Source organism: Magallana gigas, chromosome 10 (assembly GCF_963853765.1).
Source record: "Magallana gigas chromosome 10, xbMagGiga1.1, whole genome shotgun sequence".
Taxonomy (NCBI): domain Eukaryota; kingdom Metazoa; phylum Mollusca; class Bivalvia; order Ostreida; family Ostreidae; genus Magallana; species Magallana gigas.
In genome coordinates, this window is record NC_088862.1 from 28,896,539 (window position 1) to 29,040,717 (window position 144,179).

Below are 144,179 nucleotides of genomic sequence, written 5' to 3' on the forward strand. Positions count from 1 at the left end.
CTTTGAATTCGATACATCTGGGTGAATTGATATTTAAGGTCAAGATCTAGTAAATGGAAGGTGCCTAAAGGTTTTTGAAATTCAGGTTATAAATTCTTTTAATGATGCTTCATAACAATATCTTTGATAGGGTGTACCGGGGCTTAATTTTTTGGTAAACACAATGAAAAATCATGTTTTAAACAATCGTTTTCTATGAAATATGAAGGATAAAAGTAACAAATCTCAGAGTTTTGTCCATTTTTGACTAATGAAATATATCTAGAATGCCTACAGTCTCAGCAAAAACGGCATTATACAAGGTCTTGACATCCTCTTTAAAATGATGTCAAATAGAATATAGGTACCGGGATTACTTTTCCCGTGATTAAATATAGAATGTCAAAATATTGTTTTATTTTACACTTAATTCTTTAAAAGCCGTAAAATACGGGAAAAAATTCATCAAATCAATTATGACGTCATAATGGTTCTAGCACCAAAAAGACAGTCTGGAATCATTTACTAGATCTTGACCTTAAAATCATATGGATACTGTAATTTTTTGTGAAAAATTCGAATACAGTTTCTTTTCCGAATTATTCATGATAATAACATTGTTTATGTTACAGCTATAACTTATTATTTCATCTGACTTATCAATTGCTACAGACATGGTATCCTCTTCGACTTTGTATCCGTGAACAATGTTTCACTCTAAAGCACACTTCATTATCAAATCTGAGCAAGCAGCTTATAGAAAACCTGATGATGTGGCTAAACTGCATGAACACACGTTATTTGGTCCCAAGAAAATTTTTTCAGCTAAAAAAAAACTTGTTCAGGTCATTGGTCAAACTTATCGACACACCCCTAGGTGAACGACTTGTTGAGTTTAAAAATGATAAAGTAGGGCTTTGAGAAACCACGTCTCGAGTTCCAAACTCGTCTCTTTTTAAAGCTTGAAATGATTGAAATGTAATATTCGATTGAGGCTCTGGTGAGCCAAATTTTCTGCAAAGCACGATACTTTCATAACCATATGAACAATAACAAAGCAAGTAGCACTATCTTTGTATTGTTTAATTGATTACAACAACTTGTTTAACTAATATATATAAAAATCAGAAAAGAAAAATGTGAATTTTTTTTTATGAAGATTGAGTTGTACATGTACATTTGTACATTTTAACAAAGCAAACCCATGGTTTATTCAAAACATCTCTTCTATATATTCAAAGCTTAACAGAGTTAAATATACCAAGCTATTTTCTTTCAAATTCAAGGCTATTTAAATACCTGGTACATGTAAAATGGAAAAGAGTTTAATTTTAATCAATCTCGCGGTTGCAAATCCAGGGCGCCTTTTTTTGTTAGCTCTTTATTCCTGTACTATGATACCAACATATATCAACAATTAGCTAGAACTATAATGTCCAAATTTTCTCCTATTCAGGTCTGGAAAAACTCATGATTACAGACGGACGAACAGACAGATGAGTATCACAGAAAGACGTCACACATCCACTCGAAACTCGTATACCTTTGTGCTCTTCATAGATCCCACAAAAAAAACATTAGAGTTCTCTTTAAATTTTATACACCTAGGTGAAGCAATATTAAAAATCTTTAATAATTCAGCCTTAGGTGTCAAAACGTGAATGTTATTGCTGTCCTTGCCTGCAACAAATATATTCCCAGAGTAGTTTATATCAAGTCCGTAGGGATACTTCAAATTTTTGTGAAAATATGAATGCAGTTTCTCTCCAGAATCATTCATTATAGTAACTTTGTTTGTGTGACAGCTAGTACTTATCAATTCGTCCAACTTACTTACTGCTACAGACATGGTACGCTCTTCAACTTTGTATCTTTTAACAAAATGTCCATCTAAATCACACTTCACAATGAAATTTGAGCAGGCAGCATACAGAAATCCTGATGATATGGCCAAACTGAACACACAACTGCTCTCAAAAAAATTGTTGCCTTTAAAATCAAACTTGTCCAGATCAAACTTTCTGACACATCCTTCAGCGTATGATTTGTTGTGTTTGGAAGTAAGAAGTAAAGTGGGGCTTTGACAAACCACATCTCTTGGTTTCCATTCCAGATTAATCTCCTTTTTAAGCTTAAAATGGTTAAATTGTAATATTCGATTGGAGCTATAGTGAGCCAAAACTATATCCCCATTTTCTAGAAAACACCCACCGGTAACATCACCCTCTGAATTATTAAGTTCACCAATCAGCTCTATATGGGCATTAGGAAAGTCAATGCCACTCAGTGGAACCAACCGTAGCTCTGTCTGCATACATGTATCTGCAAACTGTTTTAATTCCAATATTTTTACCAAGTCATCAGAAACATTCGAGTTCAATAGTACTTGCATTTGGGAACGACTCCAAGATACAAAGTCTCCAACTTGACTTTTGATCTTGATATAATCACGAACAAGAATTGGAGGAAGTGTTTTTTCAGTACATTTTAAAGCCTGTAAATACTGTGTTAATAATTGTTGCCGGTCGGAAACTGCATCTACAAAAGTTGTAACCTTATCTTTTTGGTGCTTTACACTTTTAGCCAGACCTGATAGATGGTTTTCTAGCAGAAAATCAACATGGTGAACAATTTTATCTCTCAGCATTGTAGAGTCTTCTCTTATTTTATCTGATGTATCGTCTATGTATCTAATGGTGTCCTCTCCTTCAGATTTAGCTTTCACAAGTGAACGCTCAACTTGAGATAATTTTTGGGATAAATTTTCAAATTTCCCTGACTTTCGTAGATTTTCTGCAGCTTCTTCAATTCCATCAATCTGTGTGCATTTCCTGTGGTTGGAACACACACACTTAGTGCAGCATAGCTCTTCGTGGTCAATACAGAGATACTTTACACGCTTGTCGTGGTCATGGCAGACCACTGAGGCAAATTCCAGACTGTTGCTTCCCTCAGTTTGATTTTTGAAAGAAACAATAGGAATCGTCTTATGATTTTTACAAATCGCGTTTCTTTTGTGATATTTAACACACGCATCACAGAGCAATTCAGAGCAAGATTCGCACCAATCACTGGCCTCTATCTCTTCGTCTGCTCGCAAACAGCCATCGCACAATTTATTTACGTTTTCACTCAAGACTTTTGCTATTTCGTTGACAGGAATAAGTTCAGTCCATTTCTCAATTTCAACAGATAAAGAAGGGGCGGGAACAAATTGTCTGCAGAGTGGACAGGGAAATCCCACCGGACTCTCCTTGGTCTTGCACTTGGATAGAATATATGACGACAAACAGTTGTGACAAAACGTGTGCATACATGGCAGAATCCTTGGCGTCTTGAAAGATTCGAAACAGATTGGACATGCCGTTGTAATATCTGTTTCAAGGTTTTTCTGTGAAGAGGCGGCCATGACTACGTTCTAAATCGAAAGTAGAACCTTATTTGGAAATGTGTTGTTAAAACCAATTCCGATCGGGGCCAAATCAAAAATCCGGATTTGTTATAATTATTCGATTTTTTTAAGAGTGTAAAGCAAAATATTTCGCCCGGACTGATAATAAATTTCCCATACAATGTTTTAATCATCACACCATACGACAAACATAATCATTAAATTCACAAATATTTTTTTGCGTGCATCTCTTTTACCCGCCGCATGGGACGAGGGACAAAGATACGTTTTTGTGTTTGTAAATGGTGGGATGGGGGCAAAGATTTATGAGAGGAGAAGGGGAATTACAATATGAATTTGATCCAGACCCCCCACCCATTTGCGTCCGCACAGAACTCCTGATATTTTGCGCGTAAAGAGAAGAAAAACTGTACATCATAAAAGTTGTCTCTCTTCTCGTATTATTCTGTAAACGATGAGAACGGGGCTTCATAATTATAAATAAGATATAAACACCACGTACAAATGTATTGTCTTTAACTTTTACTTTTGTACAACATGTTTACATTTTGGCTCTTAGTTGTTATACATTTATGTTTTTAATTCTGTATAAGGTACATGTATATTGTAAGAACTATCGTAAAATCCCCGACCGTATCTGATCACATCATAGAGTAACTCAAAGAATGATTCCTTATTCCTTAAATAAGGCGTTGTAAATACTATAATATATAATTACTTTTAATTTAATATATGTTTTCGATATTTTACTTTATTTTCCTACTGTGACCTTTAGACCAATGATGGAGCTCCAGGGAGGGGGTTCAAAGTTTGATATAAGAATACTGTTTATGTTTTAAATAGTTCAGACATTGACCCCCAAATTAATATACTGGAGTTTCTGGAGAGGTTCACAAATCAATATTTGAAATACAGTTATATTTATCAACATATTCGTATCAAAAAATGCAATGCAATAATTTGCATTATCATTATAATGTATTAAAGCATTTTTCTGTATTTAGTTTTGATTCTAACAAAATATGCATGATTTGATTAAACACCACTGAAATTCCAAAAGGACTCTTGATATTAAGGTTGTATATACTGTTATGTATTATTTTTCAATACAAAAATATCTTTAGCAAGAAAATACTTTAAAATTTTGTAATTTTTGACGAGCATAAACTCTGTATTTGAAAAAAAAGCATTTTCAAATATCTAGTATGCCGTTCACGGTATTTGTCCATTTGATACCTATTTATTTTTTTAAGGTGGAATAACACACCTGGAAAAAGTCACTCAAATTAACAGGACATTATTTGATAATGAAAGATATAATGATAAATAAACTGTACATATGTCAAATAAGCAAAAAATTTGCAGTTTGGGGATAAAAAATGAATATTTGAAATAATTATATTAGTAAGTAACAACAAAAGCCCATGCAGGATCGATTCGATCTCGCGATGTACGGATCATGCACAAGACAGACACTTTATCCACAAGTAACATGTTGAAGTCGATAAAATCCTTTTAATATAACAAAACATCGTTTCGATTAGCGGTCAGCCATTTTGTGATGATGTGTTATTCCACCTTAAAAAATAGATTACTTATAAAAGATTACACAAAAAAAAAAAAACCAACCAAAAAGTAAGTAATGAAATTCATCAAGCGATCCGAGCGACATTGACGACCAATATTTTTCTTGACTATTTATTGATATAAGATATTGACAGAGCACTGATGTTGTATATATTATGTATACACGCACATTTACATCGTATAGTCATACATGTCTACAATGTGTATTCACCATATATCATTTATAAATTTACATGATCCATAAAGACACGTTTTCAAAATTCAGTGTGGTCACCATGGCAATGAATATTTGATAGGATAACAGAGTAAACTGTATATTTATTATATATAGTGACGTGTACTTAAAATACAAAAGAGCATAACAAGGTATTTTATATACATGTATACACATTACACCTGCAGCCAATTGGACCTATTTATATATTTACTTTAGGACGCTATGGATATATACAATTCAGCAATTTGTGTACCAGTTTTATTTATACTCAGAACCGTAAATTGAAAAAAAATTTACATGCATGACAATTATTCAACATGCAATTAGATTTCTGGCTATTGCACATTAAGTCAACACATGCAGCTACACAATATATCTGTTTAATTGTATTTCTCATGGTGCAAATTTTCATAATATGTAAAAAAAAAAAAAAAAAAACCCAACAACAAACAAGACATTTATAAAGCTGCATTCCATTTCTAAAGTTTTCAATATGATTTGTGGTGTCAATTAACTTTGTCGAGTACTACATGTACCATCTTAACACGTGCGTGGATCTCGAGAGGGTCGGAAGAGGATCGACCCCGCGACCCTAAAAAATCAAATTTATTTTTTGATTTTATAAAATTTATTTTATATTACATGTATTCACAAATCTAAGAAAAATGCCAATAGTAGGCCTTAGATCCCCTGGAGCTCCCCGGCAAACAAAATCATTCATTGAAACCAGAGACATAAATAACACATGACTCTGATTGAAACTTCCTCCCCCGGGTAAAAATTTCTTGGACTCTGGATCAGTGCTTGACTGATCAATGACTAATTGAGAGAACACATACGTATACATGTATGTATTTTAGATGTAGCAACTCCTGTGTATTAACAATAGCCAAATTAATTGCCAAATTAATTGAGTTATAGTTTTCTGAAAGAACCCCCCCCCCCTCCCGACCCTACTTGGTAGTTTTGATCCATATATCTGCATTTAAAAAATGTATGAATAAGCGCCAGATACACGTATCTGTTTTTAATATATTATTTAATATATTAACAAATATAATTTGATCTTTGCTTTAAGGGAGTACCCCCCCCCCCCCCCCCTCCGAGAATAAAAAAATGGCATGAAAGTTATAGATATGAATTGTATGAGATTTTTTAAAGAGATATGTAATCATTATGTTCATGTTTAATTGTAAAATTCGCAAATTAAAATTAAAAAAAAAAAGCCATATAATTTCTCTCTAATTCTTCGTTTCGCGAACGACAACTCCTTCTTCCGTATGCGTCTGGAACACCTCGGGCCCTGTACAGAAAAAGGTATTCCGGATGCTTACACGATGGCGGGAAAATGATGGTCGCCACAGCTATAGGTTTGTTTATCCAGCATCAATTGTAGTGCTCACTAAGACACGTATTGTTATCAGAATTAATGCTTTTATTTCAGATAGCACCAATGTTCAAAAATACCTTTCAGCTTTTTTTGTTTGTTTTGAAAACTTGATTGTAGTGTATTCGTAGTGGGTGCTGTCGTTCGACCCGAGAGATGGTTAGACTTGAATTGCGCGACCCGACATCACATCTTTTTTTTTTTTTTTTTTTTTTACACAAAACGTTTTTCATTTTGAACACACAGTCATGAATACCATAAACAGTAAAACCAATAGGCATATTTGATTATTCGTGACGGCTATTCTTTTTGTGTTCAAATATTCTTATATATATGTCATCTACAAAGAATTTTGCATTTTTCATATGTCTGTGATTTTAAAAAATATTTAGAAAATAACATCTTAATCAACTACAATCAACAGATAAAATTTATTACTAGTTTGATATAGTGCAGTTCTGACCCCTAGCTGAGACTGATCATGTGATGCATACATCATTCCAAAGGTAACCGCAAATTTGCTAAAACCATAATGACCTAAATTCTGGAAAGACCCACTTAAATTCAAATTTATGCAAAACAATTACATAAAAATACTTTCAATATACCTCTTGATATTATCACTCTGTAATTCCAGTATTTGGGGGGCCTGATTTGGGGCCAGGATTTGGCCCCAGTCCCAATCGGAAATTTCCTAATATTTTCCCAATTTCATACCCAAAATTGTCAATTGTAATTTTAAAAGGAAAACTTTTAGAGTTGTAAAAATTTTCAAGAAAGATAGAACATTATAATATATAATTTCAAGAACTCTAGAAAAAGAAGCATTGTGTTTTAATAAGTATTTGAATAAACGATAATCATAAGATTTTTCCAATTTTTCAGTTTTGTCGCTAATTTTCCCAATCAAAAGGGCCTCATGCAGTCCCAAATTGATGAAAAAACCCCCACTGAACTCACATTTGTTCAAATTTATCTAATATTTAATTTATAGCTGCTATTATCAGTCTATTTGGGACTCTGAATATTTTTTCAAAAAATAGTTATATACACTGTAACTCTGAAAACAGAGCACACTGGATTATTATAAGTGCCTTAAATATATAAACTGAAATTGTAAATGATATGTAAAAGATTTAATCACATTCAGTGTCAGCTAGGAGATTTTTAATGTCACATTATGTGCGCCTGGCCTAAAAGACAAGTTAGAATTTGAATATTTGTAGTAAATATGATAAAGCAACGCATTGAAATATGAAGTTTTGCTTGAAAAATTATCATTGACATTGGAAAAGATGTAATTAATATACTTGTCTGATGCAATAACAGTAAATAACTTTAAGTTTTGTCCTCATTTAGAGTTTCAGGCCAACTCCTTTGTTTTACATAAGATTATTTTTATTTATAAAATAAAAAATAAAAATGAAATTTTTCATTTATTTACCGGGTATATTCTTAATAGAGTCACCCAGAAAATAAGTAATTTTTGGTAACCATTCACCAAGGGTTAGAGACCTTTGAGAATTCTAATGTTGACCTTCAAGTATTTATATTTTGATCACCTTCAGTAAGTATAAGTAAGTCAGTAAACTTAGATTTCTGCATTGAAGTTTGATTGGACAATGGTCTAATTGATTTTGAAGACAATGAACTATCTTCCTTTCCTGGTATTTAAAGGTTTTGTTTGCCTTAACTGCCAATACAGAATTACCTCCTGTTTTTGTAGGACTATAAATTTAATTTTTGCTGCAGAATTTGATTGGTTTGATCCAAACTTTCAGAGACATTGAGCTTTACTATTTTACATTGCTTGGATTTGAACAAACGACCAATAGATCATTCCCTCCACTCCGGAAATTTATCGTCGGTGTTGATATCGCCATGTATGACTTCACAGTGAAACATGGCGATATCAACTCACTACGACACTCTATTTATAGCGCCAGATTTTGTAATCCCTGTAGCCCAATTGGTATACTTTGGTTTGCTGACCTCATGCAGGTCCCAGGTTCGAATAGAGCAGGGAATTTTGTTTTTCTGAATAATGATATTTTTAAAAAATTTATATTATTTTTCTCAAAAATTTAAATTTTTTTCAAGACTAGCACTTAATTTCTAGAATTTCATATCTCCAAGGAATATTGAAGTTTGAGCTTGTATGTGAAATCTTTCTGAAAGGTGTTTCGGGGATTAGTATTAATATTGTATGATTAAAATGACATAAACAAACTAAAACTACGTCAATTGTTAGAAACAGACATGCTCAAAACAAAAATTTCTTGACAAATAACTAATGTATAATTGAGCTTACGTCATAATCACAGTCTCCTTCCGGAATGGGGAAATTGATAAATCTATTGGTTTTTTTTATGAACAAATTCATTGTCAACTTCCTGTTCAATGTCAACTTTGCTTATTTTGAATTTTCACATCAGAATGGGGATGCATCACTAGAGGCCACTGGCTCACAAATATCTTGTTTAAAAATTCTTAAAAAGGTAAAAACTGTAAAATTCCTTGTAACTTTCAAACTCATGACCTGCAAATCAGCTTAACTCTTAGTCATCAAGGTTGCTAAAGAAACGTGAATGACGTTTTAGAATTGAAGATTGTTGTTTGTTTCGAAAGAAAGCACGTCACAATTTGAAGGTCTAAATCTCCTTTAATGGCATGAAAATTAATGCTCTGATTTGTTTCAACTGTGAAAGTTACACAAAAGTGCACAAAATACCCTCGGTGTCATATCATTTCTTGATTCAAGGCGGAAATAAAAGAATGCGTGAGCTAGATGTATTATAAATCAAGTTATTAAAGTCTAGTCAACTGAAGTAGTGATAATAAAAGTCTATGAAATTAAATTATTGCATCATTAAAGGTGGCCAATGTCCTGTGTAATAAATATGAGATATAATATTTTGTTGCGGAAGTGAAGTAAACATCTACATATATTTCCTTGCATATTGATATAAGAAACATGGGGACTGATGAACTACAGTATTACAGAATATATCCTTTAAGTAAATCATGTTTTTGAAGTAAATGAGTAATCAAAATACTCGCAGTGTATACATGTATATGCGGGCTCATTTAATATGAACTGAAAATATTTTCATAACTTGGCATTATTAGGGCCTCGCTCTGCGAGCGCCTTATAGTGATCAGTTGGTCTGTATGTCCCTCTGTCCATCTTTCCATCCTTCCATTCTTCCATCAGTCTGTCCATGTGAGATCGCTTGTCCGGAGCATATCTTCTCTCCCCTTAAGGCCCAATCTGAATTATACTTAACCCACAGACTGCCTTTGTGTAAAGGGTGTGCAGTGATCTTTAACCATATTTCTAGGTTAAAGGATAAGGTCATAGCGGAATTACATTAACCAAGTGTAATTATATAAGTAGTTTCTTTCCCAATATTGTCACCTAACAGTGTAGCGCACAGGGTTAAAGGGACTAAGAATCTGTAAGTCATGAGTTCGAATCCTGCTGGGGATTTGTACAATTTTTAGCTCTCCAAATATTTTTAAAAGCTATTTTTTAGTGAAATATTTTTAAAATTTGAAAATTCTAAACCAGTGAAAGTACTTCAATTATAATGTACTTTAATCCACATTGATATAGAGTCATAGACAGATGTCCATTACCACCCTAAGTTGGAACTACATTTTTGTTCGGAGAACGATTCCAACAATCGTTCAGTCAACATGCTGTACCATGCAACTTAGCTATAGCCTGGCCTTTGCTTATATAGGCAATGATTATGGCTAAAATTAACCACTCAAATACATGTGTACCTCTATTTGCATAGATATTAAATTATTGATTAGTGTGGATAATTAAAATTTTAAGTAACTCATTTTTTGTGAATCTTAATTGGGACCCTCATTCACAACTAATTTACATCCACTGGTTTTTCAGGAAAACTGTAATATAATTAAAAATGTGAGGGATCAGTCACTGACAGTTAGCAAGATTCCAGTTTCGTTCTATTTTCCTTGACTTTCCCTTGGGATATAGGGTTGCTAGCGCTTTTCTGAAACTGGAATCTTGCTGGTTTCCTCGATGTACTTTAATTGTATACTGTTGCAATTAGTTGAGGGTTCCAAAGGAACCCATGAAATCTATAAAATTTAAACCACTACAAAGGAAATGGTATATGTGAAATATGGCTCTCAATAAATTGACAATAAAATAAATGTTGGAATTTCTGTTTCTGTTTAGGCTGACCTAAACAATAACTGTATAGATGCTGATGATAAGCCTTTGGTAGATAAATAGCCAATACCTGATCCGACTTATTATGATTGACGCATCTTTCAATAGGGAGATTTGAACTAGCAACCTTCAACTGAGGAAAACATGCTGGAACTTCATGAATGATGGCAAAAGGTAATTAAAGAAAGTTTTTTGGGGGGGTTTGCTTATGGGGGCTGTACATTTATATACTGTGGCATCATCAGAATTCTCCATGATGTGAATTTCTTGTGTAACTTTACCCATAACAATTAAAATACAAAAAACACATACTTTTTTGTGCAGAAAAACACTACAATGTACTATATATTTCAGTTTTGTGTTTTTTTTCTTATAGGTGGGTATTTGGTGCATTACATGAAATGGGGTTGTCGGAATAACAAAAGAAAATCACCTGGTTGGGGATTTCTAGCTGGCTTGGATTAATACATACCGGTATATACTGTATACTCAAGGAAAAAAAACCAGCAGTATTTTTAGTCATACAAAGACTGGAAAGTATCAATCAGGTAAAATTTAAGATATATATTATAATATATATAATTTAACATAAAAAATATTTTTGTAAATTACCATGTGGTTACAAATGTTTTATAATTATTGATAGGAAAAACCCAGGAAATGACAGGTATTCCTCAAATAATATTATAACACTATCCTTATTCATTATGTATGGAGTCATGAGTGTGCTAGGGATTAGAGATAGAATCCTGCACTCTACTGATTCTGTATCTTGCTGCACGACTACCTTTGAGGTTGGTGCAAGCAAAATATTTCACAGGGTACTGTGGAATCATTAAAATTCGTTGGGGCCAATTTTCGTGGATTGCTACAATTTTACAGGTTTGTTGGGACGTAATTTCGTGTATTCTCGGATACTTACAAAAGGAAATATGACTTTATAGTCCTAATTTCTTTATTCGTGGAGGATGTTAATTCGTGGGTGAGGGGTAGCCACGAATTCCACGAAAATTGAGCCACCACGAAATCTAATGATTCCACAGTATATAATGAATAGAATGAATTTCTCTCTCTCTATTGTTTAAGACAATATAATAAATTGTTTATGTATTAAAACGCTATCACTATCCTTCATCAGGTGTGGAATCATGAAGAACTACGGAAGGATTTGCATCCTGCATGCCACTGGTATCTTTCTGCTTGGTTGCCTTTTAGGTAGGCGCATGGTTTGACTTTGAGGCTCTTTCCCCACGTTTTTGGACTGAGGCAATAAAAATGATGGGAAAATAGGCTACAATTTGGTGCTGTTGCTCATATTTTGGTACTGGGGGCATCAAAGGTGGAAAAAATGCTTTAAGGACATTTTGGAGAAGATTGAGAAATTCATGATATATCTAACATTGTCATGTTTTGGGTTATATAATTTATCTCTTAATTTTTTTTGGTAAACAGATATACAAGTAACAAAGTTGTAAAATACCCATGTTTATGTTCTTAATTTTGAGGGATTAAGGGATAATTAAGAAAGCTTAATCATTTGTTTAGGGAAAAGGTAGTACCTTTTTGAATTGTGACTGAGGCCTTTTGACGGCCCTATAACAAGACAATCAATAGCCCAGTATCAAACTAGTAAATATTGAATTCATTGCTTAAAATTTAATTTTTTTATACTCTTCATTGTAGAAAAAAAACGGTCATTTGACCTTTAAAATGAGTCAACTCACAAAATTTTAGTGTTAATTGATTTGACAGCTAATTATTGGAAATTTTGCCCATCAGCTGTAACATCATAAACCTGAATCAAGCAAAATAATGTTGGAGTAAAATGAACTATAATTGTTAATTTTATCAAAAGTGACCTATAGGTCCAATGGGCGGGGGCGGCTTAATGTTAAATGTACAAACTTGTAATATACGGCACAATTATACATTATATGCATGTCACTATGAAGAAAATACCAATACCATGTTACCTGCTGGCATTTTGTGGCACACTTGCAAAAATAGCCTAGAAATTCAAAATCTCCTGCATCTTACCACTGCCGATAAACCAACTTTTTTTTCATGCAGTTAAATTTTGCAATTTATCTATATTCTATATATTCTTTGAAGCTTATACAAATTGCCAAAAAAAAGACTGCAAGAAAAATGAAGGAACATGATGGCAAATGTTTCGAAAACATTTAGACAGACAGTTTGTTTCAACTAATTATGTGAACTTTTGACCGAGGTTGTCTGCAAGGCATAGAAACTTGTTGAGGAATAAGGTAGGGACTGATTGAGGCCCGAGGTTGAGGATGGCTTTTTTTTTTTTATTGAAGATGGCTCTTAAAGTTGCTTAAAGCATGATATTTTAAAAGAATATGATATTCATAATATTGTGTATGAAATTTCCTTCTTTCATACACTTTCAAATTTAACTTGTAAATAATTCTGTATATTAATGTACTTTAAGGTGGAAACCTATTCAAGCAGTGACCTTTACATTTAAGTATAGTACTGTTGGATATAATCTGTAAAGTGTTGAATTGCTTATTACGTATGAAAAATCAATTACAATCCCACCGTGGCGGACAACAATTATAGTACCGGCCGTTATGTAACAGTGTCCGTTGTGTGAACCCGGCGCCCAAGGTGAAATCCTGGTCAGTGAAGGGTCAGTGCTGTGTGATGTGATTGGCCGGTAGGTACTTCACTCTCGGTCAGTGTATGCACATAATGACTAGCCCTCCCCCAAGCAAAAATAGAATTATATTGCAACAACATGATCAAATTTATAAAGCATGTAAGGCCACTAGACGCAATAACTATATCGTAATTATGAACGAATCTCATTTACTACAGGGGCTACTGTCCTGGCCGGCCCACACTCATTGCTGTGGTATATGAATCATAATTATTATTGGACATGTATTCCTAGCCAAGATATATATCATTGATTGTTATTTTCACTTTATTGCAATCCATTCTGTTTTCACAGAAACCTGTACTTAAATTCTCCTTTTCACCCTTACAATGTTTGGTCATTTGGGTCTTTAAGGTGGAATGCTACACCAAAATTTTATTCTATGGATCGTTATATAGAGTATCATTTCTGAAGCAAGATTGCGTTGTTCAAGAAGGATATTATATATGCCCATAATTTTTTTTATACAAATTATTTTGTATATATAGGCATATATCCTTCTTTGAACAATGCAATCTTGCTTCAGAAATGATACTCTAACGCTCCTTGGAAAAAAATTTTGGTGTAGCATTCCACCTTAATTGAATGGTTGAGGATCGGTAGTTAATACATTAGCTATGGATTGTAAGTGACATGATGGAGATCATGTGTATTTCAACTATAGATATTAAGGTGGTATGGGACATATCTGTCATAATTATACTTTCATGTTAAATACTGAAATCTGATTGGTTCAGATGCAGTTGATAATCCGTTCTATTACCCTCAGCGTTAGCAACTCACTTGGCAATGGATGACATAATGAATTGTTACATGTGCGTAAATGATGCGAGTACGGTTTGCCGTAGAAGTCATTCCTATAGAAAAGCAGTTAAGTTTTCTTTAAAATTGACATTCAGTATAATAAAATAAATAGTGTCTGTTTGGGAGGATAACAGTTGAAATTGACACCCTCGAACACCATTGTCAACCTCCGCTTTGCGTCAGTTGACAATGGTTTTCTCGAGGTGTCAATTTCAACTGTTACCCTCCCAAACAGGCACTATTTATATATTGTTACATGCGCGTAATAGATGCGTGTACATGTGCGTAAATGATGCGAGTACGGTTTGCCGTAGAATTCAAGTCATTGCTATAGAAAACAGTTAAGTTTTCTTTAAAATTATGACTTTCAGTATAATGAAATAAATAGTGTCTGTTTGGGAGGATACCAGTTGAAATAGACACCCCATTGAAAACCATCGTGAACCTCTCCTTCGCGTCGGTTGACAATGGTTTTCTTGGAGTGTCAGTTGAAAGATTTTTCATTCAAGTACTGTAAACCAACTTTATTTCTTGACAACTTTATTTTGCAATTTATGGGAGATAAACTGGTTCTCAGCAACTAATTTTCTTGATCAAAATACACTGTGGAACAACTTTTTTGTGATCCAGACTCAAGTCACTTGTTAATTTCAAAACACTTCATTAAACATAATGTTAAACATAATGTTATGTTATAAAGTGGCTATCCAGTTAAAAAAAATTACCAAAATATTGGGTCTGATTTGTTGCAGAATCTTACCTTTCGTTATGATAAAAATCATTATATAATCTGTTGAAGAGGATGAATGTGCTAAATTATTGAATATGTTTAACAGTCCCTGAAACGTTTTACTTTCCCACTTGAATAGTAAGTGAAAGGTGAGCAAATAGTAGTAATTGGTGAGCTCTCTCTGAACGGTATTTGTGAGCGCCTATGAAAGGGGAACGGTAAGCATATGCAGATCGAGCCAAACGTGAGCGCGAAGTGAACGGTGAAAGCATGGTGAGCGATATGTGACGGCAAGATGTACGATTTAATATACAGAGTGCCTTGGGAGTTATAATCTTTAACATTATGTTTCATCGGTAATAAGTTAAAAAACCAAAAAAACTACATGTATGTATTGTTATCAGCCTAAATATAATATTATCTGACTGAACAACAAGTGGAGCTGAACGAATGGTGAGTGCAGGGTGAACACTTTGTGGGTGCACAATGAGCGCTTTGTGAACGGTGAGTGCAAATGAGCGGAACTGAGACTGCAAGAATGCACAGTGAATGCAATGTGAGTGCACAGTGAAAACACGGAAAAACGGAAACTTAAGGTAGAACATTTCAGGAACTTTGTTTTGTACAAATAACATTTTGCTGTATATAAAGTGCTTTATGAACACAGCTCAATATGTAATATATTATGAAACAATCCCTTAATCAAATTGACAGGAAATATCAGCAGCTCTCTGACTTTTGACGCAAAAAAAACCCCCAACGCAACGAGGAATTAGATGATTCACGAATGAGAATAGGGTCTAGGAATGGAGATTAGAGACAAAAATAATACACCGCCGTGAAAACGTAATAAGAAGGTGTGTTAAGTAATGGTGTATTAATATCGGGTGTCAGTCATCTCCGTCGGACACCTGGCCAAACTAAATATTTTAACGTCAATAGGAGAGATGTCAGTGACCTGGGGGGATATGTTACATTGTTTCAATATTTACCTGCGGTTTTCGTTTTCACATCCTAAACACTGAGTAAGGCATAGTATCTCTATTTCCCATTATCCTACCCCCCTCCTCTGCCACCCATCCCTCAATCACTGCGCCATTATTTATATATATATATAGAGAGAGAGAGAGAGAGAGAGAGAGAGAGAGAGAGAAAGAGTACTGTACTTGATTTTTTAATAATTTTTAATAATAATTGGCATGTGAAATTTTCATTGATTTAAAAAAAAACATATTTAATAAAGAGATCAATGTATTTTTATGGACCTAGCTAGCTGTCTTATCAATTATATAATAGCTAGTATGAATCTTAATGGCTTCAATGCGTGAAGATTTAATTTTATGTATAGATTGACTCTACAACAAAACCTCAAAAATTGTCAAATAATCAGATGATACAACTTCAGTATCACTTGTCAATATATACTTTTTGAAGATGTTTTGTATCAAAACTGTTAAAGATTTATATTATTTAATTTTATAAGTTCCTGTGAAAAAAAAGTTTCCTTTTAAAGCCATGCAGTAGGTTAGAGTTGCTCCTCTTCTTTGGAACTTAAAGAACTAGACAGTTTTTTTCTTTATGAAAAAAATAAATATTTGTATAGACATCATCTTTTATACAATTGTTTTCTTTTTAAATTCAAATGCATTTTAATTTATTATTTGAGAGAGAGAGAAAGAGAGATTGTGTTAGCCATAAGGATAATTTGTTTGTTATAAAGGTTTTGAAAAGTAGACTTAGCAAGGATTTTTGCTGAATATTATGGTCGAGGCAATAAATAACTATTTTGGGCCTATCAATTATATCAATTATTAATTATATTTCCTCTTATCAGTCTCAAATATGATATCTGACATTGATACATGCATTATACATGTAAGACCTACAGTGTCAAGTTGCATAAAGAAATTATAATGAAAAAGTTTTGAAATTTTTTATGAAGATACATGTTTAAAAAAAGAGAAAAGATTGATACACGTGTTTGTACTAAGTGATGAAAACATCACACTAAGATATTCCATATTGCGCTGTCGACAATGAGTGTATTTTTTCTGGCATTGTTGGGGATGATTATATTGACTGAGAAATTGGCAGTGGTTAAGAAATCTTATAGCTTGCTTGCACCTGAGACCCAATCTCTATCACAGATTTATTTTTAATCTAGATCATGCTAAGTAATTTGTGAAAACCAATATAATTATATATCGCCTTTTTGATTTTTTGATTTTTTTTTTTTTACCAAAGCTTGGCATGCTAGAAAAACTTTTTATGATGAAATCCTTCAATCATTGCCTGAAAAGAAAAACTGATTATCTTGTTCTGTGACAACAGGTTTATAACCACTAAATTATACATGTTTTATAAATTATTCAAAATTTAATCTACAAAACATTCTAAACATTGCAACAACCCCCCCCCCCCCCCCAAAAAAAAAAAACCCCAAAGAATTGTGGCAGTACAAAATCTTCTTGTTCTGTGTAATGACATAAACATTTAAGAATATTCAAGTTATGAAATCTTTAGCAAATTGTAAATAACACATTGCATGAAAAAAATAAAATAAAATGAATTGATTGTTATATTCATACACTGTGTTGACAGATTTAACCTCTATCAGGTCGGCCAGGTAAGACCCTGGAGTTAACTAGCACACGCCAGCTAGAAAAAAACTCGTACAGCCAACCTCTGGTGAATTGACAGTGTAGGTATGCCGTTGTCGGCACGCCGGGGTCATCCAGCGGTCATTGGCAGCAGGTTTTGTACAGACTATTGATCCCGTCGACCTGCCTCAGGTACGAATCTCAAGGTAGAGCTCCATGCACGGCTCTTTAAAGTTCACACATGCTAAATGCTAAGCCCCCTCCTCCTCTTCCTTTTCAATGATGGCTGTTATTTCATGGCAACAACGATTTTCAAGGTAGAATATGCTAAGCACCCTCTCCTCTCCCCCCCCCCCTTTTAAAAAAAAAAATTTTCTTTGATATTTGTGGTTATACGAAAAACTATACCATGCACAGATTTTTTAAAATTCACCTTGAAACTAGCTCCCCCCCCCTCCCCCCCTTTTATTATTAAAGAAATGTTTTCAATGATGTTTATTATTGATTGAAAATTATTCATCCCATGCTGCCTTGGTTCTTTAAAATTAACACCCTACACTATCAACCCCCTCTTCCTCCACTCCAAAGCCATAATGCAAGCCTAGCTGCTACAGCTACGAAACTCATGGTATAGCCATTTAGAACTTCATGCACAGTCCGTCAAAGTTCACTTGCACTAATTCTCCCCCCCCCCCCCCCCCTTTAAACAGATACATTGATAATGATAACTATGATGAAAATTCATCCCTGCATTTTTAAAAGGGCAAGAAAAGATACATATGAAAGGGAAGTCAGTGGGGGGGAGGGGGGGGGGTAAAAAATGTGGGTTTAATCAATTACAAGTAGCAATAATTGCATGCTTTTGAACTTCAAGTAGGTTAGATTTTGGTTGACAAAGAATGAAAGGGAAGTCAGTGGGGGGGGGGGGGGGGGGGGGGGTAAAAAATGTGGGTTTAATCAATTACAAGTAGCAATAATTGCATGCTTTTGAACTTTAAGTAGGTTAGATTTTGGTTGACAAAGATTACATTTGCTAAGAGTATTATTGTTGTGAGAATAAGGTGTTAATAAGTATTTCTATGTAATCTTTTGTTTTCTGGAGGAAAGTACATTTTCATTTACGTACATAGAAGTAACCATATTAACACTACACGCCTACTGAAGGTCGATGTTTCTTGTTGCTAATGGTAATGGATCATACTGCATGTGTAATTATTTATTTAAACAGCGATGTGACGCTATCATTGAAATATGATATAACAATGACATATCGAACATTTTGGGGGTGATATGTATTTTATCAGAGTATCTCAAAAGCTTTAATTTAAAAGGAATTGAAGGAAAATTGAACAAAGATTTTAAAATAAAATCTGCCCTCTAGTGTTATTTATTTTGATTATGGAAGTCAGTATTTGAACCAAGCAGATTTAATATGAAGAGAAGCAAAATTGTTTGAGAAGTTTAAATGAAGGAAATTTTGATGAGAACTTTGATGGGTTTTCTGCAAAGATGATTTTTACCAGACAGTAAAGAAGATACTATTGTTAAAACAAATTCAACCAGGCTATTGGGGCATTAAATTATAGATTTATGCTCACTTTTGTTCCACGCCTTGCATTTCCACAGCATACCACACCAATCTACTTGAGTTACAGTTGAATTGTTAGTTAAATTAAGAGTTAAGGAGACTGGGACTGATCAACCAACTAGCCATCAGACCTACTGATCCTCTTTAAAATTTTAGACATTTTTTTTAAGCATTAAATTTTGTTAAGTAAAGAGAAATTCCTAGTAATATTTTGGCTTTCAATTTTGAGTACTATCCTGTATTTTTGTAAACAGCTTTTATTTAAATGGAGATTAATATAGTCCCAAAAATGGCCACAACCATTCAGCCTTCTTAAACTGATCTAGTGATGTGAAAATAATAGAAATTTAAATTTACAAACTTAATGGTATATGTTCGAAGTTAGAGCTATTGGATAATTAGTGCAAATCTCAAGTATTCAGTTAAGTTTAAGGTACCTCTCTACATTCAAGGTTTATCCTTTTTATGACACTACATCACAAGATGGCAATTTCAGTGTTTTGCTAAATTGTTAGAAACAATTATTTTGGTTGAATATCACCATATTAGCCCAGTGGTTAAGGTTTTGGGTTTGTAAACTGCCGATCATGAGTTTAAATCAGCTTTTGTTCATATTTTCTTTTTCATTTCTTAAAAATCAGGGTTTTTTTATAATCCAAAATTGCATATTTTTTTGCCTATTTGACATATATGTCTTATGCATCATGGTATCTTTCATAACCATGTAATTTTCTGCTGATTGGAGAAACTATTTCAAGATGTAGTGAGCGGAGAAACTATTTCAAGATGTAGTGAGCGACCTTAACTATAATGGAGGGTGATGCATTTAGCATGCTGAGTATTGAGCAGGATGGGGTCATATGAAATAATATTTCTGTGTACACAAGAATTGCCCGACCATATTTACTATGGATTTAAAATTTACTACAACATGATTCAAAATCTATTATTTAGTGACTGACATTCTTGTAGAGTAATTAATATTTGTTAAAATGATTTTAGGTTTAAACTTTGCTAAAAGTCATTCAAGAAAATGCAGCTCCTCCCAATATTTTGATATGGGCCTCTTCAGGAATTTATTCCCTTTTGATGGCCTCATAATCTTCTGAGGCCTCTAAAACCTTCACCTGAAGTGAACCCAGGTTGCCCTGCATGTCGGCTATTTTGACAGAGTGCTACTGTCTACGGCTACTGAGAGAGAGAGAGAGAGAGAGAGAGAGAGAGAGAGAGAGAGAGAGAGAGAGAGAGAGAGAGAAAGAGAGAGGAGAGAGAGAAAGAGAGAGAGAGAGAGAGAGAGAGAGAGAGAGAGAGAGATGAATTGTTTGAACATATTTAAATGTATGCATAATTATACAATATGTTTGAACACATACAAGTTTTACAACTTAATGGGTTACATGTAATATCTCACCCTTATGTAACTAAGTTATAATTGTCATAAATAAAAGCATCATGTATTGAAAAAAAGAAAAAAATTAGAATTGTTAACTTGGAGTATTCAGCAGAAGTGAAAGAAAGAAATAGGCACATATTTGCTCAGAGGGAGAAAAGCGTAAGGCAATTGTAGAATTAAGACAGTGTTTCCAATGAGCTAGCATTGAAATTAAATACGTGAGGAAAATGGAATTCAAGTGAGATCAAAAAATAGGGGCAGTGAGACTTTTTTAATGTTTCTCGGTGAAGCATGTTCTCTGATTCATCTTGTAATGTTGCTTCTTCTTGAATAAGAAATAGAAATCGGTGAGTATGAATTGGAAATTTGTATACAGGTGTTTTTGAGCGTCTAACAGGTGTTTCTTCTCCCATTGACTTTGAGATTCTTTGAGACAATGAGCTGTCTTCTTTATGCAAAGAGTCTGGCAATGTAAATCCAGGTTAAATTTCTCACATGCCATATTTAATTATAGTAGCCATACAAACAACCCATTTATAAACTCTCTCTCTTCTTTTTGCTCTCTCTTCCTGTCTTTCTCTTTGTCTTTTTCTCTTTCTGTTCAGCCCTCTCTCTTTCTGTCTCTGTCCCTGTCTCTTTCTGTCTTTCCCTTTCTCTCTCTCTCTCTCTCTCTCTCTCTCTCTCTCTCTCTCTCTCTCTCTCTCTCTCTCCACCAGGTGTATTCCAACAGGTACTACTTAGAAAATAGCGATTCAAGGAAAAGATAAACATATTTGACGCTTTGTCAAAACAAACTTATCATCCTGACCCCCAAGTTTCAAGGTTGTTTTGAAACAATCCTCTTCTTTATTTAAAGTTTTGTTATGTCTGTGAAGGGGGGTTGATATATGGCTATTTTTTTTTGTCTTACTCCTTTTGAATTTTATTTGGTGATGTAGGTCCTATTCGGTTCAGTTGTTTTTGCATTTAATTTGAAGAAGACAATCTGCCTTGAACGGAACAAGAGAATGAATTATGATTTTATTTTTAATAGAGTTTTACATAGATTTCCTTTAAGATTATCTGTGAGATTATCCCTGAAACAAATTGCCGAACATAGTGAGATATTACTTTGTCTGCAGAATCACAACTTGCCAATATGCAAAACACATTTCCCAATATTCCATATTTTTTGTCAGATTAACAGAACCCTCGTATAAATGTCTTACTTCTCCCGACTGATTATCTCGCTGCTTTGTGAAATTTATGTTAATTATCCTCATTATGCAAAGTTCAATTCTCATCTTCAATTACTCAGAATTTTATATCACAGATGAAGAAGATCACATGTGTATTTATAGTTAAATATCATAAATATAAACCTAATTAAACATGTAAAATTGAACATTATTGTCATTCATTCAAACAGTGGAAGAGTGTTGATTAGGACCTGAGTAAGTTATATTAAAGGTCATGGCCATTTTTTGACCATGACCTTTTGACCTTGTTTATAAGTGATAGCGTTATCTGAGGTCATCAGCAGAGATGGCTATTCCTACAGTAATGAAATGACCTGCTCGATAAGACATCCTGTATTTCAAAATTCTACTGTATCCAACTTGTTTGTATGTTTTACACATTGCAGACTTGGATGTGTTTATAAGTGAACTGTTATTAATGACAGAGTTCCACTTCTGTTCAAAGCAGTTGTTGGACTTAACACACACACACACACTCTTTCTCTCTAGAATTAATTGTACTCATGTGATCGATGAACCCATTCAGCGAGTTAATTAAACATTACAGACCTTGAAACATGTACTCCAAAAAGATGTTTGTGATTTCAATGAGATGTAAAAGGAATGCTTCCCAGTTGTTTAATATCGTATTTATCATGCTTAATACCTCTTTATTTTATCCCTTTAAGTGACAATCTTTGGACACTTTTGGGGGAAAACACTTGAGCATCTGTACTAATGAAGTTCATTACATATATACGCACATAGAACCATTTTAACAAGAGCTTGGACTTTGGGTAGTTGTTTCAATATGACATATGACGTAGACCTGTCTATTTCATTGCTGGCCACTCGGTCATGGCTCTTTGAAATCAACAAGATGTGTCTGGCTTTTGAGCCAAGACTACGCAATCGGTGTATATTTCGCTTGAAACCAGCGTCATTGTAACTTGTTTTGACACAAAAATAGAAAATTATATATTATAACTGAAAGTCCAAGGCCTGTTAAATTGATTCTAAAAGAAAACAATGTTAAGACTTGCATACTTCAAAAAAAAAATTTTCTTAGATAAATATTGCATTCTCTATCTCTCTTTTTCTAAGCAGCAAGATCGTCATTAGGGGTTAATTAATTAGAAAAAAAAAGTGATCAAAGGAGGTTGGATGGTCAACAAATTAAGATTTGCTTTAAAGTTTTAGATATGATATATTTGGCCATAAATTATTTCTTTTTTTAAATTATTTTTTTTTGACAACATTTTTCTGAATGAGGATACAGCACTCTTAGGCATAAAGGATGTAAAATACTGTAAATTCTTTATATTATGCGAGTACTTAATTACGCGATCCTGCTGGTTTGTATCAAATCGTGATAATATAAAATTGTGAATGTTGAACTTTTCTCCATATTTCTTATAGTTTTCAACTCTCAGAAAACAATGGCGAGATTTTAAAATCTGTGAAGGATGCTTCTTGCGATTTTACGCGGATATTTATTCCTTGAGTTTAATTAGGAATTTACAGTATATAGCTTAAAAATTGGAAATGCCATCCAGCCCTTTGATTTGTTTTGACAGCTGACGAATACTTGTCCTTTTTTTGCCGTCCCAGGTGCTAAAATTACTATTTACCTGACTGTATATTTTTTTTATTTATCTGCAAGGTCCCGGCGGAAACGTGGAATGTAATGGCCATCGTAAAGGGAGAATAGGTATAGTGATGTCTGAGGTGAATCGGCGGCCAAGTTATCCAACAGCCCTAATAATCTTTGATGTTTTGACGGATAGTCCAAAGTGTCATCCATCAAAATAGAACCACTTATTGAGCTGGTACCCACCGCAAATCGGATCTCCATTTGCATTTGGGAGGTATATATCGCTATCGCGTCCAATTTATTGCAGTACCTGTACATGGTGCATGAATGTTTTGGCACATGTATTAAATCAATAAGTATTTATTAAACATTTATGCATTTGGACTGATTTGGTGCAAACTCATCTACAAACATTTAATTATGCACGAAAGGCAATAAAATCAGAGAGGATAGTTTAATGGTTGTATCACAAGCAAAGATGTGTTCTAAATCCATTATATAGCCACAATATATAGAAGTTAATGTAAAAGGTTGGTGGTATCTGAGGTAGGAAATTTTTTTCCCTAACACCCCCCCCCCCCCCCCTGTAAAAAAGAGGGAAGGAAATATTATACTTACCCAGCTAGATAGCAAGATATGAGCTTTGAGATATGATCATGTCTACAGGTTTAAAATTCACAGATAAATACTGTAAACGTACTACATTTGGCTGTGTATTCTATTTAGAGCTTTTGGTGGAATGCGGCGTCCGCTAAATCAAGTACATCGCTAAATGCCATGCACATATGTTTAAGAATAGTCACATTCAGGAATACGCTAATTCAAATCCACGCCAACTTGTTTACAAACTAGATTCCGCCAAATATTGTACACGTCACATATAATACATTTACAGTAAGTCATAGTTATATGTTTCATTGATACATACAGGCAGAAATTGCAGAATTTTTTTTATTGAAACTGAAGAATTGATTAATAGCAAGTTGACAATTTACATGAAAAATGACAACAGTCAATCAATATTCATAAGTACTCCCAATCTGATATTTAGCTCTTGACATAATTTTAAAAGATGATAAGGTTTTTGCTATGAAAATCACAAAAAGAATTGAGGGATGAGTTCAAACTGGAGTTAGAATTTTTCTAGAACAGCTGTACCAGAGCTATTGCCTCGAGAAAGATGTGGAATCAGATGCGAGCTTGGAGATAATCGGCTGAAGCCACAGTGTTCTCAAATGATACAACACACATCGGCCAATCAAATTCTGATTAATTATAGGCCATATCGGAAAAGCAAGAAATATGGATGACAAATTGCAATTCAAGTGAATTTTTTTCAATGACTGCATCAATTTTTTCCTGAAAAATATTGTTTTGTTTTGTTTTTAGCTCACCTGAGCTGAAAGCTCAAGTGAGCTATTCTGATCACATTTTGTCCGTCGTCCGTCTGTCCGTCTGTCTGTCCGTCCGTCCGTCCGTCCGTCCGTCTGTAAACTTTTTACATTTTGAACTTCTTCTCTAAAACCGCTTATCCAATTTCAACCAAATTTGGCACAAAGCATCCTTATGGGATGGCGAATATAAATTGCAGAAATAAAAGTCCGATCTGTATTCAAAGCGGAGAAAACCTTGAAACTGTAGAAAAAGGGGGGTGCATTTTTAAAAATCTTCTTCTCAAGAACTACCGAGGCAAATTCAACGTAGTTTAGCATAAATTATCCTTATGGGAAGGAAAATATAAATTGCAAAAATTAAGGTCTAATTCAGTTTCAAATCTGAGTTATTACGAAAATAATGATAAAGGAAAGGCGTGTTCAGCTTCGGTTCGGTTCGGCATCCGGTAAAATGGGTAGGCAAGACTTGGCCTGGTCAAAACAAAAGATTGGCAGTTATGAATCTGCCAATCTCATTAAAATTTCAGGATATTTGATGGACCAGTTATATTTGTATTCGCTGTAAATATTGCCGCAAAATAATGCGTATTTGGAATTGACGATTGCCGATCTGCCCCGGCTTTTATTTTGCCACGGCCCGGGTTTGCATACCCATTTTACCAAGACTCGTATTCCATACTTCTAAAACGAGGTTCTTTGTTTAAAGCAGCCATGACATTATACGAAAAAGGGTCGATCTGACTATGATGAATTTGCTTGTTATGCAACAGTTCGTGTATGAAGGGAAATTTTTGAAACATGCAAAATATATTGGTGCCGGTTTTGTGAAGTAAATTGAGGCTAAATATTTCAATGCGTTGACAGATTTCACACATGACGTTGGTGTTAGCTTGTTCTGATTTTCGTTTCGTTTTCATTATTTATGCTTTGTAATTTAACCTGGGAACTCTTGTATTTCGTGATTTTTACGTATCAATTCAAACAGAGACTTCGGTAAATCAAACAGTTAACTGTTTACCTGCGCAAATTAAGCAAAATCTGATGTATCAAAAAAGTACTGAAATACAATTCATTCTATCGGTAATTCGGCTTTATCTTTAGCGTAATGGTAGATTAATGCAATAGGTTTTGTTGAGATCGATGCTCGGCATTTTCTCGAGTTTATTCAGTTTAAATAGAGTTTGATATCGCTGAAGGAAATATGTAGGTATATATACATGTATATATATGATTCATTTCGAAAAAATAAATTGTGTTCTTTATTTGTTATAGTGCATGCATGTTTCTTGTGTTTAATTGTTTACAATTTCTATTTACGAACCATATTTGAGTGTTAAGCTTCGAATTATAAGCAAGATACAGAGATTTGCTTACAATTCTATGTTTGTACACAGATCTTAAAAACTAAAGATTGAAAAGGTAAAAAATTTGTCAATATTTATTAATATATCAATATTTATTAAGAAGTCTGTTCTGCCAGAAACCAATTTTAACAACTTATTGTATTGTAAACTTAACCTTTTTTCGTCATTATTACTCCTACTGTACATGTGATCCTTGACTGTGTTTGTGTACATTTGTATAAACTGATTTTGAACCTTACATACCAATGAACTGGTCTTGAGTGAATAAAAGAATTGAAAATCTTAGGCCATTCTTTTTTTCCATTTTAAATGCTGAATAGGAAATACCAAGTTAAAAATCTTAAGCTGAATGTAATAAAGTCATATCAACAAAATATGACTGAAACCTAGGGAAACTGTGAGCTCTGTATCTTGCTTATAATTCTACGATTGACGCTGAAATTTTGGTTGAACATTAGAAATTCTATATGAATTAGAGTATGTTAAATACTTGTACAAACAAAATAAAAGAATGATATTCTGTATATACCTACTCTCTGGGGTCCCCTCATTAAACAATAAATAATGTGAAATCTACATCAATTTTGATAGTTTTTCAGACACGGGTAAATAAAAACGACTTCTTTAAAACAGTTTCCATAGTTCTGACACATTTCTGTTATGGGGATAAAATAATTATCGCTATTCCTAAGAAAATATCACAGCGGAAAATTATCCTGGTTTGTACGCGAGGTAAATAACAGTCATTTAATTATAATGGAGAAGACAAATTAAATTTTTGAATGTTTTAATTTGAGGAATTGAGCACATTGAGGTACAATTTTCTTCTTCACATCTGTACATGTAGGATTTTTAAAATAAAATACAATAACTATTATATATTTTTTTTAAATACAATAACAAGTAAGTAGTTGATGAAACAAATGTACCTATATGCTCTCATATATTTTGATCGCTTTACAAAGTGGGGGGGGGGGGGGGGGTGGGGGGGGGGGGGGGAGGGGCAGAACGAAAATATAGGGAATTGGAAGTTTTATACAACTTAACAGTGTACCCCTACCAAATGTTTAGTTTTATATCTTGCGTAGGATTTTCTTATTCTGGTAAAAAATAGTATTTCATAAAGGTACAATGTCAAATATTACGTGTATGCAAAAATAAGTGTAAAATTCGAATACTTGACAATATTTATTTTTTGTTATTCTACCGAGGGACCATATGGCACAATATCTTTTGAACGCCAATTGTTGCTCAGGTGAGCGATGTGGCCCCATGGGCCTCTTGTTCTTTTTAATTTTTACAATTTTTGAGAACATTTTGATCAATACACATTAAGCTGGAAAAAAAATTGTATTTCACATGTACCTGTACAATCACTATTTTCCAAAAAAAGAATGACAAAATCTTTTATCTGTATACATCAGTGTATTAGAAATCTCTTGCATGTATTATCTCAATTTATCAAAGAAATAGTAGATTATACATGTAAGTAATACACAAAATGTACTTGAAATTGCTGTCAACTAGATTTATGTCTGTTTTTTCCATTGACATTTTAAAAAAGATTAAAGACAGTCACACACAGAGAGAGTGAGAGGCTGGAGACCTAATCAATAATAAAACTGGCACAAATTCTGGGCTGAGAACATTTTTTCTTTTGTATTTTTTTTTAAGCGTCTAAATCATTTTTGTGGACAAGCTGATCTATTGATATGACCCTGGTCTCTGTTTCAGCATGACCTTGAGTTGACCCAGGAATGACCTCGATATGACCTGAGGAAAAAGCCAATTTCAGCACCGATGGTTGCACGGAGGATGCTAGGATGTCCTTTGGCCAATCCGATTTATTGATCTAAAGCACCATCAGTTTATACATTTCTTCTTTGGTCAGGCGGTCAAATGCATACTGCTGGAGAAATGAGAAAAGCCTGTGCGGACAATGGATAGTAAATTAAAGTATATGATTGAAGATAAAGAGGTAAGTGTGTATGAAATAGTGGTCTGGACATGACCGCTGATGGCTTAGTGCCGTATAGGGGTCAGTTAGGTTCAAAGGCAATAAGGGTTCTATTGCTGTGGGGGGATATTAATTCCAAATGTCATTCATGAAAAGACGCGATTTGAGGGTGAACATTTATGTCTCCAGAATAGATGTTTTATTTTCTCTTCATGGCGATAAAATCAATTTTATGTGTTTATTTGTTTGAAAAATAAGAAAAGTTTTGAATATGGCGTCTTTGTCTGTCTGTCTATATATAGGGATATTATAGTTATTATCAGAAAGTATTGTCTGAAATCAATGTTAAAAAGCAAGGAAATAACCATGCATTTAAATATTGTGATTTGTAAATTTCTAGGTTTAAGATACATATATGTTTACTTCCTTTAATCTACTGAAGAGTCCGGTAGGGTGAAAGTGCTATAGGTAAAAGTTGTTTGAGCATTGGACTTACTTTTTATGTCATAATGATTATTTTAGTGTAATCCATGATTTTGCTTAAGTTGCTGAAGATTTGGACCAATTTATAAACTGGTTAGAACTGGATCATGTAGATTTCAGTCCTGCCAGTTTCTATTCTGTGGAGCTATGAACTACTATTCATTTCCATGGGAAGTAGAGGAATACTAAATGGATGTAAATATATATTATCATTGTGTACAAAAAAATTGTAAAGACTTTTGCAACAATGATTTGAGCTAAAGCTGAAGACTTTTTTAAGCTGCTTCAGGTCCGATTTTTGTTCCAACTAAGACTATCAGTGGAAAAAACTGAAACATTTATTTTCAAATTCATGCAGTTATTAAGTAAGTTCTAATTTAGAAAGTGATACATTGTCCAAGTAGATGAACTTTGACCTTTTTGATTTGAAATGGTGGTCAATCAGCAACTATTGTGAAAATTACAATTTTTCATGAACAAAAAAAAAAAATCACCACTGTCACATAAGTCGTGGTATTCGCATGATAGGTCAATCTTCAAAGTTCATGGGCAAGGCTCTTAGTGCGCTTTATCAGCTGAAATAAATAAAAGAGAAATACCTTAATTCTATCCACAATTGTAGAAACAAGTTATCCCAATCAAAGTAGATTTTGATAAAACTTAAAATCTGGAAATTTGGAAAAAATGTCCATTTTTACATGTTCTTCCTAAAGTCTCAAATAGGTACCCTTTGATGTTCATATGCTGTGATATTTTTCGCCCATGAACATGTACTTCTGTTCATTTTAATAAATGACACATTTTATAAGGAAGCTTATGTGGTATAGTCAAGACATAGACCATTTAAAAAATGAGATTGAATTTGAAAGCAAGTATTTTTAAATATTTGAATCATATATCTCTGTGCTAAATATGTTGAATAGTCATTACAATTTTTTGACTATATAAAAAATAAGATCGAATTTAAAAGCAAAAATTTTTATATATTTTCTTTTTGGAGTAGGTACTATTTTACATCATGATTTTTTATTAAGAAATATTCAATATATCCTAGCTTTAAAATTTGAATACTTTCTTATATATCGATTTCTATATATCTTTTTCTCAAGGAGATTTTTATAGTCTAAAAATATACTATAGCTTTTAATCCATGAATTCTCCCAACTGCTGTATAGTTTTTAGTACATAAAAAAACGTACATGAAAATACGAGCACTAGATACAGATACTGCTTACCTAATAAAACGCAAAGGATGTGAAAAGTTTTTTTTATGATTAATCAAAATGGAATACGACTGAGGACGACTTTAGGGAGTTGTTTGACGAGACTAATTCACTTGTAGGTTAATGCCAAATCTATTGCTTTTTACGGATTTCAAATGCATTAAAGAGAGGTTTGAGATTCTAGAAAAACCTGAAGTAGTCCCTCGATAGTTAAGTTATGGCTGCTGACATTGAAGATTTGTGACTGTCTGCAATTGCGGCCAGTTCTTAGGTTGTAGGAAGTACTCTTAAGTTTCAGACTTTCATATATTTTTAAATTTATATATTTTATCATTTTAATGTCCCTTTTTTGATTAAGATTTGATTAAGTCCATGCAAGTACAGATCTGGAATTTTTTTTTATATTGTGGATTATTTTTTTTGGTGGAAATGAGTAAGTCTTGCTTTAACCCTTTAATTCTGTTATCATCTAAATATCCTTTGATTTTGAATCTATTTTAAACTTATTCTGGCATTTCTGGCATTAATGCACAAGTATTTTCAACCAGTTGAAACTACCGTATACATTTTATATTGGAGTTGTAACTTCTATGCTCTAAAAACAATGGGGGGGGGGGGGGAGCTATTTAATGTGGTATGGGACATCTGTCAATATCAATGTGGATTTAAGTACATTATAATTGAAATAATCTCACCAGTTTAAAATTTTCAAATTTTACAATATTTAACCAAAAATTGTGTTTAAAAAATTTTGGAAAATGTAAAAAAAAAATTAAAATCCCCCGTGGGATTCGAACTCATGATTTACATAGGAAACCCTCTACCCACTGTGCTACTCTGTTAGAAACATGGACCTCTACCCACTGTGCTACTCTGTTAGGTGACACTTTGGGAAAGAAACATGGACGTGTCCCATACCATCTTAATGAATTATTCAGAGTTTTTTCTACACTGGGACATCTGTATGGTATTTCATATAGCTTCATATGTTATCATATTACATTTGGCTATGTATCCTTTTAAGCCTTTTTGGAGGAAAGCTACTTTTGTTTGATCTAGTACGTACATCATTAAAATGCCAGTTATATATGTACATATAGGAATAATTGCATCCAGAAATTCATTAATTCAAATTTAATCCATGAACAATTGTTGAAAAATCTATTTCTGCCAAATATTGTACATGCCAAATATATTATGTTTACAGATTATGTCATGTGTAAGTGCCCTGTTTTGGAATTTAATCTGCGAATTTCAACTTTTGCCTTTCCTTTCATTTAAAAAACTGTCAATAATGAAGATTTCAGTGGATTCATTACGAAATACTTCTCTGAGGGAACATTTTTGCCCAAGCTTTTTTAATTTTTCCATCCATTCTTGATCCACATTGAGACAAAATGGCAACGTACTTAACACTGGACTCAGGTTAGAATGTCAATCAGCAACTGACTTAAAACACAATTAAGTGAGAATAACAAAAATTGAGTTAAAAAAAATAGTTAAGTGCAATGTATGACAGTAATTCATATCTATTTGTAGATTTAATTTGACACGTTCTACGAGTTCAGTTATTTTTCTCTCAACAAGTACACATTTATATACTGGCAGTTGCCTGTATATACCTACTTGTTGCTAAGGGGATTGATTTTTTGTGACTGATCTGAGTTAGATTAAGAACTTTTGAACTATAGCCTGTGCCCATGTACATTAGTCTCTGTGTGTACATTAGTCTCTGTGTGTACATTAGTCTCTGTGTGTACATTAGTCTGTGTGTACATTATTCTGTGTGTACATTATTCTGTGTGTACATTAGTCGCTGTGTACACTAGTCTGTGTGTACATTAGTCTCTGTGTACATTAGTCTGTGTGTACATAAGTCTGTGTGTACACTAGTCTCTGTGTACATTTAAGTCTCTGTGTACATTAGTCTGTGTGTAAATTAGTCTGTGTGTACATTTAAGTCTCTGTGTATAGTCTGTGTGTACATTAGTCTCTGTTTACATTAGTCTGTGTGTACACTAGTCTGTGTGTACATAAGTCTCTGTGTGTACATTAGTCTGTGTGTACATTAGTCACACATTAGTCTATGTATATTAGTCTCTGTGTGTACATTAGTCTGTGTGTACATTAGTATGTGTGTACATTAGTCACACAATAGTCTATGTATATTAGTCTCTGTGTGTACATTAGTATGTGTGTACATTAGTATGTGTGTACATTAGTCTCTGTGTACATTTAAGTCGCTGTGTACACTAGTCTCTGTGTACATTAGTCTCTGTGTACATTTAAGTCTCTGTGTACATTAGTCTGTGTGTAAATTAGTCTGTGTGTACATTTAAGTCTCTGTGTATAGTCTGTGTGTACATTAGTCTCTGTTTACATTAGTCTGTGTACATTAGTCTGTGTGTACACTAATCTGTGTGTACATAAGTCTCTGTGTGTACATTAGTCTGTGTGTACATTAGTCACACATTAGTTTATGTATATTAGTCTTATGTGTACATTAGTCTGTGTGTACATTAGTATGTGTGTACATTAGTCACACAATAGTCTATGTATATTAGTCTCTGTGTGTACATTAGTCTGTGTGTACATTAGTCTCTGTGTGTACATTAGTCTCTGTGTGTACATTAGTCTGTGTGTACATTAGTCTGTGTGTAAATTAGTCTCTGTGTGTACATTAGTCTGTGTGTAAATTAGTCTCTGTGTACCTTAATGGTTAAATTTTGAAATCTACAAATCATGGAGATGCACTAATGGTTGATTAGGAATGACCTGCCAATACAAATCATCAAATCTTCTAGAGCATGAACAAATCTGGGCATGAAATGGTCGGAGGTTTTGGTATAACAGCAACTCTAACAGTGATTACTATTGCTTCAAAATATTAAAATGGTTAAAGATATTACATGTATATCCCTCCTGCCTACAAGTCCCCCCCTCCAAAAAATAAAAAAAATGAAAAAAAAATGCCACTAATCTACAAGTACTCAGGAACAGATCAACATGCACATATGATATTGGAGTCGGGAATGGTAAATACCCCACCCCCTTATAGTTGCTGGACCTCAACTGTGTAGGTCCAGTGATCCTCTACCTTTGAATTAAAATTGGTATAAGGAGTGGAAAATATGAGTGTATTTTGCTGGTAGGTGATGTCATGCTTTAGTCATTTGGTCTTGACATATCAGACATGTTTGTCAGTTTGATATCCAATTAAGGCAGCAAAGGGTGTAACGATCCAACAGAAAAATTGAATTTTTTCATTTTTATGAAAGCCGGATATTTTCGACCTAAGAAATACGTAATGAATATATTAGGGATGTTGCAAATTGAAGAATAATTTACCTCTAGGGGAATCACATTGTATGTCTTTTAAGTATATTTTACAGAGGAGGAGGAAAAATATCTGAAGTAGGGAGTCATTTTGAAAAGATTGAGGCCTTGCTGAGACTTTGTGTGTGCTGCGATAGATCCGGCATTTACTGGAATGTCGTAGTTGGCTTAGCGGGGACTCGAAAGTGAAAAGTAAATAGGATTAATGGGTAGCAAACAGCCCGTGATGATACATTGTGTGTTGAAGTATGAAGCAGAAAGTGGCCACTGTATCGTAGTATAATGAAGGGATTAAAATAAGACTAATCCAGTGGTGTGGGTCGTTAACCGTCGGTAGTGCCGGGATTGGTGTATTTTTTTTCCTTCTTCGCCTTTTCTTGTGGGTGTCTTTTTTTTGAGTTCTTATACAAACACCACAGGTTATTATAATGCAAGTCACATGTATATATGTGAATGTACATGTCAGAAAAACTGACAGGTCGTTCGCCTTTATTAGTCAGAGTGTGTTTATCACATTCTGGGGTTGAACAGCTGCCCAAGAGTGTCAAGCGGGAAAGAGAATCAAAATGTGGCTCTTTGATGCAATCATAAGAATTTTGTGCTCGAGAATTTCAATCGTGTTTTGAGAGTGTTAAATGTAATTTAGAATCAGTTATGTTGGAAAGCAGCTTTATTAATCACTAAATGGTTTGATTTTTATGTTTACACATTAAGGCAGATGTACTGTGAATACAGATTAACCACAGCATGGATGGGTGTGGCCATTTTTAGGCTATATTTTACCTTCTTTTAACAAAAAGCTGGAAAACACATGTACAGAAAATGCTAGAAAAATTGGTAAATCCAATATATTTGTATTTTATATCTACTAAGTGATAGTAAAAGGCTAATGATATCGGGTTTAAAAGGTTATGCTAGTCCGATGGGCAATTTGTAGACCATCCTGCCTCCCATCATTTACACATCACTTGAAAATGCAAACTTTGATTGCATGCAATGAAGATGCATTTTGATTGCAAAGCATTTAAAAAAGTTTGATGCAGTGACCGACGCATTTGAACCACTGATGGGAAGTAGAATATATATGTATGTATATACATAAGTCCAGGGCTGCAGTTTACTAAAAGAAATGGATAGGACCAATAAATTATGACCAGATTTATAAATGCTTGTTTCATAAATTGGCAAATATGGTGTAACTATCAAGACAACAGTTAAATTTACCTATAAGAATGAATACAATTTGATATAAACTGTTAAGGTGGAATAACACACCCGGAAAAAGCCACTCAAATTAACAGGAAATTTTTTGATTATGAAAGATATAATGATAAATAAACTGTACAAATGTCAAATAAGCAAACAATTTGCAGTTTGGGGATAAAAAATGAATATCTAAAATAATTATTCCAGTAAGTAACAACAAAAACCCCTGCTGGATTCGAACTCGGGATGTACGGATCACAAGTCTGATGCTTTATCCACTTGGCTATGAAGTAATTAAGTTACATGTTGCAGTCTATAAAATCCTTTTAATAAAACCAAATGTCGTTTCGATGAGCGGTCAGCCATTTTGTGATGATGTGTTATTCCACCTTAATGTATTAATTTTACTCACCAATGTTCATTTTGTGAGACTGTTCAGAAAAGTTTTACAATTTTGATTAAGGTAACAAATTTTGTAAAACGCACCCAAGAAATGGAAAATTATGATTTTGTTCAGAATTTTGTGCATAAAAGCCAATTTCTTATAAGTCTGAAAATCATAATTTTGAGCTATTGTGTAAAACCTGTCGTTATGGTTTCCAGAAAAATCATTGTCTTTTAAGGTGCACTAGGTTAAAGACATTTTCTGGCCTCCTCAAAATTAGTGTTATAAGATGACACATCAGATGTTTAATTGGTATTGGTGCTCATGCCACTCAAGAGAAGAGGGAGTCGAATCAAACTGTCATCCAATGCCATGTATGCATCCAGGGTATATACTTTTGGAAGGTTGTGGTGTAAATGTAAACTATACATGGCTTGTTCATCACCGCGGGCCTGTTTAAGGTTATCTTGTTAATTTTTCATTGGATGCAAGCTTTGGGAGTTAGGAAACTATATGTTGCTTAGAATTCCCATGTGAGCAGTGACAATATTTTACATATATTTATATATATATACACATAAATAGAGAAAAAATCTACTTCTCAAATTTATTCGTCCAGAAAAGCTGTAACCTGTGTGGAAGCATCTGCAGGTAGTATAGATTCAAGTTTGTTCAAACTTGACCAGGGGTAGGGTTAAGCAACAGTGGGGGAAGGGGGGGAATTTTTACATAGGAATATACATCAACAAAAAAAATCTTTAGAAAAGCCGAAACTTGTGTGGGCGAGTTGTGTTTGTTTGTCTCATTGCTCTACAGTAGCGTGAGTATTGAAAATCATTTGGTGTAAATAATTTTTCATAATTGTAAAGACTCAAATCTCTTAATGTATGTAAAACGATGAAAATTGATTTATACTAGTTGGTATTGGCTTTTAAATGAATAAGCAACGGGGGCCAGGCTATGAGTTATAGCTCAGAGAAAGAAAGCGGATTGAATTTTATTCAGCCGGGTTCTCTGTCACATTGTTTTTCAACACAACAAAAATCATTGAAATAAGAAAGAGGTTGAAATGATGTTTGAGGCTAAGTAAAAGTCTGTTTGATTATTACGATAAATAAATAATTTTGGTGAGTGATTAATTCTTCAGTACAATGAAACACTGTTAGGGCCAACATGCTTTAAAAGAATTCCTGTTTATCGCATTGTTAAATTCATTCACTGAAATTCTACCGGGCATTGTAAAATAATTGGATATCACAAATTACGTTTATATTCCTCGGCATATCTGTGATAGCATCCGATTCGATGTTTTTTGTATGATATTAACAAGGGAGGAAGGGGATCAAGGTTAATACCAAGGACTTTTATATGATATAAGAACCTAAAATGGCTCTGAAAATGAAAGCAATAAATAAAATGTTATCTTGTTAAAATGTATGATTATTGTAATTCTATCTTTTGATGCTTTCAGTACTTTGATTGTTAGGAAGATATACTCTGCTCACACTTACCATCTAATCGATGATAAAAGATTTTTCACTTGATCTTAAGCATTATAAACTGCATCAAAAGTCTAAATTTCATGCTTTTGGTCATACCAAACAGTGAGTAGTTTTACAATGTGTTCTTTTGTGAGTAGTTTTGTCAGAAGCGGTGGTTTCTTTATGCATGTTGTATCTATCTTAAGGATCCTGATTCCTAATTCAACGCAAGGAATTAATATCCGCATAAAATTGCAAGAATCACCCTCCATGGATTTTAAAATCTCGCCATTTTTTTTCCTTATTTAGTTAAAATTAAGAACAACAAGAAAAAGAGAAAAAAAATTCCACATTCGCGATTTTATATTTCTGCCATTTGATACAAACCAGAGGGATCGCAGAATTAAGTACTCACGTAATATAAGGAATTTACAGAAGGAATCAAACTGTTTTGGTTGCTATTGAAGAATCGGGCAACTTGTTGTTATATTGTCAGAGACTGTATAGTTACATGTAGATTTCTATTATCTTAAAGCAATGTGAGCTGCAATTTTTATGTTGCATTTTTCTTTTAGGAAAAAGTTATTTTCTTCTAAAATTACTAACAAAAAAACATGGCTTTTAAATTTCTATAAGCTATATTTTTGTGGGAAAAGCTGTTTAGAAGCCTTAATTGAAGCAAAATTGAATTATTGTCATCCTGTACAAAAATTGATTTGCTATATATATTCCATATAAGATTTTCAAACTTTATTTACCATTAATTAAAAGTTTAAGTTACATGCAGACTTGTCATACTATCATGCAGAAAAATACAAAATTTTAAAGAAATACAGCTCATATTGCTGTGAGGCCAACTTGATGTAATATTGTCAGATACCATATAGTTCTATTTCCATTATCTTGAGGCGTGGCAGCTACCCTGGCATATGATTTTCTTTTCTTTATAAAGTGATTGCCAACTGAATATCAATTGCATCTAAATGAGTTGGTATGATATTGCTAAGTCATAAAGAATATGTTTTTTAATAAAGAAAAAACCTAAACGTTGTATAGCTGAAAATTTTGTATTTTTCTCTTATTTAGACTATATTTTTATTCAGAGATTTTTTTCCTACAAGAAATAAAATAGTCTTAAAATGAAAATGACAGACGAGCCCTAATTATGTATTTTTGTATAGGTCTCTCTTCTGTATATCATTTGTTGTCCTCCTAAAGGTGTTGTTTGTTTCTGAAGGTTTTTTCAAACCTCACTGTAGACAAAATTAATGACATCAATGTTAAGAAGCAGTCATAATAAAAGATAAGGTAAGGGGGAGAAAATTGTAGACATTAAACTAATCTGGAACAAAGGGAGTTAACTCTGTAAATCAGGAAATCATGCTCCACATCATTTGTCCATTTGAAGATAATGAACTGATGTGAAGGAGAGAAATCCGATCGGGAAATGGGCGCCTATTAAGTCGTCAATATTGATGACCTGCCCTCATCTCTATAGCCACAGCAAGGAGAAACAAGAAACATTTTAACGACTATTGGGAGATGATATATACTTGTGTGTGAGGCCTGCAGTCTTTGACTTAACAATCACCCTTATCTCGTTTTAGTTTTTTTTATGTTGTCCCCTCCTCACTTTACAAGGCTTTTATTTTCTTTTTTTATTTCTTTTTCCAATCTTACTTGCAATTTTTTGTTGTTGTATTTGTTCGATTTATAAAGATGTATATACCCATATCAGTACTGGTAATCTTAATTGTTGCCATGTTAATTTCTTACTGCCTTCTAATTGCCTTCAGGGAGGCCTATATAGATTTTTGTGCCCATGACACGTGATCTGTAATGCATTTAATTTGAAGGATGTTGAGAAGTCGCTCAGTAGTTTTACAGATTAAAGAAAGAGATTAATAAGAACAGTAGAATTATTGAAATAAGAACTTTGATGATTCAGTTTGATCGATTGTTTAGCTGGAATGTCATTTTTGTGTAAAGCCTAGTGTATTTAGAGTTTGCTTGAGAAGTTCTGAAATTTACTAATTTAATACTTATTCTATTACTTGAACTGTATAGAGTGGTTATTTATGCACAGAAGAAATTCACCCTACTTACGCGGTAAGCTTAAAACCGCATACAGTAAAATACCCTCGCGACTATGGTAAAAAAATCAAAACTTAAGATTGGTGAATCCTGGGTCTGAGTATTTAATACATATATAGACGTATTGTTTGACCATAGAAAATGGGTACCTAACTAATAGCATTTAAAATAACCACTTTTACAGTATTAACCTACTCCTTCACTTTTTTTATTAATAAGAATATGAAAAGGAAAAAGAATAATGGTTGAAGCAGTTATAAATAGCAAAAAATATTGGATCTAGGAGAGAATTTGTTTTAAGTTTCAAAATGATCATTTCAACCCAATGATTTTATTATTCAATACTGATTTACAGAACTTTTGTGTAGATATTACTTTCAATGGAATCGTAATTCACAGTTGGCGATGAGTTATAATAGCCCACAGTCATTCAACCCATATTGAAGGGAAATAGCCAGCAACAGAGCTTAATATAAATGCCACCGTCATAAGAATGAAAAAAAAAATAGGAAAGGGAAGTTTAAAGCCCCACTGACCATGCTGTGTAAATGACAGCATTGTATGTATACGCAGATTAAATCCGTCTGTTTGTGAAAACAGGCCGTGAGTGTCCGTAGAGGGAGAGTAATGACCGAGCAGAAGTGGACAGGAGTCCAAAGTCAGATCATGTAACGCTACAGTGAGTGGGGGCTGTACTTTAGTTAATCAGAGATAGATATATGTAGAGAGAGAGAGAGAGAGAGAGAGAGAGAGAGAGAGAGAGAGAGAGAGGAGAGAGAGAGAGAGAGAGATGTAATGGAGAGATAGATGGATGTATAAAAAGATTGATGTAATCACTAGAGAGAGAAAGAGAGAAATAAAAATGTATATATAGAGATTGATGTAATCACTATAAAGAGAGAGAGAAAGTGCATGTATACAGAGGGAAAGATAGGTGAGATATATGCAAAATGGGTGTGATAGATAAGAGAGAGAGAGAGAATGAGAGAGAGAGAGAGAGAGAGAGAGAGAGAGAGAGAGAGATGTACACAGAGAGAAAAACATCCGGCTTTGTTGTGATCAGGGATCTGTGTTGATTGTGTGTTATCTTTACCATGATGTCTGATCATTAAGCGGCATGATAAGTTACATGCATGTATACAGATGTTAGTTCATATCCTGGGTTGTATTAGTCAGTGAATTTGAACAGTTTGAACAAATAAAAAAATTAATTCAGGACAAAATTTTTTAAACAAATATCTGATATAAAAAAGTTGATTTTGAAGAAAAAGATAAGAATCCTTTTTAAGTTCCACATTTTCCAAAATATGTACACCCAATTGCTATGATTAGTATTCATGTAAGTTTAATGATATGCATTTTAATGACTCTCACTGGAACTGGAACAACTGGAACTTGGTGCATGTCAGTTCATGCACATCAGCAATACATAAGTTCATAATTGAGGTGCATAATTAGTGTATAATGTCAATATATACATTTGACAAAACCAACAAATACATTGACATTGTAAATACACCCCCCCCCCCCCCCCACACACACACACACACCGCAACCCCAACCCCCTTACCTTTCCTTCACCCTTTTCCTTTTTAATTTGAAGAGATATCAGATTTGATCACCTCTATTGACATATATAGTGTAATTAAAACTTGCAAGAGGAGGTGTGCAATAGTACATATATTAATATGTACATTCATTTAAAAGAGCAAATGGAAATAGCCTCCTGACCTCCTTTCCTTTATAATTAGAAGAAGAGATGATCATTTTTGAACAGCTTTAACGACTGATAAAAACTTTCAAAGAGGAAAGATGCAATAGTATGGTCAGTGTAAAAATAGATATCCCCCCTCTCCCTTCTCTCCTTTCCAACACTCTGCATATTGGTCAGCTCTGATGGTAATTATCTGAATATTGACCGACACTCCAAGCGCCCAGACAAACAACTCGGGTCAGGAGATTTATACATACATACATGGCTAGTTGTCTTAGCCTCTGAATGACCCCTCGATGCTCGACCTTTTGAAAAGTGACCTGAGATTACCCCCATGTTAAATAGAAATCGACCCAGTAGCCCAGTATATGGCCGATTATTAACGCAGGAAAAATCTCCTCTTTTTTTTTTTAAATCTTTCAATTGTTAGAGGCCTTTATAAATTTTTTTTTAACGTACCTTGTGTTTTTTGGATTGTGAATTTATTTTTTTTTTTTGGAAAGGAATGTAGAATATTAATCATATAGGAGTTGATTTGTGAATTCTGGATCTTTCTGACTTACTTTTTCCACGTGAGAAAAGTTGGGTAAGTCCTTCACTGAATCATGGTTATGTAAGCTTAAAGTCTCTGACCTATTGATCTGTGACGTATTTTACAAACCGTGGACATTGATTTGAAATGATTTTCATTACAACTTTTTGATCAATATGGTAGTTTTAAATTGTGCATACATTTTGAAAGAAACATTTTATTATGTAGATATTTAATATTATATATGTCACTGTCAAATGTTATATCAATATCGAGTAAAGGTGAATTTAAATTACATATGCAGTCAGATGCTGTTTTAATATAATATGAAATTAAAAGAACTCCAGAGAAATTTTCATAGAAACGAAAGGTAGATTTTGTCAGAGAAATTAAATACTTGATTCTGAGAAAGATATCTATTTAGACCAGCTCAATATGTATAAAAAAAAAAAATTAATTTCTTAATGGAAAGTGAATGTTGGATTTAAGAAATAATTTTTAAAGGACAATATAGTAGCCGGGCAGTGTGCGCACATATATCTATCCAGCAAGGTTTCTCTAATGCTACCTTGTTCAAGCTGAAATCCACTGTTCTGATTGGTCAATCATGCGCTACTGGCTATTGCATATTAAAACTTGCAATTCTCAGAAGGTATTCACCTCAAAGCCTGGTCATTTTCTGTTTATAGCGCGCAACAAGTGGATTTTAATATCTCGGGGTCAACATACAGTGCTTTAGCTAAAAAAAAAGGAAGAAATTTTTTTTTACACGTTCATCATTATGGAGATATAATTATATTGAGCGTTATTGGATTTAAAAGCCATCCACTCATCTTTCTTATCAATCAGGAAAAAAACCAAAGGTAATCAGTATTGCGTGTATATATATTTGAATTTTTTCGGCTTTACTCTCATTCGTCTATATTTTTTTGAAGCGGATATTTCATTGGCTAAGAGTTAATGGAATGTAAATTAATTAAGTAATGTTAAAAGAATTAGATTTTAAAAATGAATAATGTATTTGTCTTATTATATGAAAAAAAAGAAAACTTTGCAATTTAAAAGAATGATTAAAAGATAATTGGGTAAGGATTGTAAAAATCAATTGAATAAATGTCAAGTTAACAAAATCAAAAATGAATATTCTAGATAAGAGATGAAAAAACAAATGAATATAAGAAACATAATATTGTGCTCTGTTCATTTGTGTTTCTAATTAAAATGATTAAAATAAAACATAATTTGTATCATTTATATTCAGAATTCAAATCTCAAGCTAAATTATTATATTCAGTATTACTGGAATTTGAATTGGATATATGAAAGGGGAAAGCTTAATATTAATTGTTCTCAAATCAGCATATTGATTTTTTTTCTGTAGGTATCAATAAAAATTTAAAGACTGGGATTAAATCCCCAAAGTTAGAGGATGATAAGAATTTTTTTTTCTTTATTTAAATGCACTAAAATACCAATATTTTTAAAAAAATAAAAATCAATGAAGCTGAAATGAGCAGTTAAATTTGCTGTATACTAATTTATTTATCAGCCAAGTTATATTCTGTATGAGAAGTTGTTTATCAAAATTTTTTTTTTTTATTGTTCCATAAATATGTTTGTTTATTAATTTTATGTTTATAGAAATAGTTTTTGGTTAGATTCATAAGATTTGTACAATTTTGTACATCAAAATATTTATTAGATTTATAATTATTATTGATGCAGAAGGATAAAGAAAATCTTACAGAAATGTAATTCATGAAAATAATTTTTTTAAATTGATCCCCTTTTCCAAAAATAATTATGAATAATGAATTATTTAGAAATTTGCTGGCAAATGCTAGTTTACAATAATTTCTATCAAACATGATTTTCATGTCAATTAAGACAGAGTATTGACAGTATTCACTATCAAAAATTCTACAAAAGCTTTAAATTCAGAAAACTGCTTTTCATTTGACTAGAAGTTTTATGTTAGAAAATCCTATCCTTTTGTTTAAATGAGGATATTTTCCTGAAAGAGGAAGTCTGTTATCAAATTCCAAGTAATGACTACTTTTGATGTTTTATTTGATAAGGAAGTACATTTAGGCCACATAAAATTAATTTTTAGATTCTCATCCCCGGCCGCCCTTCTGAAAATGGCCCACCCCGATGCATTTTATTTGGTTTTGAAAAAAAATAATTATGGAAAAAAAAATTTTGGGAAAAAAAAATAGGGCTCAGCGTACAAAAAATTAAAAATCTTTAATGGCTGCCCAAACATGTGGACTACCGAGTCATTCCAGTCATGTTTGTCATCATAAGGATACAAATGTCTTCATGCATTGACAGTTGAGTCGAAATAAAATGGAATTAAAAGATTACAAATGGGTTTGTATGCTCATATGGTCATTAACAACTTAAAAGAATAGAGCGAGCAGTTGTTATTTCTAGAACATGAACGGTGAAAAGGGTTTTTTTTTTTTAAAATAATAAATAAAACCCACCACCCGCCCCATATTTTTGGCAAATTAGGATGAGAATCTAAATATTAATTTTATGTGGCCTTACTAACCAACATTTATAAGGTTTTTATGTTCTCCTCAATGCTAATATTCTACCACAATATATATTCTTCTGTATTGTTTGTAAATTTATAATGTACCTCTTTTACCGTTTATATGGTAATTTAATGAAGAGAAATAATGAACTAAATTGAATAGAAAGCCATATAAAAATATCATTGATTTAAACCCTCCCCCCCATTACCAAAATACCGATATAAGTTTACCATAATATGTAATTGAAGCAATAAAATGAAATGTTAATTTCTTTAACATGTTTGCTCAATATGCTGGGATAAGGAATTTTTGTAAGGAAACTGTCATCTTCATGTCATTTAGTAACACGGTTGTTATGCTTTCATTGCATTGTCTTTAATTTCAAAGCGACTATCTCCAGCAGGAGGTTGGGGAATGTCTTAATGTAAATTGCAGTTCATTCAGGTACAACAGGTCTTCCATAGATTGTGTTGATGTTGTACATGTTATATTACCAGTACAGTAAAACACACTTATAACGAAGTCCCAGGGACGGGAAATTTTACTTCGTTATAAGCGTAATTCGTTATATCTGTCAAGTTTACAACAAGGAATAAAGTCACGGGGAATGATAATCACTTCGCTGTAAGCGTCAATTCGTTATAAGCGTGTTTGCTATAACTGTGTTTTACTGTATATCCAGAGTGCAATGGAATAATGGTGGTGGTGCAATGAAGGAAATGCAATAGCAGTTGAAGGACAGAATCATTTTGGCAGGCTTCAAGAGCTAGGCTTTAACTGTTCCAATGGAAAGCTTGCAAGCAAACATTCTCTCAAGTTGAGTGACTCAGAAAACCCTGTACATGCAGCAATAGTTTAGAGGCCTGTAGGCACACATATTGCCAACAATGTTTCTCCATGTTAAAGCTGTTTAGTTTATGGCTGGATATCACCGGTCACTCACCTCAGAGCTCTCGGCCGTTACATGTTTACCTGAGCTCAGGTAAAAATGGTCATTTTGTAACACCAGGGTGTGGGTTTAACGAGGTACTTTAAGACCATGTGACGTACAGATTGCGTTGTATCATCCAGCTAAAAATTTATTTTTCTTCTGTGTTCTTTTGTGTGGGTTTGATTAAAATTGTTCAGATAGATATACTGGTATTGACTATATTGATTTGCAGGCAAGCATATATGGCATTCAGTTGACATGTGGATATGAAATAGATACCAATTTTAATTTAAGAGGGCTAAGTGATCATGGCCATTTGTAGACTATTCTGATCTCCTTGAAAAGAAGAGCTCTGTTTACAGTTCAAGGAAATGTTCCAAATTTAGAGCTTAGTATTTTTGCCTTACCAGATTATGGTTAATAGCTAAAAAAAATTATATCTAATTTAAAAAATGAATGTAGAAGTGATGGATAATTTGTTACCACTCAACTGTTTCAGCTGTTCTAGCTGTATGGTGAATTTTAAAGAGAAAGGCCTGTGAAAATAAACCTTGTCACCACCCCATACCCCACTTAAATTCTCTCCTACTTTAATTTCACCCCTACAGCTGCTCCCACAATTCTATTTTACTCTCCCACATTCAAACTTCACTATCTCCATGTACAATTATAGTTGACTTGATTAACAAAACTATCCAACAACTTAAATGAAATGAAATGTCTTTATTTAGATTTACAGAGACAATATCATGTTTTCATCCTCTTTCACATGTTGCAAATTTTAAAGCTTTTGAACTTTGGTCATTTTTTTTTGAACTATGATCAACTCTTTGGAATTATGGTCAAATCTATGGAACTTTGCAATATTGAGTAGAACCCTTTAAATTTTGGACAGAGATAATTTAGGGCCATATATATAAAGTATTATTTGTACATGTACCTGACAAAAAGGGTTTAAGTTCATTGACAAAGGTCAAGGTCAAGTTTGGTTCCTTTGGACCATGATGTTCACAGTGCTGTACAAACACTGATTTATTCCAAGTCTGCTTTTTCCTTGACACTTAAAACAGAAATAACACAACTTAACATTAAATAAGACCAAAAACCTACCTTTTATTGAACCAAAAAATTATAATTCATGGTACATGTATTAACATGCTAACAAATTGTTACTTGTAATGATTCCATATGGAGTGCAAAATGAGTGCAAAATGCAACAGATGAGGACCTGAAGTCTTTGGAAATTTTTGCCAGTATCATTAAAAGGAAACTGAAAGTATAAATTAGGTAAATTGATATTGAGGTTGAGTATGTCACAGATACGGCATGAGATGCAGCTAGTTGTGTTGTATAAGTCATGGGGGATCTGTAGAGAAGTTGCAGAGATAGTGAACAAATTACCCATAAGATCTGCCCTGAAATTTTACATATGATCATTTTGGCCATTATAAATTACAGTATAACAAGGTTATAATGAAGTGCCAGGGACGGGCGATTTTGCTTCATTATAAGCATAATTTGTTATATCTGTCAAGTTAACAACATATAATATAGTCATGATGAATGGAAATCACTTCGCTGTAAGCGTCAATTCATTATAAGCGTGTTCACTATAACCATGTTTTACTATAGTTTTTAGTAAAGAAAAGATCAAAATATTTTTTCATTATTTTTATATAGACCTCTTTGTGTAAAGGAAATTGATATAGGATGAAAATGGCCAAAACCTGCATCCAGCCCGCCTAAGAAATTAATTAACTGACCTAATGAGTAGAAGCACAGTGTTAGGATTCCCTTTTTTTTTTTTACACAAGATTTACTGTATTAGTACTATAGTCGTGATTCCTAATTTAAAATGCGAGGAATTAATATCCACAAAAAATCGGGAGAAGCGCATCCTGCGGTTTTAAAATCTTGCTTTGATTTTCAGACATGTAAACTAAACTAGCATAAAATTTTGTGATCGCAATTTTACAGTCTTGCAATTTGATGCAAAACTGTTGAATCTTGTCTTAAAGAAAGTACTTGTGTAAAATAAGGAATCTACAGTACTTAAAATAATTGGAAATTCTGCTATTTTGTATCAAAGTGAGAAAAAAATGGCAAGAACTGAAATTATGTTTTAATTTCGGGCGCCTGTAAAGCGCGAAACGAAATCGAAACGAAACGAAACGAAATGAAACGAAACGAAACGAAATCAATCGAAACGAAACGAAATCAAACGAAACGAAATCAAAAATCGAAACGAAACGAAACGGAATTTAAACAAAACTAATATCAATTTTGACTACATAATAGTGAAAATAAATTCATTGAAATAAATTTTTGAATCATAAAATATAACTACCTGTACGTTTCAGATTGGCGCTGTAAATTTTTAAGCCGATTATCCGAAATTTGCAAAAATTATATAATTATGTAAATAAGTGATGTACATTCCTATACCTTTTAATGTTTCTAATTTGTTTCATTAAATGATTAAAAAGATATTCAGACGTTTTGAGAGAGAGAGAGAGAGAGAGAGAGAGAGAGAGAGAGAGAGAGAGAGAGATGCCTTAAAACTTATCAGCGACATCACATAGCAAAGTATATACGCAAGTTTGGGAGAGAGAGAGAAAGAAAGAAAGAGAGAGATAGAGATATGAGGATGATACTAAAGGGGACATTCTAGCATCAATTTTCTTTCTGTCGATTTGAAATATTGTAAAAACGAAACGATCGAATACAATGTGATTTAGAGCATACTGGTTGGTTACCAGCTTCTAACATATAATAAGAATTGTTATAATATGTATAGCATGAATTTGGACGTCGTAATTTGACAAAATTAACTTGCAATATAAAGATGATTATACTGTAAACGTATTTTAAAACTTTCTTTACCCCTTTTACCATAAAATATAACTACCTGTATGTTTCAGATTGGCGCTGTAAATTTTTAAGCCGATTATCCGAAATTTGCAAAAATTATATAATTATGTAAATAAGTGAAATTTCGAATAATCGGCTTAAAAATTACAGCGCCAATCTGAAACAAACATGTAGGTATTTATTATATGGTTCAAAAATTTATTTCAATGAATTTATTTTCACTTTTATGTAGTCAAAATTGATATTAGTTTTGTTTAAATTCCGTTTCGTTTCGTTTCTATTTTTGGTTTCGTTTCGTTTCGATTTGTTTCGTTTCGTTTCGTTTGATTTCGTTTCGTTTCGTTTCGTTTCGATTTCGTTTCGCACTTTACAGGCGCCCTTTAATTTCATAAAGCAAGATACTAGATTTAGCAAGGGTTGTCTAGTGCAGTTCAATTTTGTGAAGATATTAGTCATCCTTGTATTTACTTGAGAACCTTGAGTATGTACATGTATTTCTCAAATGTTTGGAATATACTAGCTTTCAGCAAAAATTAATAAGAATTCACAGTTTGAAAGGTCAAATTTTACACCATTTGTACATGCAGTGAAATTTCTCATGTAACAAATGGATATTAATTTTTTTTATACAATAGAGATAAGGACATTCATAAGGGCATTAAGTTCTCATGTAAAGATCTTATTAATAATGTAGATTAAGGTCAGCTAATAAGAGTTCTTGTAATTTACATGTAGGACAAAATAGGAATTTGGGCAGAATTCGTATATTGGTAGGTTTAATTTTACATTCCATGAGTCATTTGCCTATTATCTGCCTTTTAAGCCCTTGGCCAATTATTTTTAACTTTTGCAAAGGAAAGTTTCTCATAGATATTTATGAAAAAAGTGGTTAATTTTTCATAGAGACATGGTCGTAATTGAAATATCTCTGGTAATCTTTTTTCTTGAAATTCATTACTGTTCAGTTTCCAGGACAATTGTAGCTTTTGTAGAAATTCTGCTCCATGCAGTAAAAAGATACAATCTATAGTGTCGGAAATCTTCCATTTGTTTTTGTTGATCATCTCAGCAATGAATTTCACAGGAAATAATTGCTCAATAAATATTGATGAAATCAGTAAGCTTTTCTCCTTGATTGATTTGTTGTCCTTTTCTCACTGCATTAATGACGATAGCTGGTACAGAAATCTAGAATGAAAGATTTATATTCCCATTCTCTCTCTCTCTCTCTCTCTCTCTCTCTCTCTCTCTCTCTCTCTCTCTCCAAAACATACTTTAGGATTAAATTTAGGGTAGAAAACAATGACTTCTGGATAGACATGAATTTCAATTATTACCTTTGAAACATTAAAGTATAGTGTACAAGAATTGATTGTTTGACTGTTGTCTAAGACTACATTGGGTATGACTGCATTAGGTGTGACTGTTGTCTAAGACTACAATTGATTTGACTATATCAGGTGTGACTGTTGTCTAAGACTACAATTGATTTGACTATATGAGGTGTGACTGTTGTCTAAGACTACAATGAATATGACTATATTAGGTGTGACTGTTGTCTATTTGACTACATTGGATATGACTACATTTAAGGTTTGACTGTTGTCTAATACTGAAATGGACTTGACTATATTAGGTGTGACTGTTGTCTAAGACTACATTGGATATGGCTATACTAGATGTGACTGTTGGCTAAGATTACATTGGATATAAATACATTAAGTGTGACTGTTGGCTAAGACTGCATTGGTTATGACTATTAGGGTTGACTGTTTTCTAAGATTACATTGGATATAAATACATTAAGTGTGATTGTTGTCTAAGACTACATTGGATATGACTTCATTAAGTTTGACTGTTGTTTAAGACTACATTGGATTTGACTATATTAGGTATGACTGTTGTCTTAGACTACATTGGATATAACTACATTAAGTTTGAGTGTTGTCTAAGACTATACTGGATATGACTACATTATGTGTGGCTGTTGTCTAAGACTACATTGGATGTGACTACATTAAAGGTGTGATTGTTGTCTAATACTGGATTGGATATGACTATATTAGGTGTGACTACCATCAGGTGTGACTGCTGGGAGTGTTGTTACATAATGAGTTTGATTGAATAAGACAGGTGGGATAATAGTGGCTTGACATTGAACGGTGTAACTACATTGGTTGTGACTAATATGACTGCATTGACTGTGGTTACTATCATGGCTGTGACAACATTGGATGTGCCTACACAAGAAGTATGACTATATTGGGTGGGACTACATTGTCTATGGTAATATTGGAAGTAATTTGTATTGGCTATAAAGTGTGAAAACGTTAAATGAGTATGACTTAATATTGGATGTTACTGCAAATTGTCTATGACTATATCAGATGTTACTGTATTGGCTTTGACTATATTGGAATTTTACAGTATTGGCTCTGACTATATTGTCAATGACCATATTGGATGTGACCTCATTGTATGACTATTTCAAATGTTACTGTATTAGCTTTGACTATATTGGAATTTTACTGTATTGGCTATGACTATATTGTTTATGACTATATTGGATTTGACTTCATTATATGACTATTGTGGATGTTACTGTATTGGCTATAGCTAAATTGAGTGTGACCACATTGGTTGCAACTTATAAACATTCTTGTTTTTATCGAGTGTGTCTGACATTCATTGATTTTGACTATATTGGATGTGCCAATATGGGCTGCAACTATATAAGGCCCATCCCTACAATGAATTTAGGCTGTGTCTTCATTGAGTTTGACTAATAGACTAAAATAGTGATGACTACATTCATTGTAACAACATTAAGTCTGTCAGTGTATTGTCTGTGACTACATTGATTGTGACTATTTAGTGTGACTTAAGTGGTTTGATGACATAGAATGTGACTAAATTGATTGTGACTACATCCACTGCATTGGGAGTGACTAAAGTGGTTCTCATAACATAATAGGTGGGACTGCATGGATTAGGACTACATTGATTGCAAAGAGTGTGATTGAAATGGCTGACTATTTTGTGATTCATCAATTTTTGCTTTGCATCAAATGTGACTAAAGAGGTTGTGACTAATTTTGGATGTCAATACATTCACTGTGGTTTCGTTGACTACATTATTAAAGTGGACTTATTTAGGAATTCAATGAAAATTGGCTGAATATGAATAGCAGTTTTCTTCAAGAAGCTAAAATTTAGTGATGATGAGAGCCTGGATCTATTTCACCTGACTCTTCCGGAAGTAAAAACGCCCATAAATTTAGGGAATAAATTCAGGGTTGTTTTGAAGGACAATTGCTCATTTTACCTCAGGCTCTTCCAGAAGTTTAAATGTGGTATGAAACACTTCCATGTTGTGACTTGCTATTTATCGAAATAAACAATGAAATCAAGTGTAATCTTTAAAAAAAAGTTTCTTTCCCAAAATCGTCACCTAGCAGTGTAGCTGAGTGGATTAGAGGGTTACACTACAAATCTGTACGTCATTATAAGTTCCAATCCCGCGAGGAATTTTACAATTTTTAAAACATAATTTTTGGTTAAATATTGTAAAATTAAAAAAATTCTAAACTGGTGAAAGTATTCTATTAATAATATACTTTAATCCACTTTACTATTGATAGATGTCCCATACCATGTTAAAACACTTTTTAATTTAGGAAAGATAAATTAGATGTGTATATGGATTAGAAGCTTTCATAGCTCTTAATTCACCTGGTTCTTCTAGAACTTTGAATTTAAGAACAAAAATTGGGTGAGCATGAAAGACTACCTCTATTTCACCCAGTTCCTTGAGAAGTTAAAACACCGATAAAAATTTTTTCCGCCTGTGCGAACTTCAAGTGAGGCCTGTCTGGTGACCTTGGAGGAACCTTGGGGAGGAGTCGATACATTGTAGCCCATTCATGGTTCAGTCGACATCCTGCTTGCTCAAGGATCTCCCCCACTTCTCATAATTCTCTCGCATTTTCTTGTTTCAAGGAAATAAAAATCGGTGAAGCAGAGCGCCTGCGAGAAAGAATAGGATGCGCGTTTATAGATATTGGGAGACAAATTGAAAAATCTTGTAGAGGAATCTTAAGGACATAGGATTGTTGTGTGCTCCTGAACTTAAGGATTTTTATTTATTTTTTCCTTAATTTGGTAATGATAGCATAAATATGTCACAATTGAAAGAAAACTTTTACCTAATTGTTAAATGCAGTTGAAAAGCTTTCAGATCATATCATGTACAACATATAACCTCTTGTGTAGAAGATGTTAGGTGTATCAAAGAAAGAATAAAGAAAAAATTGAAGAACTTAAAAAGAATAGCATCCTTTCTTCTAAGCAAAACTGAATTTGAAAATTTCTGCCTGGAAGAAAAATTTCCCAGAAAAAAACCCCCAAAAACAACTCTCCAAATTCTTCTGCCTTTTGAATTATCATGGCATCTAGTACATGTGCTTAGGCAGATGAACTCTGGGATATGGCCAACTCACCATGTAGGAGTTGTTCCGTAAAAAAAAAATCGCCTTAGTCTGGTCAACGAGAGGTCAACAGCCTACCGATATACAAAGAGGGGTTATTTTTAGGTACACAGCCATTTAAAAAGCAGAAATATACTGACTCACTCACATGATCCCCTTGATTGACAGTTGTTTTTGTTTGTTTGCTGGTGGAGGTCTTCTCTATATTTTTTTTTATACACCTTTAGCCCTCATAAGTTGTTTAGCTTTCATAAGTTTATAGGCTTATTACAGCTATTTGTATATATACTGTGTAAAAATTTGTGAGCAAGAAAGAGAGCTTTTAGGGCATCTATAATTTTTCTCACCATATTTTGAAGAAAAGGGAGAATATGTGCATTTTTCAGTCACTGCCTTGAGGAATTTTACTTTCCAATGCCTTTTTTGCATGGATTAGATAGTTATATATTTCCTATTGGATCGCTTTCATCATTTTCTCTTGCAATGATAAAGCAAGCTGTAGGTATATTATTTATTGGACATATTCCTGACAGAAAAATGGGTTTACAAGGAAATATGAAGGCACGCCTTGTGCTAGCAGGTAAATATGTTATGATGAACATAGATATACTCATCTTTCAGGTGTTGTCAACAATAAAATCTTGTTTATCCTTTATCATCACCTAGTGCTGATTTATCGGAAGACAAATTTGGCCGTAACAATGGCTTACTATTGACAAGTTTATTTTATATATTTATAAATATTACTTTTTTCGGGGAAAGGGGAGGTGGGGGGGGGGGGGGGGGGATGGGGGCAGCGCAAATTGTTTTAGCTATAAAATTTAGTGCTTATCTGTCCTGATCTGAAATCATTACATATGAGAAAGCTCCATGCAATGAGAGAAAGGGTACTTAGAATGTAAGGGCATTCAGACTGTGTTGGTAAATGTCACTTCATGAAATATATGAAATATGACCACATGTACATTTTAGTGCAAATTCTGATTACTTATCATTTATGGATGATAAATAAATACAAATCTACGTATCCATAAGGTGGTATGGGACACCTCCATACTGTGAAGTACTTCCTATAGAAATGAACAATAAAATTGAGTATAATTTTATTATTTCTTTTTTTAACAATATTGTTACCCAACCTAATGTAGTGCAATGGGTTAAGAGCATGTAATATTTAACTACTTGAATCTGTTAGTTGTGAGTTCAAATCCCGCTTGGGATTTTAGAAATTTTACCTCGCCAATTAATTTTACAACCTATTCGATTGTCATATATATATACTGCAAAATTTGAAAATTCTTGAAAACGGCTTGGTTTGAACATATTGATTATAATGTACTTATATCAACATTAATAATGACAGGTGTCCCATAAAGCCTTAGCAGTGATTTTCACTTGCAAAATTTATGAACATTGGTGCTCTGACACAAATATTGACAAAACACAGTATATTTTTGTGTACATTGGAGTGTGTGTGTGAACCATTTACACACCTCAGTCTTTGGTTGTTAACATGTGGCCGGATACCACGTGTGTGGATGTGTGTTACATACAATCATAATCCATATTAAGGTACAAATTGAACCCTTCAATGAAGAGAGATAACTCGAAGATTGTTCACTTTAATTTGTTCTTATTTAAAGTTTTAAGGAAATGAAATGGGTTGGTGATATTTGTCAAATTCAGCATTCCTAGATTGATAAATTTTGAAAATTCAGTGCTATAAGACATTGTAAATCATTTTTTCTTGGAAAAGCATGGCATGATATTTTAATTTTTTTGACTATTTGATATGAAAAGTATTTAAAAGATTTGGACTTTTTAGATTTAAGTAACTGTTACAATGATTTATAATAATTGACTGATAGAAATACATTTGAAGATTTGTAATCATTAACTCCCATGATCATCTTTAGTACTTTGATTTTCATTCATGAAAGAGTATTTGTGAAATCAGAGATAAGTGATCAATGAATTCATTCCCCCCCCCCCCCCCCCTTTAAAAAAAATATGCCAGAGTTGCAAATTAATGTAAATAAAAAATAACTTCTCTAACATTAAGAAAAATTTAATGAAAACAACAAACCTTTCATAAATAGCAATATTTTTTTTGGTTAATTTTTTTTGAGTTATTATGAAGTTATGATATGTTTGTTGTTATCAATTCTTGTTCCTTCATGCTTGGATAGGTAAATATAGCTTATAAAAGTTCAGCGATAGGTCAGGAAGGCCGATTTCTCTAGAGGGAATGGAGATCACATGTGGGCTGTGAATAGAAAATTTGCATGCCTGTGCAGATTAATATTCCCATTCAGATATCTCTCGTTTGCATGTATTTGATATTAATTTTCATCGCCTTATATCTCAAGTATGTTCTTCCTCTTCTTGTGATGAGGCTCTTTATAAAGCAATCTTAAGCGTTAGAATGTACAAAACCCAATTGTCAAATTAATGACCTTATAGAAATGGAATAGTGTTTGATTATTGAGTACTTTCAAGTATTTGAGTATATATGTACGGTGTCTTAAAATTTGGACCCATAATGCTCCATTTTTAATTTTTCTGTTCTTGAACATCAAAGTTAAAGACGGGTAAAAGGTTGTGACCATTTTTAGAATCAATTAATTAATTAATTTAGACCATTAATGATAAGAAGAGAATCATCAAGCTCTGTTTAAGAAAGTATCGAACTTTTAGATCTAAGATTAATATTTATGGAAATTTTATTTTTAAAAATGAGAGTTAATATAGTTTAATAAATTGTAGCTAAAAGTTTAGGTAGATCTCTAAAGGGTATAAATATGTTGACCCCGCCAGACTCTTTGAATTCTTATGATATTAATACGTATTTGTAATACACATTACAAATAGTCGCAGATATTAATATATTAAGAGGTTATATAATTATCAATTTGAAACAACCTTACGATTGACATGGATATTTATTTTTCTGTCCAGTTTAAAACAAATTATTATAATATAGGTCTTGCACAAATCTGTTTTTTGAAATGCTTAATAAAGATATCTGCATTCAGGTAGTTGATTATAATGTTAAATTCAATACTGTAAACCAACTTTTATTTGCGTGTAAGAAATTTTCGCGAGGTTCGCAAGAGCCTTTTTGTAGCGAATATTTCTCACCGAAAACCAGCCCTTGTCGTTTAATTCTTATCACAACATGGGTCTGGATATTAGGCTTAGTCGCGAATATTAGTCGTCGCGATCCAGTTTACCTCCAGGAAATTGCGGAATGAAGTCGCCGTGAATGAAAGGTGGTTTACAGTATCACTCATGAGTATTAAAGGGGTAGATGATCGTGGCCATTTTTAGACTACATTATTCTCCTTATTAAGAAGAGCTCTGTATAAACTTAAGGTAAAGGAAAATGTACAAACTTTAACGCTAAAATATATGAATCTTTTCTTTACTAAATAATAGTTTGTAGCTTAAAAAAATCATTTATTTATCTTAAAATTTCAAAAAGATCTGATGGCTAAATAGCTGACCATCCAGCCTCCTTTGTGACTGCCTGTATATTGTAAAGAAAATAAACGATTTTAAAAACTGTGAAAATAGAAATCACCATTAGGGATCCTCAACACCCTGTGACTTCTACTTTTTATGACAGTATGCCACAACATGGCGAATTTAGCGCATTGTGAAACAGTTAATACCACCAAAAGGACTTTGTGCAGTATTATGCATTTTTCGCCCCCAAAATTTAAGTTTAATTCTTAAAAAACTTTAAAAATAAGGTGGAATATAGTTGAAATCATATTGGAAATAAGTGCGTAAAAGGTTGTCACCATAGTGACGTCATAATGTAGAAATGACATCATGTAGATTGTCTTATTTTGATAAATTTATGTTTTGTAGCAAAATATGGGTGTTTTCCGAGGGTTTTTCGACTGGGAAACATCGAGCGCAGGCTTACTCAAGTACCAGTTTTTAATATGATGTGTATATTTACATAAAGAAAAACAAATCTTAACATCGTACTTGAGCAGACCTGCGCTCTATACTTCCTAATGCAAAATATAAAGAAAAAATTACAATATTTTCATTTGTTTGCAAAATTGTGGGACTTTGTTCAATTAGGTGACGTCATAAATAAACAGCGACTGAGCAATGATCACTAAAATCAAGATTAAAGTGATAGGCATCCTCTGTACAATATGATTTATGAAGATTTGATTTTCATACGACACTACTTAGAAATTGGTTAAAACTGGGTGCAGATATTTGCCCATACCAAATACAGTTCTTTGTTTGTCTATCTCTGTGGCGCTGTGGGTGTTCCTTCAGTCTACCAATTTGCAGGTCCCGAGTTCGAATACTGCAGGGGTTTTTATTTTCATGAACAGCGGTAAAATTTAAAAAGTTGATTTTTTCCCCCCAAAAGTGAGATTTTTTATGTCATTTTCAAGTCAAACAAATGCTAAAAATCTGTAATATAGAAAAATGGGCTTGTAGGCAGAACTTTTCCCAGGTGTGTGGAGGACCCTTAACATCGAACACGTTCCCATAGAACTATTGAGTGGAATTAAGTTGTGACATCAAATTTAATTATGACATCATAATAGTATGAATTTACAGGAAATAGACTTTACTTACATATTACATGTAGTGAATCAATCGAGAAGCCTGGAATAACAATTATGAGCCACGTGTGGCTTTGAGTTGTTCTGAGCTGTCTGAAAGGTCATTGAATCTTTGGGTATATTTCATTACCAATTTATATATCATTGTCTTTATGCAATTTACACATTTGAAAATTGGACTGAATCATCATCTGTTTATGGGGAGAAGTAAACTATAAAAATTCATCGTCTAGTCTATCTGGCAAATTCTTCACTGAGCTTTTCTTACCTGTAGTTTGTTTTAAAATTGTGTCGTAATTGTGGTTATGTTCCTTAACAGGTGAGAATGTATGTATATATCTGTTGAAGATGCTAAATGATATTTGTGTGAATAATTGTTAAAGGAACAGATAAATTCTGGAACTGTTAAAATATTTGTATTGCTTGAAATTTTGGTAAAAAAAAATATGGCTTTAGAAATTTTGCTATGTTTGACTTTTTTTTTTTTTAACAAACCTCTAGATATTTTTTGATCTAAAGAAAATTGCAAATAAAAAATTTAAGAATTTAAAACATATAAAAAATTTCCATGGAACATGGTGTTTAGATAGGTTTTAGATGTATAGATAAAGTAGAAATTTAATGTATATATATATTTTTTTTTTTGGCAGTAACAATATGTTAAAAGTTTTATAGCTTAAATATACTTTGTGAGTTAATGAAATGAACTTTTAAAGCAAATTTCTCTGTTGCATCTGTGGAAATTTTCAATTATTTGTTCATTTTAATGATCAATATTATTTTAGCTTTTAAATCAAAATTGGCATAAATCTGAAGTTAGAAATTTCTTCTAAATTTCAGTATCTTTTTGAAAACTGAAGTGATTTATTTTTTTAAAAATAGATAAAGTTTATATTTTGGTCTTCATTTGTATATTGTAGATTTCTTATGACATCATTTGAGGAAGAAAAAAGTGAAAGGTGTTTGACCTTGACCTTCCCTTTCTTGTGTCAAGGATAACATGAAGCTGAGATCCCTATGTCTGCAATCGTGGCGTACCAACATCCTATTCACCCCTATAACATGCATGGGCAGTATCCAGATCTATTTATAGATCCATCCCGATACTCGCCCATCATGGGGAAGAGTAAGTAATTTAATTTTTGATTTCATTCACACATATGCCTTGCACAGACAGTACTGTTGATTCCTGATTAAACGCGAGGAATAAATATTGACATAAAATTGCAAGAAGCACATCCGTCAAATTTTAAAATCTCGCTTTTTCAGACATGAAAACTACAGGAAATTACCTTTTAAATTCAGAATTTTATGTTCTCGCGATTTGATGGAAAAGTGTTAAATTGTGGAATTAAATACTCGCGTAAAAATAAGGAATGTACAGTATCCAGATCTATAGATCCATCCAAGTAATTGCCCATCATTGGGAAGTAATATTTGTTAAGTTTAAATTAATTCCCAAAATCATACATCGTTAGTATCCTGATCTATATATAGATTCATCCCAATATTAATTCATCATGGGTAAGAGTAAGTTTATTTTTTTTGAAAAGCTATACAATTTGAAAAGTTCAATTTTTTTTGTACAAAATCAAACTTTTCTGTGGATTCGCTAGCCATGAATATATTGTGGAATCAAATTTATTCGTGGTGGAAAATGTTCCTGGGTAGCCAAAATTTCAGGGTTCATGGTGTTATTTTGTTGGTTATGTAATCGGGACAATTTTGATATTTATGAAGCAAATGCTTGTATGTACAATCGTGGGGATGTAAATTCGTAGGAAGTTGTTACCCACGAAAGCCACGAACACTGGTCCCACACGATCAATGATGATTTAACCCATTCGGAAACTATTTTCATCGCCAAATTTGAGCAGCTGCATATGATAAATAGCTTAAGAGTTTATTTCTGGAAAATTCATGGGCACTAGGTTAGAAAAGGGTCTTATTTCTCTGGGACTCAAGCTTTGAGGGATTATTTTGAGGGACAGAAAAAAAGTCCAAACAAAGCAGAGCACCTGTTAACTAAAATAATAAAAATTATAATACTATAACGCAGTTCAAATGATGTCTGGCTAATGATATTTATATTAATTTAATCTCTTAGATGGCCTGCACATTTGGGCCAGGCCCTCTCACATAGCGCTATCATTGTTAGACATGCAGTATAAATAGAACTAATATAGCTCTATATGCATTGATCAATTGACTGATCATTTTATTTGGTTTATTTTTGATTCACAAAAATAATTTTTTAGTATTTCTTTGAATTTTGAGAGAGAGAGAGGAGAGAGAGGAGAGAGAGAGATAGCACATTCAAAGAGGGATAACTCTCTTCTTCCAAACACTAATCATTTATATTTATGAAACACTTATCATTTATTAATTTCAATCCAAATAATTTTTTTGATGAGAAAATAAAAAGGCAGCCTGCATATTTTTTATGCCCCTTAGCCAGGTAAAACCAATTGATCTAGATCTTAAGAATCCTTTGCTGGACAGACGTCAAACTTGGTTGCATGATTTGCGGTTACAAAGTCAAGGTAAATGGGTCATGATGCTCTGGACGTTACAGGTGAATCACGATGTATATTGGGAGAAAGGTTGACCTTTTGAAAATATTGCCGTTTCTATTCATTTGTAATATTGATGTTGTTCTAGAAATCTTTCTGAAAAAAAAAATAATAGTGCTTCTTATCTATTTGATCTCATTTTACACTAGCTTGCATTATTTTTTAACTCGAGATTAATATTTTAAGGACAGAAATCATGTACCATTTCCCATTGGCAAATAACAACAGTAGCTGCAATTATTCGATCTACCTTAGGGGACAAATCAATGAATTAATGATCATCCTTTTTTGTTTAAAAAAGTGCATTTATTTATGTAGCCAATTTAAAGTTTGTTCGGAGCCTCGTACATTTTTAAAAAAGATTTTTCCTTTGTATCCATTGGGGATTATGGTTTAATTACCTTTAATCCTGTTCTCCAATGTTTCTAAGTTGTATAATTTCCTAATTATAATGTAGACATACTTTTGCTGAACCTTTAAGCTACTGAAATGATGCACCATCCAGTTCAGTTTGAATCAAGCTGTTTAGAATAAAAAACTGCATGGAGCATAAATATTTGGAACATGGAAAATTTTAATCTAAACATTGATTTTTTTTTAATTAAATGAATTTTCTCCTTTTATTAATTTAATTTTTTTAATTCAAGCTAATTATGATACATGCAGTTTAGATTATTACATCAATAGTCTAATAATTAAGACAAAGTTAAATGACCAGGTCTGACCATCCCTCACAAACCCACCTGTCCTCTTCAATTTTTTGTTTGTTTTGGGGGGGGGGGGGGGTTGAATCAGGATCAATTAACTCTTCTAGTTTTTCAGAATTAATGAAGCTATTTGGTCTTCATCCTAGCCCACTCCTACATATATTTTTTTGGAGGGTGGCAAACAAATCCTTACTCCAACGTAACCCAAACAACACCTCTACCACTTCTACATTTTTTTGGATGGTATTTTTTTTGGGGTGGGGGGGGGGGGGAAGGTGGGGCTGGGTGGGGATGAGGTATGAGCTTATAAAATTAGAAAAGATTCTATATTCCCCATACCTACATACATGTCCTCAGCCCTCTTCCACATTTTTGTTAAAGGTAGGGGGTTTTAATTTGAAATGTAAACAAACTGATCAAATACCAACCCCACACTCCCCCCCCCCCCTTCCAATTTCAGGGGAGATGGGACTTTTCTCTGTTACTCCATTCCCCCTACCTGAGGCCCCTTGCTTCCTTCTCAGCGTTCTATTTATAAACAGTGTTGACCCGGCCTTCACACCGTAGAAGCAGGCCAAATAAAGTGCAATGTGTTAAACATGCTGCTCCATGCCACAGCTCTGGCGACCAGCTAATGATCTAGGAGATATTGAACCAGGAATTGATTTCAGACTTAACATTTGTTTTATTCCTATATTCTCCTGCTCTTTCCTCTGCCCAATACTCTCAGAGAAATGAATTTTAATGTGATCGGCAGGTTCGACCAAGTGCTTAAAGGAGACAGCCTGTTTTTTTACTGAGTGATGGTGGTTGGATTATTTTTTTCTATTGTTATCGCACTGTGATCTCTTATTGATATCTGCTGGGGAATTGACGCATTTTGTACAGTGAGGAGATTAGCATTGGGAGTCATAAACTCTGGGATTTCTGTCGTGTATTTTTTGATGCTATGATTTCTACTACATGTCATTCGCCTGAGACTTTTAAATAAAGTTTCTTTACATAACTTGTTGACATTCGTCCAAGTGGAACTGTGACAGTCCATTCCTATTTAAAAGCTGGGATATATAGTGTATCACTGATGGATTTATTACCGGTGCTGTACACTGTATTATAGTCAGACAATAATATAAATCTGTTCTTGTCCTGGTGATTATAATTTTCTACCTCATTTCATGTTAATAAGCTAGCCCACCTGTATAAGACTAGTCAGACTGTACGTCACTAAGTTGAAAGTTAATTAATACAGGGAGTCTATTATTTTCAAGGCTGATCTTACCTCTCTCTTCTCTTAATTATTGCAATGGATGATGGATATACTGTACGATGGTGTATATATAGTTGACAACGTTTCATTGTGTCGTATTTCAGTACCAAGAGAATTTTCGTTTAAGATATATTGGAATTAATCTTCTAGTGTATTGGTATTGAGAGCCAATTTATACTGCCTTTATAATTCAGATGTACGTGTGGGTTTCATAAGATACAGGAATCTTGACAAAATGTGACAGATATATACATGGATATATATACGCTCATTTATATATATTTATAAAGGATCTCCCAAAGATTACACGGATTCTTAGAACATGTAAAAACAAGGATTTACATAAATAATCACTTTGAATGGGATTAGAGCCTGTGCCGTCGAAAACCGAAACTGTTTTTTTCACTCTGATGAGAATTAAGCCAGAATTTTCTCTGTTGAGGAATGGTATGGTTCAATGCTGATTCTGATACAGAACTGGAGAAACCCCCCACTGCTAAAGGTAACGCTACCCCCCACTGCTAAAGGTAACGCTACCCCTACTTCCCACTGCTAAAGGTAACACTAACCCCCACTGCTAAAGGTAACACTACCCCCCACTGCTAAAGTTACAACCCCCCACTGCTAAAGGTGACACTGCTAAAGGTAACAACCCCCCACTGCTAAAGGTAACGCTACCCCTACTTTAAATCACTTTAGACCCTGTAGGCTCCCCCTCCCAAACACTTAAGGGAATAGCATACACACCCTGAGTAGCAATCACCCCTGCTGAACATGCTGAAGGTAAAATATCTGACCCTAGTCATTTTTGAGAAGTGGACTGAGGCATAGCGAACATCCAGGAAGTGGATGTAGGCTATGCCTGTCCACTTCTCAAAAGAGAATAATCTGACCTCTTAATGTTATTATATAGTTATCTGTAAATGAAAATGGTACATAATGTATACTTTAAAGCTACTCTTAATATAGGTAAGTTTGGACCATATTGACCCCCCCCCCACCACCCCATCCCCACGCCACACCACCCCCCTCTGAAGGGAACATATACTCTACCCCTTAATTCTACTGACTGACAGTAAGTCATTATACTTGACCCATACTATGTGTAAATATTTTCTACCTCTAAAGATAAATGATACAGTATGATTAGACAATTCGTAATACATTTTGTCTTAGGCTTTTGGTGTAAAAACCTTGGTTATTATTCCGTCCAACAAAGCCACATATATGATTTTGCATATTGGTGGCGAAATAATTGCTTTTTCTGAGGCTTTCTGTGAAAAGGCCCAGGATTGCATAAGGATGGAGATATGGTTGAAAAATATGTTCCTATGTTTCTTCAATTTAACTGCTTTGTATGCACATTTCATAAATATGTTTGATAACTGGTCTGAATTTGCTCTTCTGTATCAGTCAAGCTGGTACAAATTTAAAATGACTGTTTACTTTTGCAACTGCATAATCTCCAAAATAAGTGTGAATATGTATGCACAGGCTTGCATGCTTTCAGTAGGTAATGTGTCGGAGTAAACTAGCAGAATAATTACTCAGAAAACTAATGATTACAATATACAAAAAATCATCATGTAAATTCAAATTTTTAAGTTAAAATATTTTGAATTTTCACGTGCTAATTAATAGCTTCAGCTAAAAAATCGTTTTGAAAAGCTTATATAAGAGCGATCTGATGGTTATATTGTTGACCACCCAATCTTCTTAATGCATTGAACAATTTCGTTTTGATATTTTTGGGTTGAACAATTTAACTGAACCTTAAATTTGAAAGGATCAGGTTAGAAAAGCATTTTTGGTAAATTATTATAAGATATTCAGGTTCAATCAAGGGTGTACGGGGATTTACCCTGGGTTGTGTTCCTCCATATCCTGAATGGTGTATGGATTATAAACCGAGGTAAATATTCTCAGTACACCCTTGTTTGGACCTGGATAACGAATTTATTTCCTGTGTAAACCAAATATATCTCTTTCCTTTGTCTTATCAACGGTGTATTACACTTTCAAAATATGCAATTTACGCATTCAACGCTTTCTGATGTCACATCTAATGCATTGTGATGTTTCGTTTTTTTTTTTTGCCTCCAGCTCAAGGTGGGTGTACGGAAATTTGCACCCGGCTTGTTAGCCAATCAAATCTCCTAGCTGTTAAAAGCTGCATAGGAAATAAACATATTTACATTGAATTAAATTGAATAATTTTTGTACCCTAATGTATTTAGATATGAATTGTCAATAGGGGATCATTAATTGAATTGTACTCATGCAGGAATTTAAGTGCTTGAATATATAAAGTCAAATTAAGATTTTGTTTGTTTTAAAATTGGTAATGCAATTGCTATTGACAGTATGTTAATACTTCAGACATTTGCTTTTTATGGGTTATAAAATCTTTTTTTTAACTATACGTCAATGCATGGCATAAAAACTTTGCAATATTGGGCTTGAATTTTAAGTGTTCGCAACTAAATTCAAATTGAAGGGTTTAGGACTTTACTATTAATTGATTAAGATTTATGATGTTACTTGATCTAACATAAATTTATTTAGGCTCGTTAAGCAAATTTTAATCCCTCTTAAATATTTTTTCAATACATTTTATTTTACAATGGCATTTTTTACATTGATGAATCAAGAATTGAGGTGGTCCGCTATAAAAGTAGGTTTACAGTGATGTTAAATCGATTTTTTTACTTTGGGAAATCTCACCTTGGATTTCTCAATCTTCGACAATTTTTTTGCAGAAAAATACACAAGTTTTTCATATAAATTGATGACATATCTTGCTCCCCCCCCCCCCAAAAAAAAATAAGTAAATTATGATCTGTTTGATTAATAATTTTAAGTTTCTAATAAAACTGAACATTATATTGATATTATAAATATTATATATTAATTTATATATTTATATTATATAAAATATGATATATATTTTCTCGCATTCAATTAGGAATTTAAAAGTGACAGTATTTTCAAATGTGATTGATCAGTCTGAAAATCGTTAATTTGTGAATGTATTTTTTGCTTAAAATAAGATCATACACTCCAATACTTAAATGTATTATTGTCTCACTCAATGAATCTTTGAATGAATTAGGACATTCCATATCTTACAATTTGCTTCCGCAGCCAGGAAACTGATATGAATATTTCACCTCTACAAGCATGATACGTGGTAAATTTAGATAATATATTAATGAATATTAGGTACTTGTCATTACAAGTCCTGTAATAAGAGTCTGAAGTGAAAATCAATAGGCAAAGTACATGTGCTCTATAAAGTAGGTGCATCGGGGTTTTTGGAACAAGAAGGCATGCACATGTCTAGAAATGTTTGGGGGAAGAGGATTTAGAGGAATAAATTTGTTTGCAAGGGCTTGTCCTGGAAGGCCATTTTTTTGTAATTTCATGATGTATTTTCAGGTGGGGGGGGGGGGGGGGTAACTATCTCAACCCTCCAGACAAACACCCCCCCCTTCTCTTGGATCTGAAGATCTGTGTATGGTTGGGGCTATAATTTGCAAAAGAGAAGGGCATGGTTAATTACGGAAGGGCTCACTACTATTAGACACAAAGACAGTTTAGTTAGGAGAGAGGGGGATTAATGCTGTGATAATGGTGTTTTAAGTTAACATGTTCTTGAACAAATTTTTTTAAAGAAATATTCAAATGAAAGTCATAAATGCATTGAGTGTTATCAGATTGATCATTTTTAAGACATTTGAATTTGCATATCTCTGATACCTATTTCTGGTGGGCTCTGTGAACAACTGACTGTCATATGACCTTGTCCGTCAAGCAGTTGATATTTAGAAAGTGTCCTCAAAATTGATTTATCAGTGCATGAATTCGCACAATTGATAATGTTCATTTGTTTTTTTTTTTAATTTCAATTCTTAATTATATGCATGCAATGTGTATTTCTGTCTTCAGTTTAACCACTCAGCTAATTCTCATTTTCTGTAGAGAAAAAAAACATTTGCCAAGACACATTATTAAGTTGCTGACTTCATGAGTGCAGGTTTATGCTAGAAATATATGTCAGATAAAATGAGGGAATGTAAGAAATGCAAAGAAACATTAGCTAAAGCAAAAAGAGCCAAAAAAAACTCCCAAAACCCTTAAAAGCCACCATGCATTTTGCATGCCTTGAGGTTTTAGTTTAATGTGTGTATTACTTGTAAAGTTAGTGGAAGATGGGGGGTTAAAAACGCTGAACTGTATGTATCTATATACACGGCCATAAACTTATTTATTATGACAATCAATTACTGTATTAATATATTTTGCATTTACACATGGAAACTTGGAATTATTCTGTTTTCCTTAGACAATTTGATAATTAAATGTGCACAGTTAATTTATTTTTGTAAGATTTTCCATATCTATGCATATATTCATAACTTTGCAGATAAAAATCATGATTGTCAAGTATTATTTAGGGCCCTGCTCTGTGGGCGCATGATGGTGATTATATATAAGTCTTTCCGTCCGTCTTTCCATCCTTTCTTCTATCTGTCTGTCTGAGATGGCTTGTCTGGAGCATAGTTTCTCTCACCTTGGCCTAATCTGGCTCATACCTCACCCACAGAGTGCCTTTGGGTAAAGGGTGTCCAGTGACCTTGAACCATGTTTTTAGGTCTAAGGTTAAGGTCAAAACAGAATGATATAAAATCCTTGTCAGGGAAATATCTTATCTCCCCTTGATCCAATCTAGCTAATACTTCACTCACAGAGTGTCTATTGTCAAAGGGTGTGCAGTGATCTTGAATGAAGTTTGTATGTAAAGGGTCAAGGTCATATTGAATTAGAAGTTCTATGCCAGCTGGAAAATTTTATAAGTTATAGATCAAGGTCAAAGCAAATTCTCTCAAATTTTTTTTATCCTATTGTCCATTATTTAAGTGGGGCCCTTTGAGATGGTCACCATCTCAATATTTTGTCTAGTTATGAATATTTTCTATAGCTATTATTAAAAAAAAATTGTTTTAGTTATTTTGGGGATAAAATATTTAGCTAGAACATGGAGAAACATTATAAACATGGAGAAACATTATAAACATGGAGAAACATTATAGAGGTCGATAGAAACAATCCTGTTGTTCTCAGTTTGACCAGTGAAGTACATATATAAAATTTTGTTATCTTGTTATTCACTAGTAAAAAAACCCAATTGCAACAGCCAATGATTTATAGTGACGACTGGCAGTCATCATATGGCAATAAAAAACAACGAAATTAAAACCTGTGGATTAGTCGTCAAATTTTAATACCTGTGCATATGATTGAGAAACCTTTCTCTGTATGATTCAGTATTGGAGCCACGTTTATTAATAGAATTCACTTCTGAATTCGTAAACTAATGTTTCACATTTGAGATACTGTTGAAATTTGAGAACAGATTCTGTTAGAGAACAGATAAACCTTCTATGCATGTATGATATGATGTAACATATACTAGAGCTCTGCTTGCTCAAAGCTATTGAAATTATTTAAAGGAGGTTATTCAATTTCACGTAACTAAAGTTGGTAAACTGCATAGTAGATTTAGTTTTGTCTTTATAAAAAAAGGCGGTATGGACACATATATTATAATTTGAATTCAATACCAGCATCTTTTTTTTTTAAATAAAATAAAATTTGGTTATATAAGGTCAATGTATATATATAAAATCCCCAGCTTCCCAGATTATGCATTTGAATGAATTTGTAGACTTCTCAAGAATTGCATGAAACTATAGGTTCTGTATAACAGCAGTGTACATGAAATACCTACAGTGAAGAATGACCATTGGGTCACAGTCAGCAACATTTGCACATGTAATTTGTAATGGTCAGCAGTTTGTATGGTATATATCCACACTCTCCCAAATGTTACAGCTGTGTTTCATCAGTTGCTTAATTATCAATTATCTGCATTTTGAGAGAGAGAGAGAGAGAGAGAGAGAGAGAGAGAGAGAGAATTGTATTTCTCCTTAAAATTTTCATTTTTCACTTTCTTCCAAACAGTTGAATTTTTATGCAAGAGTGGGATGTGAAAATGTTTTTGTGACAGTTTGATGGTTTTCTTGTATCGTAAAAATCAAAGCCCCAAAATTGAAAACTGAAAAATTCTCATGAGAAATCCATTAAAGAATGAAATATGAAAAAGGTGTGCATATATCTTAAAATGCTAGCTTACTGTCACATTATTCCCTTGAATGTATGCGTTTTTAATTATTTATAACATGTATTACTGAGAGTAGGAGCCATTAGTGTAAGACCACAATAGTGGAATGAAAATGAGAATTTATGTGACACAATAGCTTCCTTAAAGAACACGTGGTATAATTGTCTTTCCCTCGGACTGTAAATCTTAACCTTAAAAAAACTCTGTTCATCGTCGTTGTGCACTGTGTAAGTATGAACGATTCCGAATGTTTTATCCAAGATGACATCCGTTAAGACAAGGAAATTCATTTGATATTCGGTGCAATTGCAATGTGATCTGTTATGCAGTTTTCATTCAAGTTTATATTTCTATGGAAACCGATTGCCTTATTTTGTTGCTGTATATGACTAATCAACCGATTGTGCTTTAAGACTGTGCTTAGAAAGACTTAAATGAGGATTTATTTGATTTCGATTTTCAAATGTGATTAAAACTAAGAATTTGTCAAAAAAGAGTAAATTTTTTGGTTTAAATCACTGTGCCATTATCTGAATTAGATGTAATGTATCTATTTGAGAAATCCCTGCGGATGAAAGTAAAACATATTTAAAATGTAAGTGTTTTTTGGTTATTTTCCACATTGTGTGAAAATTGATCATAAAATTCATTTTAATTTTTTATATTAAAAGGGGAAAAAATGTTATAAATTTGACAGCTGCCCATCTTAAACTCAGGACTTGTACAGCGTTTAAAGCTGCTGCTTTAACTTAATTGTACTGTAGAGATAAGAACAACGGCACTGTGAAAGGAAAAACATCAAGTTACATGATAGTTTATGCTATTACTTATTTCGAAAGAAAGTATGTCAAATCAAGATAGCGAACCATAATTAGCTTTTGAAGCTGGCAAACAATTTATGATTGATTTTTTTTTTCAACTAATATGGTTTGAGATTCATGGTATCTGATCTGATAAAAAAGAAATCAGGATAGAAGGTTAAAAACTGATGATTAAAAATATTAGTACTTTAGATTTCAAGATTTATATTGGAGAGCAGAGAGAGAGAGAGAGAAAGAGCTCTCTCTCTCTCTCTCTCTCTCTCTCTCTCTCTCTCTCTCTGCAGATTAAGAAACTAAATTTATACACCAGTAAATGGGTATACATGTATCTAGAACATTTAAAGTTAATTGTCACATATAGTTTATTGAGAAAGTTTTGTACCTGTCAGTGACTGATAAAAGATGTGGATTCCCCCAAGACCACACTGTTAAAACATATACTGTTGTATTAACACCACTGTGCTATAGTACACCCTGCAGGCATGTTCCGTACAATTGTTCAGAAGTGCATCATAGTTAAAGTGTTGGTGCAGGTACAGCGGTAATAGTTGTTATTGCTCCATGTTAACATTCCTCCAAGTTATTTGCTTGGCATGGTTACTGTATTGAAGTTCACAGCTCAGCAGCTTCAACTACTTTTTGATGAGAGCAATGAATGTTAAGTAAAGAAGTGCAGTGGAGATGTTGACATTTTTCTATCTTTACTGCTCGAAGCGCTGTTCTTTGCCTTGCAACTTTCACCAAAATTATAATTCTGGGGTTTTTTCCCCAGTGCTTTATGATGGTCATTTCATTAGACTTTTGATGACAGAAATGAATGTATCGAAAAAAATTAAAATAAATGTACATATCAACATCATATAATATTCTTAGATACATAATGCTTTACACACAATCTTCTACACGTGTATATCCACTGCCTTATTCTGTTCCTGCACAAATTTCACCATAATTTGAATTCTGGGTAATATTTTTATTTTTTTTGCAGTACTTCATGACGACCCTCACCCTGACCCTCAAACCTCCCTAGACAATATGGTCCTGAGCCCCTCTGGCCCGTACATCCCCGGGGAGGGGGACTACCAGTATGGTCAGTCAGACAGGATGGTCACCAGTACCATAAACGACAAGAAGAAGAAGGGGGCGGGCGTTCCCGGCAAGAGCATCGAGGAGGAGCTGTGTCGGATCTGTGGGGACCGGGCCTCGGGATACCACTACAATGCTCTCAGTTGCGAAGGCTGTAAAGGTGGGTGACCACTCTCCAGGTGTTGTATTACTGTGTACTGTAGATTCCTTGCAATTTGATACAAAACAGCGGCATCACGGAATTCAATACTTGCGTTATATAAGGAATTTACAGTATGACGACTGAAAGCCTCTGTTGAGATCATTGTGTGCATGAATTTATTAAAAGTTAATTTTAAAGTTAAAATTTTAAATTTTTTAGGTAGATCTGAATGGTTTTAATTTGTTGACATTCCAGCCTCCTTTAGAAATTCACTTGAATGTGGTCTATATCAGCTGTTGATCAACACATGATCTAACAATGGATGATTGTTGTATGATTATACTGCTTTGATAACTTAATTAAGGACACACGAGACGTTCCTCAATTTTATATAATTTTCCTTGATATTTTATTAACATTTAAACCTGTTAATTCCCAAAAATTCAGCTGGTACATTACCAGATTCTTTTTGGAGCTAGAATATTTCAAATTTTTCTTAAAATAGCATGCAAAATGTATTTTAATGCTTATAAATAAACCCATACTATACATTTTCAATTGAACCCTTTTTATCTAAATAAAAAGAAGATTCATATAACATTAAAATATGATTATAAAATTATTAATTGGAAATCTTCACATTGTGGAGATAGGGAAAAATAGAAAAAATGGAAGATAGGTCGCGTCTGACCTTAATGTTGAAGCTGATATTATAAATTTATAAAAAAATTTTTACCTCGAGTGCATAACAATTGTCCTTATATGTAAGACCCAGACATTTTATCCAAAATAGTAAATATGCAATAATAACTCCAAGTAGGCAACAGCTTGTGATCGTTTCTGTGATAATTTTTTACGCTTTCTCAAAATAAATACTGTCTCTTGAGGTAATGTTTTGCATAAGTCTATTGAAAATATATACTATGACTTTGTTTATAGGCATTCAATAGCATTTTGCATTTTATAATAGATTATATTCAAAATATTATAATTAAAAAAATAGCCTGGTAAAGTGCCCTGAATTTTTGGGCATTTACAGGTTTAAATGCAAATAAATAAGAAATAATCTGTCAATTAAAGGGAACGCTTCATGTCTCCTTAAGCTACAGAACAGCTTGCATATACAGTCAAACCTCATTATCTCATACTAAAAACTTCAAGATATCCGAGTATTCGAGATATCAAGGGTAAAATACTTAAAGTTTAAATGTTTGGGATTTAAAATCACTTCGACATATCCATTGTATTTGAGATATCGATGTTCGAGATACCGAAGTTCAACTGTATTTAACCCTGTATTGACCAATATTCTCTTAGACTGTACGTATATACTGCAAAAAATCTGTATTTTATTCTTTCTTAAGTTTTGGTTGTTGAAAATCATGAGGATTGTTTTGTTTGGTAGACTTTTTCTAGTTCTATGCACTCACAAAATTTCAGTGTTATTATGTTGAGTTGACAGTTAATTAATGTAAGATTTTCTCAAAAGTTATAATATCATACACCTCTTGCTGAATCAAGCAAATGTTGGAGTTAAATTTGACAACATACTGATCAAAGATCAGTTGTAACCATCCAGTTAGTATCCCATGATGTATTGTTAATACAATTTGTTGAATATAAAATCAAAATCCTTCGTGAATTGATAAGGTGCAAAATTTTGCTGTAATGTTAATGCAGCAGCTTTTTTGTGGTTTAGAATTTTTATTGCAACATGATACTGATCAAAGATCGATTTTCACAATCCAGTTGATATCCCATGATGTATTGTTAATACATTTTGTTGAATATAAAATCAAAATCCTTCCTGAATTGATAAAGTGCAAAATTTTGCTGTAATGTGAATGCAGCAGCTTTTTTGTGGTTTAGAATTTTTATGACAAAAAAACTATATGCCAGAGCATTGATAAAAATGGATGCATATGCACTGTAAGATTTTAATGCTTCCTATTTGTTCCAATATGATAACGATAAACGTGACTAAAACAAAATATCGACTTGAAGAATGATTTATCTAACATGGAAAATATATAATTTAAAGCTGAACACTACTCGTAAATGGCATTGCATGCCATATTCCTCTTTCAACTCTGCTATCCTTACAACCCCGTATATATAAGTAGCAGACCTCTTAACAGTTCAAAGTAATTTGCTGTAGAGGTTTAAACTGAGTGGATATACAGTAGTTGGCCATAAATGAGTTCGCAAAATGGCCGACGTTTACTTAGGTCTCGTCATCACCTGAATTTTTTGGACCAACAATTTCTAACAACAAAGTAAAAATGACTAATCAGACATATATAATACTTTGTATTATATCCTTGGTAGTGAAATAATCATAGAATTTTATTGGTTTAGCGATGTACAGGCTTTGTATTGAATAAAAAGGGAGACTACCCGAAATGTAAACAACAACTCTTCCTAGGTCACGAAAAATTCGGGTTTCATTTTGTGACCTTTGTACTTGTGTAATCAATACTTTTGCTATGGTTTAATGAAATTAATGTCTGAACATTATGTACGCTCAAAATTGTGTTGATATTGTGTTCATTTACGATTTAATTGGACATAGAATTCGTGTTATCTCTTTTTTGACAAACTATCGACAATTTGTAAAGTGACGAACAACGACTGTTGAGAAGCAGTCTGATTACGGTTTTATTCAACACAATAGACTCTGATCTTGCAGGAAATCAAGCTTTTTGGTTCTTAAAAGCATGTTTTCTGTTATTTCTTGGGACTCTAAAACGGCATTCGGTCATCTAGGGGTGCCCTTTTTCAACAACTTTTACTTCGAGTTACGATTTTGGCATTACTCCGGTCTTTAGTATTTTAAAACTTTACCTCACAGTTTTTGCTGTATATTCCGATCATCCTTCCAGTTTAAGACATTAAAAATCCAACATCTGACATCTTTATGACAATTTGTTTCTGCTTTCCCCTATTTTTTCTCCGGTTTGGTGCCATGTTGGTTTGCAGACGATAATTGTTTACCAAAGGGGAATAACTCAAAAACTAACATCGGCGAAGGCAGAAAGAAAGTTGTATAATCATTAGACGATTTTTTAATTCTGGTAATTGTAGAAAATAGGCTTTTATATCTTTTTTAAATCTACCTTACAGAAAAAAACTTTGTTACGGCGGCCATTTTGCGAACTCATTTATGGCACGCGACTGTACATCTTGCATCTTGGTCGCAATAAAATTATAAATTTTTGCGCACTTTTTCCAAACCAGAAGATTTCTATCATCAAATAAACAGGCCAATGTACTGAATTATAATGCACATAAAACAAGAAATAAATGAGCAAAATCTAACTTAACGGCTACAAAATAAATACTATTAACACATGGGCCACGAGTTTCAAGTAATTGAGTGTAACAAAATTGAAGGGTTTATAGATAATTTTTGTATAGAGCAACAAAAATGAGAACTTTATTCAATTGGAGCATTTTAAAACTTTCTTTCTTTCAACACATATATTAATTAAAGCTTATGTAAACCAGTGTTTTTTGGGGTCTTAAAAGTTGTGAATTATTTTACACATAAAAATTTATGACTTTGAATATTGCAGCTGCATGCATGGTCTTACTGCTTTAATTTAAGTAAATGATAAATGGACTAATTTAGAGCTTAGTAAAATTTACACACTACAATTCTAGTTATTTTATATGGCAGATGCTGTATGGGAGGAAAAATTTATTATCTTTTATAACGACAAAAAATGAAAACTCAAATTGACACACAAAAAAAAACGTGCTTCTTTAAAATCCATTCAGTAAGATTTCACATCCATGCATGTCAGCTGTAATAAATGGTTGACCGAGGGGGGAGAAAGATGACAGGTCGACCTAAGTGTGGTAGCATCTGCATGAGACATGCAGTCGGTGAATTTTGCCCATTTCTTAAAAATTGACATTTCATTGGCATGGCAGAGGGTGAATTTTGCCCATTTTATTTTTAATGACATCACATCAAGAATATATACCCATGGAGTAATTATGCACTAATTATCAAATTTCTACTGCCCCAAATTCCCTTAATGGTGAAATTAACATAAGAACCTGTCTCTTTCTGTTACTGTAAATCTATATAGGCCTGTATAATTACTGCCAATGCTGCAAGTTCATTCTATGTCTGCACACACATAGATCAACGAGGTAGATGTCAGTGGTAATGAATTTCACCTCAAAACAACAATTCATTATCAGATGATTGCATTGTTGAATTGTGGATAAAAAAAGAAAGAATATATGTTTGTTACTGACCCTGAAGATTGCTACTACACCAAAAAAGTGTGTGAACTCCATGTAAGAAACATTTCGTGTGAACATATATCGCCAGTTCAGTATAATGTTTGAATTGTGTGAATTGGTGTAATAGCTAGTACATGAACATTTCAGGGTCTGTACCTAGCAATAAATGAAAGCAATTTAATGTCTTTAAAGTAATTTAACTTCTTAAAAACAAAAATGAAAATTTTAGAAATTGGATATATTGAACTCAAATTTTACATCAATAACAGCATTATTGTCCTGTTAAGATTACGAGCATAAATTAAGAAAGTCAGGTCTTCACAATTGAAAGACAAAATATCTTCTTGTAACAAGTGATGTGCTGATGTCCTATGCATATATTTATAATGTAAACTTCAAGACAGCAGACTTAATTATGCAAATGAGGAGGCCTCCTTTAACAAAATTAATAGAAGTACATGTAGTGGATTAGATTTCATTAAGCCATCCCTGGAAAAAAAAGACCAATAAAGTAACGAGTCTAGCGCAGTGCTCACATCTGAAGGGATGGGGAAAGCAGTTATTGATTTGAATTCTGTAACATTTAATTTAATTGACCTTCAGACATAAACTTTTATATGCCCCTCGGCCTTTGGCCTCGGACAACATTATCTATTTTCAGATTGATCAAATCATATGCTGCACTACTACTTTGTCAAATTATAACTGAATAATGAATGTTAAGAATTTAATGCTGTATCTGAAAATGCCGCATACTTCTCTTCATTGTCAATGCCATATGGTGCATGTTTGCCATTATAATGTTGAAAAAACTCTGTTGAGTTAAAAAATTATTTTATTAATTTCACTATTAGGTACAACTATATTTGAATATCTCATAATTCAAGGACATATCATTTTTTTTCTTTTTTTAGATCTTTTAGATTCACCTGCGTGTACTTGAGTTTGCTCAACAGCTAGTACACTTAAAGTACATTACGTAACACGCTTATAAGAAATTCATGCTTACAGGGAAGTCAGTTTCATCTCTCCCATTATTTTAAAACTTTATTATTGACTTCTTTGATAGGGATATAACAAATCATGGTGTAATGAATAAAATCAGTCTGAAAATTGGCTTTTCTTTGCGCTTCACGGGGCTATAATGAACAAAAGAAGCTCGACCTTGGCACACTGCTATAACAATGTTTTACTGTATACTTGTACATATATATAAATTTATTTCTTTGATTGCATTAGATTGACTGATAAATGCTTTGGCTATTTCAGGGTTTTTCCGTCGCAGTATTACTCGAGGTGCTTCATATAACTGTAAATATGGCGGAAACTGCGAGATGGACATGTGGATGCGGCGGAAATGTCAGTCATGTCGCCTCAAAAGATGTCGAGAAGTTGGCATGAAAGAAGAATGTACGTTAAATCTATTATAAATTAAGCTTTCTTCTCAGTTTCCATCTCCTGTATATGCATGTATTATTAATTAACATGAATCCAGCAATAATTTTGCAGACAGATTTTACATTTTTGAATGTAATACATTAACTCCATACCAGATGAATTTATAATTATACATTTTTTGAATGTAATACATTAACTTCATACCAGATGAATTTGCGCTGCGAGTCTCGAACTATTGTCTTTAGAATCAGTTGACATATCAAATTTACTTCATCTAGCTCTTCTGATGGATATGAAAAATTGAAAAAAAAACTCTCAGTCTGCTGAATTTGAAATTTTAAACATTTCTATAAAACAAGCAGACTGACAACTGGTGTCCTACATCATTTATTTTCTCCTGCCGTAACCTGAAAAAACCTGTAATATATGGCATATAGGAATTCTTCAAGTTTCTATTTATGTCCTTTCTGGATTTCAGACATCTGCTTTAGATTTATCAATTTCACAGTCTTGGAGTTAATTCTAATCAATATAATAGCTGAAATTCAAACATTTCAATATAACAACCAGACAGACTACTGGTGTCCTACCTAACATTTATTTTCTCCTGCAATAACCTGAAAAAAACTGTAATATGACATATAGGAATTCTACAGCTTTCTATTTGCGTACTTTTCCTGATTTCAGACATCTTGCGTTAGATAATTATGAATTTCGCAGTCCTGGAGTTAATCTAATCAATACACTAGGAGTACCTACGTCCTTTGTTCTACAAAACTAAATGCAATTGACTTCTGTCTAATGGTTTATTTATGATAATTAAATAATTAGCAAGAGAATTTTTGTGTTATCCCAGGAAGAATATGTGGCTTAGTATATTTTATGTTGGAAGTTTCAAGATCAAGTGAAGATATCATTCACACATGTATGGCAGTATGCATGTATGTGCAGAGAGAGAGAGAGAGAGAGAGAGAGAGAGAGACGGTTTTTACAAACATGCATGATATTATCTACCTATACCTGTATAAACCAGTAAATATAATCTTGATTGGATGCCACTTAAAGTTCAAGTCTATTTTCATGATCACAGCGTTCTCAAATTTAGGGCAAAATTAGCATAATTTTATTCTGGGATGAACCTGTATTGGGTTAAGTTTTATGACAACGGGCACTAAAACACACTCTGTAGTTACAGAATGTATGAGTACCAAATGTAAATCATGAAATATGAAAAAAAAAGAAATGATATTTATCATGGCAAATCGATATGGGTTTCGGACATAGTTTCATATAGGCAGAGCAAATTTTGCTGTGATTTGTTCGAGGATGATTAAATCTTTCCAGGTCAAACGTCAAATAAAACTGAAAATAGTTTAGTCACTTTATAGAAGAAGAGCAACTAAGCTATCCAAATAATCATTGAAATGTGAACAAATCCTCAGGTCCTTTTTTTAATAGCTAAAAAAAAAAACACGGAGTATTTTTATGATAATGGAAAAGACTTCCTTGTAGATAGGATATGTGAGAAAATTAAAACTACTGTAACAGAAAAAAAACCTAGTTATAAAGCCACAGGGAAACTTTAGAAGCCATCTAACCCAATTGATACTTGATATTTGGCTGTTCCAGAAAAAAGAAAAAATGATCGATTCTCAGAAACTGATATTGCTGCCGATAAAAAGGACTGTTCTTGAGATTTTGACAGCTTCTGCTATTTTGATAATAATAATTAGTTTATAAGAAACAAATTGCTAATCCCAATATTTTCAAATTGTCAACTAGCTATATCATCTATCTCAAAATCAGGGACTTTATCGGAGGAGAGATTTCCCAGAACATATTCTATATTAAACCAGGGCAATTAAATGCTGCTAGCCTTGTATTGCAGTAACGTTATAAGGTGCCTCACAACACCTTGAAATAGTTTCTCAAATCAGCAGAAAATTACTTGATTATGATAGAAAGCATGATGGATAAGAAGTATGTGTTAAATAGGTGAAAAAATGTGCAATTTTAAATAAAAAATGATATTTTCAAAAATTTCATTCAGTAAACATGAACAAAAGCCCCAGGCGGATTCGAACTTATGACCTGCGTTTCACAAGCCTGATACTTTAACCACTGAGCTATTACTATATACATCTGAATCGATTGATACAAACAGTTTAAGAAAACATTTAAATCGCTATCTTGTGACGCAATGTCATAAAAAGTTTAAGTCTCTGTGTAGTGAAGTACCTTAAGGCATGTTATCTGTAATTTTTACCCTGTTATCACTCACAGTTTGGTTGTATTTTTTCATCTCAATTCTGTAATAGACCAAAGCTAATTGTTGATCAGGTCCAATAGAGCATCGACCTTGCAACAGATAATAGTTCGGGATTTTTTTCAACACCCATTTGCATCTTAAGGCAGTGGGTCTTATGCATAGGTGTACATGCTGTAAACAAATGCTTTAGGTAATCAGGGTGCATTAACTGTAGAAGTTGCGGTTATTGTGTGTAATTTTTTGCCCTTGTTGCTTGACCTCGATTGGGTTTATCCTTGACCATAAAAAGTGCATCTGAAACATTCTGATGCTTTAAAATAAGAAAATATTCAAGAAATGAAAAATATGATTGATGGAGAGATATGCTGAAAAAAAATGTCAGCTCTTATGTGCCTAAGACTGTCTAATTTTTTGTTAAACAGAAGTGTATTCATGAGCATGTAACATACTGAAACGTCCTTTGAACTTTATCAGACAAGTGTATTTGTTTATACATGTACCTTAAGCGCTATATACGGTTGGACTTTAATAGATATTGGCACTGAAACTTTCTAATGTTAAGGTCTTAATACCGGACTGATTCTATGGTCACTATAATATTATAGATTCCTAATTAGACACAAGGAATTAAAATTAATATCAACTAAAAATACTGAGAAGCACACCTCATGGATTTTAAATCTCACATCTAATTTTTCAAACAGATGTAAAAAATAAAAATAAAACTATCATTAAAAGTGGTTATTCCTGATTTTATGTTCTCATGATTTGATGCAAAACAGTTGAAGTGCAGATATAAGTACTTCTACAAAAAATAAGGGTTCTACAGTATTGGACTATTACATGTAAACCATGAGTCTGAAAGAAGAAGGATGTCACAAATTTTTTTTTATCTCAAATAATATTTATTTGTCTTTTTGTTACTTCTCAGGTCTATTATCAGAGGAGCAGTGCAAAGCCAGAGATGCACGACGGAAGGCCAAACAACGATATACTCAAAATGTACATGAAGGCAGCTCAGAGAAAAAGCCGGCCTTGAACCCCGAGTGCAGCAACTCAAACTCGGGGGAAGGGATCGAGACGAAAGCCCAGTCTCCCCCCGAAGTCAAGTTTGCCTCCACCCTGTCCCCATATGCTATCATTGACTCCCGGCCGATACAGTCGGTGTGCGAGGACACTCGGAAACTGATAGAGAAGCTCGTCAAACTCCAGGACAAGTTCGAGTTTCCCGAAGAGTCCAAAGTGAATAATGCTATTGTAAGTATAAACATGCATTTAGGGTTTTTCAACATCAACTAGTCAACTACAGTTGTTTCAGTCATTGTTTTTGTGCATACAATCATGGCTTAGTAATGGAAAAGGCATGTACTGAAAGTTGTTTTGATTCTTAGTTTGAATCAAAGTTTCAATCGTGATGTTTTTTAGCTCACCTGAGCTGAAAGCTCAAGTGAGCTTTTCTGATCACTTTTTGTATGGCGTCCGTCTGTCAGTAAACTTTTTACTTTTTCGACTTCTCCTCCCGGACCATTGTGCCGATTTCAACCAAACTTGGACCAAAGCATCCTTAGGTAAAGGGAATTCAAGTTTGTTAAAATGAAGGGCCATGCCCTCTTTCAAGGGGAGATAGTTAACAGTCATTGAAAATTTGTTGGTATTTTTCAAAAATCTTCTTCTCAAAAACCATTTTGCCAGAAAAGCTGAAACTTGTGTGTGGAAGCATCCTCAGGTAGTGTGGATTCAAGTATGTTCAATCACGATCTTTGGGGGTTGGGTGGGGCCACAATGGGGGGTCGAATTTTTACATATGAATATTTAGAGTAAATCTTTAAAAATCTTCATCTCTGAAACTGAGCAGTTAGAAAAGCTGAAACTTGTGTGGAAGCATCCTCACAGGATCATTGTTAAGATATTTTGTATATGACTCCATAAAGCTGATTTTATTATGTCTATTGTTGCTCAGGAGAGCAATGTGGCCCATGGGCCTCTTGTAATTTTATGCTTTAAAAAATCTAATATGTTAATATATACAGAGAACTTCTACCCTGTGGTATAAAGTACCAGAATTCATTTCGAGGAAAAACAGTAAATTGCGAACCGGTAGTTAAATCAAAACCATCATGTAAATTTCCCAATTGACAGTATATTAGAGAACCTTTCTGTTGGTCCAAGCTCATGTCTGTTATGCTTGCAAACATTTATGTCTGTAGAAAGTAACAATCATTTGCAGAACACATGAAGATTGAAGCCATCACAATTAGGCACTTAACGGATTTGTGAGATGACATAGTATTGATTTTTACAGCATTATTTGGAATCGATTATCTATTGCTCCTTTCACACGCAATGACAGTTATCTAGCTATTGTTTGACACAGCATGGTCTACATAAAAACGCAAGTGCACTCATATCAATGAAAATTACCATTATGAGGACCTAGACAATTTAATTTTTAAAGAATGAGGAAAAACCTAAAATTATAGAAAGCCAGAACTAAAAAGATTCTCTGTACAAGACTAGGAGAATTCATTAGAACCACATCAATGAAAATTGTCATTCTAAGGACCTAGACAAATTCACTTTTAAAAAATGGGTGAGAGAAAAAAAGGCAATTCAAGAAATAAATAAAAAAGACGGGGGTGGAAATGTGGTTGCTTTTACATGAATACTTTTAAAGGAAGAACAGTGGAGAAGTGGTAGATAGCTGGTTGCTACTGGGCATTTGTGCTTGCTACCTCTTTGATGAAACACAATTCTAGACATGTTGTGTTCATCAATGATGACAACCAAGGTGTTTTTTTTAGGTCATACATTACATAAATGTAGTGCAGAAGAAAAGTAGACTGTGTAGGAATTAAGTAACACCAGCCTAAAGTGTAGGAATTGTAATGTCAACCTAATGTGTAGGAATAATAATGTCAACCTAATGTGTAGGAATAATAATGTCAACTTAATGTGAAGGAATGTGTACTCCTAATTTGAAGGAATTGTAATGTCAAACTAATTTGAAGGAATGTCAACCTAATTTGAAGGAATTGTAATGTCTCAAGACTTTTGATTTACAGGTGTACTGTTTCTTGTTTCTGTCATGATTTGACAGACATGAAATTAGGGGCATACAGTGTAGCTTGTAATCTTTGAATATAAGGATTCCCTCTTTTTAATTCATGACATACATATGTGAATTACAGACATTTTCTGAAAATGATAATTAATATGTGTTAGAAGTCAACTGATAGTGACATTTTTTATTGCACCTCCGAGCTTATTTTACAAAGTGGAATCTGTTATAATTCGAACTTGGCATTCATTGCATTGTGTGTGTGTGTGTGTGTGTGTATATATATATATATATATATATATATATATATATATATATATATATATATATATATATATATATATATATATATATATATATATGAGAGTGTGTTTATACTGAGTCAAGGGACATTATTATTCTCCACCTATGTGCAAATCATGTCATATCAGGAATACTAACATTAGTTTTCAAATTGAATATTTCAATGCAAGAAATTAAAACCACTGCAATTGGTACTTTTTGCGAAACAATGAAAGTTTAACACTTGTCAAATTAAAATGACTTGCAGTTTCTTAATTTATAAATTACCATTATCGAACTAAAACTGCTACCTTAGTTAAAAAAAAATGGGTAATTAGCAAATGGATTAATGTTATAAGTTTTGAAGTGTTCAAGTAAATTTTTTAACTTGAAAGTAAAATAGTGGAATTAAAATGAGCTGAAGTTTTCCTATGGGATTCCATCATTATCTAATGCTAGTTTTCCTATGGGATTCCATCATTATCTAATGCTAGTTTTCCTATGGGATTCCATCATTATCTAATGCTAGTTTTCCTATGGGATTCCATCATTATCTAATGCTAGTTTTCCTATGGGATTCCATCATTATCTAATGCTTTAATTAGTCAAATTGATATCTTTAAAGAATGAAAGATAATGGCAAAATAGAGAAAAGATATTTGTACTGATGTATTTCATCTGAAAATTAGCATTATTAATCTTTATATTGAATTTAGTTGATGCTAGTTGGTAAAGTAAGATATGAACTTAAATTGCATGATTGCCATGCATTGATGCTCCATTTCCTGTATCTCAAATGAGACCAATATCAAATCTACTCGGGGAAGACCAATACTACTTGGGGATTTAGAACACATTTTTAATCCTTTACCTTTCAACTTCCTACTTTTCTTGACATTGTGGAAATTAACATGGTTCCCTGAGGGATCAGTCTCAACAAACACCTGCTTAGCCAATCAGCTGTAGGAGTTTTGATGTCCTTGACATCTTGGGCTCTGCTTTCCTTATTTTTTTTTATTTAGAAAGTCGGTAGACTAAGGAGGGAAAATTGAACACAGAAGTACAGTGAGTTTTGGTATCAGTTTTCTTTCAGTTAATCAAAGTAGGCCGGCTTTAGTTTTTATTACGCATGTTTTTAAAAATTCTAGTGAAATTCGGAGAATTACCTTTAAGGAAATTGTTTCAATACCATTAAAATTGAACACAATAAGGCCACATAGAAGTAATATTTCGATTCTCATCCTGATTTGCAAATAATATGGGGCGGGTGGGTGGATTTTATTTACTATTTTTTATTTTTTTGTTTAATCACATCTAGAAATAACAACTGCTCTATTCTTTTAGATTTTTAATGCTGATATGAGTACACAAAACCAATTTAATCTTTTTATTTTTAACTTAACTGTTAATGCACGAAGACATTTGTATCCTTATGATAACAATCATGACTAGAATCACCCAAATGGTAATCAACATGTTTAGGCAGCCATTAAAATGTTTTGAAGTTTTTGTATACTGAGCCTGATTTTTTTCACCGAAATTTTTAGATTTTTTTTTTTCAAAATAGATAAAATGCATTGGGACGAGCCATTTTCAGAGGGGCTGGCGGGGATGAGAATAAAACAATTAATTTTATGTGGTCAAATATTTACAAAGGAAGATAAAGAGAAAATTTTTAAAAGCTGCAAATTGTGAGAAAGCATCCTTTTGTGATGTAGATTTAAGTTTGTTCAAATTAATATGATCCTTAGAGGTACGGTTTTTAGCCACAATGTGGTTGGGGGGGGGGGTATTTTTAAATAGGAAGATAAAAAGAATCCTCTGGAAATTATCCACCCAAATAACTGAAACTTACATAAAAGCACAGGTGTGTAGACTTAAGTTTGATCAAATAATGATTAAATAATGATTCTCCTGAGAAAAGTGGGGCCACAAGGCATGGGAGGAGAGGAGGTTAAAAATTTCAGAGAAAAACCTTTCACAAATACTAAATTAACAAAAGAGGCTTGATATTTACCAGTGAAAAAAATGAATAAATATTGGAAGATTTCTTAACTTTTAGTGCAAGAATAACTGTTCTAAATTGTCAAGATACTTTAAATTTGAAACTGTAATGCTGATTAGAATGGCTATTTTTGCTCGGGTGAGCAATATGGCCCTTGTACCTCTTGTTTTCCTATATGATAAAACAGCAACAAAATTTCAGTGTTTACAATGTTTTTATTCTTGCAATATGATACAAAACAGTTAAATCTGGAAAGTACTAGAGTAAATAAGGAATCTACAGTACAGATACACACAATTGATCAATAAAATTTTGCAATCACTGGATTAGAATTTTACTTGTATGGCCTAATTGTTGTTGCAGGATATCGACACGGCTAAAGAAGAATCAGGGGAACATGTGCTCAGCAGCCTCTCCAAGATGACTGTCCTTATCACACATCTTATTGTTGAGTACGCCAAAAGTCTGCCGGGATTCTCCAAACTCAACAAAGAGGACCAAATTATATTGCTCAAGGTAAGTTTACCAAGCACTACAGGCACTAGATATGACATGGAACAGTGCCACCAGAGCAGCCCAGAACCGTGTTTTCATTGGAGGACTGTTGTTGATGGCCTATGTTCGTCACGGAACGACAGGCCTAAGTAAGTAAGTTAACCAGGTCATGGTCTATAATGACTAGGTCAAGGTCAGTTTACCAAGTCAAGGTCAGTTTACCAGGTCATGGTCAGTTTCCCTGGTAAAAGTCATTTTATAAGGCAAAGGTCAGTTTATCCAGCAGACTATAAGAAGGCTATTATAATTTTTACTATAAGCATGAACTTTATAGGGGTACTTGAGTCACCCATGTAAATAACTAGCTAGTAGCATAGCATGTGGGTACATGTATGTATTGATATTCCTCCCTCACAATGTTCTAGGTAATCTGTAGCCCAGTATTTCTGTTTGTTTTGATATTCCCCCATTTCCTGTGTTGTAGGCAGCCTCAAGTGAAGTGATGGCACTGCGAGCCAGTCGTATGTACGACCCCGCCTCCAGGTCAATCATTCTAGCCAATGGCATTCCACTGACCATGGACAATATGGTGGCAACTGGCCAGACGAAGGAATACACCGAGCTGGTCTTCAAACTCTGTCATGACATGGCCGACCTTAACTCGGACAATGCCGAATATGCCCTCTTTACGGCCATTAGTATATTTTCAGGTATTGAAAGTTATTGAAATTTTCTTCTGTTTTTTTTTTAATATTGAAAGATGAAGATTTTTTTTTAACCCTTTTGCAAGTTGTTTTGGTGGGTCCCTGTGTTGTTACTGTTGAACTAACTACTGATCATACAAGAGAGTGTCAAATTTGTTGCCAAATTAAGTTTGCTGATAAACTGTAAAATTGTTTTAAACAATTCCTTTTTTTAGGGATTGATATACACATATATGATAATTATGGGTTTTTTTCAAAACATGAAAGGTAACATTCGATCATCATGTGTAAATGTAATAATTAAGTCACCCATATATTATTAAGTAAGTTTAACGGGGGTATTTCCAAGACCAAGGAAAATTTGGATTTCTAAAAACTACCATAATTTGCACTGTACTTTGAAATAGTTTAAATAAATTTATGAGGCCTAATTTTTTGTGGAATGGCAACTTCTCATCGGAAGGTGAAGTTGTGGATTTTCTAGTATAAATTATGACACTATTCCTTTGGAATATAAATATGTTGGTGAGGATTACCAAATGAATACCCGAAAAATTGATCCATCCTAAATTTTTTGTGATTCAAAATAACGCTTATAACAGGCAATAATTTTCTTTATTTTCACAAAGAATACAATCTATTTTAGCTGACAGGGCGGGGTTGACAAATCGAGACCTGGTGGAACAGATCCAAAAAGTGTACGTAGACGCTCTCGAGGAGTACGAAAACAAGAAACGGGTAAAAGGAGGGTGTGGGCTGGCCAAGTATCTGTTACGGCTGATTGACCTGCGGAACATTAGTGCAGAACACTCCAAAATGCTGACAGTTCTCCCCATTGATGAGGAAGCGATGCCTTCTGTTGTCCGGGACATTTATATGCAGAGTGACAAGTGAGCATTGGTAATGGACTCAGAAAGAGGAGCAAAACGGGAAAACTTGGGATTGTCTATGTGAAGACAGAGAGGAGAAATTTTTATAGAAAGAATGAAATAAATGATGGACTTTTAAGTTAATTTAGTGGCATTTTTGGTGCAAGACTTGTGGAAAAGAATTTATTGAAAATGAGTTCTTGAGGAGGAGAAGAGGAGAGAGAATTATTATGTAATTATCATATTTAGCATGTGTGAGTTTTTTTTTTTTTAATGATTTTCAAACATCTAATGTTGAAAAAAAATTGTATACATATATTATTATTGTTTGTGTGTACGTTAAAAGGGGGAAATTCAGTATGTTTCAAACTTTCCAAGAGTTGCATCCCCTAATCTTTGGATATGGTTTTGGATTGTTGTTATGGTGAGTTACTATGGTAACAGCCATGGTTTCTGTCTGTTAACTTCCAACTTCTGCTCAATAGCATTGCATTTGTGTTCATATGGACTTTAGTGACTCGTGTATGTATGTATGTATGTATGTATACAATATTTGGTTTTTTTTATCTTTCCATTTCATTTTACTTTTCTGTTCGTAGAAATGAGTTGTTCCATGGCTATGTAAATTTCTATTTTGAGTCATAGCACATGAGAAAAAAGTTGTTTTTAATTCAGGGACTTGTTGTTTCGTATTGTACATACAGATGCCTTCTCAGGTTAATCCCTGAATTTAAGTGAATTTCAAGTCAATTTCAGGGCAGCGAAATTAGATACTGAAGTAAGTATTAGTAAAAAAAAAATTATGTGTGTGATTTTATTTAAGTTTTTACCTCCAAAGATATCTCAGTTATACTCAGTTGAAATTAGAATAATTGCAAACAAATTCAACATGTAAATATGCAAAGAATTAGTTAATTTATTGCATGCATGTCCTCTATGAATAGCAAAGTCTACAACATCAATTTAAATAAATGTTTTAACACCTTAATTCAAATATCAATTGAAATGAAAATTTAGCTTAGCTGTTCAGTTAGGTTATCATCCGTAACAGAACCCATTTTCACACATATTTTGGCACTCTGATTTTCTTTAACTTCGCTGCCTCCTTGTTTTGCATCACGTCAAATGTTTGGTATCCGATTTATTTGGTATTTATTCAGTTGATTTGCAGATCTAGCTAGAACCCCAAAACTTAAAACTTTCATGCAAAGAAATTGATCTCAATATTAAGTTTGTTTTGGCAAAACTTTATCTTTTTACAGGAGAAATGAGAAAAGGGTCACTGTATTGACTGTATTTTGTCATACAGAATCTGGCCTAAATAAGTAATTCTAATGTGGCAGTCGGTAAAAAAGTTGCATTTGCAAACTGCCTTTACCCCTTACCTACCCCATCCCCACCCGTCATCCGCCAGGAATTCGGATGGGCCATCTTGTTGTTTAAAACGTTTTTTTTCATTCCCTTGGATGTGTTGCCATTTTACCTCGTGTGTCACGTGACTCTTTTTTTCTTTTGCTGAGCCTTGTCTAACATATCTGTTACTTTTCTTACCTTAAGGGTGTTAAAACATCAAAACATGCATTCAATAGTTCATAATTCATTACAGTATCTTTTAAACATAAAAAGGGAATAGTAAACTAAACGCAATGGTTACTATATTTATGAATTATCTTCAGCTTTAATTTGGTTATCTAGTAAAAAGGGAGGGGGCTGGAAAAAAGGACTTGTCTGTAATCATTTTGTATGGACTTCAAAATGTTCGTATTTTTTGTTTCCAAAGAATGGCAATGGAGGAGCCCGTGTTAATTAATGAAGTATTTGTTTAATATCCGCTGAATTAAAAATCTTGGCAAAAACGCAATATGAAACCAAGTTCTTTGGAAGATGCAGGTTGTTATAAAATTGTCCGTTAATTTCATAAACAGCGCAAAATCTGAAACTTTACACCCGTTGACAAAACTATCAAGCTAAATGTTCGACGTTTTTAGTTCATTTGTTTTCTTTACTCTTTCCATGTAAGCTTCTAGTTACAGAATGAAGTAAACGTGGAAAATGCATACACTAAATTTTAAACAGGAAAATATCCCGCATCTTTCTTTTATTTTTTTTATCCGTTATCATGTGCATATTTTTCCTGTTGGTAAAAAAAAATTGTTTTATGTTATGTGTTATTCTGTAAATTTGTTCAATTTGAAGTATTTCGATATGCATTGAAAAAATTTAAAATACTTGTGGACATGGCATTCATTGAATAATTGTGAAGCGATACTTAGAAATTGTGAAGCCCTAGACAGACATTTAGGTGTTGTTGCAAATTGCTATTACGAACAAGCAAAAGATAATGCCAGCTAAGGAATTATTCCTGTTTAAGCAATGACTTGAATTCATTATACACCCGCAAACGAAGTTTTAAGGATAAACCGGAATCACTTTTGTGCTAGAAACATATCTGAAGTGAACCAATTAATGTTTGAAAACCCTTCTTCAACAGTTTAAATTGAATAGCAGACTTAACTTAATCAAATTTCTCTTTCAGGTTACTTTTTTGCGCCTCGATATGACTCAGGTCTATCTTAAGGTCTCAGGTTATTTACAAACACTAGATGGCTAATGGAATTACCTCTGTAGTAAAAGATATACTTTTTTGTATTCTTTCATCGTTTCAGGAATCGCTCTACCTCACTGTCTGTAACATGATCATTTTATAATGGGTATTTTAGAACAAGAGATAATATTATAATAGTACTTGTAGCCAAACATTATTTTTAGATTTATGTCCTTGAAGGTCCTCAATTGAATAAATTCTTGTAAATATAGATACTGGTTTGTTATGAGTATTTTTTACTGTGAGCGTGGAGAGAGAGAGAGAGAGAGAGAGAGAGAGAGAGAGAGAGAGAGAGAGAGAGAGAGAGAGAGTGTGCACGTGTTATACAGTATGACATGGTTATAGCGAACACGCTTATAATGAATTGACGCTTACAGCGAAGTGATTTTTTCCCTAGCGACTTTATACTTTTCTGTGTAGACTTTACTTTGAAGACGTACTGTATATACTTCACTTTGAACGTCTGTTAAGACGTTACTATATAAGTGTTTCTGTATAGACTGTACATTGTACACGATTTCTCTTGGACTACTTTAGAGACGTATCTATGTACACTTCACTTCGTAGATGTCTCTGCATAGGCCTTATTCAATAGACGACTCTGGAAAGACTATATACTTTATAGACCTCACTTTATAAACTTTATTATATAGACAACTCTGTGTAGACGACTCTATAAACATTATTCTTTGTAAATGTCACAGTACTTATATAGACAACACTTTGTTACCGTTTCTGTTTGTAATTAGTTTATTCAGACTTTTCTTTATGATATACTTCATAGACTTTGCATTGTCTCCGTACAGACCATGCTTTTTAGTCGCCTATGTAATGACCATGCTATAAAGACGTCTGTATAAAGATTATACTTCATAGATTGTCTTCATATAGACTATATTTTGAATACGTAAAAATTATATGTCTCCGTCACAATCAGAATATGCTTTTTAGTCGTCTCTAAAGTGTTCATGGTATAAATACGTCTATATATAAATTATACTTCATAGATTGTCTTCGTGTAGACTATACTTTTTAAGAGTTAACTTTATAGAACTCTTCGTAAAGACTATATAATATAATAAAGGTCATTCTTATCTGCTGAGGTAAAGAACTGCACGTTAGACGCTCACCATCTATACATCATTGTGCCAAATATTCATCTCTTTTCGGGATGGATTTTTTATACACTGATTTTAGGTGGGAAGCGCCTATGGTAATTGCCAGAAAGAGCTATATAATATGTAATGAAATTATAAGTTCCTAAGAGATAGATAACAAGAAAGTCTAATTAGATGGATTAAAAATGAAGAACCAAATAATAACTATTAATTGAGGATTAGAATCTGCATTTTATAGCAAACATGCACCTACAGTATTTTGGAAAATCAACACAATACATTCTCACATGTCTTTAAAAGATTAATATCAGATGAAAGCATGAAATGTTTGTACAGTTGTTGATCCAATCAATTACTATGAGCCAGAGTTTAATGTTATGTGCAAATTAAGGTGAAATAACAAAAGAAAATAATTTATTATGAGAAATCATGAGAAAAATATCTGTGATATATAGGAACATTTATCCTATGTGAAAAATATATATATCCCATTTTCTTTATTATGTGGGATTTGTTGTCCTATGTGGGAGAATTAATCCCATCTTTTAACAATTATGGGATTTTTTCTCCCACATGGGACAATTTATCCCACAGTACTTTTTCTCCCATGGAATTTTGGTGGGGTTTGAGATGGGATGAAAAATCCCACCAAAATCCCATGGGATTTTGATATTTGAGAGACAATTATAAGAAAACTAGAGCAATGTGTACATTCATGCTGACATGATAGGATCAAAGTAAAATGTCCCATCAAGATATATAAACAAAAGTAAGCTATGTCCAACGGAAAGGGTAGCTAAAAGCCCGGACCTTGTCATGCCCGGACTTAAATGTCGCACTGTTATATGCTTTTAAGTTGTCTCTACATAGACCATTCTATAAAAACGTCTGTATAAATAATAGACTTTATACAAGAAAGCAACCTTTTCGGAGTGGATCAAAGTTTTAATTTAAGGTTGTCCGATCCTCAGCAGCCTCAAAGTATTTTTTTATCATCATAAAAATGTTATTTATCCTTCAAACTGTATAAATGAAAAGAAATAAAAAGAAGTTTTTGGATGGTATCCATTCACTATGCGAAGTAAGTGCAATTTTGACCACGATGAATTTTCAAGTCGATATCACATTAGAGCGAAATAAAATGTACTGCTGCAACGGAGGGTCGAACCCCTTTCCCAGTATGTAGTAGTTCTCCTTGAAACCACTAAACTAAGCGGTCCGTTGAATAACTGTACGTAATATTAACACTACAAAACGACGACAAACTAATTATTCTTTTTATGGTACGAATAAAAAATGAAATCCGGACAATTTTGAGTTATCGAACATTGCTGAGGATGGGAAATCGAAAAATAAAACGAGATTGATTTTGAATATCATGTGATATTCGATTGTTCGGCTTAAAGTAAAATGGAATCAATGATTCTTCTTCTTACACAACGCGCTTCCAATTTGAGAAGAAAATGGTGGGTTAGATTATCAATTGTTCTTTAAAGCCGTAAGAACGTTTTTGATTGAAAGGTCTTCCACGAAAATAGCACAAAATTCATATTCTCCATTTACCAAAATGACCTTTGCTTGTTCTGAATCGAACTTTTTTCAACATCCCCCTTCCCAAATTCATATAAAGAGATAAAACAGTGAAGTTATAACTTCCCCAATTACTTTTATATTAATTCAACCAAAGACATTATGTGGAAAAGACACTATACTTTGTCGGAGATCCACATTTTTACATGTTCATTCCAGTGTATGAAGCAGTCATCGACAATTTATTCAATAGTGGAAATAGGTCAATCATTTCTTTTTATATCTAATAGCTAGTTTCGACAACGTCCTTGACAGTTTTCACATCAAGTTAGAAAGGAATAAACCAGTCGTTTGTACATAAGGTCCTTTCATTCAAATCTTAGAATGCACAAGTCGTTTGTTGCCTTTTGATTTCTGATACGGGTCTAGCAATACAAAAAACCTTACGAGTATTAAGCACAAGAAATTTTTCTGTTGAAATGAATTAAGGATCACTTTTTTGACATTCAGTGATCGTTATGAACCATAACTCATTGTCCACCTAACACTAAGTCCAGGGTAGATCAGTCGGAACTGTCGCCTGATTTCTTCTTCTGTATTTAGTATGGCCTTGTCAATCTTTAGGTTTTGATTTCTTAGCTTTATTGCTGTTATGATAAGAACTGCCATGTTTTAAATTATGAATTTACAGGGTAGTCGTAAGTAAATACACAGGTACAAAACATTTGTGTTCACTGCCACCCTGTAAATTCAAAAATGAAAACATGAACAGAACAACAATGTTTCTTTATTATAGATCTTTGATGAGACAAAGAATTATGTGGAACAAAAAGACTTTTTTGGAGATCCACATTTTTATGTGTTTATTCCAGTGTATGAAGCAGTCGTCGACAATTTAATTCAAAAGTGGAAAGAAATCAGTCATTTTTCTAGTTATCTCCAATAGTTTCAACAGTGCTAAACAGTTTCCACATCTGTTAGGACGAAATACACCAGTTGTTTGTACATGTAGCCCATTGATTCAATATCTTAGAATGCACAAGTCGTTTGTAGCCCTTTGATTTCTGATATGGACGTAACAATTAAGTGGCGTCCATGATAACGAAAACAAACTTACCAATGTTAAGCACAAGAAAGTTTGCTGTCGATATGAAATGAGGATTACTGTATACAGGGTTATTTTCGCCCCGTGTAATTTTGCCCTTCTGTACTCGCAAACAGTTTCGCCCCGTCTTGAATTCTCCCAGATACAGTTGTGTTTAACCATTCTTAAATTGGCCCACAGACAGCAAGGGCGAATGGGGCATAAAAAACTGTGCCAAATATTTCCTTGTATACAGTATCTTTTTGACATCCAGTGGTAGTTATGAACCATCATTTATTGCCCAACTTACACCTAGTCCCCGATGTGTCAGTGGTACTGTGGTCTGTATTTGGTATTGCCTTGTCAATTTTAAGGTTTTGATTTCTTGGCCGTATGACTGTTATTGGGCGGACTGCCATGTTTTGAATTTTGAATTTATAGGAAGGCAGTAAGTAGATGCATATGTACAACACATTTGTGTTCACTGCCACTCTTTTGATTTGAAAAAAGATAAAACATGACAGATCAACAATTTTTCTTCATTATAGATAAATGACGTTGGCATATGTTAACCTACGCCAACTCTTAGGGTAAGACCTTTAAAATACACAACATCTTTCTAAGTTACGTTTTAGTTTATGTTTACTATTTTAGTTTCGACTTTCCGTAAAACTCGGCACTGGTTCCTCTCTTCGTTTTCGTGTTTAATGTAGAGTTTTTCGACAAAACAAAGACAAATTTTTGACAAGGTTGTTCAAGTTAGAAAAATACTAAGCAAATCGACACGGGAGTCGTAGATCTCCATTTTAATTTCGAGTTTCCTTGTTAACAACTTCTCGACGAATTTCTGTGTCGAGCGTGTTCGAAAACAATTCCTTTTCTGTATCAGTCATTTGATATTTTATTGAAGTTATTCTAACTCTAGTTTAACTTACCTTTTAGCATCTTTAGATCTTTGAAAAATTGAGGCATGAATAAAGTTTTCAGATAGATAGTATTTTGCTTCTTTAAGTTTTGAAAAGCATTTGTGAATGACGATATCATATTTATATCATATTCATATTCCTTAATATTTCAAAAGTTGAAAAATTATCGTTAGAAAAAATCCCAAAACTATATTTGGCATTTAGTTACAATGTGCTTCTTTATCTTTATGGAGTCTTATCGACGAATCGAAAGTCTTACGTCATCACCAACCTTGTTCGCATTTCTATCAAATGTCTCGCAGTATTCGACATACATAGTTGAAACTTAACACGTACTGTAAATTCCTTATATTACGAGAGTACTTAATTCTGCGGTTCCGCTGGATTGTATCAAACCGCGAGAATATAAAATCGCAAACGTTGAACTTTTCTCCTATATTCTTATAGTTTTCAACTCTCAAAAAATGATGGCAAGATTTTAAAATCCGCGAAGGATGCTTCTCGCGATTTTACGCGGATATTAATTCCTCACGTTTAATTAGAAATTTAGAGCAATCTTCTTTTAACGATTATCTAGAATATCAACCGTCATTTATTAATCGAAATTCCTTGAAATGCATATGTCTGAAGAAATATTAAAAGATCTCTTAATACAGGATTTTTCCCACTTCATTGTCCAGATTTTTGGTGTGTGACTCCATAAAGCTCTCGCTGATTATATATGTATTGTTGCTCAGATTAGCAATGTTAGCAATGGCAGTAAAATGATCCATCTTTTACACAATGCACTTTACATTTGAACAGAGAATATTGATTTAGATCAACAGTGTTCTTTGAAGTCGTAAGAACGTTTTTTCATTGAAAAGTCTTCCGAGAAAATAGCACAAAACTGATGTTTTCCATTTTAAAAAAAAGACATTTGTTCAATCCGAATAGAGTTTTTTTTGTCATCACTTTCCCTCAATTGATATAGAGAGACGTAATAATAAAACATTTTTACCAATTGCCACCGCTAGACAATTATGTAAGACAAAAATTGAACTTTGTTGGAGACGCACAATAAACGTATTCTTGGGTGACATAATTCAAGTCTTTGAGGCAGCCAGCTGCAACCTAATTTAATGGTGGACTAGAAGTCAATCATGTTCCTAGTAAACCTCTCCAGGTTTATTCCTAGTCAACGACATTTTTAAAATCTATGCAGATATATGAAATAAAGTTTGAACCCTTTGAATTCAGAATTCAGTATTCTCAAATGCGAAAGTTTTTTGTAGCTCTTTGATTCGTGAGTATTCTGGAATAAACCAGTTGTTTGTAACCCTTTGATTCAATATCCTGGAATACACGAAGCTTTGGCAGCCCTTTGATTCAGAAGTGTCCTGTATTACAGCAGTTGTTTGTAGTCCTTTGATTCATGAATATCTTGGAATACACCAGTTGTTTTTTTAGCTCTTTTAGTATCCTTGAATACAACAGTCGTTTTGATCTCTTTTAGCATCTTTGAATACACCAGTCGTTTTTAGTTCTTCAATTGATTCAGTATCTTGCATTTCTGATAAAGCTCTAAAAACCAGGTGATGTCAAAGATGGTGAATAAAATTGTCAACATTAAGCACATGAAATTTAGCCGTCGATATGAAATGAGGATTATATTATTGGCTTCCAGTGGTAGTTTTCATGATTCAATGTCCACAACTAATACCAAGTCCACAACGGTTCAGTCGAAATATTGCTCTATATTTGTTGGTGGGCCTGTCAATCTATAGGTTTTGATTTCTTTGTTTTTTGTTTTTGTTTTTTGTTTTGCCTGTCATGAAGTGAATTGAATAACGATCTTCCATTTATCATAATTTGATTTTACAGGGTGGCAGTATATAAATACTGTACGAGAATTTTGTTTACTGCCAATATGTAAATTTAGAATTTACAACGTGGGAAAACAACGTTTCTTTTTTTTAGAATTTTGACGTTAATCTACGACAAATCGGAAACACAATATCATTCCAAGTTACGTCTACATTTATGTTTCGAGTTGTGACCTTCATAAAAACTCAGCACTAGCAAAGGTACTCGCAAAAAAACCTCTTTCAACAACTTCTAGGCAAATTTGAATTTCGAGCGTTTTCGAAAACTTCAAACTTTTCCGTATACTGTGGTTTCATCAATATTCGTGGAATACCAATTTTCGTGGATTTCGTTGTTAAGTTGATCCATGAAATTAAATGTTCATTGAAGTGCAATTTCTATTAACATTTTGTATTGATAGGGTCATTGGCCTTGAATTTATGTATCCTTGAAACTGTGATTTTCACTTTATCCACGAATGTTGATACCCTTGAATATTAATGAAATCACAGTAAACCATTTGATATAATTTGTTTTGAAAAGTTTTTATTAAATCCAGTTTAACTTACCTTTTAGATCGCTGTAGCTCTTTGAAAGCTAGAGACAAAAATACGTAATGTTTTCAAGTAAAGAATATTTTGCTTCTCTAAGTTGAGTTCTACGGAAGCTTATTGAGGCCAGTTCAGTAAATAAATTAGTTTATATTGCAATAAATCGCAATAGTTATTGCGTTTAAATGCAATCTTTTGCGTTTATTCGCAATGTATTTTGCGTTTAAACGCAAAAGATTGCGATAAAACGCAAAAAGTATTGCGATTAAACGCAAAGTGGATTGCGTTTAAACGCAAAGTTTTGCGTTTAAACGCAATGTATTGCGTTTAATCGCAAAAGTATTGCATTTAAACGCAAAACAAATATTGCGTTTAAACGCAAAGCTATTATTGCGTTTAAACGCAATATATTTTGCGAATAAACGCAAAAGTTTTTGCGATTAAACGCAATAATTTTTGCGATTAAACGCAATAATTTTGCGATTAATTGCAATGATTTTGCGATTAATCGCAATGATTTTTGCGTTAAATAGCAGTTTATTCATTTGCTTATATATACACTTCAGTATATGTACCAAGTGCGTAATTTGATGACAACACTTGACACATCACAAAGTCTCAGTTTCTGGTTTTCACTTGGAATAACTTATAATGAAATAGTAAGTTAAAGCATCAGGCACTTCTAAGCAAAAAAAGGATCGCGCTATAAATAAATACAAGAGAGAGAATAAGTCTTTGCTTATATTTGTTTCCAAATTCTTCCTTAGAGATGACATGCGAAATGGCAATTGATGGATGCACCAGTGATGTTTGCTTGCCGGATACTTGGTATCTAGACTGTGAGAAACAGTTGAATTGAAAAAACGGAAAAGACTCATTCGCAAAGAGCATTATGCCAAGGGGCCTTATTAATAGAGGCATGTTGATTCGTGTGACACATTAAAACAATGGAACTTGCACAAACAGTTGCATTGATAGCTATACTATGATTAGTTATTGTCTCAAAGATATTACCGAATTGAATAGGTGATAAAACCTTTTCAAAAAGTAAAATCATCTATCTGAATAGGTGATTCCATCTATTCAAACTCAAGAGTGATACATGTACCTTTTTTCAAATATGTGATACCCCTTCTTCAAATCACAAGATAAATAGGTGATTGATGGGTGATAATACCTATTCTAATAAATGCTATCACTTTTTGAATATGTGATATCACTAATTCAAATCAGTGATATAACAATTACAATAAATGCCAAATCAGTCCGTCATATTGAATAAACAATATCACTTTCATTTGACAATGATAAAATAAAGCATTATGGATGGCAGTTATACAGTGTATGTGTGGACTATTTGATTTTATTGAATAATTTAGATTCGATTTTTTGAGAAACAATATGAAAAACAAATTAGAAATAGAAGAGAGAGCACGACGAGAAAAGCGAGAAATGTCTAACATTACGTTTAATAAACAGATTGACGGATGGTTGTAGCATAACATGAATATGTCATAAACCTCTTCGTTTGGTCTGAATAGAAAAAGTCATGTTAAAAAAAACAGTTTTGCAATAAAACGCAATAACTATTGCGTTTAAACCCAATACCTTTTTTGATTAAACGCAACGATTATTGCGTTTAATCGCAAAATCATTGCGTTTAATCGCAGAAACGTTTGCGTTTATTTGCAAAAAATTATTGCGTTTAAACGCAATATTACCTTTGCGTTTAAACGCAATAATTTTTTGCGTTTAAACGCAATACTTTTGCGTTTAAACGCTAAACTTTGCGTTTAAACGCAAATCTTTGCGTTAAAACGCAATGTTCTTTGGGAATATACGCAATAGCTATTGCGTTTAATCGCAATCTTTTGCGTTTAAACGCAAAACATATTGCGATTTAACGCAAAAGATTGCGATTAAACGCAATAATTATTGCGTTTAAACGCAAAAGAAATTATTCTTTCTGCTAAGCTGGACTCAATGAGCTTCCGTAGAGTTCATTGCTTGTTGATTTTTTTTTTTTTGATTTGAAAAACATTTTTGCTTGAATACATCAAATTCACTCGCCATCATGTTGTCTTCCTTGAAGATTAAGTCGTCAGAAAATATAATTTATTTCGGCTGAAATCTACGGAAGCTTATTGAGGCCAGCTTAGCAGAAAAAATAATTTCTTTTGCGTTTAAACGCAATAATTATTGCGTTTAATCGCAATCTTTTGCGTTAAATCGCAATAAGGTTTGCGTTTAAACGCAAAAGATTGCGATTAAACGCAATAATTATTGCGTTTAAACGCAAAGAACATTGCGTTTTAACGCAAAGGTTTGCGTTTAAACGCAAAGAACATTGCGTTTTAACGCAAAGGTTTGCGTTTAAACGCAAAGTGTTGCGTTTAAACGCAAAAGTATTGCGTTTAAACGCAAAAGTATTGCGTTTAAACGCAAAATATTATTGCGTTTAAACGCAAAGGTAATATTGCGAATAAACGCAAGCGTTTTTTCGATTAAACGCAACAATTTTGTGATTAAACGCAATAATCGTTGCGTTTAATCGCAAAAGGTATTGGGTTTAAACGCAATAGTTTTTGCGTTTTATTGCAAACCTGTTTTTTAATTTGAACATTTTCTATTCACACCAAACGAAAAGGTTTATGACATACATATGTTATGCTACAACCATCCGTCAATCTGTTTATTAAACGTAATGTTAGACATTTCTCGTTTTTCTCGTTGTGCTCTCTCCTCTATTTCTAATTTGTTTTTCATATTGTTTCTCCTATATCGAATCTTGATTATTCAATAAAATCAAATAGTCAACACATACACTGCAGAACTGCCATCCATAATGCTTTATTATATCATTGTCAAATGAAAGTGATAATGTTTATTCAATATGACGGACTGATTTGGCATTTATTGTAATTGTTATATCACTGATTTGAATTAGTGATATCACATATTCAAAAAGTTATAGCATTTATTAGAATAGGTATTATCATCCATCAATCACCTATTTATCTTGTGATTTGAACAAGGGATATCACATATTTGAAAAAAGGTACATGTATCACTCTTGAGTTTGAATAGATGGAATCACCTATTCAGATAGATGATTTTACTTTTTGAAAAGGTTTTATCACCTATTCAATTCGGTAATATCTTTGAGACAATAAATTTTCATAGTATAGCCATCAATGCAACTGTTTGTGCAAGTTCCATTGTTTTAATTTGTCACACGAATCGACATGCCTCTATTAAAAAGGCCCCTTGGCATAGTGCTCTTTGCGAAGGAGTCTTTTTCGTTTTTTTCAATTCAACTGTTTCTCACAGTCTAAATACCAGGTATCCGGCAAGCAAACATCACTGGTGCATCCATCAATTGCCATTTCGCATGTCATCTCTAAGGAAGAATTTGGAAACAAATACAAGCAAAGACTTATTCTCTCTCTTGTATTTATTTATAGCGCGATCCTTATTTTGAGGATACGTTTGCTTAGAAGTGCCTGATGCTTTAACCTACTATTTCATTATAAGTTATTCCAAGTGAAAACCAGAAACTGGGTCTTTGGGATGTGTCAAGTGTTGTCATTAAATTACGCACTTGGTACATATATTGAAGTGTATATAAAAGCAAATGAAAAAACTGCGATTTAACGCAAAAATCATTGCGTTTAATCGCAAAATCATTGCAATTAATCGCAAAATTATTGCGTTTAGTCGCAAAAATTATTGCGTTTAATCGCAAAAACTTTTGCGTTTATTCGCAAAATATATTGCGTTTTAAACGCAATGATAGCTTTGCGTTTCAACGCAATATTTGTTTTGCGTTTAAATGCAATACTTTTGCGATTAAACGCAATACATTGCGTTTAAACGCAATCCACTTTGCGTTTAATCGCAATGTATTTTGTGTTTTATCGCAATCTTTTGCGTTTAAACGCAAAATACATTGCGAATAAACGCAAAAGATTGCATTTAAACGCAATAACTATTGCGATTTAACGCAATATAAATTAATTTATTTACTGAACTGGCCTCAATAAGCTTCCGTAGAAATCGGTGAATTAAAGTTAAATTATTTTTTTTTGTGGAAACGCCAATAAGAGATAGGGGCTGGGCTTAAGGTTTTGTAGATAAGTCGTGTTCGATATGTATTCATTCTGGCGTTCAAACTTTGCACGGGAAAGTTTAAAGTGTATGATTGTGATAATCAGTACTTGATAAGATTCTAATTGAGTATACCGGTATAGTGGTAATGTGCTCTTGAGCATATATGACAAGCTGTTTGTCAAATGAACACTTCAGAAGTTTTCAGATATGGTTGTTGTTGAATATTGCAGAATATTAATGTTAAATATTGCAGATTCTGTGTGAGTGATTTTCTGTAATATAAGCACGCAAATGCAAAAAATAAATATTGGGGTTTTTTTTTGGGGTGTTTATTGTTCTTGTTCAGTGCAAGTACAAAAGAAGAAAACAAAACTATATTAAATTGCATTGAGTAACTGTGCACTTTTTTTTAGGTTTCTGCAGGCATGTTCACGAAACTTTCCTAAGATATGACCTAAGTGTGTTCCTAAGATATGACTTAGGAAAAAAGTTAGGAACATCCTAAGATCAACTTAGGACACGTCTTAAGATGTAGCTCGACGGTTACTTAGGAACATCTTAAGTTAGGATATCCTAACCTTCTACAACCATTTTTATTTTCACAATTATTCATTCAGATCGAATTTGAAAGACTTGTGTAGGGATGAATCATTTAACATTTTGCCAGAGAAAATTGTACGTCTCGATAGTTAACACAAAAGGCCTAAAACCAGTAATTTTAATTTATGCATTTTAATAATTTTACATTTACCTAAATATATATCAGTTACCAATAAAAATTTAGTTTGTTTTTCTTTAAATGAACACCCCCCCCCCCCAAAAAAAAAAATTAAAATAAAAAATATTACAAGCCCCCACATATAACTGTTCTTTTAAAAAAAAAATATTTATCAGGACAGAATTGGCTTACAGGCAGATAATTATGTAAACAACACGTGTGTATTGTCATTTCATAATTAACATTAGAGAATCTTGTCATTCAAGTACATGTAATACATAAACACGCGATTTTCATAGAATTTGAAACGTTACATGAGGAAACACATGTACTTGTACAAACACAACCAATTTCCCTTTAATCTGCAATATATAGAATACACGAACATGTTAAATAAGAAATAAGTTGTAATATATCTCGAAAATATATAAACACAGTTAATTCAACATTACAAATTTTTTAAAGATTATTTTTTTTCAGAATAAAGTGATACAAATTAGGAATGATCACGCATGGTATATGTTACCCGATGTAAATTTACTTCTTATAGCAAAGGACATTTAAATAATTGTTATCAAAAATTATTATAATCAAAACAATGAATGTAACTCATTTAGTGTACAATGTGGATAAAAAAATAAGTGAATAACTTTCATTCGTTCAACAGAGATAGTATTTGCGAAAAAAAATCTTATAATTTGTCAGCTCCAAGGCAGGCATATAGCAACGGGGAATTGGTAGGAGTTTGGGGTCCCCCTCCACATCATTTTGTTAAAATGAACATACATGATAGAATAATTAACTATGCCCCCCCCCCCCTCCCGGATTAGGAATTTGATGTTTGTCGAAAATGCTGGAACTGTGGGAAATATTGCCTTATTCTGCCAGTCTTAAGAAAAGGCTTCACAACATCCCAATATCCCTAAAAACGTGATTTTATAGCTTTAGGATGGTCTTAGGACAAGGTAGGTGATGTCTTAAAGTTAGGACATAAGTTATGGCGGTTCCTAAATTTAGGAGAGCTTCGAGAAACAGACATAAGACTAAGACGTATCCTAAGATGTACTTAGGACGCACCATAGTCCTAAGACAGCTTCGTGAACATGCCTGCTGGAGTCTTTGGTGATAATTTGAAAGTCTTACGATATCAATAACTTCGTCCGCATTCTATCAAATCTTGCAGTATTCGTCAAATGTAGATGAAACTTAGTAAAAAGGAAAAAGTAGGAAAAAGACTTCTTTAACACAAGTTCATAGTGTAAACCTAGAAAAGACTAATGATGTCTGTAAAAGTTATTCAGTGTTAAACGCTGTACATGTAGAGAGTTACACAGTGTGATCGAGAAATAGACATAATTAACTTAAAGTAATAAAAAATTTAAATAAACATGTATTAATAAAATGTAAAAAAAAAAAATTAGGTCAATTTTTTTATTAAGGAGAAAAAAGTCGTTTTTTTACCCTTGGTTGGTTCCTGAGAACATCAAATAAAAATTTTGACTTGTAAAGCTTTAATTTGACAAAAGATTATGCTATGATATATAAATGTCTTTTTGATAATATGAGTTTCTTAAATGTTTCTAATTTGACAAAGATGTCGATAATTTTTCCCAATTGATGGGGACCCGGTCCCTGTACCAAAAAATGCTGTGACAGCCCTGATAAACGAAAGGATATCAAATGCCTACAATAGACATAATTATGAATTAACACCATTTGATATATTTCTTGTTACATCTTAACTTTACAACATAGCGATTATCCAATTTTTGACCAATTCATTCAAAAATGTCCTTAATCATATGTTCATTATTTTGCTGATGTTACAAAAAATGTTATTTTTTTTTAAATATTCCTAAGAAAAACTACTAATTTTTTTAAACATATAATTCCAAGAAAAAAACACTAATATTTTTATCAATACCTATATATTTCTAAGAAAAAATGATAAAAATTCATATTTGTTTTGAAAAACCTTAGAAGTCCTCATTTTTCAGGAATAAAAAAATGAGACAATTTCATAATAAATTTATGACTTACATGTAAGCATAACAGTTGATGTTTTTACATAATGTTTACATATACAAATATAACGTTTTTCTAAATTATTTATCAGTTAGTTCATGATCATAACATTTTTGTTATAAATTCAATACATAGTGTTATTTAGCGATTGACAAGGTTACTAATCATAATTATCAAAATTAATACAACAATGAAAGTCTTCGATTCTGTATTAAAAATTCTGTACTGGTATACGTATGAATTTACAACTTTGTTAGTTTAATCCTCATAATCATAATGACGTTTAACAAAAGTAAGAAATTTACAGTATTAAAGTTTAACTATGATCTGATTTGAACTTGTTTTATTATGCAAATACACATGCATTTACATAAATGGATTAGGCAGCAGCCAATGCCTATGTAAGCCTTCTCCATAAAATTTAGCTATGACATGCAAAACAAAAAAAAAGTAGAAAATGTAATTTAGGATTGTTCTCCTTTGTTGTTGCTTCATGTGATCATTTTAGAAAAATTACACGTCTGTCAAATTAACTATAAAAGACACGGACAATTCAACTCTTTATAGCACATTTTATGTTTTAATTTCATGGTCAAACACGAAATACATGTATACACAATCTGTTTCTACATGTATAAGTAACATACAAACCAGTAAAGTCGGTATTTAGGCATTAATTTTATATCGCACATTTATACTTCAGGTTTGGTATTAAAGTACATTGTTCTTCAAATAAAATAGCGTGATATCGGAATACGGTAATATCTTTTTTTCTAGCTCTAAAAGTACACAAATGATTACAAAACACAATGTATTTCGAAATATTTGAAGAAATGTTAATAGTACAGCCATTAACAAGAAATAGTGTCAGCAATAATTTACAGGATGTAGCTAGATACCATTAGTATAAATTGAGGAATAACACTGATTTTATTTTCAATTAGTATCACACAGTCATCTGATGAATCTGAGATACGTGAATATTGATCCAACGAATTACATTACACATGTATCATAAACTCCGTTTTCATGTCCCTGAAAAGGGATTTTTTTTATTGTCATGTTGAGATTATGGTAATTCAGTTTGATCTCGCAATTGCCTTTGCCCGTGATGGGATGATCTCGACCTATACATTGTAATCTAGTTCATGGATAAAACACAATTAACCATGAACTTTTACTGGAGTATTTATTACTTATTTTGATGTGTTTTAACACGGAGGAATTACAAAACTCTGAGAGTATCCAATCTCGTTGACAAATATTGTAGAGAGAAAGGATGATGTGTATTTTACATAAAAAATATACACTGCGTTCAAAGATAGTTTTACCTATATCGTAAAATAAACCTTAACATCCTTTTTCTTTTTGTTAAAAAAATCAAATGTTATCGTTCCTCCTTCAGAATTCTAGCGTTCCTTGATAGTGCATCAATGTATTCTTTCGTGGTTCACTGTTTTGATTTCTTAATGCACATGTTAGTTTAAGTGTGGTCATCTCTCAATTTTACGAAACATTTTTATAAATCTCGCACTTGTATTCATAATCACCCCCCCCCCCCCCCCGTATGTTATATGTTATGTTATTGCTGATCCATTGATTTACTTTAATGGCAAAACTTATGAAAAAAAAGGGAATTTGTTGTTGACTTTGATGGTGTTCGAAATATCTCCTTAATATCGATGTCGGGTTAAAAGAACTTGATGGTCGAGGTCATTTTTAGACTATTTCAATCTCCGGAAGTAGAAAATCTCTGTATGAGGATATTGGGAATTGATCAATTTTTTATTTATACTTTACCAATTGTTAGTTTATGAGCACAGTTTTCATAAGTCAAAGTTTAACGCAGATGTGGGTGTTAATTTGTAGATCACTTTGCCTTCTTAACACAGAGATATCTCAGTCCTGGAGGGAGATAAAGCCTTAGTATGTTTCAGATACTGCCTCACCTACATGTACATGTAGTCCAAGACAGTCGTATCAGGGCCGATACACCCCTCGGTATTTGATTCACAGAAATGTACAACACCGTCAATTGAAAACAAGATGGCTGAAATCAAGTCGGGTGTGACGGCGGGAAGTTAGCAAATGAGACTTTCCTCCCCTCTCTCGTAGTTCCCGCTGGATTTCCATTGGACCCAATGGATTCTGTTAGCTCCACTTCTCTCGAGTCGGGTCTTTTAACGTTACTGGTATTTAGAAAATTCACCGGAACTACGTCATTTTCAGCTACGTCACAATCAGCCTGAGACGACATGGTCTGATTGGTGGAAATCGTCATCCGTCTCGGGAAGCGAAAGTACCTGTTGCTAAGGCGACGTCTCCAAGATTTCTTGATATTTGATATCACCTTTAAAAACCACATATAATTAAATTGTAACGTTTCGAATATGTTTATATCATAGTTAATTCTTCTTACTGAAATTATTTTGATTGTTGATTAAAAAATAATCAAAAAATCATTCCTTACCTCGCCATTCATGTAACAGAAAACAATAGCCACGAACACTCCCTGTAATATTTACCAAATCTTACATAAAAAATTAGTAATATTTAAAATATATTACATAAAAAATGTGTATAAGTATCTATGTTATTGCACACTTAATACATGTAGGTGTTTAAGTTTAAGGTGTTAAAATGGATTTCACATACTGACGAAAAGCAAAACACAAGTGCAGAATAAAAAATCTAGGTTAATAGGTATATTTGCACCTGATTTACACCTGGGTAACATACCTGCTGAAAATCAAAGTACTGAAAGTACTGGAAAGCAAATAGCAAGCTTGTTGTCAAGTTAATTGGAATATTTGCATTGAGATTTCAGTTTTGGGTACTGAAGAGTTCCCGTACAAGCTCAAAAAATTCAACATTCTAGTGCAGGACACGTCAACGTCCTTACTTTCTTAAAATACCGATGTATTTATGATATTCTTGACATAAATTATTTCAATGATGTTTCATAACATTAGATTTGTTTGATAGAGTGTATCAGGGCTTATTCTTTGTTAAACATTGTCATAAACAATTATGTTTAAGATTGTCATTTTCTATGAAATATGACGATATTACGAAGCAAATCTCAGAGTTATGTCCATATTTGTCTAATGAAATATATCTAGAATGCCTACACTACCTAAAAAAAAAAAGACAATGAACAAGCTTCTGAACTCATTTATTAAAATGATGTCAAATTAAATTTAGATACTGGGATTATTTTCCCCTTGGTTTGATATATAAATTGTTTCATTTTCTTCATATTTACCCTTAATCTGTAGGGATTCATAAAATCAATTATGACGTCATAATGGCTGTAATGTTTTTTAAAAATCAAGATATCAAATAAAAACACTTCTTTTTCTAATGTCTACCAATTTATTAAAAAAAAGTGCTTCAAATTTGAACTCACATTTCGTCAAGTATAAAACTACATTTTAAATGATTCAAACCACCTTTCAGGTTGAATTCAAACTAAAAAGAGGGTCCCATCCTAGGATATCGATACTTTTTCACGTTTTTTTTTCAATAGAATGGAAGCCAATTTGCTCTTACATATAATAGAGAAATTAGAACTGCATTTTAAGTCTATGAAAGCAACTTTTTACGCCCGTAACATAAACCATTAAAGATATGGGGGATCCAATCTTACTGCTTATAAAAAAAATCGCGATTTTAAACACATAAAAAAGAACAGAAGTTGAGCGCAAAATATACACCATTTTTAGTAATCAACTCCATTGGAACACGCAAAATATTCATAAAATAACATTGTATAAATATGTATATCTGTAAAGAAGTGTCTACAACTTGCGATCATACAGTTGTTCAATTAATACATTATAAGTATGAATTTTACTAAAAGATATGGTTTTGATCATCTCTCTCTCTCTCTCTCTCTCTCTCTCTCTCTCTCTCCCTCTCTCTCTGAATAACCCTCAGGTGTACATACCTGGGAATGGTCCACAATAATAGTGAATCTCTCATACTCCAGCCCTCCCTCCACGCTGATGGGGACTCTGTAAAGGGTGACAAATAACTGGATCCCAAACAGAGGAATCAGGATGAACGTGGCCTTCACAGCTCGCCTGTAACAATCATAAAGGTCAAACTGTCATACCGTCTGAGTGTCCACTGTACACTATCGTTCATCGAAAAAAAAATATCTTAGGTTAATGTACAAAAAAAGTTAACTGCAGGCAAAACTTTACAAGACATATTTTTTCAGACCCACACGTAAACCGTCCTCGCAAGCCAAAGTCAAGGGTTTACGCTTCGTATACAGTATGATCGTAGGTTCGTTAAAGATTTACCATTAGCTTTCTATTCGCATTTATACTTTTTCATACTGTTCATTTATGTATAAAGAAAAGTAACTCGCATCATTATTTGAGACATTGATTTTTCAAATGTCGACAGAGGAAAAATAATCCTGGTTTAAGATTTGTTTACAGTATGATCGTACGTTGGCTTAAGATGTACTGTTCATTTATCGAAGAAATTTCTGTTTGATTTATGTTTATTGAAAAATAACTCTCGTATAGATTTAGCAGATAGAGGAATGACATGTCTTTGCAAGCCAAGGTTTAACGTATGGTACTGTATATTTATAAAATTAATTTTGACTTAATATTAGCAGTTTACTCGCTCGTTTTAAGCGGGGCGCGAAAGGAGGGTTGTTGAAGAATCAAATCAGAAAATATTCTCTTTGTTTCTAGTTCAGTGATATTTATACATATGTATGTAATACACTTGACATTCGTAAACATAAGGCAATTACACAAACCTTTTGATGCACATGCACAATAAATTACTTATCGCTGGGATGTACGTAAAGGTACATGTACACTCTATTATTATAATCGCCACAGTCGAAAAAAATAAGCTTAAACAGTTGATGTATTTGTTTGAACGTGTCATGTTAAAAACTGATCGCTCATTAAAAACTTCGCTTTAAAAAAATTTAAATGTAGATAACCTTAAGTTTGATAATTTCATGTACAGTTAATTAAGAGAAAGCTTTCAACATAACCAATAATGTATACTTTCGAGCAGTATGTTCAAACCTGCGATGGATGCAACAATTCTTAGCATATTTCACAGATTTGCTTAACGGGAAAGAAAAATAAAAGACATCAAATTAAGATTAAAAGAAATTGACCTCAAAGTAGATTAATATACTGGGTATGCTGTAAAATTCACCAACTATCGAATGAATTTAGTGACTTACACTCAAATGATTTTTGTAGGCAGTTTATGCGCAGAAATAGTCGTAAATTAAAAATAAATCATATTAAGTTTAAACCTTTACTTACAGACAATCAAGTACACTCTAAAAAGCATTGATCGCAACTTTTCTTTTTTTTTTTCTCTGTCAACATTATATAAAAAAAAACTGACCTAAAGTTTCCTGGTTCATTCGGATGAGATTGCATCTGGGTCAGCAATATCCGAAGTATATTTCCAAGAATTATCAAATTTGCCTGGAAATATCAAGATAATTCATTTGTTTATATTAGGAATAACTAAATAAAAATAACTAATGAGAAACCCAAATGGTTACATATATTAGCCCATTTAATAGTCTGAAGTCTAATTTTCAAATTTTTTGTGTATGCCTATCGTCAACAATAATATAATACAGAAATGTTCTTAAGCAACCTTCACATACTCAGTAATATGAATTTAAATTGTAAAATTTACCACAAGACACATAAGATTTGGCGCATCAAATATCCACTCTGTAGCTTTATATGAAAACGTCCAGCACCTGCATATATAGTAAGATACAATCATAATTATATATTGATCCGTCAAATAATCTTCTGCAACCATTCAGCTTTACCGGCAGAATTTTTTACACAAAAATCATTTTATTATACTAGAACTTATATAGATTTGTATCTATTATTGATGATAAAAGAAACACAAAGATTTGGATTAGAAATTTTAAGACACAGTTTCAGAAAAATAAGAAGTCAGAACAAATACATATTTGAAACTGTTTTGATTTAATAATCATCATTCTTGTTGACAGTAAAAGGGTGCTTTTGTAAAACTGTTATCAGTTGACAGCTGGTTAAAAACATTAGATAAATATTCAAATTCTAAGAAAACGGGCTATCGATATGGGTTGTAATTCTCTGCATTTTCCGCCTTTTGGTCGAATCGTAAAACAATTCAATAGACTCATAACTCATACGTAGGTTGTATCAATTCATTAAACATTCATACTGTCTCTACTGTTCTGAAAATGTCAAATTTTATGACACATAAAATCTTAATATTTTGAAAACCACGCATATTGACAAGTTAGTTGAAAGTCGCAGGCGTTGTTTCCCTTAAAACCATAACCTCGATATACCGACTCCTCGGCTATCTCGGAAGATTTCCTCTTGCCATGTAGAATTTTAAAGGATAAGAGAATTAACTATAATCATGAAATGTTAAAAGGATTGGTCATGGTCATGGTCAATTGAAATTAGATCTTCAGCAGTTTCCTTTGACAGATAGGTCCCACTAGTTTAATATCAAAAATATTTTTCCCTTTTCTTTACTTCATATTTTATCAATATATTCAAAATTTTCTTATCAATGTGTCCAGTGGGTCTCTTACGCATGTTTTGATAACGCTGTAACACTATCTATAACAATATGTAGGAGTTCTTATTGTGTTGATCATTTGAAGCGTTACATAATCATGGTGAACGCAAAATTAATGATTATACAATGTAAACAGGAAGTTCGTCATACTGTAGTGATATAAAAAACAAACCTCCTATTTCTTTATATGTTGACCTATAACAGAATTCATCTGAGAAATGTTTTTCTTTCATAATCGTGACTGATACAGATTAAAATCAACAACAAAAAAGGCAAATGCCTATAAACAGGAATTTCGTCATATTATATCGATATCAAAAGCATGTCTCAAATGTCTTAATATATTGATCTATACCAGAATGCATTTGAAAATTTTTCCTACATTAACGTGATATACGGATTAAAATCAACAAAATTAAAAAACCAACATAATTATAAACAGGAATTTCGTCACATTATATTGATATTAAAAGCATATCTCAAATTTCTTCAAATGTTGACCTTTTCCTGAATTCATTTGAAACATTTCGCCATCATAAACGTGAATTGAATTCTGAGGCTAACTTTGTTATTAATTTGATATTAAAGACTTGCCTTTCGTCACTCAGCGTTTTTCTGATAATGGCGTAGGTTCCCGAGAAGACCAGGGGTATTCCCCAGCCGATGAAGTAGATGAGATGAAGGGACTGGGGAGGGGAGAAGGCGTTGGACATCAACCTGTGGAGGAATACCCCCTCACACAGCATCCACGTGTAAGTGCAACCCTTAAAGTAAATCTTCAGGAAGGAGAGGAGCTTACACCACGGCTAAAAAAATTAAAAAAATTTATACCGGTTGATTTTTGAAATAATGATATGCATGTAATGGGGAAAATGAGTTGAAACCTCGACTAAAATTAGTAATTATAGCGAGTTTTAAGAAAACAAGCTGGTCAACAAACTACCCATTAGAATTATTCAAATTTAGACAAATTATTTTAAAATTTTCGTTACTTCGTTACTTAAAAATACTGTATACAGGGTTATTTTCGCCCCATGTAATTTTCGCCCTTTTACACTTGCAAGCTATTTCACCTCGTCTTGAATTCACCCAGATGCAGTTGCTTTAACAGAGATATTATTTGCAACAAAGAATTCGCCCATTCTTAAATTCGTCCTCAGACAACGAGGGCGAAAGGGGCGAAAATAAAACGGGGCGAATAATTCCCCGTATACAGTAGTTTATAGCAAATAATATCGGATCTTTAACTATAAGGCAGGTCTGCTGAGCTGTTTGTTGACCATCCAGCCTCCTAGGCAGAAAACCAACGCAACTGTAAAGTGTATGTCGTGAGTGTTGTTGTTAAACATTTTGCCTGTCTAAGAACCATTTACGCTGCATGACAAATATATAAAAGCTAATACTTTCAAAACTATCAGCGAAAATGAATCTTAAGAAAGTATCGGGTGACATCCATTTATCCACATTCCAACTATGTCAGTGTGAGCTAATAACTGCGGTCACGCTATTGTAACGTTTTTATGGTCTTAAGAACGGAACTTAAGTCACTTAATGAGCAATGCTTCCACGTTTGATTTTTTTTCGCAAGAAAATAACAAATCTCTTGGGTGGTGTCATGCTTTTTTGGGTCAAATCAATGCTATTAACCATAACTGTTAAGACATTTCTGATGCCGGATTATCTGGATTAATAGCCTTTCCCAATTATTTTGGATTTTGTTTTTGTGGATTTTGTTTGTGTGGTTTTGTTGCTATTTTTTACTTGAATGAAAATTTTGTTTTTGTTGAAAAACAAACTTCTCGCACGTCTCAGTTAAAGTCTTAGAGGTAATGGGATCAGTTTTAGCGAGCACCGCGTGGGCCATTAAAAAATTTTGTTAGCTTTCATCATTGTATATTTAATGTATACAATTGTAAAGTCACGCCACTTCCTTTTTCTGACGTAGATTTTTTTTTACTTCATTTCGCAAGATTTCATTTTCGCGTTAAAATACTCATTTTTCATTTCTATGGCACATTTTTCTTAAACCTTTGATCAGATTTTTTTACTCATATGTACATGTATATCTAATATTAGTTAATCGGCGAAAATTTGATTCTAGTAAGCCATGGATTCCAGCCAAATTACGCAATGGTGAAAGTTCCAGCATAAAAAATATTATATATTACTGTATGCGATTCATAAAATAATTTTATTTTTCGAGGAAGAAGTTCTAAAAACCCCTTGATGGTCTTGATTTTTTAATTTATAGGTTGTAAATTTTAAAGAACATCTGTAAAAGCAGAAAATGAACAAATAATGGACCAATTTAATTTAGACCAATTATTTTTAAACATTAAAAATACCTACGCCATTCTTCATGAGCGCTGTTTGGAACACCTCGGAGCTTTTGATTTTGTCGTAGGTTATCAATATATCCCATAATCCCGATACGACTTCCTGTACAATAAGAGCCATGAAGAAGTTTATGTGCACGCGCACTCTGTTCTGTCGGGATAATGTCCTGCAAAATATGAAACAAAACAAGATACATGTATATTAATGAATTTAGAGTAATAATTATCTGCAATGTTAGTAAACATTTTCACTTTGCGGCTACAAAGAATTAAGATCTGAACAAAAATTAAATATTTTCAGAAGATTTATGAACAAAGAAATTGTGATTGTTTTCCATTTTAGAACAAAAAATCTTAAAGCCTTAGGAACATATTTACCAAATAAATACTTACCTGTGATAAATGTTGAAGATACAATGTATGCCTACGCATGTAAAAGCACCGACAAATTTACAAAGTTTTCAAAAACTATTAAGTTTTAACGTTAAAGGGGCATGGTCACGATTCTGGTCAAAAATTATTTTTTCGATTTTAATGTTTATAATGCTTCAGTAAGGCATTTTGAATTGGTAACCAAAATTTGAGTGTCATTTGTTGAGTTATAAGCGAGTTTTAGAGCTTACAATTTCTCGCCATGTAAACAAAGCTTTTGTTTACATTTTGAATGTTGAAGTGAAAATTCCAGTTTTAGACCTAAAATGAGCGTGTTTATGGTTAGGAACTGTTTATTTATGCTTAAAAAGAATAAGAATATAGACAAATCATCTTGAAAAAGATTTCTTTACGAGTATATTGAACTTATGTAAACAAAAACAGGACACGAGCCTTGTTTACATGACGAAGAATTGTGAACCCTGTATCTTGCTTATAACTCAACTTAAAACGACGGTCACCCAAATTTCATTTGATCATTAGAAATGTATTCATAAAGCATCGTAAATAATAAAAACAGAAAAATAAAATTTGACCAAAATCGTGACCATGCCCCTTAAAATACAAGTTCAAATACAAATAATATGCTTCACATTGTTGCACGTTAAGATGACCGTATTTTATACCAGAGCTTTCAGATATTTTGTTGTAACTGGTTTATAAACACATCAAACTATAATATTTTTTTGGCAATCTATGGCCAACCTTCATTAAATATTATCACAATGTTACGATATCTTAGGGTCCGAAAGACGATGACTATGAAATTGTATTTTCCTTTTGGTATAATTGCCTCTTACTTAAGAGAGACCTTAAAACCTTTTTTCGATTTGTCTTGCATATCCGCTGTTAACACACCATTATGCAACAACAGTAAAACTTGTTGATGTATCCAACAGTTATTTATCATTACATGAAACTACTACGGATTACTCGTAGTTAAAAACATGTAAACAGCACTTTGCATTTAAAAAAAAACCCCACCAAAAAAGCAACCAAAAAACACCCCCCCCCCCCAAAAAAAAAAAAAAAAACGCACGATTTTTTTCCAAATGACATCAAATGTTGTTTTTCGTCATAAGCTTTGATATCGAGGGAAAAAAAATATTGGAATAGAATTTCAATTGACAAAAACGCAGCACTTGCAAAATAACGTTTGATTTTGCAAACAAGGGATCGATTTTCTATTTAATTTAGCAAGCATCTCTCTGACAAGCCCTTCAATCAATCAATTGCAATTTCTATTTTGATGTATTAATTGCAAACTACAGTTTTAATGCATATTATCGCCCTGTATCAGCTCGACTTAATCGAACGGATTTCCCCAGGGGGCCCGAAACGGTCACCCCACGATTGCATTATTCTCCACCGGAAGTTAACGAGTGTTGATTTAAGGTCGTTTGCTGTGTCGAGCCGAGCTGTTCTTGTTTAAATGTCGCGTTTAATTTTAATTAATGAAGGTTGAAATGCCTCGGAGATATTTTACTTCTAGTTATCAAAAGGAAAATGGCATAGATAGAAGTAAGGGAAAGTGAAATAAAAATCACGTAGAGACTTTTATATGAAAAAAAATAGAGAAAAATGGAAACCTTATTTAAACAACGGGGAAAAGAGGAAGAAAAGGAATACTGTGAAATCATGAATTTTCGTGGGGGCCAATTTTCGTGGATTGCTGAAATTTTATAGGTTCGTTGGGACGTAATTTCGTGTATTTTCTTATACCTACAAAACGAAATATGACTTTATAACCCTAATATATTATTTGTGGAGGATGTTAATTCGTGGATGAGAGGTACCCACGAAATCCACGAAAATTGAGCCACCACGAAATCTAATGATTCCACAGTATATTGTAACAGCTGGTACATATAAAAAGGGAGAACTGGAAGAGGGCTAGCCAAAAATGTTCCTTTCCTTAAACTACATGTAACATGTAGTAAAATAATTAAACGTACAAGCTAATTAGCCTCCTCACTTTTCGTCTTGCCCATTCATTAAAAAAAACCCAAAAAACAAAAACACGATGTAACATGCTACACAGCATCTTAGACTTATATTATACACTAGTGTTTCAGGGTGTGTGGGCCAATTTGCTGATATTTTCTCGTTTTTCATTCGCTTAACCGATTAGCTCCTTTACCCTTTTGTTAGGGAAAACTATTCAAACAATCACAACTAAATGTATCATACATGTACATGTATCAAGAAGATGTTTACATAATATGATGTGTTTAAATTTCTCCAAAAACTACATAGTTCCTTTCTTTTTAGTCAACCATTAAAATTTCAATTGAGAAAAATTAACGGTTGAAGCCGAGAGAGTTTTTATCAATCACCAATAAGTGATAATTATTACTAGGCATTGGCTTTCCGAATAGAGCCCAACTTACCTGTATCTGATGAAGATGTAAACCGCGGGGACAAGAAATAGAATGCTGGTGATGCTGAAGCCCAGCCCAAGGAATAGACTCGTCTCTATCCCCTAAAGAAAACAACCTTCAGTTAGAAATGTTGACAATTTCAATTTTATATTTTAATGAAATGTTTATAAATATCAAAATTTATGTAATTTCGGAACACATTTTATTTAATTGCGACTACCGATTTTTCAGTAGTCAAAGGGATGCAGCGTTAGAACTTTCATGTGTATCAATGAATAACAACTCGGCACCATGGTCAGTGACGACGAGAAAAAATATTTGCGTTGTTATTGCAAAATTTTCTATTAAATTAATTAAGTGTCTGAAGAAAATAAATCAAATCATTTTTCGTGTCAAAATTGGGTTTGAGACCCGCTACATGTACATGAAGCTAACCATATCAGCCACTGGACAGGCTGGTTTTCCTTGATGCATGATTGATGCATGATGACGTGTTACTTAAGTGTTTGAGCCTAACCATATCAACCACTAGACAGGCTGGATTTTTTTGATGCATGATTGATGCATGATGACGTGTTACTCAAGTGTTTGAGCCTAACCATATCAACCACAAGACAGGCTAGATTTTGTTGATGCATGATTGATGCACGATGACGTGTTACTCAAGTGTTTGAGCCTTCCTGTACTATGGCAGAAATATTATTTTTTTCTTATAAATATTCTAATTACCAAGACCTACATTGAACCTTTTCGTAGAAATGGATACTAGCCTGTTTGTCCACACAATGGCTGTAGTCCGTGCGCTCTACCCATTGTCCGTCCTCTTTACACGTCTTTACAGCACTTCCTGTCATAAAAATCAAAGTCCTGAATTGACTGATACATTATTAATATAATAGCAAGCCACAGCATCATAACTTTTAGAAAACAATCTAATCCCCGTTTAAAATCAGCAGAAATATCTTAAATATTGAAATATATAATTTTCTTGAATAAAAAAACAATAAAGAAGACGAAAATTTAAAAAAAAACTTTTTATATACGGATAGGTTACCGAACAGGATTTAAAATTTTTAAAATATGAGAAAAAAAAACCCTGCAAAAATACGAAAAAAAACCTTGCAAAAATCAAACTGTATTGGATTTCCGCGTCAGTAGTCCAATGAATTGTCACCTTTAAACTGTAAAGAATTTTGTTTTAAAAGTGTTAAATTTTGTTATTATTTACCTCTTCGGGACTCAAAATCAGTTTGCTATATACGTAAATTCGTTAAATCCGAATTCGTTATAACCGTAAAATTTTGCAAAGATCTGTTAGGAATTTTACCGGGGACTCAAAAAACTTCGCTATATCCGAGAATTCGCTATATCCGTGTTCCTACTAAACGAGTTTTACTGTACATATATTAAATTTAAATAGATGTATTGCAACGTACGTACTTAACAAAATGCAAGTCGCAGAAAATCCTAAAAAGCAATAATGAACACGGAATGACCAGATCACAGAACGATAAGGAAGTGAGTTTCGTTGACTGATCGTGTGTATATAGAGTAAAAGCGGTGCTAGATCAGTCAATGTCTACAGTTATGCTCTGCGCTCTAAAAGAACTATGTGTTCTTAAAGCACTTTTATATGATTACATAAGTTTTTGATCGATAGAAAGAACTATACTCATAAATAGTACGGTTGAATATTAAATGCTATAAATAAGTTAAGATATGACTTGTTTTATATATTTATAATCAATAGATATATAAACGTTGTAAATTTATAGATTTTCATTTTTTTCTGACTTCGTACCTGATTACGTTGAAAATAAATGTAAGACATTAACTTAAAGGTGCAATCATTTTTTGAGTGTTATAAGGTAATCTTTTGGGTCGAGGCGTGATCAAATCCAAAAAAGCCAGAAGGGCTTATCTGAATTTATACGAAACATGATTTTTGCATTTCAAAGTGGAAATAATTCCGAATTATGTGAATAACAACAATTGAAATATAAAACTGAAAGTTAAATCATGTATGCAAAGTTCAATAAAATGACATTTAATCTCCACTTAGAGTTGTAAACAATCACACAGTGGCACCGAGTAACTACAGAGAACAATGTACAGCGAATGCACCAGAATACTATAGAACCTTGCACTTCGTCTCAATTGGGCTTTTAGAAGATGTGTTTCAACACAAATAAAGTTCATATTGACAATTGTTCAAAATCTGTTAATCTTGCCAACGCAACAATTCCAATTTATCGAAGAGCAGTAAAGTGTTGAATTATACAGCGGCGCCTGACATATTTCGGAGGTTGGAATAAATTGTTCATCGAACCCGATGTTTGGTCTTTCGGGAAAAGGGTTCACTTGTCGCAAAAGTGATTACAGAACTTTAACCGTCCCGATAGGTCAAAGAAATGGACACAAAATTCGATTTGACGAGAGAAAAAGCGACTCATCATAACAGTGGCCAGATCACCCGAATTTTCTAATCGATAGAAACTTAACCTCCGTCTTTGAAGTGCATAGACTTTATAGGCGCTGGATTTCCGAAATATGAAAAATACAAACGCAATATAAAGCTTTATTATTTCAGATTTCTTTCATCAAACACCGCAAAAAATGCAGATAAAAGTCGACAGGGGTTTGAATCAAAATTAATTGACACTAATGATATTGTAAAGCCCCATTATCTGTGATTACGTGGACGGCTTTTATGTTTTAGATGCTATAAATTAAATTCTACTTAATGTGCTTTAGAGATAGGCCGTGGCAAAAATAATTGAATATGATAGGAGTCTCATACATTCAGATTTTGAGTTATTGCAGAACCCTTTTTAAAAGTATGAACATTTGATACATGTATAAAAATCGAAATTTTTGTTATCAAGTCACATGACTTAATGTTTCCAAGACCAAAAATCCGAAATTGTAACCTGTCAAGTAAAATTGCTGGAGACTCTCAATGATAGATTGAAATTTTGCCACTGCCGGGGCGAGAAATGCTTTGCGCAGGAACAAAAATGGGGGGGGGGGGGTGGTGGTTGTGGATTAGGGGACCGGGGAGCTGTTTCATTCGGAACAGACAAATGATAGACCGGACAGAAAAATAATTTTTGCAAAAATAACTTCATCTTCATTTCTTTTATTATTATTACTTTATGAATAATTATAAAGCACATTTAAAATGAGATAATATTTTTTATTATTTTAGCAAGAGTCTCTCTCTCTCTCTCTCTCTCTCTCTCTCTCTCTCTCTCTCTCTCTCTCTCTCTCTCTCCATTTATATAACAAATAACTCATCGCACTGTATAAACATTTCATATATCCATTGCTCGTCTGTAACCATTTTTCTGATAATTTTAATGTCTTGTACCGGCATTTCATTTGGTCACTGAACCTTTTTTATAAATGCCAACGATTGCGTCAAACATGTAAATGAAAAACAAAATTAAGGAAAGCTTAACAATAGTGGTTTGCAACTTTTCAAGCAAAAAAGTATTCATTGCTCAAATTGAAAAAAAATATTTGACTTAAGTTCACTCTTACTTGACTGTGAGAAAAATGGCATGAAAAGAGGACAGGGAACGTAGTTTTTACTTCCAGGAGCTGCGTCATCCCAGCAACTCCAACCGTCCCAGATACGACCACATGTATCGTTTACTTGCGGCGGAAGTGCAAGTTGCCTTTGACAACAGTCGTCTGCAGCAGAGCAACAAGATGTCCACTGATGACATTCATCTTGGCTCAGGTACGAACAGACGTTTCCACGTGCGGAATGATTTGTATAATCAAGAGACGGGAGGATACGAATACGGCCATCTTGAATAAATAAAACCGAAGGCGTACTTCCGGTTGCGTTCACAATAGATCTGTATTTTATGTAGAATATGAAATGAAAACACCAAGCATAGGAAGTGAGTTGAAATTTTTGGACGGTCCTGTAGGTCCCCGCTTGCGATCGGCAAAACACCGCATGGTTCGAACTCAAGTTGTCCTGTCCAGATATCAAAGTTGTCTGAAAGAAAAGTATAAATCTATACTTTATTAAAGTTGCGATCAGATACGTTCAGGGGTAATCATATCAATTAAAGCCAGAAGGGCTTATATAATAGATTTGATCATGTCCAATCGTATTCGAATACCCCATGATTCCTAATTACTTATATTTCAGTTTTTGCTATATTAGATATCAATTAAATAATTGACATTTTTACACGATTTCCATATCGTTTTATTATACAAACCCCGCTTGCGCCCCAACAGTACGTCATTCGCGTCATTGGTGAACTGTATTGAACTTTACGTTACAAAATTAAAACAATATCAGCTGCAATTTTCATGCTGATTTTTTTTTTACGAAAATGTTTTTTTCTACTAAAATGACAAAAAATATCATGGTTTTTAATAACTGATAGCCCTTCTTTTGTGGGAAAAGCCGTTAAGAAGCCTTAATTGAAGCAAAATTGAATTATTGTCGTCCTGTACAAAAAGTGAACTGCTATATATGTCCTTAAAAGAGACATCTTTCTTCTGACAAAAGTTAATGGTTTTTTCAAATCCCATTTATCATAAAAGTTTAAGTTACATGCAGACCAAGTACACTAGCGGGGTTTTGCAGCAAAATAAAATTCTAAAAAATACAGCTCATATTGCTTTAATTGATGCGTAGTGTTATCACAGACAAAGGCACTGGGAAATGTAAATATATCCTAGTACTGGTATTTGCATGTATTCATTGATGAACGTATTTTTTTCCATAAGGTCATGATAACATAATTAATAAACTTGGGGATTGAATCGTTTAAGGTCTTTTATTTAGAACACTTGGATCAAACTATAGAATTCATCTATGTGAAAGGTTAAATCTTAAATCCAATGGTTCGTCTTCTGTATGAGGTTAATCTTTCATACCTTGCGTATCAAATACGTGTTGTAAAGTTGAATTGTAGCTGTCAATCACTTTTCTAAAACGTATTGTTTTGCGTCTGGCACGAATGACGCTCTGCAATTTGGATACAACTTGTCATGTGATTGCGGTCTAATTTTCAATTGACGTCGTGTGACAAAATGACGGACGGAACTTCTTTTTTTATTGTGTTTCTTATAGACATGAATTCGACGTATACAATTCAAAAAAATATCTTTTAATATTTTATCTCTTTTTTTTTGCATTTGGGCAAATGAACTTTGAGAGAGTTGGTTTAAGGATGGAAGCAGGCTGGAATAAAAGTGGTTGAGGTCATAGGACTTACTTAAGAGAAAAGTCGATGTTTGTTTTAATATGGTGGCATGTCTGTAAGATGGGAACACATACCTGTGAAAGAAGTACAATTGAAATTGATGAAATGGAAAATATCCAAGATAACTTCATTCAAACATTATCATTTTTCCCCTCGTAAAAATTCACAGGAACGAAAACAGATTTCGTACGGAGATTTATAATCGGGAATGTTGAAATCTTTTCTCCATTCGGAAGTCACTCGGAATACCTCGCACAATTTTTCAACGTTATCATCCGGGCTTAATAATGGCTGATTCAATGCAAAATCCCCGTAGACTTTCTATCTTTAGCCGTGTATTGAAACCTGACAAGCTAGAGGGGGCGTTTTAAAGGGAAATCTTGGGATTTTTTCATATATTTTGAAAGAACATCGTCTGAATCAAGAGGTATTTTTAAATATCGAATAATTGAAGAAAATATGCGGCAAAAATATCTTGGGACAGACTATAGTAAACATTTGAGACTGGGATCAAGATATAGCTTGTCTATGTTTAATTACGCCTACTTCGAAAAGGAGTAACCGGAACAAACAGGTACGAAGCATCGTTCTTGAAAATGGGAAGGGCGTAGACCTACCCCACGTCAATAACACCCCCCCCCCCTCAAAAAAAGGAACAAAAAAAACCCTTAATTGCCAATCTTTAAATTTCTACTCCGCTCGGGGGGGGGGGGGGATTCCTCATAAACCGTGATTAGTTGGTGGGGGATGTGTTGTGGATCATATCTAAGAAATTTTTCCCACCCCGATGCTAGGTGTGACGAAACTTAACAGTATTTTTCATTTTTAGCGAAATTACTTGTCTGAATCAACGATAAGCAGCCAGTGATTCGTGGTGAGTTACAATGGTTCTGTATGAAGTCTAGCAATTTAAGTCTATTCTAAAACGCAGAGGCGACTAGATATTACATAATAACCCAGACAATATAAGTTAGCATTTAAAAGTTTCAGACATAATTTTCAATTTCTCATGTTACCACTTTGTTCTCAACAATTAGTTTGGGATTGCACCACTTCTTGATCAAATCGTGCTGTACAAATGACGGAACTGTTATTTTTTAAAAATAACTTCAAGATAAGGTTTTCAATTTTCAATGTTTTTAAAACAATTATGGCCCTAAACAGCAACGCTTATGTAACAAATTATTATAGCCATCCGTTGGTGTTATAAAAATTATGATTCAAAAACGGCTAAATGTCCTTCAGAGGCGTTTCATTACTTGAATACAAAAATAGTGAACGCTTCTTTCTCATTTCTCATGTAGTTTTTTGAATCAGCAATACAGCTATCGCCGCCATCTGATATTACTTTTGATGCATGTATGTCTTACGTACGACGTAGTTAGTAGTTCTAGGTAGAGTGGTATGTACACGATCATGCGCGGACCTAAACAAATTCAAGGGCCGGGGGTGGGGGTTAAGGGATTATTGTTTTAATTTAATTTTAATTTGATCAATTTGTATGCTAAATCATACAAACACCATTCTAAGTCGTTATACAATTTAATATATATGTAATGACAGTGAGATAGAGGCCGTACCCACAGAAGAATATGTCATGAAAATATAATACATCGTTCGAACGCAGCGTTTATTTGTTACTGTAAACATGTACTGTATACAGGGAAATATTCGCCCCCGTTTCATTTTCGCCCCTTTCGCCCTCGTTGTCAACAGGCGAATTTAAAACGGGGCAAATTACAATGTCTCAAACTATCTCGCTTAAAACACATCTATATGTTTGTCTAGGCAAATTCAAGATAGGGCGAAACTGTTTGCAAGAGTAAAAGGGCACAAATTACACGGGGGCGAAAATAACCCTGTATACAGTATACGATCGACATAAATAGGCGCAAAGATTAGTCGTACAGAGTATAATGACATGTATTATAACGACATCATAAGTCGTAATTACCATGTAAACGAAAAACTAAAACGAATTAACGATCGAGATACTACATTTTAAGAGAAAAAATGTGCAGTCTGGCTTCTGCAGTGACGTTTTAGAGACTTACAAGCTCTAACCTTACATCCACAAACTCTGACGACATTTTAACACTATAATAGAAGTCCTAAAGTGTTCTACTATTTCTGTCTACTGAATACAATCAAATAGATTTTATTTGAGAACAATGACCGTTTCCTTGTTTCTTAAACTTTGGTGAAATTAATGAACAATTGTACATTTGTCTTAAGATACGCGATGGTTTTATTGGGGGCTAAATACATCCGCACTTTAACAGAGAATCGGCCTATAAAGATCTAACATAAAAAAAGTTGTGAAGGCACTTTCTCGCGGTATATTTACACTCAGCAATAATAAGAATCACAGGAAATGCATTATAACGGCGTCTAGATCTCACCCCTAGCAAGATAATGAACACAAAACATAGTATTACTCGAAACAATGAGTTTCAAGATCGGTTTGCAAGTGCACTTCTTCACTGCCATAAAACCAATAAGTCAGGGAGTCATTATCAAACAACTCAAGCTATTCTCGTAACATCGCGCCGTGGAGCTTTGATCTTGTGTATACAAAGTACTTTTCTGGTTAACTGTGAAGAACATTTGCATTACTGTCAAAATGTTTGTAGGCTTTTTTAAAGAATAAAACTGTTTAGTCTTGCTCGTTGCTTTTCTTTAAATTTTGTTAAGTGAAGTTTAAAAAATGGAACAACGGAATGTTACATTCCACCAAATAACTCGATTTTTTTTTAATTTACCATTTTAGAATTCTTTCGTGAAAATGCCTGTCTAGTTTTGAGATTCTAGTAATGATTTTTATGACAAATCAAATTTCGGTAATAATATAAATGGACGCCAGAAAGCATATTATCAATTGACGAAAATTTACAGAAACTTGAAATAAATCTACTCGATCCACGAATTCCAATATGGGATATATAATTATGCACAAGAAATCCAGTTACAAATTCATTGAATATCGCCGAGATCATTTTGCTGAGTCCTAAGGAAAACGACTGCGTCCTTGACCAACTTTAAACTTACTGAGAAACCCTTTTCTGTCTTGCTTCTTACGATGGACCTAACATTAAATGTTGTAGAAGCGATAATTAGATAAAAACCTTCTTAATGTTAAAAGGGTAATTTGCGCAAAAACATTTTTGCTGATGAAAAGAAAAATTACATGTCATTAAGATAAAACTAAGAGTATCTGCTGATGAAATGATATTGAATTCAAGAGGATAAAGCCAAGAATGGTTCTCAATTTATGACGAGTACATAACTTTCGTGTTACATTATATATGTTACAAAGCAATTTTAAGAAAAAAAAACTATGATTGACATCTGAATGTAATCAAATTTTACCAAAAAATATAAAAAAATTTCCTTATAACAAATCCTTAGAATATTTTTCAAAATGGTAAAACTTACCTGCAGTGAAGAAGAAATGACGGAACTCCACAAACAAAGAAGACATTTTTCTGTGATCCTCATAGCGCAGCTTGGAATCAATACTAAACAGCGGAGCCGGAGAGCGTACTCCAAATATTCCCGGACAGGAAAACTGAGAAGGGCAGTGATGACACAAATCCAGGAAATCTAATTAAAAGAGCTTATCCTGTTTTGGAAAAAATCGCTCAAGAATATTGACATAGGGATGCATCATATTTTGCAAAACTTATCCAACATTGTCGGAAATTCGGGAAAATCGGGTCACATTGTCTCGTGTTGACCTGATAAATACACGTAGAAAAACGATGTCAGAATTTACCTCTAATAACAGGTCCCCTGAAAATTGGATAGTTAAATGATAATAAACACCATATGTTTTTTGTGTTAAAGCGATTCGCGTAAAACATTAAACCTGGTAATCCCTACCAAACAAATGAAATTAGTACAAATGTAAACTTTAACGAAAACATAATTTTGAAAGATCCTCGAGGCGGTAAAACAGCTGGGAATGGGCGCTATTAGCAAAATCGATGTGACTGAAATAGATTGATGCTCTCTCTCTCTCTCTCTCTCATTTCTCTCTCTCTCTCTCTCTCTCATTTCTCTCTCTCTCATTTCTCTCTCTCTCTCTCTCTCTCTCTCTCTCTCTCTCTCTCTCTCTCTCTCTCTCTCTCTCTCTCTCTCTCTCTCAGTGATGAGTGAACACTATTAGCGACTGCAGTGGACATTTCTTAGTGGATTCCAGCTAAGAATACCCTCGTTAAATCTTAACAGTTTTGCCGTAAGGTAAGTCTAAAATAAATCTTTATATAATGCTAAAAAATTTAGTCATTCGAAGAAGCCACCCAAACTCTGAATCTTTATGATACTAATTTATCCCCATCAACACACCCTTTGTTGGCATGTTTAATGAATTATTCATTAAACGACATTTTAATTCCACACACAATCGATGTATAATTATAAAACTTCTGTTTTAAGCCCTGATGCCTCGCGGAAATTGCCAGTTCTATTAATTATATACGAATTTGTTTGTGAGCAGGTTTTTGTCCTGGGTTTATTCAGGCAATTATCCAATAGCCAGCTACATTTAACGGTATTAATGTGAGTGGACATAGAAAACAAGACAATTTATTCATCATTTTGATAATAATTATGATATACTCAAATTTATTAGTAACGTATAAGATTATATATATATATATATATATATATATATATATATATATATATATATATATATATATATATATATATATATATATATATATATATATCATTTATTAACGACCAGGGACAAACAGAAACAAGACCACCTGTCCCATTAACAAATTAATCCAATTGATTTTTTAAAACGATTTTTATCGAGTTCTGTTGTAACCAATGTATCATTCATTCACTATCATTCATTAACGATGGCTTTTCAAATACACTGATTCTATTGATAGAGTAAGATTACAATTTAAAACAAGAAAAGAAAAAAAAGAAAAAGGAGGAAATATGATTTACCTCACGTAATTTTTCACTTTTACACTTGAAATACCTGTTACAGCCACCATCAAGTCTATCTTAAATCTTAAGATATGGTTTATTAATCTTTAACAAATCATTTGGTAAAGAAACAGTCGATAATTTTTTTAACCACTCGGGTCCGATCCATAAAAGTTACAATCTTACAATTGTACTGTACATGAAATAGTTAACTAAATTATTTGTATAGAATTATTTTATTTCCGTGCAACTTTGTTAATCTTTGAAAATGTGAAATAGATACAATGAATTTTATTATAAATCAGAAAACAAATAACAACTTTTAATTAAGGTATTGTATCGCAGTTAAAATAAATACTTTCAAAGTCATTAAGTAAAATAGTAATACATTTTATCAAATTCTTCAAAGTGGTACATGTAATCAAACACATGAACAGAGTATGTGCAACTCAATAAAAGTACCATGTGACATCCTTTTCTCCTTTTTAAATTTTAATTAATTATTTTTTTGACAATGCTTGGAATATGTAAAGTTTTTAAAATTTGTTCACAAAAGGTGATGAGGAATAAGAAGTTCCAGTGATAAGAGCAAAGTACTAGTGACACCTATCGGCAAAGTCAAATATTGCATTGCCATTTCTAGGTAGCTGTTTTTATACTCAGTTATGTATCCAAAAAAAAACCCCTCTCCTAACCAAAGCAAATTCTAAAATGACATTTTTATGACGACTTTTAAAGTTATTTGTAAAACTACAGTACATGTTCTAGTACAAAAAAAAAATCCTAAAATTAGTTCAAATTGCTTTCTATATTATTTGATAGCAAATGGAGAACACAACTTTTACAAAAAATATAAAATTGCCAACTCTAGCAGTTGAGTAAAAAGTCATAGTTCAATACATCAATGTCAAATAAAGGGATTGTAAAGGCCTACACCATAATTGCAAGCACATGTACTGAAATATTCAAATAGTCCCTCCAAAAGTCTATTTTCAGTTCAAATAATAAATAAAAAGCAAAAAAAAAAAAAAAGAAAAAAAAAGGAAAAAAGAAAATAATAATAATTTTAAAAGATATCACTAGAACACTAAAGTAACATCATAATTTGTTTACATTTGTAAATTTCATTGATTAGCGAATTATAATTAAAATGAAACATAGAATAAGTTAGATATATAGTTTGGTATTTCATTTTTGCTTGTGAATAAACCATATTCTTTACCGTAACAAAATCCACAACAATTGATTTCAACTAATATCATTAAACGAACAGTATTGAAATGTACACACAAATGAAAATATGCAACTAAGCATGAATAGCTATCTTATAAAGTATAGGATAAAATCTAGCAAGCGTTTTAGTCTATATTACATAGTTTCTACCGATACAAATACATGTATATCTAGAATAGTCGACAACTATTAGTTTTTATCATGTTTCGCATATTTCAATTTTTTAATGTTGTTACTTGTCTATGGTTGAGCAAAAAATATAATTGTAATATTGCGCGATATATGGTCCTCGACAAACTAGAAACAAAAGATAACAGAGAAAACCACACACAAACACATTGCAAAATGCAAAAGGAGATAAGAGAGACAGAAAGAAAGAGAGAAGCAAACAGAAGAAATAGAGGGAGGTCCGACATAGTTGGATTATCAGGGTTTTCGAATCATCATTCTTGTTTCTTTGAGGGACCAAGTGCCCTTCCACTTGACCCACGTGACGCCCCGCTTATCGTTGACTAACTGCGGCCAATGAACGCCGTTAAGGTTAGCCTCGGTACAAGCATTGTGGTCAGCGTACCACCACCCGCTGAACATGTCCACGGCGCAGTTCTTGGCCTTTAACTTATCGTTGTCGTTGTCGAATGTGGAAAACATTTCCAGGTTACTGGCGGTGAAGCTGTCTGAAATAAACAGCATTGTGTGTTGTTTCGTCAATGATTTCACAGAATTGACTTCTGAATTGACAACTTTTATTCGCGTTCGAGAAATATTCGTGAGGTTTGCAAGAGCCTTGTTTGTCGCGAATATTTCTCGCCGCGAACCAGACGTTATATGTTTCTGGAATATATTTTTTCTGATACTAAGTAATCGACATCGTGATCGCAAAAATTAGTCGCCACGAAAGATTTCTTCCTGTTAACTTGTAAATAATGTACATCGTATACATCGAGTTAACTTGTAAACAATGTACATTGTATGCATATACATGTTGAGGGATCTTTGACGTTATACATTGTATGCAAAGTAAAGGCAATAAAAGACACATTTTCAGTAAATATAACACATCATCTCAGTTTTGTTTTTGTGCATATTGTTACATTTCAATCATATTCAGTTGTTGTTGCTCAGTCAGCATAATACATTAATGTTTACACGGTAGCTATTTTCAATGTTTCCATAAATGTCAGGTATTTTTAAAGTCTGGTAACAAAAACAATGCTTTTAAATATTTTAAGAAGCAGCTGTTTACTTTGAAAGTCTTGAGACTTGAAAGGAAATGAGACATGTATTAGATAAAAGTTTTTGTACTTTGTGTTTAAAGTCTGTTTGAATTTTGTTACAAAAAACTGAATAACTTGAATGAAGTGTATTCTTTATATTTGCTTCTCTTCTTTCTTTCTCAACAGAAAATAGTTGACAATGATATATAAACTCATATTTTTTTTTTTAAGTTTAATTTAAATTTGCCTTTAATGTTTATTTAATTTCATAAATTATTAAAAAGTAACCCAACGCATACAGCATGAATGTCTATTAATATCATATGTATAATCATAAAAATTGATGGGTAAACATCACATAAGGAGACAAATCGTTTTCAATTCAACACCCTGTTGTAAATTGATGGGTAAACATCACATAAGGAGACAAATCGTTTTCAATTCAACACCCTGTTGTAACATTTTCACCATACAGCACACGGCAAACTGAAATAAAGCAAAGCATTTACCTATCCCGCTGACATTTTGTTCGGAAATGTGGAGTTTGTACTTGTTGGTTTGGTTTTCTACCTGGAAGTTGTACTCAATTCGCCTCTTGTTTCCGTCAAAACTTTTTAAATCTATCCTGAGAATGGTGTACCCAGCATTCGTCAACTCAGAGATGTAAAAGTTCCCTGAAAATTGAAATAAAAACCTAATGTTTCATGACAAAGGCCCTAATCTATACGATATTTTGTACAGAATACCTCAAACTAATAATACATATCAATATTGCTTTGGTTAACTTTGTTTTTTCAAATTCAATTTAAAAAATACTTTTGAAAAGAAAATCGATATTTATATTTTTATTTAATATCTATGGATTGTCAAAAGGTCAAATTTTTATAGAAATGAAAAGGAAGCTCAGTCTATACTGAAACAATTTCCTTTTGAATAGTAGGACCATTTTCATTGTTTATTTTTCGCCTCTAATTTTCTGTAGTGAAAGGTTGTGACGTTCTATATCATGAAGGTAAGCGTTCTCATTCTGCTTATTGACTATTTATCTACACTGTATTGATTTGATAAGTTAATTAAGATATTGAATCTCGTATATCGAATCTCGTATGTCGAGTCTCGAAACTCAAATGAGCCATCTGGAATTTCGTAGTTAGTTTTTAAATCAATAGGTTTACCCAACCAGAGGTCGATCTGAGGATCTCCAAACCCATCCTCATACTCTGTCCAGGTTCTGTTGAATAAGATAGATCCATTGTATCTTCTCTGAATCACCTATGAAGAAATATATAGAAAATGATAGTTATAATGTATACCAACTAAAATATATGCCTAATCTCTTCTGCCATTATGTAGTTAAAAATGGATCTTTAAAAGAAAACAGGTTCTCAGCATGCTTAAGGTTAGGAAGCAATTTGTTTAGGTTGATGTTGTTTAAGCTTAACGACGTTATAAACTGTCTTATTTGAATGGCACAATGTGGATTAGCGGGAGAGAGTATTTTGGGGATTAAAATGTGTAAACATAACGGCAAGTTAGGCAAAGTTATATCTATCAATATACGCTGGAGTGTTGTGAATGGTTCTGTAAGCATGGCTGTTCAAGCGCAAATACGCTTTTTAAGATATTATGTGAGCGCAATTGTGCTTTGTTTATTGTTGATACAGCGCTGTGGCATGAGTTAATGGTAATGCAAATAATGGTTTATTCTGACGTCATACATATTTTTCTCTCAACAAAACATATTTTACGCAATTTTTTTAAAAATTGTTACATGGCATGTTCTTAGAACTCTTTAAAAATTTAATGAAAACTTACAATCCACGAATAACCGTCGCTATAGTGGCACGGAACCTCTTTGGAACTTCCATTGGAAGTCGTAAATGTCATCAGCCAGTCTTGTTTTGCTGTGAAGATTAAATTGGATTTTCATTTGAAAAAATGAAATAATTTATACACTGTAATTAAATATTTAGGAATATTACATATTCTGAGTAGCAATTAGTAGTTTTAACGGTTTATTTTCTAAAGTTAAGATTTTTTTCGCATACAGACCATAAATGAAAGAATGGACGTTTGTATATAATATTATTCAAAATATTGGTTATGGTTAATATCGTTATTTTTTTATTATACGAATATACTTGTGTTCTACTAAAGTATTTCTAATAAAATTCTTTAAGAAAATTGGTGATTTAAACTTCTGTTACTGTTCGTTGATTCCGTAGACGTATTCAAATTTTGAATCGGAGTGGTTGAATCATTCTGACTGTTTGTAGGCTCATTTGCATTCATTTGCATGGATGCTCCTGAGTGGGGTAGAGTAATCGCTGAAACAGTAGACACAAATGATATTGAGTTCGTTTTGTCCGTTGCCGAGTCGGTAGAATGAATATCAACTTTGGCAGTTGAAACATTTCCATTACCTGTGACGTCATCTGTAACTGTTTGGGTAGCATGGTGGATATCAGTTGTTGAATCAACGGGAGATAAGTTTGAGGAACTTAAAAAGTCCCCGCTAGTAGTTGTATCAGAGGATACACGAGTTGTGAACGATTCACTACTTTCCTTGAGAGTTGGGTTGGTAGAAAAAGTCGAAGTTGAAGGGTCAGAAATATCATTTGTTGTTGTATGATTTTCGGCTGAAATGGAAGAATACCCATTGCCTATGATGAAAAGTGGTAAAGTCAACTGAAGCTTGAGAGGACGTTAGTATATTCTGAATATAAGGGACGTTTGGCAAGAACCTGTCATCACAATATCCATAATGGTTAATAAATGCTAATAGAAATATGAGCAAACATTTTGTATCAAATCAGTTGTCTTAGTGACAGAATTTTGCCCCTGATGCCTGACTTAAGCAAAACTTAAACAAAATAAACAAAATCCCCAAGTAATTTTATTAATACATTTATTTTTACCTAAATATTTTTATTAAAAAATGGGTTTTTTTTCATCAAATATAAAGACCAAATTAAAAATATCAGAAATATTAGAAGAAATTTCAATAAAGTTTTGAATACTCTGCGAAATCTCAAGTAATTTTATTCATAGATTTATTTTTACAAAAGTATTTTCATTAAAATGAATTGTGATTTTTTTAAACTATAAATACGTTTACTAATTTTGGGATTTGTAAGTAACAGAACTACTATTATTTTTCATAAACAGACTTTCATTCATCAAATATAAAGACCAATTAAGGAATCTCAGAGCACATTAGATTAAATTTCATTAACGTTTTGGAAACTCTACGAGACACAAGTGTACTTTACTTAAATGTCTGATATGTCGTGTGGTATTTAATTTCTATCAGTTCTAAACTTAAATAACGGTTATCAACTGCTTACCTTCAGATGTTTGGCTAAAATCTTCATGGGTATTTTGTGGCAGCGCCTGTAAAGTGATTGGTATTCATAAAATAGTGTATACCAACGTTTTTAATGAAGTAATAGAAAATTATCAATTGTTGATATAAACTTTTTTATGTTAGGATGGGTATACCATGGTTCGCTGCTTTTTCTTAGAAGGTCTCCGGGAAGTACTTCGTTATTATCTTCATTATAATAACAATAATAAAACTCTTTAACAATTGAAGGCTTCGGTAGAGTCACTACTACTATGGTAGGTCACAATAAGCATAAGGTAATGATAATTTATTTTACAAATGTACTTTATGCAATTTTCAGGTAGATTTATTGAGAAATCTTGAAAGAGCAGTCGTATATCTGTTTTTTTTTTTAATTCGCGAGTCCTGAAACTTGCAAAAATTATTGCGAAAATTATCCTGTATACTGTATATGATATTTAAAAAGACACCTAATCATCGAATAATACTTACTTTTTCGTATCGCTGACATATTTTTGTTGCGTTAATAGTTGTATCGCTAGTGAAAGACCTGTTCCACAATCGGCACGATACATCATCACATATTTCAATACCAGTGCAGTGGTGTATCATACTACATTCTACTCCACACTCAAAGACTGGTAGAATCTTCTTCGTCAAAGGGATCTCCCGAAATACGTCAGCGACGAAAATTGCATTTGTTACAGTTTCCAGGTAATAAAAAGTATTTTTGTGAATTTGACTTGAAGAAGCAAGAGTCATCGTTGCAACGAAATGTAAGTAAAATATCATCTTGTTATTACACAGTACTGATAGTAAGAGTAAACCTTTTCGTTTACTTCATCCTACGAAATAGCGCTTGGATTTTTTTCAATTTCACATCTTAAGAAAAATTTAAATATAAAAGGAAAAATAAAGTAAAAAAAATCCTTAACAAGATTAGTTTAATTAAAAAAGTGAATGAAAGAACAGAGAACCCCTACTATTGGCTAAAAAATCAGGAGCTAGTAACACGATATTGATTAAAATAGATTATTGTATTGAATGCGTTACACACCTTAATAACATTTGTCAGGTAGACATTAATTAAGACAACGCCGTCAAAAATGAATTATTCAGAACTTGTATTTCAATTCGACTTTGAAATGAAAATGATTAGCATTCTAATGTTCATTATATCAAATCATAAAAGCAAAGGTTTTGAGTGGTATAGTTCTTTAACTGACCAAACAATCACCGCACACTTTAGGGTATCATATTTTTGTGAAAAATGGAACCAAAAAAATGAACCAACTTAATTCTCAACCTATATTTACTTTGTACGGATTACAGAAGTAATTTTCCATACATCTATATTAATGACTTTACCTTAAACTTTAATATTTAAAAATGATTGTTTTCTTCCATGACGTAATTTTCTTCTACATTCAGGTTTCACTGTTGCACCGATTCATTTCACATCTATTACAGATTTTATATGTATATAGTATATAATAGGCATTTTTTGGTTTTTATTTCAGACTTCATAAGACGTTTTCTTTTTACAGTATGAATATGGTAATAAAATTAACATGAGTTTTTGCTAATTGTAGGTTTATAATGTATTGTGTATTTTAAATGACATTATGATCTGAGGTAATGGAAATTTGATTAGATTAAATGACCGAAATTGGATAATTGCATATAATTTAGTACTGTTTTGCCTTGTCTTGAATTCACCCTAACAAAGTTGTGGTATGTTGTGGTGTACACACACACACACACACACACACACACACACACACACACACATATATATATATATATATATATATATATATATATATATATATATATATATATATATATATATATATATATATTTATATTGTAGCTTCCTTATTATCAGTTGGTATCTTTTTTTATAAAATAGATTTTCTAAAATTCACAGTTTAATGGGGGGGGGGGACTGGGGGCTCATGCAATCGTGGACAAAACATTTACCGATGCAACTTGAGGTCTTGTATATTTTAATGAATAGCTGATACAAACAACAATAAATTCGACAAAATATCTAACGAAAACGGATTAAACGGAAAGCGCAAGTTTTCAAAGTTTTCTAAGGATCATTATTGTCTCTCTGGCTGTCAATTGCCTTTCCCGTCAAAACCAATAGATTCATTGTTGAAATTGTACATGCTAGTCATAACAGACTCAATTTAGTTTACCATCGGTAAACCATGCAAACATGATAATAAAAACGAAGAAAAGCGCCGAATGTTACAGTTTTCTAAGCATCATTTTTGTTTCTTTGAGAGTCCATTGCTTATCCCACGCAAACCAATATACTCCCTGCTGATAATTTACATATTCGTTCTTATATATTCCATTTAAATTACCATCGGTACACCACGCAGCTTTAGAGTGCCACCAACCACTGGCATGTTCCGACAATTCAGCACAATTAGTAGTTTTCATATTATCGTTGTCTTTGTCATATGTACAGAATAATGCTAAGTCGCTGGTCTCCAGACTATCTGAAATTAAATAAAAGACCAAGAAAGCGTTTATTTCCTGGCTACTGATTCACTCAGCTAAATATTCTTTTGATAGAAATCGTTAACGTACACAGGGCACTGGATATCTTTTATATCAAACAGTTTAACTATCCATTTTTAAAAACACCATTAAAAACGATTACATGCACCTACAAGATATACAAGAACTTTATTCTTATAAATAATAGGTTCATGATCAGTACTCAATTTACATTAACATAACTAGATATTTCTTTTCAATGTATGTATATTACACAAACAGTTTTGGATTTTTGTTTAAAAAGAGTACTGAAAATGGAATCCAGCACTTCTGTACTATTACTTTAGTGCATAATTGTTTTCCGTTGTAACAAAAAACAATATGTTGGAACACAGTTGTTTTGGTACACAAACCACTCATTTGTCAATGCAAATGACACATCATAGCCATTTGTAGGACTATAGAACGATATCAAATTATGCAACAAGATTTTTTTTTGCGAACCTTGCTTCTAGCATGAGTACAAACATCGATATTCATTATATAGGTTATAATACGTAGATAATACAATTTAACTTTTTAAATTATTACCTACATATTAGACTAAAGATACTTTAATTCAATAAGAAGATTTGCCAGTTTTAATCTATTCGTTCGATTTAACGAGGCCGGGTCTAATTTGTTCTGCCCTAGATTTTGAATGAATTTTTTTACATGAATTTCTACTGACATAATTATTTTTTTAAGAATGAAAAATAAGACATTTACCACACCGTTTTTTTTAAGAGGCAATCTCAAAGTTTGTTAATTTTTAACATAGGACCCTATGGGATTTTGCTTGAAATGTATCAATTTTGCAATTTTTAAAAAACTTCTGCCCTAGGGATTTCTTTTTCTGTTCTACATATTAAAGTTATTGCTAGAAGGCATCGAATGGTCAAATAAAAAAACCTTTTACCTCCTTGTTTGTTCCAGGGGTCTTATCAAAGTTGTTTTTTATATGCCCAATTTCCCAGATTTGTCAGATAATGGCTATTTTTTATTTGACAAAGGCGGAAATGGTGATCTTTATAGAGTTATTAACACATTCAGACATATTTAAGTAATAAATAAATATATAACATCACGCATTAAGGGTCATTAATATAAAATACATGGTTACTGTCTTGAAATATATGAATTAAGCTATATTTAGGCGGGTTAAGAAATGGTGACAGAGGGCTAGGCTTGCTAAACCCTCTTCACGTTTTCGACCCAAGCCCAAATATAGCTTATACTTGGAGACATTTATGTTTATTTCACAATATAATATAAATTTTACGTATCAAACGAGCTATTTTCAACAAATTTCGCTATATATCTGCAGTTTAAACTATCACGTCATGGCGTCAACAAAGCAAAAAGATGACGTCACAATACAAAGAATCGCTGCGCGAAAGCGTGCGTACTCGTTCTGTGCTCGGCCTCGTTAAAGTGATGATTAAATGACGCTCAATTTATAAATATTCATTAAAAGAACTCGCTTTTTCCCTTAAGTATAGATTAATTATTCCCTCCTTTTCCAACACTTGGACTTGATTAGACTCTTTTGATGATAAATTCTATACGTCGGGAAAGAATTAATCTTTAATCTTCTTATAAGGGTATTAGTCGATGTAAATTTTCCGATAATCTCTTTTCTTACATTCTTGAATTGAAAAAATCTAGGCTTAGAATAATGAAGTATTCATTCCAGTTAATAACAAGTCATACTAATTAATCTATGTAAAACAAAGATGTGTATAAATATGTGAATTCTCTGAAAAACACGCAAAATAGAATTTGTATAAACTTCAATATAACAAATAAAATTAATAAAAATTGAAAGTCATTAACAATACATGTGAGCCAATACATTGTATGCGTTTCAGAAGTAAACAAAACCCACTGTACTTAACAACGATAAATGTTCCTCAACAAATCCAAGTGCCTGGAAAACCAATATACAGCTTCTCTGATTCGGATGCCATCAATTTTATTTAAAACTTCTGTTTGTCGACCAATCAAGAACTGAGTTTAAGTTGACAGACAAGCATATCTGTATTTTAGTTGTTCAAAATGTTAAGAATTTATATCTTGTAGAATTCTATAAGTTACACAATGTTCAATTTCAATTGGTGAAAATGTCATATGAATGTGCATGTCTTACTTAGGTCAGAGACTCCACGTTCGGAAATGTGAAGTCTGTAGTTGCTGGCTTTGTCATCTATGCTAAAATCATACTCTATTTGTCTTACTACCCCTGCAAAGCTAGTGAGCTCAATTCTCAAAATGTTATATCCAACGGTTGTAAGTTCATGGATGTACCGGTTACCTGAAACAAAATATTAAACAAATTTAATCTAAGACCTCTTTTTGAATAGAGAAGACGTACTTCTTGATACATTGACTTTACAGATTAAAGTAGAAATTACTTATTATAATGCAAAGTAGTGATTCACTTTTACCTAACCAAATTTCGGAAGTAACAGATCCGAACCCATTTTCATAATCTGTCCAATTTCTGTAAAATGATGTAGAACCGTCGAATCTTCTCTGTATTATCTTTAAAAAGGTAAACATACACATGATATTTCATACTGGAAGTAACATGTTTATGATGAAATTTGAAGATCTATTGGTATTTACAAAATTATAAATGAAAATTGTATATTGTGAATTAGACATAATCATTTCATTAATGATAAGTTGAACATACGGAAAACACTCCTGAGCTTTAAACCTTATATATGTAAAGATTATACAGAACAAAATTAGAAAAAAACTATTGGGCCTTACTCTTTAATATTAGAATAGGTATCATAGTATCGACCAAAGTACTGGAAATATTGTGGCATTATTTACAAGATGGTAAAATGCTACAGAGACTAAAATCGACGAATACGAACAGAGCAAGTGTTTTTTAAAAAGATTTTCATTCATCAAAATCACACAACGATTTAATCCATGGCATGAAATTTTAGTTAGAAATTTTACCACCCCTTGCAATTTAAATGAAATGAGTGCCTTTAGATAAAAGTGGAAAACAATCACATTTTGTACACATAGAAATGCCATAAATTTTTATTTCCAAGTAACTATTAACGATATCTTATTATTTTGTTTAAGAGTTTGTCCCTCATGACTGCTCGGAGATGTATACTTGATATCAATATCAACATCAATAAACATACAATCCAAGAATAACTATCGTTGAAACAGGGAACTTCATGTAACTTCCCGCCGGAAAATTCGTACGTAAAGACACAAGTCAGGTCCGATCGTCCTGAAAGTAAAAAGAAAGAACTTAGAAATTCAAAATTTTAAGCAAACTAAACTATACAAAAGACTGTCGTTGTTTTTCTATGCAATGTTACACGTTTCTATTTTTTCAACAAAAACGAATAGATAATTCAAGTACGTATACTCTTTTTAGATTTTATTCCTTAATTCTCTTAATAAATAAAACAAGTTTACCCAAATTTATTTTCATTCGTTTTTTGAATAATACAAAAATGAGAAACATTACTCACCTTTTGATTTATAAACAGTTGCCTTAATAAAACCTCATAAAACCTGACGACAGTTTCCTTTTTTAAAATTGATTATTCACATAACCGATGAGTGAAAGTATAAAAAAACCACCATACCAGTCGTAGTTTGCTTTGAACTAGTGCTCGCTACCGTTGAATGGGTGGCAAAAGAAGATTCAATTACTGAGATATCAGTGGACGCTGGCGAGTAACTCGTCGGCTCAGTTGTTGCTGGATCCTGAGAAGTTGAATGTGTAATAGTTGATGCTTCAGACGTTTGTAAACCTGCCGTTGTTGAATCAACATGATAGGTTGTTTTAGTCGTTGGAGGATCTATGGTGGTGAGGTCAAATATACTTGATATCTCAGTTGTTGGAGGTTCTGTGGTAGTCAAGTCAATTATACTCGATATCTTAGTTGTTGAAAAGTCAGTGGTGATCAAGTCATTTTTAGTAGATAATTCAGTTGTGTGCAGATCTGTGGTAGTTAAGTCCAGAGAACTTGATGAACCGGTTGATAGCTGCAGGGCTGTGCTAGATATATCAGTTGCTAGTAGGTCTGTTATAGTTGAACCAACATTACGACTTGTTGTGTCAGATAAGGGTACATCTGAAGAAGTTGAATCAAAAAGACTAGTTGTTTCAGTTGTTGCCGTATTTGTGGAAATAGGTTCGAAAAAAGAAATCGTTTCAGTCTCTTGTAGATCTTTTGTGATTGAACCGATTGGAGTAGACATATCGTTTGGTTGTAAATCTGTAGTTGCAGTGGCATCATGACTCAATGTTTCAATGAGTGGTGTGTTTGGGGTCGTAGTTTCTGGACGCAGTGATTCACTTTTATGTGGGTCAAGGGTGGAGCCAGTTTGACTTGATATATCATGTGTCGACTGATCTGTGGTTGTGGTGGTATCTTGACTGGATTTTTCAGTGGCTGGCTCGTACGTGGTGGTCGTTTCGAGAAGATGTGATGGTTCAGTTGAAACTGGATCTGTTGTTTTCAATTCACTATGAGCTGACGAATGAGTGCTGGGGATATTAGTAACTGTCGAGTCTGTAGAGCTTTCAGAAGATGTTGCTTCGTCAGTGCTTATTATATCAAATGACGAATATGTTGTCTCAGATTCAACCTCATGCGTTGTAATGTTTGTAGGAGCAATATCTGCAATAAATATTTCAGTTAAATTGGAACAACAGATTTAACCATGCTCGTGTCAAACACAAACCATTTTCCGAGAAGACTATCAGAAATATTGTTGCTTATTAATTGAGTTATGAACCTTCAAATTGGTAAGAACAGTGTCTATAAGATTCTGATTCTAGTAATTCAAACAATACAAATCTTACCACTTGTTTTCGTTGTAGATAGTTGGTTTTGTTCCATTTCTGATGCATCTACCTGTAAATAACACAACTTATCTAAAAATTACTTTTTTTTTTTTTTTTTAACTAAAAACAATACTTTTTCGATGTATTTTGGTAAAAATTGCTTTCATGAAAGCTTACGATATGCATCTATACTGCATAAAAAAGCAATTCATCAAAGATAAATTTTAATGAGTCTATCGTGGTTTAGTATATAAGAATATTTATGCAAAATTTGTCTTATTGACTATTGCAAAAAATTAAACAGGTAGTGAAAATAATTCATGCACAGGATCATGCACATGGAAATTAAAACGATTTAACTCTTAATGTTAAGAAATGTATATACTTTATAAGACTTTGGGAAGTTATTTTAAATGAAGCATCTTACAAAAAAGCGAAATGGAAATGCTAGGCAGATCAATAAATCAAAATATTTTTGTGATAAAATATTCATATTTGACACAAGTGCATATAGAATTATTTTTTCTTATTTCCTACAAGATATACAGTTCATTACTTTTGATCTTTTTCAGGCAAAATCTATCAAAATTTGTGGTCTTTTCACCCTCTTGCTGAAAAATTTACAATCGATGCGCATGCAATGTTGAAGGAAAGGCTGGTATAGTTATATAAACTCAAAGGACCGTCTGAAATCATTAATTTTAGTGATTGAGAATTTACTCATTTATTTTCTCACTATTCATAGTGACTGAGAATTTACTCAGAATATAATTAGATTTTACAGATCACAATTTTGCAAAGTTCTTACTTTTAACTTTGCAAGAAAATTCATGAAGTAATGGAAAAATTGCCACTTTAAAGTACTTGGGTAATAGGAAATAAAAGCTGTATCGTCTCTTAAAATGAGGGGATTTTAAGCCGTATCGACAAAATTGCATTTATTATTAAAAAGTCATTTACAAATTCCTTCACCTAAATAGTATTTCTGATGTTCATCTTTCACAAAGAATCACCGATTGTCTCTCTTCTTTTTTTTTTGCCATACAAATAATTGATGCTCTCATCTTTGGTTTAATTATACAGTATGCTTTATTTGTAAACACACGCAATGCTTCCTTTTTGTGAACAAACATAATATCTTGTTTCACATGTAAATAATTAAATTATAATTGGCAGTTTTGTAATGTACGTTTTCTTAATATATCTGAGAGATTGTCACTTGCTAATAACAGTCTTTATTGTAAAAAAAAAAATTTAAAAATGTTCGAACATGCATAAAATTTACTCTGGTTTTATTATAATACGTTGAATTTCAATGTTTTGGATTATGATTAGTAAGCCTGTGAAATTATGTCTCCATTATTATTGAAATGCAGTTTTTATAACATATTGAAATGATAGCATTATGGTTTACAAATTTACTCATGCTTGACACATAAGATTTTATTTAAATCCTTAATCAATTTCACAGTTGTTTGGTACATGTACCACCTTAACGGATCTTCATTCAATTTTGAAACATTGCTGCCCATGACAATAAATAAAACCAAAGCAATATAATTATGTGATTTAGTGTTAAAGTTTTTATTATTATCATAACCATTGAAAGAAGGCCTTTTGAAAAAATAAATAAAGATACATGTAAAATAGACTGCATTTGCTAAGTTTAATGTTTGTGATTAAAAAAATATTGACAAAAAAAAATTATATTCTTGCAGTGCAAGTTTATTTTAAAGCCCAATAAGCATGTGTATATATAATTCGAATTATCGAACGAGATGCTTTTTTAAAGTTAATTCAGCTGATGTGTTTAAAAGCATGTCAGACTGTTTGACTAGTTTTACTTATCCTATTATGTTTTACTGATCTTTATGAAAAGGTAATCGGTAATACGATTCAAGTATTTTTCCATATAATACATGTATAATAGGCTATATTGTACTTTCTCTATTACTCATGTATGTCTTACATATTTTTTGTCATGCTGACAAATTATTGATGATCAAGTGTATAAATAAAACATTTTACAATTTTTTCCCACAGAAATCTGATACCAGAAGATGCACCGATTTCTATCGAAAGCAGAACAGATAAAACAATTTTAGATCAATTTAATACTGGGTATATAAAGATAAGGAAAATGGCCAATTTGTTTCTTGAATTAGTGCTTGCACTTATTAAGTGAGACCAATTTCCTGTTGGTTAGTAACTACAGTTTTTGTAGAACTGGCGCTAAATAGTCCGCGGATACCCTTTTCAGAATAATAAAATGTAAACATGCGGGTAGAAATAAGGTGTCCTATACCATAACTATCACTTTCTAGATTTACTTTTAAAATTATGAAAAATGAGAAAATTTCTGAATTTGTATATATTTTGACATTGAGCGTTTGATTTTTAAAATTTACTCAATGATACTGTATTTTGTCTTTATGAGGGGTATATACTTTTGATTATAATATGATTTTTAAAATTTCTAAACTAAAAAAGGAGCTTCGTATGGATTTTCTTCAATAAGGACAAATACATTATAAAACAAATTCCAAAACTAACTAGTAATTATCAAAATAATCATGTTTAAGTCAAATAACAAAACAAAAAGCAACAACAATAAATATCAATCAATATAATATAACTTAATAACACTAAGAAATGTTCTGCAAATACCATATGGAGAAGGAAATTGTATGAAAAAAGGAAAAGTCAGAGCTTCTTAAGTTCAACTGATTCTTGATTAATACCTTTTAAAAGGGAAAAACTTTGTTTGATAATGGTTAAATTCTGCTACAAAACTGAAGCTCTCCTTTGTGATTTGTGTTATATCTGTAATGAATGCTTTGTTCCAATAATTTGAAATTTAATTGTGTTAATAAAACACATTTTGTTAGAAAGATGAAAATTATTACCTTCACATAACGTCGACACGTTTTAACAGCTGTGTCATCAGAATTAAAGTTCTCCAAAAAACTTGTTTCCCAAATTCTGCACCGACTTATTTCTTCACAAATGTCCATTCCCGAACAATTGTTCTGGGCATTGCATTCGGTACCGCACAGTAAAACAGCATTGCTATCTTTAGACATTGTGATATCCAAGACCACGCTTAAGTTTTCAGTTTGTGGTACTATTCCCCAAAGAACAAATCTTTTCTCCTCAATTTTTGATATCACTGTAGCAAAAAACAAAACTGATAAGTAAATTTTCAGCAGCATGACTACATGAAAGCTTACTTTGTCCCTCGCGAAATATAGATAGAAAACACGAAACTGTCGCACTAGAATCGTATATCAATATATTGATCTTATTCTTGGTTACTTTCAACAATAGAGATTTTAATCTTTATTACTTTATGTACATGTCAAAGTTTCCGACCCCCCCCCCCCCAAAGAAAAAAAGGCACAAGCTAAACGAGTTACAAATCAAACTTTGCTGTGAACTTCAGAACAAAAAAAATATGTTTTTAAAATTGTATTTGCTATTCAAAACAGTCTCAGCATTTATGGATCAGTCTTTCAAGTATTTACATTAAACGAATACACAGCAGTTTCAGTTATCTGTCTCTGATATTAAAAACTTACTTACTTTTATCTGTAGTTCTTCTTTACTGAATATTTATAATGAAAAGAATTCAAATTAACAAGAAAAAAATAATTCTAAACTTAAGTTTTTTTTTCTTTAGATTTAAGCAAGCTTTATTATTATCAGCTCTAAATTAAGAATTTTTTATGAAAACGCACAATGAATCAATTCATTTTTGTCGGATTAATCGGTTTTAAATGTACTTAATTTTTTCTGAACTTAAGGTACATCATCTAAGCTTCGCATTTACAAAAATCTACTACTTACAAGTTATTATTAGTACTGTGACATACTGAAACTAAAACTGAACTTTATTTATTTTACAACGATTGATAAGCAAGTTCTACAACTTATATTAATATATCTCGTTAGCACGGATGTTAGCGCGAGGGGGCCATTGGTATGGGAAGAAGCCAGAGTACCCGGAGAGAACCCACGTATCCAAGCGGGCAACCTCCATACCCTATCACATACCACCTCTGTCGATCACGGGGATCGAACTCGGGTCGCAGCGGTGACATGCGAGTGCGATGTCCACTACACTACTTGGACACCTTGACGTATGTTATGCTTTAGTAAGGATATTGATATTTTTGGTTCTAATATTCGCTGATGATTTCAAATATTTTGATTTACAATAAAAAGCTTGACCTGATGATATTTATCATTGCATTTGAGATAAAAAAAAAACATTTAGGAAAATATAACTAAACAAAATGCAATATTATTACATCTATTCGTAACACAAGCCAAGTAAAACAAAAATTGTAAAGTATGTTATCAATTACACAATTTCAGTAGATCGTTTGAAAACATGATAATAAAAGTTTACAAAGTAGCATGGGTTTTTAATCAGTGTTCTTGTCTCTTTGAGGGCCTACTGTCCGTTCAATTTCATAATATATTTTTATCAACTTATCAAAAGACGAAAATTTGATGTCATTTGTTTATCTTTTTTTCCTTAAGCAGCCACACACTTTCTGTAATGTTGAATTTCTTTTAGTGTTCTGCTTTCATGGCGGTAAAACAGCACAATAACTTCCGGTTTGAGTTCCGAAAATTAAACAGTCAATAATATATTTTAGATCATCCATTATGAAAGCATCATTTATCATCATTAATATGGGAATAAACGTAGAAATAGGATACTTTTATTCTTATTTCTTATTGATATGTGTTGATTACGTACATCTCTTAGTTCATAACGGTTCTTAAACCAAATGTTTAATCGATCGTTTTTTAGCCAGGCTCTGCTGAAAGCAGAGTCCTGGCTATAGGCAGGCAAATCGCGAATGTTACTATAAATAGCACAGCTTCAAAAGTAAACTAAAAACAAACAGCGTCAAGGTAAAGCTTCCGCTATACCAAATAGTTACACAAAGAGCCATGTTTTGTCAAAAGTGTTGGCATTTTGTTTCTTTTTTTTTAAATTTCGAATGAATTGTCTATCTTTTTTAGTTTTCTAATCATTAACGTGTTTTAAAACATTACTATGCAATTTCGACACATGCAATGCGCATGAATTTCCATGAACTACTTTGCTGCGCGATGAAGAAATGGGGGTTGAATATATAAATGCTTGTTGCAAAATTCAAGGCAGCAACTGTTGAACTTTTTAACTTCTACTAGACAGACATTTTTTTTGTTTATAGCCGCTTGCAAATTTGGTCGCTCTCTGACGCTTTGCCGACATTAAAAGTATGAGAGAGAGAGAGAGAGAGAGAGAGAGAGAGAGAGAGAGAGAGAGAGAGAGAGAGAATTTTCAGTCTTTATTACACAATATGCATAAAGACACAACAAAAGAGCCCGGCTTTCAGTACTTCTGTACTTTGATTTAAGATGGTGTCATACTCTTGATTTCTGGCCATGGATTGACATTTATCATTATGGTTCTTGAAGTGTTCGTTGCATCATTTGTTCATTCTACATATCCATTTAGAATGGGATTTTGATCACTTGGCTTTTCCTTTAACAATGTTTTCACTTGAAAATCTATTTCTTATTTATAGTTTTTATACCTTTCGTGATTTTATTGTTTATTAATTTTCTTATAGGCTAAAGATACTTAAAAAAAGAATGTTTATTTTTCTGCAATACAGTGTCGTGAAAAATTATTCTGATTGTTATTGGGTTTAGAGCTACTTGACCTTTCATCGTGTTTTGCCTTTGATCTTTGAAAATAAACCTGTTAAAATCATTTCGAACTAAATCGAGGTACCTCCATAAGTATCTGAGAAAGGTTAACCGAAATTGTTTGACTGTACCGTTCGTCTTTTTCTTGTTCCTTTAAATTTTTAGGATTGAAGTTGTTGAAATTCCATTTAGATACATCAAATCTACATTAGTAGAACTCGTCTCAAGATCGGATATACAGTACCGATCAGACCCAACCTAACACCAGAGTAAACCCCAACTAAACCCCGCGTTTGCTTTTTGGGTTTACTTGGGGTTTACTCAGGGTTTACTTTTTGAAAATTTGGGTCCACTCGGGGTTTATTTTGGGTTTACTTTGAAATTGCTTTTGAGGTCAAATGTATGCACTGAAGTGTGAAGCAGACTAGTATTTTATCTTACCATCCTACTGCCTGTAATTCCTACCCTTTGTATATTCCGAATACACAGTTAGCTTCTGCTTTTAGGGGTATACTTCTGACTGGGTTTACTCTCTGTGTCCACTCTAGTAAACCCAAAGTAAACCCAGAGTAAACCCAGAAAATAAACCCAGGGTTTAGTTGGGGTTTACTTTCTGTTAGGTTGGGTCTGATTGGCACAGTACTTATTGTTGAATCTTCCGATACATATAAAATATGAACCGTGTGTTACGTCAATCTAAAATAGTTGGAGGCATTAAACAGCTAGAGAGCTGCGTTATTATTAAAAACAATCGATCAATGGCTTTATTTTTAATCCTGACAGCTTAATTGAAAGAAATACAAAAGAAGCTCCAATAATCATATAAATCTTACACTTGTTGAAAATGTCAATTGTTTAATCAGTATCGATTGGATTTTCCTTTCTTCCGGAACATAATCCACAAGAATAGATAATTAACGGATATTGATCAAACCATAGAGCATGCAAATACTAATTCGACGAATGCAGGCCTATCGTCCTAACTGACTGCTATCTATTACATCCAGTACCTCTTGGAATTTTCAAACTTTGGCAATTTTCCACAAAGTCTGATAAACCATCTTTAATTTGTGTTCTCCTACCTGCAGTATTTCATTGCATCGACAAATTGCAAACAGATTTTAAGGAGAGCCAAAAAAATGTTAAATATTTACATTAACGCTAGTTTTCCAAAATTAATTAAAAATTTGTCTCTTTACAAATATTTAAACTATCATTTATTACATAGTTTTGACTAAACATTTTTTTCCTCGAAAAGAACACAACTTTATGAGGTCGGAAAGTCAAAAAAAAATAATGATAAATGATTCATTTTATATATTTTAAATAATGTATTACATATTTAATATTTTTACAATTGGATATTCTATTAGATTTTAACATTAACATAGTTTTCATACATGATAAGTTGAATTCTATTTGTTTGCCTTGTTATGTTATACCCTTCGTGTTAACATATGTTTATATGTTATATGTATATATGTAAATATGATTTCCCGTCAATAATGGAGACATATCATCCAATTTATTCAGATAGTTTTAATAATGTAAATTCTTAGACTCTGTAATATACCATGATAAAATATATACAACATATTTTTATAATATCAGGTCATAAACATACATTCATGCATCTATACGATATAATTATCTTTGACTCCATTTCTATTGAAATATAAAAATTTCACTATTCCTATATTCAAAAATTCATGTTCCGTCCAAAATCATAAACATAATTAACGGAAATAACTTTTTCTTATTTTAACAAACACGAGTTATCTTTTGTTTTACTTTAAAATATTAAAACGTGCAATTATTTATCAGAACAGTTTATGAACTTGAGTCCAGTTCCAAATACTGATCAATAAATCTACCACTAATGTTTATTCATCTGAATATCAAATTTATATTTAAATTCAATTTCTATACATTTTTTTCCCTCTTACAATATAAACACACTTAAACATTTCTTATGAAATATTAAATACCTATTTACTGGCTATGAGGACTATAGCAAGTTTGGCTTCGCCTCGTGAAATACAGTATCGATCAGACCCAAACTAACACCAGAGTAAACCCCAACTAAACCCTGGGTATACTTTCTGGGTTTACTTTTGGTTTATTTTTTGAAAATTTAGGTTCACTCGGGGTTAAATTTGGGTTTACTTGGGGTTTACTTAAGGTTTACCCGAGAATAGTTTAAGAGTCAACTATACGCACTAAAGTGTGAAGCAGACCTGTATTTTATCTTATGATCCTACTGCATGTAATTCCTGCCCCTTGTATATTCCGAATACACATGTAGCGTCTGCTTTCATGTCCGATCTGATCGGTGTTTACTCTCCGTGTCCACTCTGGGTTTACTTGCGGTTTACTCAGGGTCCACTTTAGTAAACCCAGAAAGTTAACCCATGGTTTAGTTGGGGGGTAATTTTCTGTTAGGTTGGGTCTGATCGGTAAAGTAGTTGCTGTCAAGATGGACCAAAAATATGCTATTCGTCCGAATAGTCAGCAAATAGGTTATTTAATTTACCGAAGAAAAACTTTATTTGTCGGCGATGCAGAATACCTTGATGATAAACAAATTAGAGTTATCGGACTTTGAATTTATTTCAGCGATCGGATTACGACTGAGGTGTTCATAGATTAAACAGAAGGGAAATCGAATGTCGCCGGTGAATAGTTTTGATGACTATTAACCATGGGCAGA

The 144,179-nt window shown here is 32.8% G+C and overlaps 3 protein-coding genes across 7 annotated transcripts; 1 reads left to right on the top strand and 2 right to left on the bottom strand.

The window, feature by feature from the left end:
- The first annotated feature begins 23,481 nt into the window (after positions 1–23,481).
- On the top strand, positions 23,482–86,943 carry LOC105320474 (ecdysone receptor). 5 transcript variants are annotated; one of them, XM_066073015.1, is made up of 9 exons: positions 23,482–23,678; positions 27,897–28,140; positions 56,927–57,132; positions 68,547–68,804; positions 74,313–74,453; positions 77,642–77,967; positions 82,419–82,571; positions 83,035–83,260; positions 83,901–86,943. In XM_066073015.1, exons 3-9 carry the CDS (start codon positions 57,024–57,026, stop codon positions 84,146–84,148), a joined length of 1,461 nt encoding a protein of 486 aa, XP_065929087.1. In that variant the 5' UTR covers positions 23,482–23,678; positions 27,897–28,140; positions 56,927–57,023; the 3' UTR covers positions 84,149–86,943. The 5 variants fall into 5 exon arrangements, with proteins under 5 accessions (XP_065929087.1, XP_011416715.1, XP_011416714.1 ...); XM_011418413.4 differs by lacking the exons at positions 23,482–23,678; positions 27,897–28,140 and adding an exon at positions 40,429–40,627; XM_011418412.4 differs by lacking the exons at positions 23,482–23,678; positions 27,897–28,140 and adding an exon at positions 41,237–41,436.
- Positions 86,944–100,947: 14,004 nt separating this feature from the next.
- On the bottom strand, positions 100,948–121,511 carry LOC105320473 (calcitonin gene-related peptide type 1 receptor). The gene is made up of 11 exons (XM_011418411.4): positions 121,057–121,511; positions 115,928–116,396; positions 113,155–113,231; positions 112,394–112,485; positions 109,585–109,738; positions 107,830–108,041; positions 106,336–106,402; positions 106,033–106,115; positions 104,585–104,720; positions 103,106–103,147; positions 100,948–102,985 (listed from the first exon to the last, which is right to left on the bottom strand). Exons 1-11 carry the CDS (start codon positions 121,117–121,119, stop codon positions 102,692–102,694), a joined length of 1,689 nt encoding a protein of 562 aa, XP_011416713.4. The 5' UTR covers positions 121,120–121,511; the 3' UTR covers positions 100,948–102,691.
- A 2,716-nt stretch (positions 121,512–124,227) lies between these two features.
- On the bottom strand, positions 124,228–127,474 carry LOC136272010 (angiopoietin-2-like). The gene is made up of 4 exons (XM_066072672.1): positions 127,442–127,474; positions 126,194–126,290; positions 125,528–125,692; positions 124,228–124,478 (listed from the first exon to the last, which is right to left on the bottom strand). The coding sequence occupies exons 1-4, from the start codon at positions 127,472–127,474 to the stop codon at positions 124,228–124,230; spliced, it is 546 nt and encodes a 181-aa protein (XP_065928744.1).
- Between the last annotated feature and the right edge of the window lie 16,705 nt (positions 127,475–144,179).

Excerpts from the sequence above, each read along its gene's own strand:
- LOC136272010 (XM_066072672.1), bottom strand. The coding sequence starts at position 127,474 with ATGCTACCCAAACAGTTACAGATGACGTCACAG. Across the intron at positions 126,291-127,441 it reads AGTTACAGATGACGTCACAG|GTGATTCAGAGAAGATACAA; the intron begins GTAATGGAAATG and ends ATTTCTTCATAG. Across the intron at positions 125,693-126,193 it reads TCAGATCGACCTCTGGTTGG|GGAACTTTTACATCTCTGAG; the intron begins GTAAACCTATTG and ends TTCAATTTTCAG.
- LOC105320473 (XM_011418411.4), bottom strand. The coding sequence starts at position 121,119 with ATGAGGATCACAGAAAAATGTCTTCTTTGTTTGTGGAGTTCCGTCATT. Across the intron at positions 113,232-115,927 it reads GCCATTTTTCTCACAGTCAA|GAAGTGCTGTAAAGACGTGT; the intron begins GTAAGAGTGAAC and ends TTTTTATGACAG. Across the intron at positions 106,116-106,335 it reads CAAATCTTATGTGTCTTGTG|GCAAATTTGATAATTCTTGG; the intron begins GTAAATTTTACA and ends TGATATTTCCAG.
- LOC105320474 (XM_066073015.1), top strand. The coding sequence starts at position 57,024 with ATGTCTGCAATCGTGGCGTACCAACATCCTATTCACCCCTATAACATG. Across the intron at positions 77,968-82,418 it reads CCAAAGTGAATAATGCTATT|GATATCGACACGGCTAAAGA; the intron begins GTAAGTATAAAC and ends TTGTTGTTGCAG. Across the intron at positions 82,572-83,034 it reads ACCAAATTATATTGCTCAAG|GCAGCCTCAAGTGAAGTGAT; the intron begins GTAAGTTTACCA and ends CCTGTGTTGTAG.